Here is a 144,179-nt window from a genome sequence, read left to right as displayed (position 1 = left end):
TGTTAACTTGATTGTCTGAAAAGATCTCATTTCCAAATAAGGCCACATTAAGCAGGACTTCAGCATCTTTTGGGGACACCATTCAGCCCATAAAAGGCCACACCCAGCTGCCCGGCCAGCCGTGCTCTGTGGGCTTCTCGCCTGGATTCTCGGGCATTCTGTGAGGTCTCCAGCCACAGGAACGCAGGGGGTGTAGGGGGTGTAGGGGAGGGTGAGGGAAGGGATCGCCCTTTGGGGGTGGGGGTAAGGAACAAAGAAAAGGGAGGAAAAATAGCAAATCCCTCTGCCCTTTGCTGCCCTTGAGCAGAGTTAGTGCCGTAAGAGGCTTTGGGGCCTCGCTAACTCCTCGGCATCTCCGGTTTATGAAATGAGGGTTTGCAGCAGCAGCAGCTCATCGAAGCACACAGATTGCCATTAGCGATAGCAGGTCACGAGCACTGTACATATTGTGTCCCAGCTCACCGGATGCCAGACGGCCCTCCCGCGGGGGAATCTCACGGCGAGCAGGGCCCGGCTCCGCCAATGCACTCGGTATCTCTCCCTGCCTGAGAGCCTGGGCCCCTCGATATTCCGGAAGATAGAGACCAATCCCCACGCTGCAGAGAGGAACCGATCAGTCGAGGAGGAGAGGGCTCTGCTTAGAGATTAGCAGATCTCGGGAAAAAAAAAAATTAACAGCAGCTAATTCAGTCACACTTAATTTAAAGTCTTCCCAATAAGAGGTTTAATCTAGATTGAATAAAGTAGGATCTGTACATTTGCTGGTAACTGGAAAACTCTCGATGAAATTTTACAGGAGTTGTTGATCATCCAGTTCTTATTTCCTGCCTATCTCTAGGCCTGTTGGTGATGATTGCCGGAGTGCCAGAGTCTGTAAAAGGTTTTGCATTCGATAACAACACGGATAAGACAGGAAGCATCATATTTGAATGCAAATGACAGATTTAGGTATACATACCACTTATTCACTCCGCATTCATTATTCATTCAACAAACATTCAATAAACAACTATTATGTAACAGGCTTTGTGGTGGGCTGGTGTGGGGTCGCAGTTATGAAAACATTATAATTTCTTCCCTTTCAGGGCTCTTGGTCTAGAAAATCCAATTATAAATGATGAAACCACCACTCAGAGTGATGAGTGCTCTAGCACTGTGGTCCCCAAGCCCTGGGCTGTGACCCTGTCCACAGGCTGTTAGGAGCAGGCTGTGCAGCACCGCCTGAGCTCTCTTCCACCCTCCACCCCATCTGTGGAAAAATTGTCTTCCATGAACCCAGTCCCTGTTGCCAAAATGGTTGGGGACGGCTGCTCTAGCAGATATTTGAGTAACATCGTGTTTTGGGAAATGCAGAGGCGGGACAATTAAATTCAGGGATGGGGATGAGGTGTTGGGTGGGAAAGGAGTCACGGAGGAAGTGAAATTTGAGCTACGTTTTGAAGAATGAGTAGAATTTTCCGGAAAGATGTCGTTTGTTTTTATCTCTCTTTTGCAATGGAGGGCCAGCACTTTCCCGAAGATTTGGGTTGCATTAATAAATGGCAGAGCCAGACTCGAACCCTGGGTGCCTGACTTTAGAGGCAACACTCTATGACTCCATTCTTACCGTTTCAGGCCCGTTTGTCCCTGAGATTAAGGACCTTTCATGTGGGGGCCGCAGAAGAAGGCGTGCAGGGAGGGCCTGGTCCCCGAGCAGCTGCGGTGCCCACTGCCCCGGGGAGCCAGCAGAGAGAGGCGCGGATGCCGGGCAGGCCCTGGGCTCAGCCCCCCGCAGCCCTTCCGGCACGCGGCAGCGATGAGCAGCGATCCTGAGCAGGCCCGGCTGCATTGCTTCCTCTAACAACTGCACTGATTAGAAGGAAACTTCGACTTGATTAGTGATTATTGTCTCCTGCAGCCGTGGCGCTCAGCCTGCTCATTCTGGGGAGGGCAGGGGGAATGTTTGGAAAAGACACCAGTGGGTGTCTTGTTGCCTGGGCGCTATGCAGGCTTATCTCAGCCCCTCTCTGCATGTGGTTTTTCTCTGCTTTGATCCGAACTGGCGCTGGCCTTTCCTGGGAGAGGGCTGGGCAGGCAGGGCAGAGCAGGCTCCTTCTGTAAGCCACTCCTCCATGCAGGGACGCTCCGGAAGCACGTGAATCCGGAGTTGTGGCAAACCACTCCCTGTGCCTGTCTACTGAACCCAGGGTCACAGACAGAAGCCAGGCAGGCCTCGCCCACTAAGCCTCCTGGCATGACATGTCTGCAGAGATAGATGGTGGACACAGTGCCCAAGCCCTGAGACACATCTACCAGGGCTCAAGGCCCAACTACTTAACTACCCATGGGACCTGGGGAAAGTGGCTTGAATTCTCTGTGCCTCAGTTCCCTCATTTGTAAAATGAGAATAATAATAGTACCTACCTCACAAGGCTATCGAGAGACCCCAATGAGATAACATAAATACGGTGCTTAGCGCAGTCCTTGGTCTAGGAGCAGTGCTCTATGTTCTTAATTGTTAATTATGGAAATCCTAGCTTAGCTATTTAGGATCTGCATGGCCTTGGGCAAACCCCTCAAATCTCTGGACATCTTAGGTTCCCTCATGGGATTTCTGTGAAGATTAAACAGGTAGATGAGTGGGAAATGTCCTACCCAGGCAGGATGTTCGGCAAAACCTGGGACTCAACATGCATTAGACGGATTTGTCTTTGAGTTCTGTCCTGCACAGTCACCAGCCCAAACTCAGGCAAAGGCTCCCAGAGCCCTGTGGTGGTATTTACCGGGACGTCTTAGGAATGGGAGGTGCAGTCTCCATCCTGGAGAAGTTCAGACCAGAGGGACAGGAATACAGTCCTTAACGACTTGAGGGTCTCTAAACTCTAGTGTAAAGGAGAAGGCCGAGGCTGGCATTTGAGCACTAAAGGACACAGAGTGCAGTGTGGGCAGTGTGGGGACAGGGCCAGAAGGGGACAGCGGGCAGGGAGAAAAGGCACCAGGCAAGGGCAGTCCCCAGGGAGGGATGAACATTTATGGAGTGTCTGCAGGACAGATGAGTGCTAGGGGCTCCTTATGCATCACCTCCTCGTACTCCAACAAGTCCGTGGAGGGACAGTGCTGGCCCTGCATGGCAGTGTAGACCCGGGGCTCAGAGAGGTTCCCGAACATCTCCCGTCCACACTGACCCGAGCACGGAGCCAGGATTCTAGCTGCGTTATTGCCACTCTGCTGGGCTGCTTGTTTCCATTTTGAGCACATTCCTTATTCATCTCTTTCCTTTCGGGCCTTGAGTCTGTGGCTGTGCGCTGATCTGGAATCCAGCTTCGTCCTCCTGTCACAGCATTGTCGTCTGCATCAGCATTCCCTTCGTCCAGCCCTCGGCAGTGCCTGGCTCCGAGTGGGTGCTCACGGAAGACACATTTGCTGCGCAGGACAGTACAATCCAGCAAACATCAGTCGCTCTTGGTCGGCCCCCTCTAAGAAGCGGGTATTTGGGCATTTTTCAGAGACGTGTCCCTGCCCTCTGGCTCTGTTGTACCCATTCCAGGGATGTCACTGGGTCATTCCTTGGGCCGAGGTAGATCCCAGGTTTTCATCTCCTGCCCTCCTGGGCACCTTTCTTCTCTCCTTCTCTTTTCTTTTTCTCTTCTTCTCTTGTCTGTTGTCTCTTGCTCCTAGATGTTTTTCCTTTCTTCCCACTCTTACTGCTTCTCGTCGCCTCTCCCCCGCTGCCTCTCTCTCCAGTAGGTGTGGAAACTGCTCGTGCCTGAGGACACTCTCTACTGCCCCAGGGACAAAAGCAGACACAGGCTGCCCGGTGGCTGCCTGGCCAGCCTGGCCTGCAGCCCGTGGGGGAAAGGCAGCAGACGGGGTGCTCCAGGCCCAGCTGAGCACCAGCCCCACGAGCTCAGGCAAGGCACATCCACGCTGAGTCTCATTTTTTATTTTGGTCCACCTTCCTCTCAGCACCATGCTGAGAGTCAAATAAGGCCAAACTAGACGCTGGGATGTCCTGAGTGCCGGAGCTCTAGAGTCATGATGCTTTGATTCAAGTCAAAAGTCACTGGCTCTGCCGTGTGACTTTAGCCAAGTCACAACCCCTGAGCCTCAGTTTCCCTATCTGCAAAAAATAAATATCACAGGGTTGCTGTGAGGGTTCAGTGTGACGACAATGGGAAAGTGTCTTGTAAATGCTAGAGCTCTGGTCCCAGCTGCAGTTTTGCGGACAGTGCCCCAAGTTATCCTCCACCCCCGGCCTCCCCGCTTGGGAAAGGGCCGGCCTATCAAGGTGCCCTTTCTTCCTCGCCCTCCCCAAGGGACTCTGTTCCGCCCTCTCCCACCAGCCCGGCCACCTCACCCTGGGGCTGGCCCTGCTGAGCAGTAGTCCCTGTGTCTGAGAGTCGAGAGTCTGGCCATGTTGTGTTTGTCCACAAACTCCTGGCAGCCAGGCCGCTGATTTATCTCCCGGTGCACTCTTTGCCATCTGTTTTTATATTGCTTTCAGCACAAGATAAGTGGCTCCCATACAGCGCTGAGCTTCAGAGATTGCAAAGTTCATGAGTTTGCAGAATTTATGATAAGGCAGAGAATTGTCTTAGTGCATCATTCATGTACGCAAGGTCCAGAACGAAATGCCGCTGCTTCCAGATGTTTCCTTCCTCCCTCCCAATCCCTGCCTCGGGGGTGGGGGTGTGGGGGGAGCAGCCGGCCAGTGTCCCTCATCCTCAAGCCTGGACCTTGTGAGGGCTGCAGTTCCATACTAGTCTCCGTGGTGACACACTAGGGAGCATCTCTCTGCGGGAAGAGGGAGGAGGAGGGGACAGAACGGGTTGGCTGACCACAGCACTCCGTCCCTCAAGGGTGGCTGGCTGATGACTGAGGTTGTGGGCAGGTGCTCTATGGGGTACATGATAGTGAAGACCATTGCCCGGTGTTTCACTTCTTAAGCTTTTGTTTTCTAAAATATGTCACCATCTACAGTGATGATATATACCATAAATTGTAAATATGCAACTAAAAGACCAAAGCTGATTGTTTAAAGTGTTTACTTCTCTGTCACACTACCTTTTACATTTGGGGTAAGTCATGTCCATTGATTATGTTATGTCCATTTCTTCATTCTTCGCTCCTTGAATGGAGTGACCAAACGTTCCGGCTTTGGAGTGAGATGACTCTGGGTTGGAATCTCAGCCGCTTCACTTACCTGTTGGTAGTGTGTTGTTAGGTAATTTTATCATTGTGTGAACATCATAGCGTGCACTTACACAAACCTAGATGGTACAGCCTGCTACACACCTAGATTCTGTGGTACAGCCTATTGTTCCTAGGCTATAAACCGGTACAACATGTTACTACACTGAATACTGTAGGCAATTGTAACCCAATGATGAGTATTTGAGTATCTAAACATATGTAAACATAGAAAAGATACAGTAAAAATATGGCATAAAAGATAAAAAATGGTGCATCTGTATATGGCACTTACCATGAATGGAGCTTGCAGGACTGGAATTTGCTCTCGGTGGGTCAGTGAGTGAGTGGTGAGTGAGGGTGAAGGCCAAAGACATTACAGTACATTTCTGTAGACTTTATAAACACTGCACACTTCGGCTACGCTAAATTTATAAAAATATAATTTTGCTTCTTTAATAATAAATTAACCTTCCCTTATTGTAACTTTTTACTTTATAAACTCTTTAGTGTTTTTTAACTTTTTGACTCTCTTGTAATAACATTTAGCTTAAGACACAAACACATTGTACAACTATACAAGAGTGTTTTTTCTTTATATCCCTATTCTATAAACTTTTTTCTATTAAAAAAAATTTTTTTTTTACTTTTTAAACTTTTTTGTTAAAAACTAAGACAGAAACACTCACATTAGCCTAGACCTACACAGGTTTAGGATTATCAATATCACTGTCTGGCACCTCTACATCAATGTCCCACTGGAAGGTCTTCAGGGTCAATAATACTCATGGGGCTGTCATCTCTTATAGTAACAGTACCTTTTTCTAGAATTCCTTCTGATGGACCTGAGTGAGGCTGTTTTACAGTTAACTTTTTAAATGTATATAAATGGAGTACACTCTAAAATAACGATATATAGCATAGTAAATACATAAACCAGTAACATAGCCACTTTTATTATCATTATCAAGTATTGTATACTGCCCGTAATTGTATGTGCTATGTTTTTATACAATTGGCAGTACAGTAGGTTTGTTTACACCAGTGTCACCACAAACATATGAGTAATATGTTGTGCTATTACATTATATGCTACCATGTCATAACAGCTATGACATCACTAGGCAATAGGAATTTTCAGCTCAATTATAATCGTATGGGATCACCATAGTATATGAGGTGCATTGTTGACTGAAACCTTGTTATGTGGTGCATGACTGTAATTGTTATACATACCTAAGTAATATATAAGTATCCTTATCCCTATTTTACACATAAAGAAGATGAGAATCAGGTTGATTAAATCCCAAGTCCGTCAATGCTGGGAAAGCACAGCACATGGCTACAAGTGTGGACTCTGGACCAGTTGGCTTGAGTCCAAATCTTACTTCTGCTACTTATTAGTGACCTTGGGCATGATACTTAACCTCTATGTGTCTAAGTTTCCTGTTCTGCACTTCTAGATAAAGACAGAACTTCCCTAGACTAGTTAGGAGAATTTAGTAAGTTCTTATATGTTAAGTACTTTTAACAATGCCTGACACATATAAAAAATACATGACTATTAGCTATTGTTGTCTTCAAGTGACAAGAGCTGGGATCAACCTGCTTTGCCTAACACCCTTTCCACATGACTGCCTATTGAACACCTTTTGCGCACCAGGAACCAGGCTTTCTTGCTATGGAGTATGTAACATGAATAAGAAACAGGTCTTGCCCTTGGGGGCTTGCAGTCTATAGAGAAAATAAGGAATGTAAAAAGGTAAATCATGACCCAGAAATGATGACATGAGGAATGTAGAGATGAAAGCTGCAAGAGCTCAGACTACGGCAAGATCACGTGGACTTGGAGGCTACCAGAGGAGGATTCTTAGAGGACGCGGTGTTTGGGCAGGACCTTAGAAACGCATGGGTTAAGGCTGGGCAAAGATGCGGGTTAGGGCCTTGTGGCTAAAGGGAACAACAGGAACGTAAGTATAAATGTGGGAAAATGAAGCAAGCTTCGGGGACTGGTTAGGACTTGTCTTCTGTGTATGGGTTTGTGGCCAGCAGTATGAGAGACTAGGTGGACAGTCATGTTAGGGCTGGCTCACGGAGGGCCAGCAATGCCAGACTGAGGAGTCTGTTTGTCCCAGGCTAGTCTTCAGGCTGCTGCATGCAGCTGGGCAGATCGTACCCTGCACAGGCCTGCCCAGGAGGGGAGCAAGTGGAGGCTGAATCTGTCCCACCCTTGTCTCCATCAAGCCACGCATCCTCCACGCATGAGAGTAACACCTTCTTCTAATTTACCCAAGGGCAACCCCGAGCCCTGTCATTCTTGTCAGCAGTTTGTCCTTTTACCAGGCTCACTGACCACTGGCATCTCACAGGGTCACCTTCCCCATTGGGGGGGAGGGGTTTCTTTTTTTAACCCTTGAAGCAGTTAAAGGGTTCTCTCTTTTAAAATATGCCTCATCCATGTAGAGAGACTGCTCCTGAACAGGCGTTCTCCCTCCCCTCCTATAACCACGAATGACAGCTCTGTCCCCAGCCGCTTGGGATCATTCCCATACAGGTTGGCCTGGCTGATGAGCGCCAGGGTGTCTCTGTGTCACGGCAGAAGTAGCTGCAGGGTCGTCACCTCCCAGCGGCCCCGACTTGTGTTTGTTTGTTCCCGGAGCCAGTGTCTGCCGTGACCCGGACACCAGCCCTGCCCCCACAGGGCCAAACAGAAAAATGGTCCCTCTGCTGTCATCTCCCGGGGAGCGAGTGCGGCTCTCTCAAATTGAGTTACTCACTGCTCCTGACTTTGCCGTCATCATTTCCTTCTGCAGCCTATTAAAACTCTATCCCTGACTAATGTAGCTGAACACACTGCTCCCACCCTGTTCTTCTGCCAGCAGCATCTGCACAAAAAAAAAAAAAAATCAGCTTTGTCAGGCAGGCTCCTCTTCCCCTCTCGCTCCCTCTCCTCTCCTGTCCAAGAGTCTACCCAGTGCCCATCCTCCCCAAATATTCCAGAAAGCTCCCTGTGCCCTTGAGCCGTCCTCAGCTTGGATTCCAGGACTCCAGGGCAGGCCGCGTGTCTCTCGGCCTGGCAGGCGGCAGGGTCCTCCCCTCACCCAGCTGCTGTCTCCACCAGCCCATATGGGCAAACAATATGCTTTCTATAGAAGCCCGCGTAGGTTCCATCCAGCTCAGCACAGCCCCTTTGCAGCCCTGCCTGACAGTGTTTACGTGTAAGACAGGAACAAATCAGACAGTTTGTTGACACGTTCAACACATGTGGTTTGGCACGGGTTCAGGCTGAATGTATTTGGGTGTGTGTTAAATATGTTTTCGATTTGCGGCCTTGTCTTCATGCCTCTGCACGTGGAACGCGAACACATGCACACACACACACACACACACACACACACATACACACACTCTGATGTTATGAGGCTACACAGAAACACAGAGCCACAAAATTTCAAAGCAAGCAGGCAGTAGGCTCCCCTGTCTGTGCTGCCTCTTCTATCTGTTGCCTACTTTTCTTTGATTTTCATGGAATTCTGGGCCTACTGAATTCTGGGGGCATTGGCCACAGACCCTGGGAGAACAGAAAAGAGGTCTATCAGGCATGACCCAAGTTGGAGACGTTCTGCAAATTTTCACAGTAGAGAACATGAAAATATTGCTAGCTTCCTTCTGAAGAGTATTTTGTTGCTGTTGCTTTTTTTTTTTTTTTAAATATGTCTCATCTAAAGATAGAGGCTGACTAATGTCCACAGCAGGAAATAAGAACAAGCAAATTTGTCAATTAGAATCCTGTTTGTGCTTCTGTTGCCCAGGTCAATCATTTCACTAATTAGTTAATTCATTCATTCATTGACTTATTCACTTATTCATTCATTCAACATGAAATTATTTTTCAAAAAGAACTTTTTTTTCTGATTATAATAGTAATGCATATTCATTGCAGAAATTTGAAAAAAAATCCATTAAAGCATAAAGAAGGCAATGAGAATCACTCTCTCTTTGCTCTACCCAAAGCTAACGACTTGTCTAATATTTTGGTGCATTTTCTTTCATCATGATATCCCAGAGATGGCTGGGTCCCTCACGCACCCTTGCTTCTTGCTCCTAACTAAGGGTTAGTGCTTGGACATCTCCCCTCAGAGTAAATCTACTTTCACAATGTAGCAGAGAAAAATGAAGATTTTACTGAAATTTTCAGCGGGAGGCAAAGGAGAAGTGCACAAAGCATGCCACACAGCAAAAGTGAATAAAAAAGTCTCCATTACACTTCTGGGCTCTTTGCTCTGCCTCTAATTCCCATCCACTGCAGACTGCCTCAGCTCCTTGCCTAGCATGAGTCCTGCCACACAGAGCTGTCTTGCTCCTGTTCCAGCCTCCCTTCTCTTTGCATCCTCTCCTGTCTCCCTCCACCCAGTAAACCAAAGGACCCACCTTAGCATCACCCATCTTACAAGCTGGCAGGGGATTGCAAAAAATGTGCACATTTTCCTTGCAATAGAAAAATTTTTTGTGTCTCATTCAGATATGCATGTATGTACATGTGTGTGCACACATATTATATATGCATTTTATTAAAATGAAATTTTATTATACTTACTAGTTTTTATGCCTGCTTTTTTCTCCCACATAACATATTTTATTTCCCTTACAATTAAGTATTCTTTGAAAACATAGTTTTTCATAGTTGTATAGTATTTCATTATAGCATATACTTCAACATAGTTGACTAGGACTCTATGGTTGGATATTTTGGTTGTTAACAATTTCTGCTGTTATATTTGGAACTGTGATAAACATCCTATACATCTCCAATTATCTTCCTTGAGAACTTCTCCAATTATTTTCTTAGGGTAAATATTTAAACTTGGAATTCAGGGTCAAATTGAATGAGCCTTTTGAAATTTGATATAAATTGCCCTCAGGAGAAATGTTAGCATGAAACATTTATTGAGCACTCAGTGGGTAGCAGGCACTATATGAGCTACTGGGAATTCAAAAATAAGTTTGACATGTTCTTTGTTATTGAGGAGATTACAGTTGAATGTTTGCTTTAACTAAATGGTAGGCTCCCGCTCCTCCTTCTAAAACATCTATTTGATTTTGCACTTAATGATATGGTTGAGGAACTACTGGCTTTGACCCTAAATTTATTTTTTGACTACACCTATCACAGACAAAGAAAACTTTTGTAATTCTTGAAGTCAACCAAAAACTTCTATATATGTTTGCCAGCTTACAAAGCATATAGACATATAAAATGTTCCTATTTTTTTCTCAAAATTATGTATGTTGAAGGAAAAAATAAATACTTCTTATTTATGGATATTGAAACTTATATTAATTTGGTCTTGGAAGAGGAAACAGCTGTTTTGTTCATATAGATGTTGCATGCTGAACATCTTGTAGGAAATCCTAAATTCTGGCTCTGTAGAACTAGTCTGCCAATAGGACAGAAATTTGTGTCTTTGCTAGAACAGTTTCTACTCTCTCATTCCATCACTAGCATCAGTTATTGTCTTGCATCAGGTACATTTCCTATTTAGATCATATGTAAGTATTTCTTAGCATTCATAAGAATTAAATAATTAAATCATATATGAGTATTTCTTAGCATTCTTGCAGCAATGAAAGAGTGAAAGCAATGAACTTGGATTATATGTGCTATAGTAGATTATATTTTTATCACCAAATATTTGCAGGGATTTTGCACCCCTGACTCAGTGAGGCCAGTCTTGGCCATACGATCAACTTTGGCCAATGAAATATTAATGCCATTAGCTACTTCCAAGCATAAACTTTAAGAGCTATCACTTAGTTCTGTGATTTCTTTCTCTCCTTTTGCCTCCTGACCAACATGTTTCTGATGGAGGCTGTTGCTTCAGCCTGGGTCATGGAATAATCCAATTCATTGATTTACATCTGCAACATGTGGCTTTCTATTTTTAATACTGGCACACTACACTGAGTATAATTTTTGGACGGTCCTTTTTGGAGGTTGAGGTAGGAGACACCCATTTCACATTGCAGCAGGTTAACTAGTTTCTACAAATACTGAGGATCCATTTCGCATTGATACTCCAAATTTCCAGCTCTTATCTCCAGCATCTGGTGATTACTTGAGTTGACTTCAAGGATTATTTATCCTAAAATGAAAGGATAAATTCAATTTCAATTCAATCAGCAAAAAAAAAAAAAAAAAAAAAAAAATTAAAATCTACCAAATCCTGTCTTGTGCTCTGCCCACCCCATCTACTTGTTAGCTCTCTGTGAAGCCTTCCACAATCCCCACCCTCCACCCCAACACACCGGGCTGGTTGGGTTTACCTCTGTATTTCCATAGTATTTTGACCATGCCTCTCACAAATGAAATAAACCTACTGTACTGTAATTAGGAATGTATATTCTACTGGGTGCTTTATCCCTTGAGAGCAAGAACTGTATCTTATCCAACACTTCATGCATATTATAGATGCTTTCATTTTTCCAACCATTCATTCATTCATTCAACAAATATTTATTGAGCAATTACTATATGCCACATAACGTTCTCAGTGCTGAGAATCCAGTGGAGAACAAAGCAGTCATGGCCCTGCCTTCATGGAGGAAACAAGCAATAATCAATCAAGGGGAAAACAGTCCAGCAAGTGGTTGTGTGCTGTGTAGGAAAGGTCCTAGGTAAAGTGCTAAAAGACGATGGTGAGTTAGTAGATACAGACTTGGCTAGAAATGTCAGAGAAGGCTTCTATGATTAGGAACAATTTAAGGTGAGGCCTAAAGTTGAAGAAGGAGGTAAACCTGGAAAAAGTATCACAGCCAGAAGAAATAAGAAGCTTGGAATCTTCAAGGTTAGAAAGAGCTTGGTTTGTCCCTCATTTGAGGAGCTGAAAGAAAGCTAGTTATTACCAAAAGGCATGGAGAGGAGTAGGAAGAATGAAAAGACATTGGCAGGACAGCAAACACTTACAGGACATGGTAAGGAATGCAGAGGCCACCAATGGGGTTTACATAGGGAATAACATGATCTTGTTTACATTTTTAAAAGATTGTTCTTGTGCAGAGCATGGATGAGTTTGGAGGTGAGCAAGCCACTGTAGTCATCCATGGAAAACACAATTATAACCTAGGTCACAGGGTGGCAGTGAAAGTGGGGACAAAAGAATGGATTTTGGACATATTTCAGAAAAATAAATTGTGAGATAAGCTGAACTCTGGGTTGGGGAGAGGGAAGAATGAAGGTGATGTCCACGTTTTTAAGTAAATGGTACTTACTATTCATATTACGAGTTCAATTGGGAAAGAGACAGTCTTATGGTGGGGAAGAGGTAAGAAGCCTAGTTTGGCTATATTAAGAGTGAAGTGCTTAGGAGATATGTAAGAGAAGGCACAGCAGGATATATAAGTCTGTAGCTAAGAGGAGAGCTTTGGGCAGAGATACCAATTTCGGAGTTGTAAAACACAGAGATGTTATGTAATGCGGTGGGAATGGATGAGATTTCCCAGGGAGAAAGGCCCATAAATGTTTACTGAGTGCACCGGTATATTCCAGGAGAGGGCTGGAGGGCTTAGGGACTTCCTGGCAGAACGTGGCAATGCCGAAGGAGTGGCTCAGCCATGGGGGTGGAGGGGAGAATAACATGGTTGGGGTCTGTGCGTTGGAGATGCCTGTTCCTCATGCAGTCAGAGGCTCCCAAGAGGTACCTGAGCTTTGTGGAGAATTCTAGCTAAGGAGCAAGTGTAGGTCTCATCAGCCTCAGGGGTGTGGGGGTGGGGTTTGAACTTCTGGAAGGACATGATGGCTGGGAAGCCCTTGCAGAGTGAGAGGAGATGAGAGTCACGGACAGGAACACAGAGTGGACATAACCAAGGTGGGTGGGGGAGACACATCCCTAGACGGGACTGAGAAAGAGTGGCCAGAGATGGTTGGAGAAGGAGGGATGATAGCACTGGGTAGACCAAGGGAGGAGGGAATTCTGGGAAGGAGTTAATTGTCAGCAGTGTCAATTGTCACAGCAAATGGGGACCTTTTGGGAGAACAGCCTCAGAGCAGTGGTGGGAACCACTTGCCGAAAAGTGAGTACAGGTGAGATGGAGGAGAGGCTGCCTTCTTTCAAGAGGCCCACTAGAGATGGGAAAAGAGTTGGAGGGGAAGGTGGTCTGGGAAAAGGCATTTTTCAGTATGAAGAAGAAAAGAGGCTCCTAACATCTATTGATCGAGGATGTGTGCAGTAGGGAACACGCAATTGTTGCCTTAACAGCTGGCACCAGCCCTCCTCCTAGGGAGAGGACTGACTTTGTTTAGGAAAACACGTTGACAGGGTGTCTTAAATCTGGAAGATGAAGCCCCAAGCCTGGTATGAGAAGACACAGCAAGATAAAGAAATAGCCAAACTGCTCTAAATAAGAAATGAACAGGAATTTGGCCACAGGGTGAGCACAGAGAAGAGGGAGGACGTGCAAGAGGAGAGGGGGGTGGGGTGGGGGGAGGCCAGGTGGTGGAAGGCTGGAATGTGCAGAGAGGCGGCCAGTGAGGAAATGCTATTAGAGGAAGGACATTAAAAGTGGAGAGCGATATAATCAGTTGAGGTTGTTGGCATATCATGATACGAACTTTCTCTGGTCCCCACCTTTTCAGTAAAAGCCTGCTGCACCCACAGTCCCATAGCAAGAACATTTAGGGGGAATGAAGGAATCAAGGTGGTACTCAGTGTTGGTTCATATGGAGTGGAAAGGGGATAATTATCTTTAGATGATAACCTGAGCCCCAAACTGAACTTACTCAGAGGTAACCAGGAGAAGCATAAATCTCCCTTCCAAGAGCCTTTGGAGAGATGGGGTTTTCTTCTCCACGTGGGGTGCGGGCCAATTTCATTTGAATCTCAGAGGGCAGGCTGACTCCGGTTGTCATCAGAGTTTATACATACTCTGGGCAAGATATGGCATGCTTATGTCTTTCATAGTTGTCATTTCTTTCTCAGATTGACACTAAAAGGTAAATATTAGCGTGTTTGCTCTTATTTTCAGATGAGCAAAGTGTGACTCAGAGAGGTTAAGTAACTTGTCCAAGATCACACAGTTTGTACTAGTGGAGGAATAATTCAAACTCAGATCTTCCTGACTCTGATGCTGACCCTACTTGTAGACTGGGCTCAGGGGAGGGAGTCGTGGTGGAAAGACTCGAAACATTAACAGACTGAACAAAAGGAGCCAGGAGAAGAGACAGAGAGAAGATATGAGAGTGGGAGGAGGAATTTGATCAAGTGAAGTTATTTCTCTGTTCCTTCTCTACACCTACCTTCCTTCCATCTGCTTAGGAGATTCTGAGACTGGCACCACGCTGCTGGGCAAAAAAAATGAGAGCAATTAGCGGGCTTTCCCTCCCCTGTTTAATTTTGGATGCTGAGCCCCTTTATGGAGTAGTTGCTTTGTATTTGGCTAAGCAGATATGAGCAATGTTAATTCTATAATTGGGCTACCACCCTGGGTGCTGGATACGCATTAGGTGCCAAAAAAAGTTGTTCCAACTGAAATAGCCTCTCCTTAAAGCTACCAGTGCCCATGTGTAGGCCCTCAGGCTTTGACACGCTTCAAATAGGCTTAAACTGCACACTTAGTATTTCCCAGCAGGAACTCGGCCTCCCTGAGCACTTTGTTGCTGCCCGGGATTACTCTAGGTTATGCCTTGGTTTATTTATGCTAAATGATGATTCCCCCATGCCCAGACGTGAAAACAGAGGCTTGATTCATAAATCTGCTGCTTCTTGGTCTTTGCTACAGATTTTAGGTCATTAGTAGTCATTGATGTGATGTTTGCATTGTTTATAAGTGTTTTGGAGGTGGCAACGTAGTGTGCTGCACAGAACTCGGGCTGTAAGTTGGAAGACCTGGCTTGTCATCCAGGTTTGCCACCGAAGAGCTGGCCAAGGCATTTGCTTTCCCAGACCTCAGTTCCTCACACGCAGGGGAGGGGCTGGGGCCAGACTGGGGAACGTAAATATGCCCCTCCGAGCACAGGGCAGATGTTACTATAATGCTTGATCTTGGCCTTGGGACTATTCCCACCCTAGTACTCTAAGGAGCCATTTCTAGTAGACTGGATTTAACATCATGGTATGTCATCGCTTTTTTCTATTTGGAAAAAATAAATGAATAACTCCCCTGATGATTGGGAGTTATTCCCTGCTTCAATGAAGGGCTACATCAAATCTATTCCAGACACAGGAATCTGTCTGGATCCTAATTTCATCCAGGGTTCTATCATCTTCTTAATCGATGGTATGGGCATTTTACAGCCCTTCCCATTGAAAAATTCTTTATGTTTAAGCTTAAACTCCCTGTTAAGATGCTAACGTGTGCCTTCATTTTCTTTCTTTAGTAGAAGAGAACGGTAGAGTAGAAGAAGGAGAATGTTAGAGTTTATCATTTAATATAAGGAATGACCTTGGAGATGACCAACCGGTTGCTATTAACAATAGCCACTGTGTGTTGAGGGCTGACTGTGCGCCAGTCGCTATGCTGGGTGCCTTACGTGCATCAACTCCTATAATATGCACCATGCCGGGGTCACCGGTGACCTTGGGGTTGGCGTATTCCATTGACTCTATCTTATGCTCTACTTGCTGGGAACCCCCCACAATGGATCTGCTGTCTTCCCCTCTATGCCCACATTGTTGAGGATTCCAAGGGGCAACCCCATAACTAAGGGGCAACCCTCGCTCTGTAGCACAGCTGGCCGATTATGGTGTGATTGGGCAGCTCCCCACGTCCTTCTCCCTCCCACCTTTCCTCCCTTTCTCTCTTCTCAAGCCTCCTTCCCATCTTCTTCCTTCACTATCTGAGCAGCTGTTTTCATCCATCGCTTTATTTAAAAAAAATAGAAAAGTGAAATGAGAGAACTTCATCTCCTGGGTGCCCTCCCCGGGGGGGACTCATGCACTTAATCCCCAGTCCACTCCCACCGACAGAGGGAGGGCCCTTCTTCCTGCTCAAGGCCATCCTACCCTGCTCCTGAGCCCAGCCCCTTCCTCAGCCGGGGGCCTCATTCCCTGATCATCCTCCCTCTCGCCTGCATGCCCAACTTCCTTCCACTCGTCCCTTCTCTCCGTCTTTTAAAGAGGCTCAGGCTCCTCCAGCCCTCACGACTCTCCTTTGATCCCAGGTCCCGTGTATTTTCCTTTTCCTACCTAAACACGTTGCTTGGCGGATTATTCTGCCATGCCCGTGTTCATACTCCTCATTCACTCTGTTCATTGGCTTCTTTCTCCTGCCTTCCCCAACCCCACCCTCCTCACTGAACGGTTCTGGCCACTGAGGGGCTATGTATTAATTAAACCCATTAATTAAACATTTTTCAATCCTTCTTTTTCTGTACTTCTCTGTATCATCATATGTAATCACCATTCTCTCCTTGAAAGTCTCCCTTATGGCTCCATTTGTTTTCTGAATTCTCCTCCTACCTCTTAGACTTTTTTTTTTTTTTTTCTTGGACAACTTTCCAACTCCTCTTTTCTCCCTGCCCTTAAGAACATTGTCACTCAGTAATCAACTGCTCAGTTGATTTATATTACCTGCTGAGCTGTGAGCACCACGACCAGATGTATTCGGTAGTATTCTTGAGGACTCCTACTCTTCCTACACTCCCTGCCCTCCCTGGCAATCTCGCCCCCTCCGTTGGCTCTAGCTACCAACCACACGTGGGTAATATCTCCAGCTCTAATCATTTACTTTCAGCTGTATCCATCCAAATGACTTCTGCTCATCTCCCTGTGGATGTCCCACAGTGCTTCAAAGTCAACAGGCCCAAAGCTTGAAGGGGGCCCCTTCTTCTCCATGTCTCCCTTTACCTTCTGACCCTCAGGCCTACCCCGCCTCCAGTATTTCCTAGATGGTTAATGGCATTCCTGACCACTCAGTCCATAAATCTGGGCATCATCCTAGATACCCTCTGACCCACACCTCACTTCCAGGCAGTCACTGATACTGTTCAAGTTTTTATCTCAAACATTTCTCAGATTTGACCCTTTCTTCTGATCTTCCACACACACACTTAGGCACTCATATTTTCTCACCTGGGACACGCAACCCTTCTAATTAGTCACCTTACCCTTAGTGTTACCACTCTCCAATCCCTTTCCACTCTGCAGCCAGACTGGCCTTTAAAGCACAAATCTGACTATGTCTCTTTGCTGCTTAAAACTCTTCAATGCCTGTAAGTGCTTACAGGATAAAGAACAAAATCTGCCTCAGTGGGCCTGGCAGGAAAGTGCAGAGACTCAGAGTGTGAAGGCTGGAGCCTGACTCTCTTCCTGGATTCCAAGTTCGTCATATTCCAACTTCATCTCCTGTGACTCTGGGAAAATTCTTTAATCTCAGTGTGACTTAGTTCCATTTTGCATATAATGGGGAGAACTTGGATTTGTTGTTAGAATTAAATGCAGTAATCCATGCAAAGCTCTTGATATCATGCAAGATATATTTGGTAGTAGAACCATTACTACTGCTTCTACTACTGCTATGTTAATGCATTTGTTCATACAGTTACTTCTTTAGATAGTATAATGTACCACCACTATCCCCCCACCCATCCTCCATCCCAAGCTGTCTTGTCTCTCCCCACTAAGCCCCCCAACCCACCACAATCAACAAACTCAGAGCTTTATCCTCACCAACCTCCATAAGCCTGCTTCCAACCCTAAAACTGGCTGAAAAGCCCCTGCTAGCTTTCTCATAGTTCCCTGTGCGTAACTCCACTGTAGCATTATCATGCAGTCATCAACTCCTCCGTTTACTTGTGTTACTACTGAACTGTGAGTAACCAGAGGGAAGAGATCAGCGAAGTTCCTGGTTTAAGGATGCGGCCAATAAGTGCTGCTAAATAAGTAAATAAATAAATGCATGTGTTACAGATGTGTCTGTACTTCCTCAGTGTTGAGAAAGCTTGTTCTTCTCCCTGCATTTGCTCTCTCCTGGTGTAGACCTCTGTCTCCAACACCATCCCCCCAGGCCTCAGTTCCAGATAACCAGTTGCCAAAGGCATTTCTTTTGTCGCAGTTGGAGGATGAAGAGTGATGGCCGAAGATACTCTCCTATCTCTGAGACCCTGAGGTCCCCTACAACCCCTAGGACGTGAGCATGAGCAAATGCAGATGTTTCCCCACGAACAAGGGTCCCGTAAACTCTGAGGACACCTTGAATACTGACGGGTCAACGCCTCTTCAAAGAAGAACAGGCTCGGGAGTAGAGGTAAAAAATATAAATGGCCCTTTGTGGGGAAAGGTTTTCTGATTTGCTACCAATTATTCAAAAATACTAACCTATCCTGGCCACTAGAGCCAATTCACTTCTCTCTTCATTGAACGTACAAGGCCAGCATCCAAAAAGAACTGGCCTTTGGTTTTACAAGAAAAAAAAAAAAAGGTGGATTCAGAGGCTGAAAGGAGCTAATCGTTTTCGATTAGTTAGTTTCAGACTTCACTGAGTTTTGTTTGGTCCAGATTATCTGAATCTTTATTAAGCGAACAGGAATTGGCAGCAACAAGCAAGGGAGCAGTACCACTTGTGTGAGAATGCATTTGCCCAGAGGTAGCCGGGCCATGGGCATACTGATGTATTTACAGATGCCCCATGCACATGTGTGGCCCACTGGGCCCTGGGTGGTGGGTACGGCAGGGACATGTGGCGTGTGGGACTGGGGGCGAGGGAGATGAGATTTTCCGCAGTGCAGTCTCTCCCAGAAGACCAGGGGCCCTCTCTCTACTCCTCTCTTCTAGCCGGGCCCCTGCGAGGTTTGCCTGCCTGGAGGTAATTTCACTTAATCTTGGCAATCTTCCGGGATAGACTTAAGTAAACAGGGATCAAGCCACTCACAACCTTAATTAGGCTACACATAAATAATGGATTGCTGGATTAGCTGAGAACATACAGGAGGGATGTGAGAGCAATAACACCAACTTTCCTTAAGTGGTCCCTTCCTTCAGTGAGCTCCGATTTCACCAGGCAGGTGTCTGGGTCAGATACCATGGAGACCTCCCGGCAATCCATTTCTCATTCATTTATTCATTCATTTGTTTATTCATTCATCCCACAAATTCTTACTAAACCCTTCTGAGAACATGATATGATGCTAGATGTTGTGAGAGAAGGCAAAGGTGAAACCAACGAGAACTCTTTCTCAGTAGCTCATACTTGCAAAATAGGATTTTATAAGTGAAAATTGACAAAGGAGTTTCCCGGTAGAGCAGCGGTCCCCAACCTTTTTGGCACCAGGGATGGGTTTCATAGAAGACAATTTTTGCATGGATGTGGGGAGGAAGGGTGGGGTGCAAGGGGAGGGGAGGGGAGGCGGAGCTCAGGCAGTGATGTGAGCTATGGGGAGTGGCTGTAAATACAGATGAAGCTTTGCTTGCTTGCTTGCTGCAGCTCACCGTCTGCTGTGTGCTGGGAGACACCCCCTCTTTCCTAAATTTCATGGAAGACAATTTGTCCACGGGCGTGGGGAGGGGCAGGCGAGGGGAGGGAGGGGCATGCTGGAGCTCTGTGGCCTGGTCCCCAACAAGCTGCAGACTGGTAGCAGTCTGTGGACAGGAGGGGGACTTCGGGACCACAGCAGTAGAGCACTACGGCAGGTGTTTTTTCCCCAGGATGGCCACACAAAATTTCCCATTCCACATATTCTTCTTACGATGTGACCTTGTCACTCCTCCTGTCCAGTGGTGGAGTCTCCTGAACCTGAGCAGACCTTTTGTGCTAGCCTCGATCAACAGGGCACAGCCGAAGTGATGGGATGTCATTTTTGAAGTGAGGTGAAAATGTCACGCACCTTGTTCCCTTGGGTTGCTTACTCTTAGAGCCCAGCCACTGTGCTGTGATGACACCAACCAGTGTCTGCAGTCCACAGCTCAGCTGGGGTCCGGGTTGACAGCCAGCATCAGCCACCAGACACAAGAGTCACTCCAGCCTTCGAGTCTTCCCAGCTGAGGCCCAGACATCATGGAGCTGTGCCCTTCCAGATGCCTAACTCACAGAATCTGTGAGCTTAATACAATGGGTGCTTGGTGTTGCTGAGTCCGGGGATCATTTGTTACATGGCAGCAGGGATTGCAGTAAGCATTGTGGGAAGAAACTTGAAGTTCTCTGGGACTTTGACTTCTCCCACTCAATGGCCAACAGTGAGCAAGTCCAACCATCTTCTCTTGATTTCTACTGCTGTTGTCTCTTCCTTCCCCAATGTCACCTCTTCCTGGTCTTCCTGCCCCCCCACCCCCGCCTCATCCTTGCCAGCCTGTTCTTCCCACTGCCTCCTCCCCAGCGCTCAGACCTGGGCACTACACTCCACGGCCCTCATGTCACACCTCTCGCTCGACATGAAGGAGAAGTGCACCAGGAGGGACTTGGCAAAGTGCTGCGGGTGTGAGAATCCACAGGGTGACCACGGCAAGTCCTCGTGTTGCTTGGTAAGAAGTGATTGCAAATACTATTTTTAGATGGAGAGAAATGGATAAATGACACCATAAAACCCAAATTGGCAAACATTTTAAAAATGAAACTAAGACTTCCAGGACATTCATTCATCCATTGTTTTGCAGCAGGGACTTCTAAGACTGCTAACGGCATGGCTTTACTCATCCCCCTGCTGTCGGCGGTACAGCTATGGGCAAAGTCACAGAGGAGCTGCCTTCGTCTTGGTAATAGCAGTGGCTTGAGATGAAGCTGACGCCTTCAGCATGGTAATCAAAGCCTTCCTCAGTCTAGCCCTGCCCCACGGTTGCAGTCTGGCTTCTTCCTGGTGAGCCTCGCCACAAGGCCAGCTGGGGGCATGTCCATGGCTCCTGCACAGGTATCTGCCTGGAAAAAGGAGAGAAGTGTGGAAGGGGGCCCACTTAAGGAAGCTCGCTCTAGTTTGGCAAATTTCTGTAGTCCTCCAACATGCCATCCTCTCTCCACCTGTATGTGTTTTGTGCTTACTGCCTTCCATCTCTGAACAGCCTTGCTTGTTTCCTTCTTCTCTCCTTCTTTGGCAGTTTGAATGGTTCTTTGAAGCCTCTCCAGACACCCTGTAGATTAATTGCTTCCCTTTCTGCACTCCCATAGCACCTTGTTCATAAGATATTTAACACGTGGTGTTATAGTGTGCTGGGTATGTTGTCGGCTTGGCCACTAGACTGAGCTTCTCAAAGACAATAATAATATATTCTCTGTTTGTCAAAACTATCCTCTCTACTCCTTGCTCCCACCTGACTTTCCATCCAGTGCATCTTAAAGAGTTGGGTCTCAATTATTATTTGTTGAAGCGAATCGCTCTATTGACCTTTATTTGTATCTATGTGAATAAATACCTCTGAAGAGGTGGGCCCTGAAGCCAGGTGTGCTCCCACTTTCCTCCAGATGGGCTTGCAGATTCTCAAGAGAGGAAGCCCCTGGCTGGCTCTAGAACATGCTCTTTTTCCTAGACAGGACATGCTTCAGGTATAACCCAGATCCTTCTCGCAGTCATGTGAGAGGACTATAGAACGGTGCACAGCTAGCCCCTTTCTTTATTGAGTGAGGCTCAAGGCAGACTCTGTTTGTCCCAAGTCCCACAGGTGGGCCTGGTGGGCCAGGCCTGTGTGCAGAGCGCGTTGAGAAGGAACTCTCTGGGCAGGTCCCCCCAGCCAGACTTCTGTCCTAATGTCTGAAATTAATTCCTTGACCTTTGAAGGTTTTCAACCTTTAAGAGTTCCCTGTTAAAATGCAGGTACTCCTGGGAGGGGGGAGAACTTGAGTCTTTTTAAACTAGCACCTCAGTGAAGATTCAGTGATAGCTGAGCTGAGAGCAGTGGCTCTTAAAGATATGGGACAAAAGGTAAGAGCCATTCTATTGAAAAGAAAGAAAAAAAAATATGCAATGTTCACCAAATTGTATCAGTGCATCAAAAAGCCCTCTGCTTGCATTGTGTGCATTCGTGGCTGGCTGCTATGCAACATAATAAGGGTTAATTCCAGGGCTTAGAGCACCGGCCGGGAGCTGGAAGCTTCTAGTAGGAGGAAAGTGGGGTGATGGTGGGTGTGATGGTCTCCTGTGATCTCCTCTTTTTCTTCGAAGATGGAGGCTTCTCTCGGGATTCCAGACCTAAGAAAACATGAAAAGGAGGTTAAAAGATGTCTTTTGTCTTTGAAGAAAATAAGATCTTCTTGCAAGATTTCGAAAGTTGGCAAATGCCATACGATGTCTTAGCTTTTGGGGGGCAGAGAAAAGCAATTGGGGAAGGGAGTAGAGGGCTGCATTACCATGAGGCGATTTTCCACTCCGGCCACTCCCCTTATTAATTTAAAGAATTGCTTTAATATCTATATGTTTAATTAAGAAAACCCCCATGCATAACTGGAACCCTTAGACCTGGACGGTGCCTTGGAGGTCAACCGCTTTGACCCTCACTTAAGAGATCAGAGGCCAGGTGTCCTCACAGGGCTAGTTCGTGGCCCAGACTGGCAGGGGCTTCCACCCTGCCCCATCTCCCAGGTCCCTCTCCTGCCCCCCCCCCCCCAGGAGGAGCCGGACCTGCTCTGGTCTGCCCTCTGTTGGAGCTGGGCTTATGTGGCTTCCCCTTTTCTCAGTGGCTTTAATGCTACAGGAATTTTGTGGCCCCTCAACAAGGAGTACTGATGTGCTGGAGCATGGCAGGGTGAGGTCAAGTTCCCAGGAGAACTTGAGAGGGGCTGGAGCTCAGTGGCCATGAATTGGCTGCTTTGACAATATAGATGCAGGGAATTGGGGGTCCTGCCTAGACCTCTGCTTCTGGAGCACTGGCAAAGAGCCACCTTTAGAGGTGCTTTCTAGGGTGGGCAGGGCATGGCGTGAGGAGGCAGCAAGCCTTGGGGGGCCACTCCCAACTGCAAGGCACTCCTGCCTTGGAGTCAGGGGTCTTGGGGGAGCCCCACCTCTGGCCCACCACTGCCTCGGATCAAGCCCACTGCTCTGTCCACGAAGGAGTCGGCACAAAGTACCTCCCTTCCCGGGCCCCATCTCTCCAGGATCCAGGGGCTGGGCTCAGCCACATATAATTCTTCTGGTGGTGGCAGTTCACCCTGGTTCAGCAGCCCGTGTGGTCACGATCGATGAACGGGTGTCCCTCTCCTAATGACGAGAGAGCTGTGAGAAGTTGAGCTGTTTACACAAGGTCACTTTATTAACAGGGAAATCGCTCTTATGATAAATGAGCGTTCTGATGCTGCTGTCGCTGCTCTTCTCGGTCTCTCTCTCCCCCCTCTTCTCTCTCTCTCTCTCCCTCCCTCTCCTTTGTGCTCCGAGAGCTGTTCAGAGCCACAGCTTCTGTGTCCTCGGCTGCCAGGAGACTGCAGCACCTCAAGCGAGACTGAGCCCTCCTGTTTGAGCCCGGATCAGTTGAGACCAGTGTCCTGGGAAGCGGGGGTCATTGTGACCCTCTGCACACAACTTCCCCTAGGAGAGCTCAACAGGGGCTCCCAGACAACCGTGTCCTTTTTATGGACCAATAGGTAGGATTTCAGATCAATTTTTTGAATTTATGCAGCACTTTACAATTTACGATGATTTTTCCTACTTTTTACAGTAAATCATTTTGTTGGCGCTTTCTGAGCAAGGGGCTCAGGAGAGATATTAGTTGTTTTCATTGCTGTTTTAGGTATGAGAAAACTGGAGCTCAGACAGAGGGCTGAAATTAAAGATTGTTGAATCTCTTGACTTAAAAATCTCAGATCATGGGCTTTGGAGCCAGCGAAGTCTAGCTTTACATTTAGACAGCTCACTTACTGACCCAGTGGGCTTAGAAAGTTATTTTGCTACTGTTTCTTTTCTTTTCTTTTTTAATCATGGACTTTGTTTTTCTAGAGCAGTTTTAAATTTACAGAAAAATTGAGCAGAAAGTACAGAAAGTTGCCATATACACCTCCCCACACAGTTTCCCCCATTTTAGCATTTAGTGTGGTGCACTTGTTACAATTGATGGACCAATATTGATGCACTATTGTTAATTACAGTCCATAGCTTATATTGGGTTTTATTCATTGTGTTGTACATCCTATGGGAGCCGACAAATATATAATGCCATGTATTATATCCACGATCGCAGTATCATACAGAAGAGTTTCTCTGCCTTAGACACCCTCTGTGCCCCATCCACCAATCCCTCCCTCCCCTAGCCCATGGCAACCGCTGATCCTTTTACTGTCTCTGCAGTTTTGTCTTTTTCAGAATGTCACAGAGTTGGAATCATACAGTGTGTGGCCTTTTCAGACTGCCTTCTTTCACTTAGCAATGTGCATTTAAGTTTCCTCCATGTCTTTCGGGGCTTGATAGCTCATTTCTTTCCCTTCCTCTTTCTCCCTTCCTTTCTTCCTTCCTTCTTTCCTCTTTGACATATTACAAGGTTTTTGTTTAACTTTTTTGATCTTGTTTTGCACCTTTTTTTTTTTTTTTTATTTCCAGGGATTTTTAAAATAGTCTTTATTTTTTCAGGCAGTTTTACATCCATAGCAACATTGAGAGGAAAATACAGAGAGTCCCCGTGTAGCCCCCACTCCCTACCCGCACGGCCTTCCCCACTATCAACACTCCACATCAGTCGTACATCTGTCACAATTGGTGAACCTGTGCTGACACATGATCATCAAATCAAAGTCTACAGTTTTCGTCAAAGCTCATTCTTAGAGCTGTAAGTTTTATGGGTTTGGACAAATGTGTAACAACATATGCTCACCACCACACTGCCATACGGAACAGGGTCACTGCCCTAAGAGTCCCTTGTACTCTGCCTGTTCATCTCTCCCGAAATCCCTGACAATCATTGACGTTCTTACTGTTTCCAAAGTTTTGCTTTTTTCAGAATGTCATATATAGTGAGAATCACACAGCATGTCGCCTTTCTGGATTGGCTCTTTTACTTAGCAATATGCATTTATTGTCTTTTCATGGCTTGATAGCTCATTTCTTTTTATTGGCCAAATAATATTCCATTGTATGGATGTACCAAGGGGAAGTTATTTTTTTAAGTCTTCTTTTTTTTTTTTTTTCATCTGTAAAATGGGGATAATAGGGTTGTTACTCCCTCGTAAGGTTATTGCAGGAATTAAATGAATTAGTACATAGAGTATCAAACATAGTGCCCGACACATAGCCAATTCTTAATCCTTGTCCCTTGTTATTATTGTTGTTGTTTTACTGCTTTCATTATTATTGCATGTTGGTTCCTAAGAGTGATGGCGGCTGTTGTGGAGGACACCAGGTGCTGGGGGACTGGGATGGAGAAGGCTCACAGTACAGTGGAGGGAACGTGACACCAGGAGCTCTTGGCTTGTATAAGTCTGCATTGCTTCAACTCTGTGAGTCTCCACCTAACATCCTGGAAAAGGATAATCAATGAGTGCCCCTCAAAAGACCTTTGACAGGGTAGTGAGTTTGCCTGGTGCCTCTGCTGTTGCTGGAGCCCCACAGTCTAGAATGTTCTTGGGACTCCTAAGCATTTTCCTTCAGGCAGAGAAGGGCTAGCTTTGCCTAGGGGGAGATCGTTGGGTGGGACAGAGGCTATGTCTCAGCAAGGCACCTTCCAGGACAAATGGAGTAACCAGGGGTCTGCTGAGCGGAAGGGTGATTGGCAGAGAAAGGGAGATGTTTACATTAGCTGCTTAGCTTGAAAGAGTCCAAAGGCTCCACAGGCTCACCCAATGTCTACACCAAGGGGCTGCTGAAAGGGATGAGAAAAGCTACAAGGCTGAAGAAATGTGGTGATGTGGGCAGGTGAACCTAGTTTCTCATAGTAATTCTCCTGCCTTGCTTTCCTTCTAGCCCTCTCAGAAGGATTGAATGAAATGGTTAGGAAAATGCTTTGTAAACAGAAACTGAGTTAAAGTAGTATTTTCTAAATACCTGATGATCTTAAACAAATTGCTTCTACTTCTCAAGCCTCAGTTTCTTCATCTGTAAAAGGAGGAGCACAACAGTAGCCAGTTCACGGGGGGGTTGCTATGAGAATTAATGAGATAATCCACCTGAAGTGCTTGTGTGGGTGTGCCTGCATGCATACAGTAAGTGCATAATGAGTGCTCGCCATGCTTTGATTATTACTTCCACCTAGATTAAAACTCTCTAAAATCTATGTAGCTAGCCATTATTATTACTATTCCCATTTTATGGATGAGAAGACAGAAGATTGGGGAGATTAAATAACTTGTTCAAGAGTACCCAGCTAATAAAAGGATGAGTTGGGATTTCAACACATGTTTTTCTTCCCATCCCAAAGTTTATGCTTCTCACCAAACCCCTAGTTATAAAGTGCTACACACATGTAAGTTTGTGTTTCTATTGGGGAAAAAATGCCATACAGCATGTTTTCCACTGAGGTTAATTTAGCTCTCTCATCCTTGGGGTGAAGAACAATGAAGTTGTGCTCATAATGGCAAGAGAAATGGCTCCAGTCGAGCTGATTCCAGTTGGAGTTCTGCATTTGTGCCTGGGAGAATGTGTATGTGTGTACAGCCAAGAGGTTCCATCTGTATTAAGGAGGGAAAGTCACATTGATTAGGAGAGAGAATGACTTAGGAGGAGCTGCCGGGACACTGGAACTCAACCTAGTGTTGATGTATGATAACCAGGGCACGTTACTGAAAGGCATAAAATAATACAAAAAGTTATTTTTCAGCCAAAATGCTGACATAGCACCATTTTGGGTCCCTAACTGAAAATGATATATGAATTATCTCAACCTAAAGTCGGAAGTATAAATTATAGAATATATCTTTCACTGTTTTATTTGGGCTGTAAAGTGATACCTTATTATTTCTCCCTCCTGGGCTTCCTTTAATGAATCGAGATTTGAAAGTGAAATATTTATTATATTGCAGGGGGGAGACTACGTAGCGTTTCAGAAAGCAGGGAGAAAGGGGTATGGAAATCAGGCGGCATCTTGGAAATTAGTCCCTCTCTCTTGTTTATGAGAAATGGCTGATGCAGGTATATTTCCTGAGTTGTGAGAGGCCTACTGAAGAGAAACCCCTACAGCATGGTGGACACAGGGTTACGGGTTGCTGAGTCAAGGGTCCAGGCTCCCAGCCTGCTCTTACCCATGGACTTTCCTTATATGATTGGGAATGTCCAGTGGATGAGAGATGCCTGATTTTGATGTTTCCATAGGTCGTATGGGGAGATGGAGTATCATGAGACATTTTATTACATCTGGCTGGGGGTGGAGGAATGGAGGGAGGAATGGAGGGAGGAAGGGAGGGAGGAAATGCTTCATCTCCATGGGTTGTTGGGTAATGGCAATTGGTTATTCAAACCACAGGGCAGTTACTGAGACTCGGCGCTGATGTAATGGATCTATTTCTTCTTCTAGCTCCCATAATCAGTCTTGATGGATGACTATGGGAGTTGAGCATGTCATATAACTGCTCAGGGCCAGGCAACCAGATTGTCCTACTGTTGAGAATGAGAGCAGTTGTTCCTAGGGATGCCAGAGGCTCCCCATAGTACATGATGGGAGAAGAAATGGGGTAAAAGGTTGGACGCTCAGACAGTGTTAGCAAGCAGCTATGCTACAGACACACAACTGTGACCACAGCTAAGGGGAGAGGATCTGTGTAAAAGTTCAGAGTCTTTACTCTTCGTTCATTCATTCACTTACTCATTCATGTATTCATGTGTTCCATAAATAGCTATGAGTGCTTCTGTGTGCACTATGGAAGAGAGAGAAATAATATGCAGCCCCTGTGCTCAATGAACTATGGACTAGTAAGGAAGACAAACCATAAGCAGAAATCAAAAGGGTGTATGTATCAAGTTACAGCATAAGGGTATGTAAGGATACAGTGATGGCACAAAAAGAGGATGATTGGCTTCGCTTGAGGGGAGAGGGTACATGGAAGGCTTCAAGCCCTCCAAAATTTGCTTTATAGGCAAATATATATTGAATGGATTCCTCCATCCATAATGAGGATACAATACTTAAATAAGAAGGGAAGGGCATTCAAGGTCATGTGCAAAGGCAAAGAGCTGTGAAACAGGACGGCTGGAACAGAGTGTTGGAGTTTGTCAGTTTGTCATGGACCTCCATTTTATGGATACACACCCTCTACTTCTATGATGAATTATTTTTTTCCTACCACATTGATCTCCTTATCATGATTATTCTGATCTTTATATTGTCTCCCATGACTCCAAAATAGAAACTTGTTCTTTGGTCCCTGCTATGGTCTGAATGTGTCCCTCAAAATTCATATGTTGAAACTTACTCACCAATGAGATAGCATTAGGAGGTGGAGTCTTTAGAAGGGGATTAAATTGTAAGGGTGGAGCCCTCATGGATAAGATTAGGATCCTTATTAAGGAGTTTAAGGGAGTAGATTTATTCCTTTCCATCTCTTCCATCATGTGAGAACACAGCATTTGTCTTCTTTGAAGGATGCAGCAATAAGGTCTCATCCTGGAAGCAGAAAGCAGAGCTCTCGCCAGACTGCTGGTGCCTTGATCTTGGACTTCCCAGCCTTCAGAACTGTCAGAAATAAATTACCAAGACTCAGGTATTTGTATAGCAGCACAAATGGACTAAGACAGTCTCCCAGCTTATACAAGCCATACCCATTCAAGGGGCTGGCAAATATGGAAGTGGACACTTTCTCTCCAGCCCAAGAAATATGGCGAAGAGAACAGTGAACACTGTCCCCACTCTCATAACTTTCTTGCCTCCAACACTCTGTCCCAGACCATTTACCTCTTGCTCTCTGATGTGGTGGCATCCATTGATGGATGGGTCAATGTATAAGCTTCTCAGGGGGCCAGAGGCTGGGCACCTCTCTCCAGAAGCCAACAGCACTAAGTCTTTTAGTGCAAGTGGCCAGAGGCTGCTTTGCAAGCAGGAGGTTTTTGAAATGGATTTGACTAGTGCTCCGAGCCTGGGAGGCTGGAGGGGCTGAACTCCATTTGTCAGGGCAGTGTTTTTGTCTTGAATGCCATTAGCGCCCAGGAAAGACCACGTGGTTTGGGAGGCTGGTGGACCAATGAAGTGGCAGCAACCCCTGTCCATGGCTGATGGGGTCAGTAGTATGGGGACCTCCAGTATAGACTCTGCAGCTATCCTATATTAGTAATTCAGAAGGGACTGGCAGTAACTTTGAGCTCTCCCTTGACAGCCAGCTCCTGGGAGCTATGAGTTAAGCAGTGGCACCTGCCAACTGTAAAATTCCCTGTGTTCTCTGAACAACCATGGTGGCAGTGGCAGCCCAGATGAGGAGGCCAAGGCATTTCTTCCTGACAGGGATGGCATAACACAATGATTGCAGTGCATCTCAGCTCCTTGTCACAGCAGTGCATACATCTCACTCACAGAAACGTGGAGCTGGGTGAGGACTTAGACACCGACCCATCTAGCCTCTTCATTCTGTGCACAAATATACTGTTGAGTTGATGAAAGTTACAGAATGGCCAAGTTAGGCATGGAACCCAGGTTTCCTGACCTCTACTCTGTCCTTTCCTAACATCTTCCCATGTTGATGGGGGAGGGAAGGGTGGATAACAAAAGAAATTAATTGGAGGAAACGAAAAAGTAACAGATTCATAGTGCATGGAATATCTAGCTGCCAATCTATAAATTGTTTCCAAACTAGTACGCCCTCTGATCTCACTCCATTTTAAAAAGAGGGTTTGTCATCGTTAATTGTATTTATCCCTATAGTTTACTTGTAGTGAAATGTATTTTCCTTCCTTGCCTCAGCATATGTGAATTTATATTGCAGCTGATGAGATTCAGGAAAATAAACTCTGGGTGCTGGAACTGGCTGCCAGGAGTAGCAGAGGCTGGGTGGACCTTGGCTAGCGCTGAGTTTGGTGGAACCTGTCTGCAAGCAAGGAGAGGAGTGAGGTGATGGCCACTAGAGGTCTCTTTCAGTCCTAGGAAGAGGACATTTCAAACATCTGCAGACACCCACCCAGAGTTTGTTTAGGTAGGGGTGTTCAGAAACAGTGGGCTACCAGAATTGATGGGTCTTGGGGAAAAGCAGAAGTATAAAGAATATTTACACAGAAAAACTATGAATGGAAGAAAGAGCGAATGCTGTCAGATCTGGGTAGGGCTGTGTGTGAGCGCACACGCATGCGCTTGCTAGCTCCAGTGCACCCAAGGGGCTGCAAAGCAGTGTCAGGGTGGTAAAGGAAGGGGGCCTTCCCTTCACACTGTCTCCTCCCCATCCCCACCAACCTCCCTCCAATTTCAATCCATTCTAGGAAGAATTCAGATACTATCTCTCAGCTGGCTCCTGCCTCCTGGGCTTAGAAGTAGGCTCTGTGGTAATAAAATTTAGTTGTTGTGTTTTTTTTTTTAAATGAAAACTACAAAACTTTTACATGCAAAAGATTGTGCCCCTGCTTCCCTTAATTATCTTGAGAGACTCTGTCCATCCTCTGTCCAATGGAGAGGGCTGTCATTGCTCATGCCATCCTCAGAACTCTTCATTATGTGTATATCTTCATTTGTGACTTTGGGATTAAGTCGAGATCATGCAGAGCCAAGCCTGAGTTCTGGAAGGGAGATGGGCCAGGCATAGTGCTGATTTTGATCACAAGCCAAGAGTGGCTCCATGGTAAAGAGACTGGAACTCTTCTAGGCTTTGTCAGCTTGCCTTTGTCATTGGTAATGGGAATGTGATTACACTCTACACTCTTACCCCAGTTGTGTAATTTACAGTCACTGTTTAACTTTGAACAACATAACACAAAAATTGTGATATTAACTCTTGGCAGAGTAGAATGACCACCCTCTCTCCTGCTCTCCGTTGTCTTCAGCCTTTTAACCTGGTAGGAGCATTAAGGGGTGTTAAAAGGCCTGGGCTTAAATTCCAGCCTGTCATTCACCAGCCCTGCAACCGTGAGGGTGTCACTTGACCTTTGTGAATTTCAGTTTTCTAAACTGCAGAAAGTAGATAAAAATGTTTACCTTGAAAACTTGTTGTGAGGATTAAATGAGCTAATGTGAGAAATTTGTCCAATGCAGAGTAGATATTTAATAAATGTTAATTTAATATTTAATATTAAATGTTAATTTAATAATTGTTTTAATATTTAATAAATGTTTGTATTTTATTTTAAATAAAGTGCCAGCTGGGTGTGGGAGAGGCTGGTCTTTTCCTACTCCTCCCCTCGGACTTTCCCTGATATTCATTGCCACTCCTTGTGATAATCTCTCGGCATATCACATTTTTCCGAGGGGTGGGGGAGGAGTGCAGGGTGATGGCAGGGAATGAATAAACAGAGACTAAGGCATGGCTCCACACGCAACTTAGGGTTGACTCCGGACCTCAGACCCCGGATCCCACTGAGCTCAGCATGCCCTCACCGCCGTTAGGCTGTATGAGGCTGGGTCTTATCCAGAATATGGTTTCCCGTCAGGAAAGAAGGGCGTCTCTGGGAGAAGGCATGCTGGACAAGGGCTGAGACCCTCCCTCGGTGCTCCAGGCTAAGTGCCGGGGTGCAGTGGTGAAGAAGACCCAGTAATATATTTATTGCGTCCTAGTCTCTGAAAATTATAGTTGAAGGAAAAATAGGTCCGGTAGGAGCCTCTAAGGTGGTCTCCAATGATACTTGCCTCCAGTATCCATACGCTTGTGAAGGCTCCTCTCCTTGACTGTAGGCTGAGCCTAGTGACTTCTTTCTAAGAACAATATGGCAAAAAATGTGATGGGATATTGCTTCTGAAATTAGGTTACCCTAGATTCTGACTCTGGGAAGCTGGCTGGCAGGTTTTGAACTGCTCTATGAAAAAGCCCATGTATTAAGGAAGCTAGGGAGGCCCCAACCAGCGTCCAGGGAAGCACTGAGGTCCACCGTTCAACGGCCCTCAATGAACTGACTCTTGCCAGTAACTGTACGAGTGAACTTGGAAGCAGATCCCTCCCCAGTTGAGCCTTGGGATGAGACAGCAGCCCCAGGACACCGTAACTGCAGCCTTTCAGAGACCTTGAAGGGAGGTACCCAGCTAAGCTGTGTTTGCATTCCTGACCCATAGAAATTGTGCAATAATAAATGTTTGTTCTTTTAAGCCACTAAGTTTTTGGATGATTTATTACACAGCAATAGATAACTAATACAGAGAGGATAGGGAAACAGTGACTCTTCTGACTTTCACGTGTTTTTAAAAAGCAGAATGTTCATCCCCCTAAAAGGGGAGAGGAAGGGAAATCTCTTTCAAGCTATTGAAACTGTTGTTTTTAACTTGAAGTTCCAGGCACTCAGGTGGTGGAGTAGCTGACATGCTAGGTCTTGTAAATCCTCCTAGCTGGATTCTTCACGAGAGGCACCGTCCTCTTCTCTCATCAGCCTTTTTCTCAGGTCCTCTTCTGTGTATTTCACTTCCTACTTCGGAGGTACTTTTGCCCCATCTGGTAGCTGCTGTAGCTCCAGCTTGCAACTGAGGAAGAGGCGATTTGATCAGGGTCCCTCAGGGGCCCAGGGGGAGCCTCAGCTAGCATGGACTCTGAGGTCAGGGTGCCCTGGCCCTGGTTACAGCCTCAACATCCCCAAATACAACATGCGTCTCAAGAGACAGAGGGGCTCCACCGAGTGACATTCTCTCCATCTGATTTATTACTTTGTACCTGTTGCCTGGCAATAAGGTGCGAGCCTGCCAGGTCACAGGGTGGGAGCCTGGAAGAGCTCTCTCATTGTCCCTGCCATTCTTCACCTGGGGACAGGAATCCAGAGTTACAGAGTCTGCCACTCATGGCCCCAGAGCTGGGTGTGTCCCTACTGAAGGGAATCTTTCTTGGGCCACTGCTTTCCCCAGGGGCGGTCAAATGTCCCCTGCAAATCTCCCAAAGCACAAGGATTTGTATCATCTCAGGCCACTCCCTCACTGCAGCCCTGCCGCCTGCTGGCCTGACCCTCTCCCTGCACACACGCACGTGCACACGCTCGCACACGCTCGCACACGCTCACACTCACATTCCCTCTTCCCCCGTACCTGCATCTCCATATCAAGATTCTGTCATCTTTGAAAATAAAATCTATTATCCTCTCAAATCATCCTCCCACCACCGCCCCTCCCCCAAGATGATCAGCGTCTGTGAGCATTGTTTAAAGTGCTGCATGCCTCCTATTTTGAAAAGCTGTTTTCCCCCTCCCTGTCACGCCAAGCCCCCAATGTAGGCTCGACGCAGGGAGCAGCTCGGCATGGCTGAGAGAGGTCGGCTCTCATTAATACAGATCCCATTTATTTAAAAATAGCAATATTATGCCACTTTCAAATAGCCCGAGCGAGCTAAACCATTAAAGGATTGTGCGTCCCTGACTTCGGACCTATTGTGAGGGCTTAATATTTCACAGCACAGTGACATCTGGTACATAACCCACGGTGCAGCACTATTGGTTTGGCTGTTCTGAAGCGAATAGTAGGGAAATAATTGAAGAGAACGTTTCATAGCTCAACACAGAGGAAGGAAGAGAGCTGGAGCTTGGAAAATACTGTGTGGACCTCCTGGAGCTAAGGGTGGGGACAGAGACAGAGACGGGGTGGCCACGTCAGTGATACATAGGTAGACATACATGGGCTAGATGGGTGGTTGGATGGATAACTCATCTCCTGGGCCCCATTCATAATGCTGTCATTTTCCAAAATGAATGTTTCCAGTGTGGCTAGTACTGGTCTCTCTACCCCAAATCCAGAAAATGGCTGAATTATGTGATGCTTGGAATTAAATCATATTTGGGGGATTTGGGAATGAATTTGGAGGTGGTGGGGTAATTGCTAGGAGAACACTAACACTAGCTTTGGAATTAAGAGAAACTTCAGTTTTGACCTTAATTCCACCTCTTACTATGCGACCTAGATTAGTAAATTCTTAGCTTTCTAGAAACTCAGTTCCCAAATCTCTAAAATGGGAATAATAAAAGCTGCGTCCTCAGGCTGTGATGAGGGTTGAACATATGATGCTATTCGGGAAGTGCTGGCTTCTTCTTGCATTTCTGTTTGCATTCATTACCTCTCTCCATCTTCCCTTTCCAAGACTCCTCCTAATACACGGCATTCTCTTCTGCACCGCTGGGCTCTCTGCTAAGCCTCAGGCCACACAGGTGGGCTCAGCTCTGGGGAAGTGACTGGTGTTCTCACATTCCCGCTTGCTCTCACCAGCATCCTCAGCTCCATTCTCGATCCCCAGTCTCGATCGTCCCGAGATTGCCCTATAGCATCTTGTCCCAAAGAGACCAGGCAGGGAACCGTCAGGAAAGGTTCATGTTTCCAAGACTCAGTGGTTGGAGGCACGCATCTTGTGGGCTCTGGAGTAGCCTGGCTAGATGCTCCCTCTAATACCCCCAAATTTGCCTTTCCTAAGCCTCCGGGTCCTACCGAGTGGGGCTTATCCCTGGGCACTTTCCTCCAAGCAAGCGGGTTGGATTCTCTGCCAGTGAGGGAGTGACGCGTGCGCGCATGGACTTTTGCGACCCCTTGATGAAGCGTGGTCCTCCTCCCTGGGTCTTGCACAGTTCGGAATGGAAAGAGGGCAAGATTTCCAGGCCCAATGCCCATGGAATCGGCCCCCTCCAGCCTCGGGAGTGGGGCATTTGAACAAGCGTTAGAGACAGAATGGGAGCCACGTCCCCCACGCACCAGTCTCTCTCCTCCCCCACATCCTGTGCCGTGCCTGCCTTTTTATTTTCACGTTGTCCTTCCTCCACTGACCCGGTGGTCCTCCACCTGTGGGTGAACGCCATCTGCTTCTATCGTTCTGTAGTTATTCCTTAAAACAAAACTAAAAAAAAAAAAAAAGAAAGAAAGAAAAATGTTTTCCCAAATCAAAGATAGCACAAGCAGTATCTTCTGTTTTTGTTTTGTCTCTTGGAAAAAAATACCCTTTGATTTTCCCTTCCTTTAACCAAGGGGGGCCTCTTGCCCTTTGCCAGAAGCTCTGAGCAGGAGGAGTCCAATGGTAGCTCCATAGACATTTAATGAGACTGTGTGTGTGTGTTGGCGGTGGTTGGGGTGAGGGGGTGGGAGAGTTAGTTCGTCATGCCCAGCTCTGCTCCTGTGGCTAGAGCAAACGCTGTCTGTTGAGCTGAGGATGCAGAGTGCAGAGATCCTTGAGGTTGGCTCAGAGATGCCAGGCTTTCTGCCTATGAGGACAGGGCATCAGGGCACAGAGAGTGAAGGTGGGAAGGGGGCTACCATATGCTACTCCCTCTTCCCCAAATTCTGCTGAATGGAGTATTACCTCCTTCAAGAAGATCTTTTCAGATCTTGAGGGTCTTCTAGAAATGAAATCATACTTTATGGAATTGTGGTGACCTTGGGAGTTCATCCCAAAATCATCCAACACAAACTCCCTCCCACCCCCTTGAGGGCATGGGCAAGGGCCAGTCCTGACATCAGTGCCTGAGCTTGTAAGGCAGCAAGACTCTAGCTTTTCTAGTGGTAGATTTAATTTAGTTGCCTTCTTTTTTAGGGATTATACATGACTCAATAGATCCCCTTAACCTCTTCTTTCTTTTCCTTCGTGTTTCTTTCTTTCTTCTTTTCCTTGAAGTCCCTTTCAAAAATCTAATATGGCAGCCCTAAGATGGAGGATGCAAAGCAGGGGAGCATATTCAAAGGTATTGCACGAAAATCATTCCTATTCTTTTTCTCCTGCCTTAAGCCCTGCTTCAGAGAATAAGCAGACCTACAAATGAGACGTAGCACATTCATGAATTGGTTGTGTGTTACTTGGAAACACATTTCCCATCAAAAAATGATTGATGAGTAGGTTCCTGTGCTTGCCCACAGATGCCCATTTAACCTAAAAGTGGCCTTGAAACATGAGTCCTCAAATTTCCCAAGCACTCCGTGAACAGAGTTCCTACAGCCTAAACCTACACCCCCAAGCTGAATTTTTGAGGCTCTATAACCCTTGAGTGCCTGAGCGCCTAGAGCCCTCTGAAGTGGTGTTAGGGATGGCGGGGGACAACTGCCAACAAATATTATCATTAGCTTTGGAATTCAGACAGACTTCAATTCTGACCGTGATTCCGGAAACTCCAGGGAAGTAGCTGGCGAGGAGGAGGGTGGCATCAGCATGACCACACATTCTTGGAAGCCAAAGTGGTCCAGTGGGAAGTGCACTAGGCTGGTGTTGGAAAACATGGTTCTAAGCCTTGGCTTAACCATTTTTCACTTTTGCAATATTGAGTGAGTCATTTAGCTTCTCTGGGCCTCATTTTTCTTAAAGAGAATATAGACAAACACACATAAAGAAACATGCAAGCCTATCCAGAAATAAACATGAATCTAAAAATACACTCAGATGAGAGTACAAGTGTTAGCAGAATGATCAATGTGGTTGGAACTGGGTGGTGGTAGCCTGGAAAGACTGTGAAGACAGGAAGGGGGCATAGTATTTATTAAACAATTACTGTGAATCACGTACCGCCTTAAATGGTTTGCATAGATGGAGCAAGTTGGAAAAATAGTATTTAAATATATCATACCAGCATTCCTCTGAGGGAGGACATTGTCTTTCTTTAGAAAAATACCTTTGATAAGCCACTGTGTATTGAGGGTGAGGTGCTGAGGGCATCTTTTGGGAAGAGGCGCAGAGAGAAAGAGAATGCCAAACTGTTCTGCATGAGCATCACACAGAGTCTCTGGTTCACAATGGCAGACTGAGGCCGTGAATTAACCTCCCCCTTCTCTGGAAACCACACTACCATGATGGTAAAGGAATATAAAGTGAATAAACCTGTAATAACAAAGAGAATAAGGAGTGAGGTCGAAATCACCAGCAGATGAGAGATTTCAGTAAAGACTTGCAATAGGAAAACTAGAGGAAAGTGGGTTGATTAAGGAAATGGAGTGAGGAAGCCCAACCCAGGGTAGATTTAGGTGGCCTCTGCAGAGAATATGATCTTCCTGCCATAACTCAAAGAGGCTCAGGGTTCAGAGCCAACAGATGTGGAAAGGGAGGAGGAGTAGGATGCGCACATAAGACCCCTTCTCACCCCTCTGCCCAGAGCTCCTACCTTACAACAGGTAGACAACCTAAGGCTTCTAGTGTGGGCAATGGAGCCTCCTCATTCTGTCTCCAACCTTGCAGATGACTTTGCAACCTGCATCGTAGAGCAAAGCCTGGCATTGAAAAGCTCTGTCCTATGGCATCCTTCTCACTCAAAGAAGCCCATTACAAAGAGACTCACATATAAAATAACTTCTTTGGGTAGTCAACTGGGTCCTTATTATTTTCAAATCCCTATGTACAACCACAGATTGCCAAATATACCAGGAAAATCATCAGAGTGAAGTACAAAGACCAAGGTAAATAAACTGAACAACTGACTGGGAGGAAACAAAGTTAGTTCACAAAGCAGGGGAAAACTTTCCCCTAACTGTAATAGCTAACTCTAATAAACTAAACTCTAATAATCCCAGGGAACTTTGAGATAATATTGTATCCACCATCATCATCACTGATGCACTTTTCTGCAACAGGTACTATTTTAAGCACTTTACAAATATCAACTCATTTAATCCTCATAATACAGTAGGAGGTACCTATTACAATTATCCCCATGTCATAGGTAAGAAAACTGGCATAAAGATGTTAAATAACTCACCCAAGTTTGCACAACCAGTAAGTGGCAGAATTGAGATTTGAACTTGGCCAGTTAGATTTTTAAGTTTGCGCATTTAAACACTAGATTCAACTTTTTCCCATTAAGAATAAAATAAAATAATAAAAATTTTAAAATTAAAAAGATTTTAAAAAATCTATAAAAATAGAAATAACCAGAGAACAAGAAAGTTTTTTGTGAAAATCAAAAATATATGATTGCCAAAATACAAAATGTAGTAGACTAGCTGGAAGATATGGTCAAATATACCTCTCAGAGTGTAGAGAGACAGAGAGAAAGGAAATTAGCAAAGCAATTATCCAAGAATGTTTCCCAAAGCCAAAGAAAATCATGGTTTCTTAGGCTGAAAGGGCTTTCTAAGTGTCTGACACAAAAAGTGGCAATAATCCACACTGAGAAGCAAACTGATGACATTTGAGAATGAGGATAAAAAGAGATAAAGCATGTGACCATGCTGACTAGGCTCACTTTAAAATGACTACCACTGGTCTCAAGTGGACCCCTGCAACTCCACTACATTTTCCTAGTCCATTCTCTCTCCTAAGCACTCTCCTCTCTTCTCAATCCTTTGCAAACTCCTCCAATACTCTCTCTTAGCCAAGAGAAGCAACAAAGGAGAACTTCCTTGGGTACTTGCCATGTCTACCCACCTACCCGACTCTGTGCCCAAATGCTCCGCTTTGTGTCACATCACCACACTGAACTGTCTCCGCTTACACCTGGCGCCAGTGCATCAGTTATGGTCCAGGTTGCATGGTCTCTCCTGCAACAATTCTCCCTGCTCCCTCCATCATCATTACTTCTTCCCTCTCCTGATGGTCTTTTCCATCTGCATAGAAGCATCTCACCCCCACTGCCCTTCAGCCATTGCCTCTGTTTTCTTCTTCCCCTTGTAGGAAAAAAAAAAAAAAAATCTCCCTGAAAGAGTTGCTCTACTCTCTCTCTCTCTACAATTTATCTCCTTTTTTTCATTGAACCTCTTCAATCAAAACCCCATACCTCAAAACTGAAGTTGACAAAGTCACTATTCATTTATAAATATTTAAAAAATATACAATGGCCAATTCTTAGTCCTCAATTCGTTTGCCACATTAGCAGCATTTTGATGCGGTTGATCACTTCCCCTTCCTTTAAACACTTCATTCATTTGGTTTCTAGACTTCACGGTTTTCTGATTGTCTCCTCCCTGGCCAGCCATGTCCTTCCAGTCTTCTTTTCTGGCTACTTTTGTCTCTCTGATCTCTGAGTTCTGGCCCTTTTAGAATGTTCCAGGGCTGAGTCTTGGATGTCTTCTATTCTCCATCTACACTGACTCCCCTGATGATTCTAGCTTATCAGTCTCATGGCCTTAAATGCCATTTATTCATGAATATTTTCAAATTTATTTTTCCAGTCCACACCACTTGCCTGAGTTCTGGACTTATATATCCAGCTTCTTACTCAGTAACACAATTCTTTGTCTAGTTGGCATTTTGAATTTAATAATACACAAAGCCAAAGTCCTGATCGTTTCTCCACCACCCCAAATCTGCTTTTCCCACATCAGCAAATGTCAATTCCATGCTTTCAATTGCTCATGCAAAAATACAAAAATAAAAACAAAACAGAACAAAAAAAAATTTTGGTGTCATCTTGAGAGTTTTCTTTTTCTTTCATACCTATGAGCATCAGCAAATTCTGATGTGTATATTCAAAAAATATCTAGGATCCTACTTTTTCTCTCCAATTCCACTACTACTATTCTGGTCCAAGCTACCATCATCTCTCTCACCTGGATTATTGTAATAATCTCCTTTGGTATTTCCTTGCATCTGCCCTCATTCTACTGCTATCTAATCTTTACAGAGCAGCCAGAGTGGTCCTTTCAAAACATAATTTATGCAACTCAGATACTCCTCTCTTCCAAGAGATGGGATAAGTCTTCCCATCTCACTTAGGGTGAGACCTAAAATCGTTATATTGGTTCAGAAGGCCCTTTGCAATCACATTCTCCAGTCTGCTTTTCTGACTTGATCTCCTGCTGCTCTCCCACTTGCTCACTCTGTTTCCACCCCACCATCTGCATTTCTGTGTGTCAAACATCCCGGGCACTCTTCCCCACTCAGGGCCTTTCCACATGCCCTACCTCCTCTCCAGAATCATCTAGCCCCAGATAATCCAGTGGCTCACTCCTATAACTCCTTTAGGGCTTCGTTCAATGTAACCTTGTCGGTGACAATGTTATAACTTTTGCTTTCAACTGTCAAAACATATTTTAAAGAACTCAAGAGGAAAAAATAATTTGATTATATTTACCCAGACATTTACCACTTCTGTTGTTTTCTTTATTCCTGATGCTCCAGGCTGTGGAATTCTGAATTGACAGTTTTGTTTTGTTTTTTTTTTCAGTACTCTAAAAATATTATTCCACTTCCATCAGACCTTCAAGGTTTCAGATAAAAAATCTGCAGTCATTTGAATCATTATTCTTCTGTAAGTAGTAGTGCATCTTTTTTTTTTTTTTTCCTGGCTGGTTTTAAGTTTTTGTTTGATTAATTGTCTTTGTCTTTAGTTTTCAGCAGTTTGATTTTGATGTCTACAGAAGTGGATTTTCTAGGGCCTATTCTGTTTGGGTTTTGCTGGCCTTCTTGATTCTATAGATTTATGTCTTTCACCCATTTAGGGAAGTTGTCAGCAATTATTTCTTTGAATAATTTATCAGGATGGCAAACTTTTTCTCTTTTTCTTCTTGGACTTTCATGACATGAATTCTAGAATTATTATTATTGTCCCACAGGTAATTTAGACTCTGTTAAGTTTTCAATCTTTTCTCTTTCTGTTGTTTAATTTGGATAATTTCTAATGATTTATTATAAAGCTCACAGACTCTTCCCTTTTTCTTCTCCATTCCACTATTAATTCCACCCAATGATTATAAAGTTTCTTTATTGTGTTTTTCAGTTCAAAAATTTCCACTTGATTTTTTGTATCATATTTCTTTGCTGATATCTTTGATCTTTCAGGATTGTTTTTCTTTCTTTCTTGAAGTATTTTTGTAATAGCTGCTTTCAAGTCTTTGCCAGGTAATTTCAACATCTGTGTTCTCTTGGCATTGGTGCCTGGCAATCATCTTTTCCCAGGTGAGTTGAGATTGTCTTCATCCTACATATGCTGAGTAATTTGGATTGTATCCTGAACATTTTGAATATTATGTTTTGAGCTTCTGGGTCTTGTTGCAATTCTATGGAAAATGCTGCTATTTTTGTCCTTTCAGGTAGTTAACCTGGTTGAGTTTGGGCTACAACTTCCAACTGACCTTCAGTGGGTTGTGGTTTTAATGCCAATTCAATTTTCAAAGCCTTTTTAGTGGCATTCGATCTATTTCTGTGTGTACCACCCAGTGGCCAGAGTGGGGACGTGGGTGGTGGTGAACTATTCCTATAGTTGAGTTCTCAAAGTTATTGGTATGCTGTTTAAGATTAGATCCATGCATGCACAGCTCAAGGTGATGCCAGGAGTTGACATATAACTTTATGGCATCACTTTCTTGAGCTTCTTCTTTTTATAATCTTCCTTATACTTTTATCAGTTCCCTGGGCCTTCCTTTTTTTTTTTTTAGTAATTCCACTCTGCCTTGCACTATTTGCAACTGTACTCACTTCTGGGGTCAAGGTGAGGGAGGACATAGAGAGAAAAACATCAATGGGGGGTGGACCCACCCCTTTGGTACCACAACTTCTCTAACTGGAGAGGAAGGTCCTGGTCCCTCACAGAACTTTTAATCACCTTGGACCCCTGCTGCCACTATTGTCTGTGCTGCCATCGCTGACACCACAGGATTGCTGAGAATCTGAGACACCCAGAACAGAGAGAAGAAAAAAGAGAAATTCCTCCACTCTCTCTGAATGTTAGGATTCCCCTTTCCATTCTCGGTCCACAACTAGACAGCTTCTCTTGAAGCTTCCACTGCCCAAACCTGGGGATAATGAAGGAAAAGTGGGAAACTCACTGCTGATTTGGTGGCACTTCTAATTCTGCTCTTCTTCCCCAATCTGCTGCTACTATTTACTTTTCAGAGTCCTAAAAGAGCCTCTCCACTCATTCTCTATGGATTTCATAGCCACATTTGATGTGAGAGAGAGAGAAAGAGCAGTGTATACTGACTTCCCCAACCCAGATGCAAAACCTGCGTTCAAATTTTTAAAGGCAAAATAAATTTTGAACCTAGAGCCATTATTAAGTTTTAGTGATAACTATTGCCATTTTGAGAAATCCAAAGACTTAGAATGTTTTCCTCCTAAGCATTCTTTCTAAGTAATTTACTTGAGGATGTATTCCTGCAAAACAAAGATGATAAAATAAGAAAGAGAAGTATATGGGATCCTGGAAATTATGGAACTAATTTAGGAGACAAGTGAATATCCAAGATAAAAGCTGTGTGGTAGGCCTTTAGGGTATCTGGCCTGGGTTTGAGTAGAGGGTTCAATACTTCTGGAATTATATTTCTGTGAAGAAAATGAATTCCATGTAATATATAATTGTAGGTCCAATGATTTAAGAGTATACTAAAGGCATATTTAGTATATGCCTCTTTCCTCAAAAAGGAAAGGAGGAACATTTCAGAAAATGCAAATATTCACGCAAGAAATAAATGGTTCACATTTGAAGCCAAATAAAGTTCGTCATGTTTTAAGTATAGCTCTCAAGTGTGGAAAATAGAATACCTAGATCATAAAAACATTGTCTTTCAAGTGGTAGAAGAATCATGGTGTTGGCTCCACAGAAAAAGAAACATAATTCTAACTTATTTCTTGGCTATGCAGTGAATAATATTTCTACAGAAATATTAATTTAAGTACTATATGAGTAAAAATGGACTAGGTTATGCTGAGGTGACAGCCCCAACTCTCTTAACTGGCTTAACACATGAAAGCTTATTTCTCAGTCACTCCGCATAGCCTAGGGAAGTCAGTGCTCAACTCTGCTCCCTCTTGTCACTCAGGAATCCAAGCAATGAGGCTCTATCACCTTGGAGCTGCACCATCTGGAATATTTGGCTTCCTCGGCTACAGCAGGGGGGAAAAGAGACACCAGTAAATATCATTGGGTTCTCCCTATCTTAACCCGAGAATGACTCACAAGATTTCTCTTATTTCACTGGTTAGAGAGCTGGTCACAGTTCCCTCCCCACTTAACAATAAGGGAGATGGAACATGTAGGAGAGCAAATGGAGTATTTGGTGAGTATTATCACCCACGCTTTTTGTTCATTGGCATTCAACTTTGAGAAGAACTTATAAGAAAGGTTGCAAACTGGTCACGAAGCAAACACAAACTGCAGATGAGCCTGTCTTGAGTATGTAGATTTTTAAAAACTTGAATGTCTTTAAGTTGGACACCTTGTTTCTAGCTCGCTACAAACCTCAATACTCCCCCCTGCTATGACTCATATACGCATGCACACTGACTCACATACACTGCCAGTCTGGTCCCCGAAGGCACTTGCCACCCCTGCACTATAATGCAGGGAAGACAGGGATTCGTAAACAATGTGATATTGTCCATCTGGATAATGAAAAAGCAGAGGCACAGCTAACTGACAGAGCGGGGTGTGGAGAAGTAGATAGAAGAGGAGAAGGAAACATAGGAGTCCTCATATATTCATTTTGTAGAATAGGAAAGCAAGACATGCTACCCGATACTAATGGAACAAAAGACATCTGTATTTCTGGGTATCACTTAAAACGAGGAATATAATTAATAGAACTAAACAGTAATGTGTAAAAGTTGAGAGGAAAAAAGGAAGTGACATTAAGTTTGGTATGAATATAAATCTTTATATTTTATAGTGGGCAATCAATAGATAATATCTGTGGTCAATAAATCAAGAAGCAGGGCTATAAATATTCCATTTAGGGTAGGGAGGAAACCACGAGAAGCCCTCAAAACAGAGATGGTTTAAAGTGGTTTCCTCTGGGGAGTGGGATTAGAGGAGAAGGGCAGGCAGAGGAGACATTGATTTAATGATAAAAATGTCTGTACTATTTGATTTAAACAAAATAATGTTCGTGTGTTGCTCTGAGGAAAATATTTTAAAATTCTCTTAACAGAGAAATAAACAAGAATTTGGGTGTAGGGGAGAGCAGAAATGATTTGAAAGGGGAGGAGGATGAGAGAGAAGTAGAGTGGGAAGCTGGAGTCTATGGAGAAAAAAAAAGGTGAGATGTTCTCCACTGAGATAAGACCTTTTAAGGATATATCAATAAATCCTAGTGTTCAATTTTCAGTTGTATTGTTGGATTATGAGCCCTTGTCATTATCTCAAACCTTGTTAACCACCTGCTACACACGCAGCTGGCTTCCATGTTTCAGTAAGAGGAACACTAGAGGAAGGGACTGAGTCCCAAGTACAGGGCACTGACGAATAGAAGGAACAGCAGTGAGATGAGGATAACATAAGTAGTAGCAAGAATTCAGAAACTGAAGGGGTCATGGAGATGGGAGCTCTCTGACATTCCCAGGAATCTTGGAAAGACCTTAGGTATCCCATGGAATGCAAGATAGAGAGCTTTAGTTAATTTTTTTTTTTAAATCAGAGGATAGAGAGCACTTCGCTGACATTTGGAATACTTAAGTTATCTTACTTAGTCCTCCAAGCAACCCTATGAGGTATTTCTTCATTAATTGAACAAACTTTTGTTAAATATTTGCCTATAGTACTGTACTCAAAATATATAGTAGACTGTTCAGTAAGTCTTTCTCACTATCCTCAAGGTGTGTATAGTCTAATGAGGAGACACTATGGTATAAGGTGATGAATGTATGTCCTAGGTCTATGAAAACATGGAGAAACATCTAAACCAGCCTGGGGATAGGAGAGGGTAGAAAGCTTCAGGAAAAGGTGACTAAGCAAATGGACACAACAAACACACAGCACATCAAAAAAAAATAATCCATCATGACCAAGTGGGCTTCATCCCAGTGATGCAAGGATGGTTTAACATAAGTAAATCAATAAATGTAATTCAACACATAAACAGAAGCAAAAACAAAGACTATATGATCATCTCAATAAATGCAGAAAAAGCATTTGACAAAATTCCATGCCCTTTCATGATAAAAACCCTCAACAAACGAGACATAGAAGGAACGTATCTCAAGTTTATAAAAGCTATGTATGACAAACATACAGCCAACATCATACCGAATGGGGAAAAGTTGAAAGCATTCTCCCTAAGAACTGGAAAAGACAAGGGTGCCCACCGTCACCACTTCTATTCAACATAGTGTTGGAAGTCTCAGCCAGAGCAATCAGGCAAGAGAAAGAAATAAAGGGTATCCAAATTGAGAAAGAGGAGATCAAACTTGCTTTTTGCAGACAATAGGATCTTATAGCCAGAAAACCCCCCCAAAACTCCACCAAGAGACTCCTGGAATTGATAAATAAATTCAGCAAAGTCTCAGGTTACAAAATCAATGTATACAAATCAGTAGCATTCTTATGCACCAATGACAGTCAAATCAAAGACTCAATACCATTCACAATAGCTACAAAGAAAATAAAATACCTAGGAATATACTTAACCAAGGAGGTGAAAGATCTCTACAAAGAGAACTGTGAAAAGAAATTTCAGAGGACACAAACAAATGGAAAAATATATCATGCCCATGGTTCAGTAGAATCAACATTGTTGAAATGTCCATACTGCACAAAGTGATTTACAGATTCAATGCAATCCCCATCAAAATACCAACATCATATTTCACAGATCTAGAAAAAAGAATCACATGCTTTGTTTGAAACCAGAAAAGAGCCCAAATAGCCAAAGCAATCTTAATCCAAAAGAATAACTCTGGGAGGCATCTCATTACCAGACTTATACTACAAGTCTATTTATAGTAACCAAAACAACATGGCATTGGCACAAAAATAGAGACATAGACCAATGGAACAGAACAGAGAACCCACATATAAAACCATCCACATATAGCCAACTGATCTTTGACAAAGCACACATCAATATACGCTGGGGTAAAGGATTGGATAAACGAACACACCGTTCACCCAAATCTGATCAAAGCAGCAGGTTTTGGAGCAGGGTGGGAAGGAGACTGGGGAGCTGTGCTGGGCACAGGTTGAGTTGGAGGAGCCAGTGCATCCTAGGTTGGACAGGCACAGCAGGTTGTTCGATACATGTAGGGTCAGGAGCAAGGGGTACTTGACTGAAATACCACTTTTTACCACTACCTGTGTCCCGAGCCAAGTTACCTGCCCTCTCCAGTTCTTTTTTTTTTTTTTTTTTTGAGAGAGAGTCTCGCTTTCTTGCCTAGGCTAGAGTGAGTGCCATGGCGTCAGCCTAGCTCATAGCAACCTCAAACTCCTGGGCTCAAGGGATCCTCCTGCTTCAGCCTCCCGAGTAGCTGGGACTATAGGCACGAGCCACCATGCCCAGCTGATTTTTATATTATATGTATTAATTGGCCAATTAATTTCTTTCTATTTTTATGGTAGAGACGGGGTCTCGCTCAGGCTGGTTTTGAACTCCTGACCTTGAGCAATCCGCCCGCCTCGGCCTCCCAGAGTGCTAGGATTACAGGCGTGAGCCACCGCGCCCGGCCCCTCTCCAGTTCTTTACAAAGAAGAGAATAAGAACGGATTTGATGGCTTATAGCACAGTGCCTGGTACCTCTCAGGTGTTTCTTACATGGTGGTGAACATGAAGAAGAAACAGGAGGAGGAGATGCCTACAGGTCATCAGAGAAGTTGGGGTTAGGAATGTGGATTTGGAAATTTAGAAGAGGCATCTGAGACAGAAGGTGTGAATGATATTGCTGAGGGAAAATGTATGGAATGAGAAAATCAGAGGTTGGAAATGTTCTTTGGCTTAGAGGATTAGCTGCCTGCAGTTGTTCTGCTGGGGAGAGACTGAAGTAGAATATGGGCCCATGCATGTGTGACCACAGAGCCCATATTGTTTCTCTAGGGCATGTTGGCTTGTGACACACTTTTGAAGAAAGAATGAGGAAAGGATGTAGGGTTTCCGATCACCATTGTCGTTGGGACACAGGTACACCAGCAGAGAAAGCCCACGTTCCAGGGCCCAGCAAGCAGATTTAGAGCACGGGGGGGGGGGGGGGGGGGGGGGGGGGGGGCCAAGCAAGGCTATTGCTGATGAGTGGGGAGGGGCCTGCAGCGTATACAGTTTGAAGCGACATTTTCAGTTGGGTTTTCTCTGAAAGCAGAACCCCAGGCAAATACCTGCATACAGGTAGTTCCTTTGGGAAGTAATTCCAGGAAGCAGGAATGAGGAACTGATAGGAGCAAGAGAAGGAGGAGAAGCCAAAATAAGGAAGTGCCATGCAGGTTACAACTGAGAATCACTGGGCTATATTCCTCCTGGAACATCCAGCAGAGCCTCTCAGAATTGCCCACCAGAGAACTGGCTGAGAAAAGCGTTTGCCCATCCCTTCCATGCCCCAGTTAATGTGCTTGAGAAGTGGGACCCTTTTCCATCTTCAGCGATGAAGCCCAGGCAGAGAAAGGAAGAAAGCCACGGTGTGCGTCTGGGGCCCTGCTGTTCTAGGTGGGGAGGAAGTCAAAGTCTACATGGAACTCACCGTCCTTTGCAGCTGCAGTTGAAACCGGAGTGTGTGAGTTGGGGCGCCAGAGATCTGGGATACAGTCCACTCCTCGCATGCGCAGATCCCCTTGTGTCCTACATTAAGTCCATTCCGTCACCACATTTCCAAGGTGGTGGCCAGCCAGTCTCTAGAGAAGACAATGCATAAGTTACCGGAACCGGCCCTAGAGCCCGCTGTTGTCACTGGCCCTGAAACTGTTATTGATAGTCACCATCCCCCTCCATCACCACTTGTGACAGTGTCACTCGCTCTCTCGGTCACAGCAAAGGGATAGGTTGTTTGGGTGCTTCCCAGTGAGACCCAGGTCTGCATTCCCAAGAGGTGTAAACCCCTTCCCCTTTCACACTGTGGCTGCTGTCCATTCATGCTTGTCACGATCCACGGAAGCACCGAGAAATGTCCCAGTGAACCCCCCGAATCCCAGATGTGCTCCTCCCATTTCTACTCTGCAGCAGCAGCCCTGGCTGCACATGATAACCACTGTCGGTTTTTTGCCCTGTGGCCTGTGAGCATGGGCAGTCTAAAGTGACCAGGCGGTGCCCGGGGCTTCAGGGGCGGTGGAGCCCTTGCAGCCCTCTGGTGTAAGCCTGTCCTCCTCCTCCTCCTACTGGCTGGGCACCAGGAAATGCCGATACTGCACAACCTGGATTCGCAGGGACTGGAAGCACGAATTCTGCAAGAGGCTCACTGGGAGTGATAGCAAGAGGGACCATTGTGACTTTTACTCCTCAGTCCCCGAGCCTGTGTAGTCTCTCTCCCTGCTGAGGACACATACCACAGGTCAGTGCACACAGCACAGCCTGCAGAACAGCACCCAACCCCACGGGGCGCTGGCCCTAAGCTGGCACTTCAAAGGGGCCTTTAATGGCCACTCCATTGTTCAGTCGGGCCAGCTGCTTCAAGGTGATGGGATATATGGTGGCTGCGAACCCCTGGTCACACCTTCTTTGCCATAAAACGGGTCCCTGGGTCTGAGAGTACGTTACACGGATCCTGGAAATCTGCATTTCCCCCCTGCCTTCAGACAGAGGCGCCGACACAGGCACTTCAGGCAGTAAAGACAAACCCACGTGCAGAGCAGGTGTCAGTTCCAGAGGGGAGGGGTCACTGCCCTCTCCAGGTTGGGAGGGGCACAATGTAATCCACTCGCCACAAGTGGCTCATTTGCCTCCTCAGTATATGGCACCACGTTGAGATCTTGGCATGAGATTCTGCTCCCGACATTCACCCCTGGTAGCAGCTAGGTCAGCCTTGGAGAGAGGGAGCCGCCGTCCCTGCCGTACCGGGGAAGCCCCAGGACAGAAAGCAAAGGGCGTGCAGAGAGCGATGTGGGCAGGAGGGGAGCCCAAGCTGCACAGAACCGTGCACTGCAGCCCGGGCTGAAATCAGACACGAGGGGAGGGATGTGGGTCAGGGCGCAGACACTCCTGATCCAGTGGCCTTCTTTAGGATAAAGAAAGGAAAGAGTCTTAATTTTGAAAATTGAAAAAAAATACGAAACCATGGTATGTGAGCACTGGAAAGGCCTCCGTGAGTGAGGGGTGCTGATGAGGGTGCAGGGGTGGGCCAGCGGGCGGCGGGTGGAGGGCTCGTGAAGGTCTGGCTTCCGATTCTGGTGTGGGGGCTTACTGAGCATGGAGGATCCCAGCTGGAAGAGCCTTGGGGAGCAGCTGTGGGAACCCGGCAAGATGCCAGTCTTTCTGGTTGCTCTGGGCCTCGCTAGGGCTTTCCTGGTTTGGCATCAAAGAGTTTCCAAGGCAGGTGGGATCATAGCGACATCCTGATCTAATCTCCATTTCACAGATGAGAAGATTGAGGCCTGTAATTTGAAAGGGCAGCCCAAGTTCACTCGGGCAGCTATTGGCAGAGATGGGCTAGAATACCACGGCTTAAGGTTAAAGGTGGACACCCTGTGCCAAAGTGTCTCGGTAGATCGCCTTATGTTGTATACATTATCAGAACATTAGTAGTCGCTCAGGCAAAGCCTAGCCTGCGTTCTTGCCCCTGCACACAGGAGGAGTTAAGGGAAAGCTTAGCAGACTTCACGCTAACAGTCGCCAGCCCTCTTTTCTCATTTCTGTGTGGCAGCGCCCTCGGGGGACCTCCTAAATAAATTGTGCATTTGCTATGCATCTGTTGCTTGCACTCCTATTATAAAAATTGCTGAAGATGATTCTTGGCTTTGCTGTTTTCGTTTTTTGCATGCTATGAGGTTATAAAATCTTTTCTCCTACTTTCTGCCTTCTTTTCTAAAATCCTAGGAGAAATGAAGCTACCATTCATCTATCTAAAATAGATCTACCTGTCTGTCCATCTGTCTGTCTGTCCATCTGTCTGCCTGTCCACCATCCAACCCATCCATCCATCCGTCTAGCATCTCAGTTAAGTATTTGTAAAGGAAGGGGTGTGGCTTAAGGGGAGGGACCCCTCAATGAGCTGGGGTGGGTGGATGTTCTCTAATGAGGAAGCCCCGCTCAGAGGCATGTCCTGTTCCCCGTCTGTCAAAACAAGGCAAAGCGTAAGGAAGGAGACAGTTCCTCAACTGCCACTTATCTCTCTAGACAGAGCCACTCCCTTGGTCTCTCAGAGAGACTCCTTTCTCCCAGGGTCCTTATCATGAGCTGACTATAACCTGGCAGAGTCTAACACAGTGTTTTCTAATTTTGGCCAGTCCAGACTGATGGAGCAGGAGCCCAGGGGCTCTGGAACTAAAGGGACGCCAGGATAGAAGAAGCAGGACTCATTTTTTCAGCAAGGAACAGAAGGTATGGGTGATGTAGTTATAAAACAGCCTCCAAATGAATGGTCAAGTCTCGGCTTCTACAGACAGGTCTGACCCTATCTCAAGTTTGAGTGACCTGTGTAGGGTCCCACCGCAGTCTGTACTTCTCTCCTGTGATTATTATGATTCTGGTGGTTACCTGTTCAAGGTCAGTGGAGTTTCAGCCTCACAGCAGGCGCTCAATACGTATTATGATTGACTGAATGAGGGAATGAATGAACTCAGTCTAAGGCCCCCTTCTCTTCTGCCCTCCCCAGCCTCACTCTCTCAGAAATCATGAAGAAGCCATCTCTGAGAGGGAAGATACAATTCGGCCAGCACCTGCGCCTGTCCTTGTCCCAGTCCCAGTCCCGCCCTCCTCTCCAGGACTTCCTCTTGCTCTCACTCCTCCCCACCATTCCATTCCCTCTCCTCCCTCCCTCCCTTCCTCCCTCCCTCTCTTCCTCCCTCCCTCTAGAGGCCCCAGACTCAAACTGCTGGGAAGTCTCTTCAAACAGGATTGAAATTGCTTTAAATATTGGAGGATTAGGGGAAGACAAACAGACCTGGGGAAGGTCTGTGTTTGGGGGATTAGGATTAGATCTCCTCTACTGTCCAAGCATTAGCAGAGGTCCCGCTGCTGCCTCTGTGCTCTGTCCTCGGAAGCTTGGGCAGCTCAGGGCTGGGCCTCCAGGGCAACCCACATCCTTGGGCCAATCTCTCCGCAGTGCTCCCTATCGGGAGTTTTCAGATGAAGCCCCAGCCAGGCAGCCTCTGCGATTTCTCAGTCCTAGACGGGCTCTCCAGGAAACCACCACCTATTGAGATAGCTTGAAATAAACCCTATTTTCTACCACTGCCTATAACCTCAGCCAGTGGCACCAACAGACCATGCACGGGCTTAGTGCCCTTCTGTGAATGAGGCGTGGGTCACAGAGGCAAGTGAAGCTCCCTGGCTGGGCAACAGGAGCGAAGATACACTATGAGACCCAAGGAGTGTGGGGTACATGCATTTATGTCTGTTTGCATTAATAAGCATTCAAAGGTGTCATGACTTGTGTCTTGGCTAAAGATCCCTACTGGTTTAATATTCATCAAAGCACATTTTATCACTGATTAGAGACTTACAATCGTGGTGTTTGAATGGACCACAGAGATCTCACTTAAGGCAGACTTCCCCTACGGCATCCTTGGGGTCTTACCCACTCTGCTGGAGCCTCTGGGTGACAGGGAGCAAGATGGTCCATTCCAAGGCTGTCCACTCTGAAATGTGAGAAAATCTTCTCTGTTTTAAAAATGTGCCTCCTTGTAGTAGCAGAAGCACAGGTCTCAATTTTACTCCTAGAACTAAATATATATTATACATATATAAATCTTAACTTGGAATTTAAAGTGCATAGGGGAGAATTTCTTAAACAAGACACAAAAAGAATTAATTATAAATTAAAAGATTGGTGCATGTGACAACATTAAAATTGTGAATCTGACTATCCAATGACCCCAATAAAATGTAGAAAGGAAGCCAGTTACTAGAATAAGGTATTTGATTCATGCTCATCTGACAAAGGGCTTTAATTCATAACATATCAATAATTCCTCCAAAGGATGAGAAGAAAGACAACCAGATGAAAAAATGGGCAAAAGACTGGCTGACATTTGTAAATGGCCAGCAAACACGTGACAAGATGCTCAACCCCATTAATAACGAGGTAAGTGCAAGTTAAAACCACATTGGAATATTGCTACATACTCATCAAACTGGCAGAACATATAAAAATCTGACAATAGCAAGTGTGGGCAAAGATGAAGTGCAAAGTTAAGTTTCGTCACTGCTAGAGAGATAGTCAATTGGAACAACCAGTATGAAAAACAATGTTTGGTGTCATCCGTTAAGTCAAAGACATGCAAACTCTAGGACCTTCCTGGACATTTACCCTATGGGAGCATGTGCCAGGACACACAAGGGAGGCTGTCCACAGCAGCACTGTCAGGTTATTGGCCCCATATTGGACGCAGCCCAAATATTTACGAACCTTAGGTTGGATTAATATATTATGGCATATTCATACAAGGAAAATACCATACACTAACAAAAATGAACAAACGATAATTATTAGCAACAACATGGGTGAATCTCAAAAAAACCCCACAATGTTGAGCAAAGGAGATGGCATACCATATACCTCCATAGATATATATAAAGTTCAAAAACAGGCGAAACCAAACTGTATTGTTTGGGTTGCATATTTAGATGATAAACTACAAACAACGTTTTAAAAAGCTGATTGCTATAGAAGGCAGAGCTGTGAGGATGGAGGCCACCACTGAGGGGCAGAAGTAGGGTGCCGTGGGGAAGGGCAGGGAGTGGGCAGGGATGGCAATGATGTCTATCTTGCTCTGGGGGGAGGGGTTACATGAATTTCTTTTTTAATAATTGGTTAAGCCATGTTTTTATTTTTCATACTTTTCTATATATGTATTATGCTTCGCAATGTAAAAAACACTTTAAAAATATAATTTTAGTCTTGAAAGCTATCATGTTCCCCTTACACTTTTTCTTTTCTAGGCTATACATCATTGGTTCCTTCAACAGACATGATTTCCAAAGCCTTTGCTACCCTGGTGACCCTATTATTTCTCTCTCTCTCTCTCTCTCTCTCCATCTCTCTACCTCTCATCTATCAATTTAAACAATAACTGCTGCCCTCATTAGAGGCAGTTAAAAAAGCAAAGGTAGCAAAGATTGGGAAACTTCAAATAACAGTAAGTACGAAGTCCAATTTGTACTTTGTAAGGTTCAAATGAGGACAGATGCCATCAATAAAATAAACAAAGCATTAAATAATAAACAAACCATTAAATACACAAACCATTAGGATGAGAACAGAAGTGTCTACACATTCATAATTTCTTAATTTCTTATCCTTGATGATAATTAGGCCATTGGCAGACATTAGCTGGTGTAAGCTACGAACAGATGCCAACATAGGCAAAACCAACTGCAGAGATTCAAGCTGCAGAAATAGCCCGCCCAGGATGGGAAGAAGGGGGCCGCCTCATCATCTCACCAGGTGTGGTCACTGTCTTCCTTGGAGGCTTCTTTCTCGCAGCCTGGGGTAATGAGATCTAGTTCCCTACTTCTCTTCGCTCAGGGGTCTGGCTGGGCCGAGGGGCAGATCTCTTGTCTCAACACAAATTTTCAGGTTTTCTTCCCATGGAATGGTCCCAAGAGACTTCCCAGTCAGGCATTATTTAGAGGCGGCCAATCATATCACCTCCTCCCTTCCAGCTGTGTACCCCAGGGAAGGAATAAAGTTCAGGGAAAAGTGAGGTCTTGCTTGGTCACTGGCAAATGCTAATTAGTGAGGACTGCTGGCAGCCTGAAGTCCTTTCTGATTGCCTGGGTAGTGAGAGGAATGCAAAACACACATGTGAGGTGCAGCAGCTGACGGCCCCTGGGGATGGGAGCGGAAATGTGATTCTCCCATCACCCACCCTCTCTCAGGCACTGGCGACAGAGACACCTGTGTCTAGTCAATCAAAACATCTGTCTACCTGAAGCTTCGCTCCAGGTCTTTATTTATCATTATCACTATATCAGACTACCTAGTTTCCAAGATCTACGTAGCCCTCCTGGGGCCAGAGCCTCCCAGCAAGTGAGCCTACAGTCAGTCAGGTCCAGACGTCTGTTTGTCCTGCTCTCTGCGGGAGGCCAGGTCCCCTGACCTTGGCTGCTATGGGTCCCACCAAGGGGCACTGCCTTCTGCATCACACTGACCAAAGTGTAAATGGATCTAGGCAGGTCGGGAAATTTAATTCTGTTTTTTAACGAAACATCTAGAGCTTGTTGATGCATATTTTCAGTTGAGAAGGTGCATCTCAAATGGGAAAAATAAGGTGTCTCCTGGGATTACAGAAACTTCTTAAAAAGTCTTGCAAGGCAGCTCAATCGGCACAGGCAAGGAGAGCCCAGTGAAGGCCCACCAAGCCTTGTCTAAGCAGCCTCCTTCCTCTAGACAGCTCCAGCCCACTCTCCCTCCTCTTCCTTCTAGCCTCTTCCAGAAGACTGCTCCTGGAGACAGGCCTGTGCTAATGTGGGGGGTCTTGTGAGATAGATGGGTTGTCCCCAGAGTGAAGTGGGGTGTGGGTGGGTCTACTTGTCCCACGGGGGGGCTGTGGGTCTGCATGGCAGGGAACCCAGGAATCACCATGAGAGACTGACTCTGCTCATCCCACCAAGGTAGGTCAAGTACCTACCATGGGCTGGGAGCCCCATTTGAATTCCTCAGACTTTATTCATTTTGCCTCTTCTGATAATTTTCACATTTTTCATCTCATGGAATGGTGGAAATTTTACAGTGGGAAAGGGACTGAAACTCACCCATGCCTTTTGTGACTACTGAGAGCCAGCAGGGAAAGGTGTTTTGCCTTAGATTTCTAGACGAGTGCTTAGCAAATTAGGACTGAAACCCAGATCTCTTGACTGCAGATTTTGTGTTCTTTCCCTCATGTTTGGTTTGAGCAGGCATCTTTGTATAATCTCGGGAATGCGCAGTCACAAAATCCCAAGCATTTGGCAGAAGGGCACACCCGGATAGGTGAAATCACTTGCCCAAGGTCACTCAGTGGGTAGGACAAGAGAAGATTGGAGCCTTTGTCTCTGGACTTCAGGCCAACCCCATTTCCATTTAGCCTGTGGTTTTCTTGGGCTGGAATTTTCCTTTGCTCCCTATTTCCTTGTCTCCTTTTTGGATTTTGCCATAACCTTCTCTTCTCACATGGAAGCCTCCAAGGCACACAATGGAAATAACTACCCACTCAGTGGAAGAATACACTCCTCTCCCTGTCCACCCACCAGGGCTCCTGGCATGGTAGCCGGGACAAATGTCTCCTTTGGAGATGGGATCTGGGAATGAGGAATAATAATAAATTGAGAGCTGAACAGGATTGAGCATTGCACACACCTCCCCATCTGCTCTGGTACAGGCTGCTGGATTTGCCTTAGATTAGGTCTCTGTTTCTGATCTGACAACAGATGCCCGAGCCATAAATAACTGTGTGTTTTTCCCTTGAACTTTCGCTGCCATCTCCCGATGTCTTGTGTCACATTGCATTCTGGGGAGCGGTGCAGTGGAGCATGCTGCCATCTCCTTGTCCTCCCTCTGTCCCTCTTCTCTGGGCACCACCACCCCAGTGAGTCCTACAGCGAGTGCTGCAAATCGAAGGGTAGGGGTGGGGGTTTTTGTGGAAGCCAGTGAATTTCAGAAACCCAGGAGACCCAGTCCTTCTTTCCACTCACCCAGCTCAACCCTGGCTTCTCTCAGGGAGAGTGAAATTGCTGTCCACATGGGCAAGGATCACCTGGTTGAGGTCGTGGTAAAGCCAGATCTTTGACCCAGTGTTTGGCAGAAACGAGGGAGGTAAAAGGGAGAGTCTGTGGGCAGCTAGGCCAGCCCTGGAGCTACTAAGGTGACTGATGCCCTCATGTGGCCCTGAGCACCCTACTCCCAGGGAGTGACACTAATAGGTAAGGAAAGTTCCTCTCCAGCCCTGCAGGGAATGGGCTCATTGACTGTAGTTTTCATCCTTCTTGGTATCGTGTACATCAGGTGTCCTCAAACTATGCCCCATGGGCCACATGCAGGTGTTTTTGCCTATTTGTGTTTTTACTTCAAAATAAGACATGAACAGTGTGCACAGGAATTTATTCATAGTTTTTTTTAAACTATAGTCTGTCCCTCCAACGGTCTGAGGGACAGTGAACTGGCCCCCTGTTTAAAAAGTTTGAGGACCCCTGGTGTACATCTCCCTGCCCCACCTGTCTTTCCTTACTCTCTTTTCCTAACTGCATTTGGCTCATTTAGAAATCCAGAGAAGTTACCCTTGGTCCACATCAGAATGGAACATTCCATAATCAACAAAACCTAAGGCTTAGCTCGTTCAGCCTGTCTTAGTGGCAGATGAAAAATTGATAGCAGAATAGCAAGTTCAGATGTTGGCAAAGGTTCAAAATTAGGACCTATTCCATTTTCTGCTGCTCTGTCTCCACGCTGTATATGTTCTCTCTCTCTCCCTTCCTCCTTCCTCTCTCTCCGCCTTCCTTTCTCTCACCGTCCTCTCAATCTCACAACCTCGCTCTCAGTTTTTCTCCCAATCTCCCAATCATCTTTGTCTCATTTCACTTCCTTATCAGACTCTCTGCCACCTCTCTACATTCTCTCTTTTCTGTCTTGGCTTGTCTCTCTCTCTGTCTCTCCCCCTCCCCCTGCCCCCTTTCTCTCCATGCCTCTGTGGCCACTTGCCTTTGTTTCCTTCTCTCTCATTTCCCTTTCACTGTGCCCTCGTGTTCTCCCTCTCCCAAGGCTTCTGAAAAGAGACGCTTGTGACATAGCCATGCTTTGTCATAGCCATGCATTTGCCCTTGCTATGCCAGTGCTGACCCCAGCCCCACTCCAGTTGACAAGGAAGTTTAGGGTAAAGGAAACTGGTGCACTGCTCTTCCAGCTGCTTGGCTTTGGGCAGCTCCCCTGATAGTGTTGTCAACAGCGGATCAGCGGTTCTGGGCAGACAAGGCTGAGCCCCTTCCTCTGCCCTCACTTTTCCTCGCCGTGGACTTCGTGCACCTGTTCCAGGGCTCACACACCTCATCCTTCTCCTTCTGTTTTCTCCCTGGCCTCTGGTCTGCATCTTCCTCTCTGGCTTTGACCTTATTCTGACTCCTTCGCCCATCTCCTTCTCCCAACACTCTTTCTCTTTTTCCTTGTCTTGTCTCATGACCTAACTCCCTCCCTCTGTCTCCTTCCTTTCATTTTTCTCTCTCGCTATTTTCTCTCCTTCTGTCCATATCTTCCCATCATATACTCCTGTAGCCAAACTTTTCCTTTGTCCTGGGGATAACTCCAGACACCCTTCCTGTGGAGTTAGCAATACCTTCCTGCCATCAGCACCTTCAGCCCTTCCCCTTTGAGTCTTCCCACCGCCCCGAGTCTCTGCTCCAGATGTGGCGTCTACATTCCCTTTTGCAGAAAAGCTGCAACCACCCACCTGTCCCTGCAGACCTCGGTGTTCCTGAGCAGATTGAGCCCTACGTGGCAGACCACTCAATAAGCAAGTGAAAAACCAGAAACCTCAATCTAGGGGAGAGCAATGAAAAAACACGCTTGTAGAAGATTTTAGGATTAATTGGCATCATAGAGAGATGGCAGAGCGTTTGACAAGGAAGGGAAATGAGACAAAGATGATCAGAAGATTGGGAGAAAAACTGAGAGCGAGGTTGTGAGATTGAGAGGACAGTGAGAGAAAGGAAGGTGGAGAGAGAGGAAGGGGGAAGGGAGAGAGGGAGAGGAGATACATGGCATGGAGACTGAGCAGCAGAAAATGGAATAGGTCCTAACTCTGAACCTTGGCCAAGGCATGAAGGACAGGAGCCTAAGGCGGGACTGAGTGAAATCTGAAGATAGACGAAGGGATGTTATGCAGGGCAAGGCATATGCAGCTGCTTTCAACTTCATTGCATAGTGAAAAATAAAGAATGAAGCCACAGGGGATCTGGCTAGGACACCCATGAGCAGTAGGGAACATGACCCAGAGAGCTTGCGGGGCTGCACTAAGACAGTTTTGGAAGAGGGTCAACTCATCCCAGCGGAGTGGTTTGGGGGCTGTCTTTCCCTGTGGCAGATGATGGAAAAGGCCACTTCCACTTCTCTTTGTGTTTTCAGCGCAGGCTCCTTGCTTCCTCCTCAGCCACAAGAACATTCAGACTCTGTGAATTTGTGACTGCAGATGCCTCATTAGCCCCTGTAAATAGCGCTGTAGCCTTGCTACGCGAGCCATCACAGGCGTGATTCATCATGGCAGCGTGCGGACTTCACACAGCCCACTCCTGCTTTGGTGCCATTTCCTCCTCCTCCCCCCGGGTACCGGGCCCGTCCTTATTACCACGCTCTTTCCCTGAGACCGGGCCAGGTGGCTTGGAATTCCTCAGGAACGTGGGGTTCCCAGGCCGAGGTCCCATTTTTCTGAAGTCAGACTGGTGGCCCATTTCCACCTCCACCTTGGACAGCTCCCACCTCCCTTCTCCCTCCGGCTCAGCACACTCTGGGCAGCGAGCACCACACAAAGCAGGGCGGCACAGCTGGCCAGCCAAGACCAGTCTGTGCTCCTAAGCTTTGAGACAGTGTCGTCAAGGTCTAAAGACCGCCAAAGGGCATCTTATTGAGTGAGACATGCATTTTTAATAAACTATATTTGACTTCCATGATGGGCAAGTTATTAAGTCGTTTGACAGCCAATGGCATGAGGAAATGAAAGAATACCTTAAAAGTAGACATTTCTTGGCAGATAAGGGAGAAATTCAGTGAGCTGGAGGCAATAGAAAAAGAAATGCAAATACAGATATGATGCTTTTACCTATCTGCATATAGTGGAGAAGCCATTAATATAACAGTGAATAGTGGGATTTTTATCACTACTTGACTTGAATGTCTTGAAAAACTAGCTCAGCCTTGAAAGGATCAGTCTTTGTAGCTCTGGACCAAGCCCCATTCCTTTGTCTTTCTGTGGAGAAGATGAATTTGTTTTCTGATGTGTTATTTGCCCCCTTTCTACATCCTTCTGAAATGAGCTTGGGGTTGGTTTTCCATCATCACCTGATTTAGAATTATTAAGGATGACGATAAGGAGGAAATGGTTCTTTCTCACCCAGAGGCACGCTACTGAATTGATGGATGCAGATGCAGGCAGGCGGCCTCCTTTTCACGGCTCCCGGTGATTGAGTGAGTGCTTCTCATTCTTGGGGACCCTCTTTAGATCCACCTTCTCCAAAGGCTCTCCTGGCCACCTCAGGACTCTTGTGAGCTCTGCATTTCTCCAGCCCCCACAGACTGACTGGCCATGTGGCCCACGTGTTGGGCCCTGTCTTTCACTGCCTTGAAAGGGTCGTTTTCTTTGCAACTTCTATGGCTTCCAATCCTTTTGTTAGCTCTTCCAGGTTTGTGGTTTTGTGTCTTTGACCTCCATCCATAAGACTTGGGATAGAACTTAGGATGGTCACACTCCCTTCCCTAACCTGGGAAGGGGAGATCACCTGCCTTGGGGCATTTAGGAGAACAGACTAGTGAGAACAGGGTGCAGCCATTAGTAACAGGGCTTTTATTATCAAGTCGGGGCTGGCATGACCATGACCTTGATGAGCTCCGGACTTGTGTCCTGGAAGAAATAGATATTTGGAATTGTTCAGAGGCCTCATCCAGGGGCCCCTCCCTTGTATTGTTCTATCATCGCTCACCCAGGAACTGTAGGCATTGTGGAGAAACCAGTGTTTGTAGATGTTGGACGTGTGCTGTGGAGAGATTGGCTGGAGGTGAGAGGATGGTGGACAGACAACTCACCTTATTGCCTTAAGACTCCTTCCTTATCCATGATCCTTGATGCTCACCATTTCCTCTTGCCTCATTGCTTGCACTGCAAGGTCTTCCCGAGCCCTGTGGCACTGTGGTCTGTCTGTGACAAGGCCTCCTGAATCCTCAATCTAATTTCTGAACAGATCTTTTACCTTTTTGCTCTAACTGAACCCAGCTCTTCCCTGAAGACTTTGTTTCCCATTGAAACCCATTCAAATGTTGGCTCTTTCTACTGTTACTCTCCCACACCACTAGGCTTGAGGCTAGAGCATGTGCTTCCTTTGGTCCTCAGAGCTGTATCTAGAGTTATTCCTCCTCTTCCCTAAAAGTCCACAACTCTGTGAAGCCATCAGACCATATTTCACTGACCTGCTCAACAGCACCAATGGGATGTCTGGTAGGAATCTCCCAAATCAAACTTTGCTTTCATCAACTCCCACCCCCCCCCCAAACCTGCTTTTCTACTGAGTTGAATCTCAGTAAATACTACCATTCACTCAATTATTCTGACTGAAAACCATGTAGATATCTTTGACTTTCATCCTCCTCTTTGCTGTGGTTTGCATGTATTGGGTCATGTATTGGAAACTTAATCTCCAGTGCAACAGTACTGACAGGTGGGGTCTTTCTGAGGTGGTTAGGCATGAGGGCTCTGCCCTCTTTGAATGGATGAATGCCATCATCGTAGAGGGGGGTTCCTGATGAAAGGATGAGTTCAGCCCCTTTCCTCTTGCCCTCTCTCCCCCTCTTGCCCTCTGCCATGGCATGATGCAACAGGAAGGGCCTTGCCAGATGCTGCCACCTTGATCTCGGACTTCTCAGCCTCCATAACTGTGAGAAATAAATTTCCTTTTTGTATAACTCAGTCTGTGGTATTCTGCTATAGCAGCACAGAAGAGACTACAGCACTCATGTCCTACAACCAATCTTTGAAATAAGTCTTCTTGGCTCTGCCATCAAAATAGCATCGGTGACCTCCTGTCACCACCTTGCTTACCCCCCTCAAGTTCAAGCCACCACCACCTCTTGCTCAATCTACTACACTAGCCCTAACCAGCCACCTCTTATGTCTCCCTTCCATCTATTCTGAAAAGAGCGGCCAGCATGATGCTGCAGAGATATACACTGCAGCATGTCCCTCCTCTGCTCAGGACTCTCCAAAGTCATATTCCCTCAATCAGAACAAAACTCCAATTCCTTATGCAGTTTAAAAGATCTTAAATTACCTTGTCCTGGTAACCTTATTAATGGCCACTGTTTCTTTTACCCACAGTACTCTAGCACATTCTCTTACACACTCAAGAATGTTCCCATTGTCCATCTTTGTTGGCTGGAACACCTTTTCACCAGCCATTAACTTTACTCTCTCCTCTTACTTAATTGTCTTCTGTGCTCTAATATCACCTCCTCAGAGAGGTATTCCTCACTCATAAGCCCCTGCCCGACATTCTGAATGTCTTCTTACGATACTCTGTTTTTCTTCATGAGAACTTATGACTACCTGACAATATATTGATAGGTTTATTTGTTTAATTATTTGTGGTCTATTTCTCCCACTGGACTGTAAAGTTTGCAAGGGCAAGAATTTACTTTGTTTGTTTGTTTTTCCACTGTTGTATTCCTAGCTCCCAGGCCAGGCATATGGTTAGTGTTCAATAAATACACGTTGAATGAACCAAAGAATCATGGGAAGACATAGTCGTGGGCAACAAGGGAGGATGGAGAAATTATGCACAGTTCCTGATACTAACAGCAGAGACAGAAGCAGTGAGAAAACCATCATTTGGAGAATCCCAGAGAGGGATCGATTCAAACAGCAACTTTTTTCCAAGCATAGAAAAGAGATATAATAATGTAGGACTCAGAGAAAAATAGAAGAGTGAGAATTTACATGGCAAAAGGAGGGAGACTCTTCCTGCCACATGAGGTTGAGGAGGGGAAGACTTCTGACTCACTTCTCCCATACTACTTGGGAGAAGTGAGTCAGAAGTTGCTCTTGTCCCTCCAGAAATTTCAGTCACTGTCCCAGTCTTTTTTTTACCTTACAGATCCACAGCAGGAGGAGCCTAAAGTCTCAAGAGAAAGGAAAGCACTGCATTCTTATCCCAAATATAACTTCCCAACAGAAGAACAGGGAACACATGCACATGGTGAGGGGAAGGGACCCACAGTGGGCACAGAGACACTTATCCATGTTACAAAGTCCTATTAGTGACTAATTATTTCAAAAAAACCTCCTTAACTACCATTTCCTTTTCCCAACTGCTCCAAGCAAACTCACTTATCCTTGGTATTAATGTATACCTTTGAAATTGTACTTGCCCCATTGTGTGACCATGTGCTGTTTACACATCCACTTCCTCCATTTGATTGTGAAGGCAATGGTCATGCCTTAACCATCTTTGCATACTGCACGTGGAGGTAGCAGTAAGCACTGGCTGAATCAGGAGCCAGCTCTGGCTAAATCAGGGAAGGGTTTAAAGAAAGAGGCTCTTGTTGCACTTTTTCACTTTCTATCTCTCTCTCCAAACTGAGTTATAATGCAGAATTGCTTCTTTACTACTCACCTAACGCCTGCATTTGTTGCTGCCCGTCTATGCCCACTGACACCTGTGCCCTTTAGTTCTGGCACAACAAAGCTTTTGCAGCGAAAGAGCAGCCCCTGTCCTCTTGGCATCCACCTCCACCACCCCCACCTTCTGAATACCATTCTGTAACCCTCACCACTGTTCTTTGAAGTCCTCGGACAGCATCAGTGCTCTCTGTGATCTCTCCCAGACTACCCCAGCTAAGGAACTAGTGGGGAAAAAAGGAGACTGAGGCAATAATTTATCTTGCTCCTCCTTTACCCACAGAAATAGGTGCTCAAAACTATGCTCTCCAAATAGATTTATTTAACAGGGTGCTTTGATCAAAGAACAGTGGGGCAGAGCTGCCCATTCCCTCCAATTTTCCACTGTTGGTCTCAAGGCAGGATACTCTGTCTGGGTGTCCTTTCTTGGCACAGATGTGGCTGCAACAGATGTTGCTGTTAAGGGAGGGGTAGAGAATGGCCTGGGCCCTTAGGCATCGGTGGACCAGACAGGATGTGTGTTGGAACTAGTCCCATTCTGTGACCAGTGTGGGCATCTAATGCTTTCCATTTTCTCCTCTGTCAACCTGAAACTCGTTTCTCAGAGTTCATCTCCTGTATGATCGTTAGCTCATAATTGGAGTTTACTTCTCATTGTATGTTCATCACGTAACACATTAGAGACAGGGCCAACTTAGTGTTTAATGAAACTTATTTTAATAACACCAGAAGTTAAAATAATTTCTGGCTTGAAAATTGTAGTTAGCAAAGTCTGAACTCTGATTAAAATTTAACCATTGTTTTCCTTTCCTCATTAACAGAACTTTGAAAAATCCCCAAGTCTACTTTTCTGGCCCCATATCCTGCTTCTCCTACCACAAATTCAACTCTCCAGTTTGGTAAATCTCTGCAAAATGACCATGATCCTTCTTAGAGGCAGTTAACTGTGCCCAGAGGAACTTCCTTCTCCCGCTGCATTTGTATAGTCTTCCCAGCTAGACTGTTCTGTGAAGGAAGAGACCATGTGACCCTTCTCTGCACTTATGGTAACTGCAGTTGTGCATTTGTAGGGCTGATGATGGTCAAAGAGGATTCTTTCCCACCTTCCAGGTGCATGCAGGACGAATAAAAAGAGCATCTTCTCCATGATGTAAAGTCCTGGGTATTGCTTTTTTCTTTCCCCAATTTTGTCTAGTTAAAGACCACTGAGTACCGGGATACCTAATAGCTCCTCCATTCTCTTTGGATCTTCCATAGCACATCTTATCCATAGCTCTAGTATAATACCTCCCCCGTAATATTTGCTGCAATTAGTAATAAGAACAATGAGACATTCCTGTGTGTAGGCATTGCACCAAAGGCTTTGCACAGCTAATTTCATTCAATCCTCACAACAACCCTAAAAGGAAGGCATTACCACTACCCCCACTTTGTATCAGGGAAGGCTAATGCTTAGTGGATTTAGGTGACTTGGCTGTCTCATGAGACCATAAGACCTCTGGGACAGAAAATAGAACACAACTTTGCATCCTCTGTGGTGCATAGAAACATTCAATCAGTTATGACAAGGAGTTATGCAAACCAACCAGTGCTTGGTTGTAGTTGGAAGTCAGCAGAGTCTAAAGATCATTAAACTTTAGGCCCAGCCTTCTGAGTCCCAGGGAAAGAGGAGGAATGGGGCTGATGGGCAGTGTGTATGTGTGTGTGTGTGTGTGTCTGCACACACACGCATACGTGTGTGCATGGCCATATATACTTGGGTCTATATGTGGGGAGCTGGAGAAAGAACTGCAGGAAATCAGTTCAGGCTCAGGATCATCATCCACAAAGCAATGGTAAGCATTTTGGTGAGCTCTGTGAGGCTGTGTGTGCTAAATCCAGGTCTGAATGGCAACCACAGCTGGGGAGTGGTGGACCAGGGTCAGCACACCTGTTTTCTGAAACAACGGTTCCTGCATACTTACTTCCTCTTACTGCGATCCCTTCCTTGGCTGATAAATTAGGAGACTTGTAACTTCACTCAGGGATGGCAGGCTCCCAAAGTGGCTGAGCTCACTTCATTCTTTCTCCCATGGGGCTGCTGTGCCCCAATCAGGCAAGCAGAGCAGTTATAGATCTCTGGCTTGGTTACTTATAGCAGGTTGAGTTAACTGGAGGTTACTGAGTCTGCAGTTTACTGAGCCTTGCATCTCGTGCCTTCCATCTCGTGCCTTCCGTGTGAGTATTGGCATCTATGTGTGTGGGTCCCTGCTGTGAAGGCATTCTGACCAAGGTGCAAGGCTTATCAATATCCTAGGTATGTGTTTGTGTATGTATATAATTGAAAAGTCTATTCCTTGGTTTACTCATCTGTAAGATGGAGATAATACCTACCCTGATGCAGTGATGAGAATCCAATACATGGGAAAGAGCTCTGTGTGTACTCCAAGTGCCATAACAAACCATACTTGTTAGCACTGAGGATATGAACTCATTGGACTTAGAGTAGTGATTTTATAGCTTGGGCTCAAAATTGTATTTATTTCTTTTCTTTTTCTTTTTTTTTTTTTTGAGACAGAGTCTCACTCTGTTGCCTGGGCTAGAATGCTGTGGCATCAGTCTAGCTCACAGCAACCTCAAATCCCAGGCTCAAGCAATCCTGGTGCCTCAACCTCCTGAATAGCTGGGACTACAGGCATTTGCCACCATGCCTGGCTAAGTTTTTCTATATATATTTGTAGTTGTCCAGCTAATTTCTTTCTATTTTTAGTAGAGACGGGGTCTCATTCTTGCTCAGGCTGGTCTCGAACTCCTGAGCTCAAACGATCCCCCACCTCAGCCTCCCAGAGTGCTTGGATTATAGGCATGAGCCACTGCTCCTGGCCAAAATTATATTTCTTCATGACAAAAATAAAAATTAAATTAAAATATGATCTCTGGAGGAATCTCACAAACCTTGTCACTTGCTTTTTCAGGGTGCTGAGATAAAGGTAAGTGTGGTGCTTGGGCAGGGCCTGGAGTGTTGGATTAGCTACTTGCTACTTATTAGTGTTGACAAGAGTGTGTGCAGGGGGTGTGGCTGTGTGTATATTTTCATCTCAGTGTGTCCTGAGCGTGTGAGCAGAATAGAGAGCTACTAGTTGGTATCAATTGTCCATAGCCTTATAGATAGATCAAAACTTTGGTATCACATGGCCTCCCCTTCCTTCAACAACCTTTCTCCAGTTACTACTGGTACTAAAGTAAGTAGAAAAATGCTATCCTCATTCCATCTCCTCATTCTATCGCATAGTCTGTTTCTCACTTTTGATGAAGAGGCAGGTGATGCCTTCAGAGGCTGGTCATGCCGAGATTGAGGTGTGGACGCCCGAGCCAGCCCTCTCCCAGAGCAGACGGGAGTCTCTGGGTCCCAGCAAGCCAGCCTGGGTGTGGAGCCTGCTCCTGCTCCTGCACGTGCTCCTGCTCTGTCCGTCCCTTGCACGTGCTGTTCTGAGCGCTCTGAGAAACGTGCGAGTTCCCTTCACCCTCTCCTCCTTCCCCAAAGCAGCCCTGCGCTCTCCCCTCCCACCCTCCAGCCTGAAATACTGCATTTATCTCAATGTCATTTCTTCAAGATGTGAGCTGGAACAAATCTGGAGCAGCTGCTTCATTTCTAAGTGTCCTTTAGGGACCCCCTCGGCAGACACTTTGCGGAGTATAATGATGACATTCTAACGAGCATTAATGTACATGTTGTCATTTTTCTATATTTACTCTTCCCGCAGGAGGCATAGCTCTGAGAAGGGAACACAAAAAGCAGGGAGAAAGTTTTGTGGGCAAACCTCACCGCCAGTCCCCTGGCTGAGAACGCCCGCTGCTGAGGAGAGAAAAGCTGGGGGAGATGGAATTTTCTAGAAGTCGAGAGGATGGGAAAGGGGAGCAAGGGTGGGGAGAAGCCTGGGAGAGAAGTAGGAGGCAAGGACTTGGAAGGAGATAAAGATTTCAAAATAAATTTAGGACTTGGGGCTCTATCTTTCTTCAGTTCACAACCCTGACCACTGTGTGTGGCACTAATTCATTCATTCGTTCATCCATTTAACAGGTGATGGGCGAATCCTTCCTACATGGCAGACCTTTGCTAGGCTCCAAGGGTGCAGGGCAAATAAGAAGGACAAGGACCTCTCTTAGCACTTAATAGATGACGATGCATAGGGAGGTCTACAAAGGGTTAGATCGTTATGTCATTGGCTCATCACAGCAACCCCACGAGGTATGTGCTATTTTCCTCAGGAAAATTAAATGAATTCTCATAGATTCCAACATGTGCACAGCCAAGCCAAGACTTCAACCCCGTTCTGTCCAGTGCTCAAAACTCTTTCACCTTCATTATTTTGCAGGAAACATGAGAAGAAGTGGGTGGAGACTAAATCCCAGTTCTGTAGACCCTGGGATGTCGGTAAGTGGCTGTCAGCCCAAATACACTGAGCAGCGCAGCACAGGGGACTCCTTTTGCTTGGGGCTGGCCTCGAAATCTGCCAGCCGAGGCTGCAGACAGGTAGGTAGAAAGCCCCATTGGCTGCTCCCAGCCCGACTCCTGTTTTCCCTCTGAGTGGGTTCTGTAAATATCTCATAATGTGTTTTCTCTAATTAATGAATTGATTCACACTTAATTATACATTTATATATTTCTTCACTGTTTGCAAAGCTTCCATATTCATTATCACTGTAATAACTCCACGGGGTCAGCAGGGGAAGAGTTATTACCCCCGGTGGACAGCTCAGGAAGTAGGGGCTCGGGATACCAGCCTGCTGCAAATCATCCTGCAGGTGGCTGCAGAGCCAGAATCCAGCACCAGATCTTCTGTGCCAAGCCTTCTGTTCTGAAAGCCTTGCGGTCTCCATCATCCGTGAAAGCTGGACAGGGTTACAGAGATGCTCCTCCTCCTTTTCCAGGTGAAGACCCCGGGGACGTTAAATAACTGGCCCAAGGTCACCAGCTGGCCCCTAGCAATATTCTTTCCCCAACATGGGACCACCCCACGCTAAGCTTGGGTAGGCCAGTGCTAGCTGCCACTCTGGTGTCTGCCCCTAAGAAACAGATTGGAATATGCACAAAACCCTTGAAAATCCTTTCAAGGTCAAACACAAGCATGCATGCAAGTGGGTGGTGTAGAATCCAGGGGGAAAAAGCAAAGTCAAAGCAGGATCTCTGTGGAGCGAGAGTTGCTGGGCTCTAAGGGAAGCTGAGACTTTTACAAGGGCACGGAGAGAGAAGGGTTCCTGGAACAAGCAAAAGGGAAGATCCCTCACTTTCCCTTAGACGAAGGATAAGGTCAAACTTTGTCCTCTCCTGCCCATAGATCTTATCTGGGTGGGATTGTATCAAATAAATAATGTATCAGAAGATTCCTCCCCTGTTACATTAGCCCCATCAGGAGCGAGAGCACAGCCCGGGCGTGTGATAAGTGGTAATAAATGGCAGTGCTTGTCGGTGGAAATTTTTCTGGCAAATTTCCGAGCCAGATTAAAAAGTAAATTAGATTTCTTCTGAAGAGTTATTTTCAAGGGTTTTTATCCACTGACGTGTGTATGCAAGATTGCAGCTTTGCCAAGGGGGAGAGAACAAAGCTAAAAGAAAAAAATAATAATAAAATGAAATAAAATAAAAATCAGCACGCAATTATCTGTCTGAACAAGGCTATCGTTGGAAAGGCACCTAATCAGAGATGTCTCAAATTTGCTTAAAATACAATGTGCAGTATAAAATGTATTTATAATGTGCCTCTTATGCTCCAATAAAATTGTTACCAGGACCAGACAATTGCAGGAGACAGGGGTTGTAAAATGGAATAGATCGAATCAAATCAGTTATTAATAATGGCTGAAAAAAACACAGCTTTGGGGGCAGGCAGTCGTGTGTTGTTCTGTTGGTTTCTAGTTTGCTTGACCGAGTCTCGTAAGTCATGTGTGTGTCAAATGCCAATGCCTCTTGCTCCCTCCTCTGCCTCTGCTCGAGGCAGGCCATCATCCTCTCTCTCCTTTCACCAACCCTCAGCCTCCGTTCTGACCAACCCCTTCCAGTCCACCTTCCACACTGAGCTCACAGCACCCTCCTATTTAGCAAGTCTGACCGTGCCCTCTCCCTGTCCCCAAATCCTCCAGGGCTCCTTGCTATCTACATCCCCCCAGTCGGGACTCCTTAGCCAGACATATTAATTAAGTATCTTTGTCATCTTCACCCAACTGGCTTTCTGGTCTCACTTCGTGCCCCGCATCTCCCTGTGCTCTGTGCTTCCAGAAAGTCAGGGAAAACTACGAATCTTTTCCAGGTCTCCACTGCCCTCCTGGCTCCCAGCTACTCCGTAAATAATCAGTAAGTGAATAAATGAGCAGAGGGGTGAAATCTCTGGATGGTGCCTCCAAGAAAGAGGTAGGAGTGAGAGCAGGTTTAAGGAGGACTTTGGTATTTCAATACTAAGGAATCACTATGGCCATTCTCCATCACGGGTCACGCCAACATTGTCATTGAGAAGGGTATTCTCTTTCTTAAAAGCTATTTGTAAAGGGCTAACCAGCTAGGTTCACTCCACATACCTACTGAAATAAGTAACGTGTCGGTTAACTTTCAATCTTCATCAGGGGTCATGGTTCTCTCTGGATTAGGGATTATTCAAGACTTGTTTTTTCCTCTTCTTGCACACACTCAGCTATTGGCCATTTCTACTCTCAGAAGCAGAAGCCAGAGAGTTGAATGAAACTCAGACCAGCTCGTTACACTTCCGATGAAGGAAAGGTTGGGGTGGGTGGTGAGCGTTCTGCCTCTGGACTAAAATGAGCCTGTGGATTTATATTTTCCATTCCTCTTCCCTATAGGTCTTGTTACGCCCCTGCTAGGAAAATAAAAATTGCCTCTCTTTTTCTTCCAGAAAGACTGAGAACTCTGTAGGACTTTCCTAAGTTCCCTGTGCCTGCTCTGCATACACTTTATTCACCTCTTCCTCTCCCTAGAACATTTCCAGCCTGGGTGGTGATTTCTGGGAAGTCCTTAAGGACAGCCCCCTAAGAGTCCTATCCCCCCTTTCCAGCCCCCCATGGTGGCATATTTTTTCTGCATCTTAAAATAATATTAATAGAAAAGAAAGAGGAACGTTGGAGTCTGGTGATGCTTTGCGTGAAGAGGAGGCTGGCAGGAGAGAGGGCATCAGGGAAAAGATGCCAGGGACTAGGTCTGAATCATGCAAATTAAGTGGGCCTTGGAATTAACTTAAGAGCCACTTACTTTAGTCCAACTCCCCACAGCCTCCCTTGGGAAGCTGAGGTGAAGGTGCAGAGAGGCTTTGCTTTTCCTTTCCTAATGATATTTACTTTCACCTCAAGTGGTGCAGATCCATATAATACCTGCACTCAGAGAAGACAGTCTTTGATTGCTCAGCATGGAGGGAGTACGGCATAGGGAAGACGCCCCAGTCCTCTACAGAGAGCAGAGAGTTCCTATCCCTGGAGCACTTGCAGGACAACACCCGCTGCAACGTGCCCAGGACCCTACCTGAGGGCAGGTGTGCCCGCACTGCCAGGTCCGTACGGCTGCACAATTTCCGATTGAAATTGGGTGAGAAGCAGATGCTTTGGGAGCACTGGTGGGGTTAGAGCCAGGGAAGAGACAAACACCTGTTGTGTCCAGTTAAATCCAGCAGGGGCTTGAGACTGCCCCACTAAGACTCCAGCTGGGAGTTTTCCAGTGGGTCTACCCAAGCAGATCCAGGTGGAGGAGATGACAGGGGAGACAGAACAGGGCCTTCCTTGATGTTCTAAGTGACACCTCTCTATACAAACCAGCTGTTAAGGGGGCCTGCAGTGTTTGAGCTGTAAAGAAGCCACATTTCCTCTGCACCACGGCCATGCAGTCACACGAGCCCATGTGGGTCAGCCCAGTGTGGACTCAACCCAGTGCGTTGTGAGGTGCAGGGTGGGAAGAAGTTGGCCCCAGCAGCAAGGTGTGGGTGCAGGGAGAATTCCCAGAGGCTCTCTGGAGCCCATTTCCTGTGTCCCCTGTCAGTCATCCACCCGGCTTTCTTTAGCTGCTATCTCTTCCCCTTTATTCTCTTGATCTTACACTCTGCCGCTGCCTGTCTCTTTTCTCCCTTCCTCTTCCTTCCTCCTCTCTTCCCCGATGGCTTCCTATTCTTCTTCTCTCATGCCTTCTCCTCCCTCTTCCCTTCTTTCCTTCCTCCTTTTCTCCTTGGTCTCTGTTTCCTTCTCGTCTTCACCCTTTCTCCACACTCCTTGTCATTCTATAAACAATGCAACGCATCCCAGGCCTGCAGCTCAAGTGCCAGGGCACAGAGATGAACAAGACCAGGCCCTGCCTCGGGGGAGCCCGTCTCGTGTGGGAGACGGAAGGCAGCAAATAGTGGTAGACACTGTGACCTGCCACTAAGGCGTGTGCTGGGGTCTGCTGGAATCCGGAGGAGGGAAATACTAATTCTGCCTTGAGGACTCAGGGAAGGTTCCCCGAGGAGGTGATGTTTGAAGGAGACATGGTAGTTCTCTGAGACAAGGAGGGGCTGAAAAGCTTCCCGTCAGAGGGAACCTCAAGGGCAAAGACAGGACGGTGCAATCCCCGGGGTCTTGTCGGAGACCTGGCCAGAGTGGCTGGAGCTCAGACGTGCGAGAGCTGATGCCACCCGATTCTGCAGGGCTTGTGCCTGGGTGGGGGAGCTTGGCTTTTCTCTGGCAGGCCATGGGGATTCTTGGAAGGTTTTCAAAAAGGGGAAGGATAAGACAGGCTTCCTCCTTCTCCTCTTTCCTTCTCTTCTTTCCTCCACCTCTTCTCCTCTGAGCCTCCCCTCACCTCCACCACTGCTCACTCCCAGCTGTGCTCTGCCCCAGCCAACGTCACCCCCAGACTTGGGTCACCTATGTGCACAGATCCGGTTTGAGAGGCAGCAACATGCGTGGCCCAGGCAGCAGACACTTGCCCCTCTCTGCCCCCAACTGTCTTCTCCTGTCTTTCTTGATGTCTTCGTCTTGTCCTCCTTTCCTTGCCCTCCCCAGTTCCTGTCAGTCACTTTCTGCTCTGGGCTGAACAGAGGCTCACTGTCCCCTGAAAAGCCTTGGATACACAGAAGCAGAGCTGGGGTGGCCGCCTTGTACCTTTCAGACTTTTAGACCTGATGCTTATAAGAACCAACCTCTCACCAAGCCACCAATCAACAGATCTTATTCTTTAAAGGTTGAAAGACACCTTAGAGGTAGCACTAATGCTCATACCCATGCTCTTACCAACACCAACACCAAAACCTATACTAACACCAACACTGAGTGTCAGCTTCATATAGCATCTTTCAGGGTTAACATATGCCATTCAATGGCAATGCTCATTAAAAACTCACCAACCAAGTCAATAAATGTTTGCAGAACACCTACTCTGTACCAGATATTGTGTGAGGTGCTTCCTATCCATGCTGGCTCCTTTAATGCTCACAAAAACCTCATGAGAAATGCATATTTATTATTTTCTTTTCATACTTGGGAAAACTGAGGCTCAGAGAAGTCAAGTAACTTAACCAAAGTTACAAAACAAGTAGAAGAAGCCCTGGGTTTTAATCTAAGTCTTCTGACTATGACTTCAGGGCTGTCTTCACCACACCTACAATAATGGGTATTTTCACTATCCACATTTTACAGATGGCAGACACTACATTCCTATAAATGAAAGAACTCTAACTCTTTCATGATACAGGTAAATAAAATGGGTCCGAGGGGCTTTTCAATATGAGCCATAAAGCTAACACCCAAATAATGCCCCACAATAACAGCATGACTCTTTCCTTCTCTCAACAGTTGCATGGTCTTCCACTCCCCCTCTGATCATCCTGCCATCCGGAATCAGTGTCAAGGGACAGGCAGACCCCAGGGGAGAGAGTCAGGGTCACTGGGGCAATGCAACGGGGAAGGGGCCTTTGGGTCCATCTGTCACTGTGACAGCCCCATATGTCTATTAATCAGCAAGCTCTTGCCTCCCCCAGAGCAGCTCATTATTCCTCCGATATGGTTGCCTGCAGAGCTGGAGCCCAGCCTCTCTCATGCTGGTGACTGACGACCTGGTGGGGCCAAGGCGTACAAGTGCAGCCCCCGGCTCCCTGTGACACCTCGGAGCTGGGGGAGGCAGAGGGTGTGCACCAGCTGGTCATTGTTCTGAGACGGGGACTGAGCCATCCCTACCTCGGTGTAGCTGGGAGGGAGGGGGCGGGGAGGTGGGCTGCCTGCCTGGCCGACTTGTTCGTAGGACTTGCTCAGGACACTCGGTTTGTTTGCGTTTCCACATGTGTGAGGCTGAAGACGACCCTGCCACTGGGAAGAACAGGCACAGACGGAGTAAAATTCTGGGCGTGGATCAACGCTGCTGGGCGCTGGGGAGGACAGAGTGGTTAAGGCACAGACCTGCCCTCCGGGAGCTTACAGTTGACACAGGCGAGAAGAGAGACGAGAGAAGACTGACCATGCTCATTATTCAGAGCTTTGCTTACACAGTGATTAGGAACGATAAGGGGACATTTGTTTAAGAGAAACCTAATGTTTTCAGGTCAGTATGGTGGAGTTGGAAGAACCTAGGAGGTTTCGTGTTATGGTTACAAACACAGCCCCTGATGTTAGACCTGGAAGCATGGCATTGGGCAAATCCTGTGACCTTTCTGACCTTCGTTTTCCTTATCTGTACAGTGGAGATGATAATATCACCTCTCTCAAAGGGCTATTGGGAGGGTGAAACAAGATCAAACAAACCAAGGGCTTAACCCCATGCCAGGCATGTTGTGAGGCTCAGCGAGTGACCGATAGCTACTATGGTGTTGGAATTAGAACAGACTGATGCACATCCCAGCTCTGTCCTGACTCCAGGCGTCGCCGGAGTACAAGTGATGTACTTGTCCCCTCTGTAAGATGGGATAATCGCACCTACCTAACCAGATCATCTGTGTAAATTACCTGGCACATAGTAGGAGCTCAACAATGATGGCCATTATTAGATGTCAGCAGAGGTAAGAGTTAGATTAACCTCAGTCCTGGCAGGAAATGAAATACTGTTAGGTTTGAATGTCCTTCTGGAAATTAATTTCTTTTTACTTATCATGGCTATTACTTTAATGAAAATGAAATGTCTTACTTAAAGGCAAATGATTAGTTCTGCTAATAGAAAGGTAAAAAGAATCTTAATCTATGAACTTTCTATTGTCCTTTCTGGCTACGATATTGGTGGGGGTTACACATTGCCAGAGATCTGAGTGTGTTCCCCAGTGGATTCTCCCTTCATCTCCTCCTAAATGGGTCTTCCACTCACATAGCTCCGAGTTAGGAGGGGAATAGAAGGTCTGTCCTGCATCACTCCCTTAAAGTGTGAGGAGTGGGCAACCTTGCCAAAGGTATTTGCAAATTTAAAATAGGACTTTATTATGCCCACTTTCACTCTCATCTCCTTTAATCCATTCTCCATACTGCAGTCAATGTGATCCTTTAGAAACACAAGACTCATCATTTCTCTCCCCTGATTGAAACTCCTTAATGACTTTCCACCGCTCTTAGGATTATGTCCGAATTTCTTATGACAGTTTATAAGGTCCTCAGTTATGATGCCTGCCTAGGTCTGCAGCATCAGCCCCTCCCCTCCACTCCCAGCCCAACCCTGTCCCACCTTACTCACTATGTCTCTTTCTGGAATATCCCAGGATCCCTCCAGTTTCCAGCATTTCCACATGTAGTTCTCTTTGACTAGAATGCTCTCCATTTCGATAACTCCTGTTTATCCTTTGACTCTCATCTTTAAATGTCCTTCCCTTGGGAGATCTTCCCTACTTCCCTACACTGGATTTTTGCTTTTATAACATCAGGATGGGCCAACTATTCCCCCAGCTCTAAGAATATAAAAAAATGTGTAAATAGCATATCTCTCTCTCTTGAGAAGCGTCACAGGCCGTGTGGGAAATTGAAAATGTGATGGTTTTAGTGCACCTCTTTCTGTATCCACGCCCTTGGCAATGTGTCTCCGAAGCTACTCCCATCAAGAAATGGAGTCTATTTTTTTCTCCTCCTTGATTTTGGGCTGGCCTTGTGCTTGCTTTGGCTAATAGAATGCAGTAGAAGTACTGAGCAAGTTCTGACCCAGACTTTAGGAGACTTCCGCTCATTTCCGTTAGTTCTCTAGCAACTCTGCCAATTTGCCAACTGAGCAAGCCCAGACCAACCTACCAGGTGAGAAACCAGTCACCCCTGATGTCCTAGTCAATATTCATCTAACCCCCAGAAGCAGAGCTGCCCAGCAGATCAGCATCCGACTGCAGATACCACGAATGAAGACCAAAAGACCAGCCAAGACCTGAAGAATCGCTCAGCTGAGCCCAGCCCAAATTTCTAATCCACAGAATCACGAACTAAATCAATGGTTACTATTTTAAGACAAAGAGTTTTGTAGTAGTTTGTTAAACAGCCTAAACTAAGTAGTGCACACCTCATGTAGGATAGAATTTTTAAAATATAAGCAAGCAAGGCCGGGCGCGGTGTCTCACGCCTGTAATCCTAGCACTCTGGGAGGCCGAGGCGGGCGGATTGCTCGAGGTCGGGAGTTCGAAACCAGCCTGAGCGAGACCCTGTCTCTACTAAAAATAGAAAGAAATTAATTGACCAACTAATAACATATATACAAAAAATTAGCCGGGCATGGTGGTGCATGCCTGTAGTCCCTGCTACTTGGGAGGCTGAGGCAGGAGGATCGCTTGAGCCCAGGAGTTTGAGGTTGCTGTGAGCTAGGCTGATGCCATGGCACTCACTCTAGCCCGGGCAACAAAGTGAGACTCTGTCTCAAAAAAAAAATAAATAAAATAAGCAAGCAGATAAGTAAAAATATAAGGTAGTATGTGCTGGGTCTGCCAAGACTGGACAGACAGACATGAAAGAACAAAGCAATGAAAGATCACTGAGGACTGAAGTCATTCACAGAAGAGGTGATTAATGAATGTATGCTGTTATTATCATAAGTTTCCTAAAGACATGGAATGTGTCTCATAATTATTTTGTATTTTCTGCAATACCTAGCATAGTATAAGCTTCAGCATTCAATTCAAAAAGTACCTGTTGAGTGATTTTTTTTTTTAAAAAAAGGTAGAAACTGTATTTATCTTGTTCACTTTTGTGTCCCCTGCACATGAACATTGCCTGTAACATAGGAGACACTGAGTGAATGAATTAATCAGTGAGTGACTTCATGAATATGTATATGTTTGTGTCTTTCCAGGTGACCCCAGGCAACATTTACAGTTATGACAGGTGAGGATAAAAAGAACAGAAACCTGGATGGTGGTAGGGCTGACCACCTCACCTAAATCCATTCTGTCATTTTAACTGCCCCAAAGCACCCTAGATGGAACATTTGTCATTGCTCTCTTCCTGCTTCTCTTTCAGTTTCTTACTACTCCCTCTTTTTCCTTACCTCTCTTCTTCTGTTTCTTTGTCCTCTGTTTCTCCTGTTCTCCTGATCCTTTCTAAGTTAGCAGGTTTAATGTATAGTAGTGACCAAGTTCAAGGTCAGGGCTTTGGGTTGGAAGGGTCTGGGGAGATGGGCAGTGGCAGATGCAGGGCCTCTGTGGTAGGTGCAGTATGATGATAGGTTCTTCATCCTCAATTTCCTTTCTTCTCCCCCTCCCTAAAAAGCCAAATAATGAGAAAGCATAGGGACAAAATAAAAAGGAAAGGATGTATATGTGTTGGCCATGATTGACATTGTCTGGGCTGTTCTTCCAGAGCTGAAATTGCCACCTTAGAGCAGTCTTCTTGAGGTCAGTGCTCTGTGTGCATCTGCACCCTTCTCAAAACCTGATAACTGCATTGCTTCTCTGGTGGCATAGAGCCAGCCCTTAGGTCAGAATGTGGTGACTTTTGAAGGTAATGTGTCCTACTTACAGGCCATTCACACATTTGCATAATTTGCATTTGTCCTCTCCACTTTGGCTCTGTTTCAGCTGTCCCCTCTCTCTCTCTTGAAACCTCCTTTGCTTTGCCTCCCCTCTGAGTTCTAGTGCTTGCTCTGTGTTACTCATTGGATATTTGCCATACAATAAATAATCTCGTGACATTTCTTATTTCAGACATTACCATAAGCTCCTAGAAGGAAAGGAATAGTCTTTCTTTTCCTGACTCACAGCACCAAGGACAGCCCTAGACACATAACAGGGGTTCAGCATTCATTTGCTGAGCAAGTATTTGAGTGCATGACCCACTGGAATAACTGGTTTGCGGTGCAAGCCCTATACCATTAAAAACAGTTACTTTTAATATCTACATAGCAGATCCTGAACTGGCCCTTTGCACGGGCTATGCAACTTAGTCCTCGTGAAGGCACTGTCAGGTGAGCACTATCGTGACCGTCACGGCCAGGACGTGAGGGGACAGACATTCAATTCCAGCTAGTCAGCCTCTGAAGCAGGCATTCTCAGTCTCCCAGAAACATGAAAGTTGTAGCAACAACTGGGGCACCCCAACTGGGGACACAGCAAAAGATGTAGTGTGCCTCCTTCGTGAAAATAAATGGGGCATATTTCAAGTGACAAATATGATGGCTCTGGGCATATCAGATCACCTGGTTGCTGGCTGTCTCTAATTATTTCATGTGCATTCATTTCGTTTACCCAAAAAGATCATAATAATTAATGTATAATAGATACCACTTGGTACCATGTATCAGGCAGTACCCTGAGCACATTCGATATTTCCTCTAATCTACCCAACAGCCTTGAATGTTGGTGTTGTTATTATTATTTCTAGTATGTGGATGGGAAACTAAGATCACAGAGGTTAAGCAACTTCCCACAGTCATGTAGCCAGTGAGTTTAAAGCTTCCATCAGAATCCAAGTCTCTCCTATTTGTCCTAGACTGTACTCTACTGTACCAACTTTCCTCCCTTCTGTAAGTAGCTTGAAGCAACGTCTTCCGTAGGCTGTCCCCAGACGTTAGGTGCCAGCATGCTGGCAGTGCCCCTGGTAGCGTCCAGGGCTTGCCCATAGCCTGCCATCACGACCAGGGTTTCAGGGGCCCATGCCTTTTTCTTAGGGATTGTGTCATTAATGGTCCTTTGTTCTCTTGTTGTGGGTGGCCTGACTGGAAACCTTGGAAATCCTTTTATCCTTACCCCATAAGGTGTAGCCTGATCTAAACAACCTGTTTCATACAGTTCCCCAGCCCCTCTCTGAAGCGGCCACACAGGCAAAAACCATTTCCAATGCTCAGAGCCATCAAGGAAGCTTGTGGATCTTCACAATATCTTAACTTCTTCCCTGAAAGAATTACCCCCTTGGTTCTAAGAAGAGCGTTAGTGGGGAATTTACACAGTGGCCCTCTAATTTCCTTTTGTTCTTCAGCAGAAAGCAGAAAGGTTATTTGCAAGATTTCTACAGAAAAGTCTATCCTGTTGTTAATTCAATGAATTCAAGCAAGAATGTTGCTGCCTTTCTTGCCCCAAGGGACAACATCACTGAATTCAGGAAAAGTTCTGCCTGCTCCATTACAAGGCTCCTTTTCCCACCCTTGCCTGTGTATCCTCCAGGGACCACGGCAATGGGTGGTTCATTCCCTAAGGGGGATTTATGAATGTCTCTTTCAATATTAATGCGATGCCTGGCAGACGCAGTGTGGAGCAGCACAGGTTTGTTACTCGTCGCAGAGTGGGCCACGACTTCCCGTGAATAACAGGGACGAGGTGCAGTGTGAAGTCAAGCTGGCACCAAGGAAGGTGCACGTGTTTACGAGCATGTGTGAGACCCCTGCCCCTCTGAAGAGAGCAGTCTTAATAGCAAATAATTCTACGCGAGCAGCGAGCAGTGCAATGGCTTCGGACACTTTTATAGAGACGATGAGACATGTTTGTACTACGGTGGTGACTGCAAAATAGTTTTTTGGTGACTGGTTTAGTGTTATCTCAAGTAATTCCATTTCTTTAAATACGCCTATGCCACTGCAAACTCCCATATTAGAATGCCAAGGGTGGAGAACGACTGGGCCAGATTCATTGTTCTGTGACCATTTATTTATCCATTCATCGAGAAATATTTATTTCACCTCTACCTTGTAACAGTCACTGCTAAAAACTAAGGCAAGGCCGGGCGCTGTGGCTCACGCCTGTAATCCTAGCTCTTGGGAGGCCGAGGCGGGCGGATTGCTCAAGGTCAGGAGTTCAAAACCAGCCTGAGCAAGAGCGAGACCCCGTCTCTACTATAAATAGAAATAAATTAATTGGCCAACTGATATATATATAAAAAATTAGCCGGGCATGGTGGCGCATGCCTGTAGTCCCAGCTGCCCGGGAGGCTGAGGCAGAAGGATCACTCGAGCCCAGGAGTTTGAGGTTGCTGTGAGCTAGGCTGATGCCACGGCACTCACTCTAGCCTGGGCAACAAAGCGAGACTCTGTCTCAAAAAAAAAATAAAAATAAAAAAAAATAAAAACTAAGGCAAAGCACATGAGTCAATCAGAGCTCCTACCCTTAAGGAGCTTGCATTCTGGCGAAGGGAACGGGGAAGTCATAATGCAATGTGCTAAATGCTGATTTTAAAACACGCAAGTGAATGAAATGCATGAATGCAATTCATAATATGCTGATGTGTGTGTGTGTGTGTGTGTGTGTGTGTGTGTGCGTGCGTATGCACACCAAACCCTGTAAACAATGTACTAAGATTATTAACAATGATTAAGTATCATTATGGAGTAGTATATTTTGAATTCTTTTATGTGCTTTGTATATTTTTATAATATTTTCTAAATTTTCTACATCGAATGCTAATTACTACGTAAATTCTTTTGTTACATAGTTAAATAAATAAATAAAATGTGCAGACTGTGCTCTGGTAGCCTGCAGGACAGAAGAGGTCTCGACACAAATGGACAAGGTTTCTAAAGGGGCCACTGGAAATGAGTATTCAGAGGCTAAGGGTATCTGGAGAGACAGAGGTGGGATGATAAACCGGGAGGCAGAGGAAGGATTAATAGCTTCGTCTTCTCCAGTTGTCAGTCAATCCTTGCCAGTTGTCCAGGTTTTACCACCTGTCAACTAAACTTAATTGAGAGGAATCTCTCATCAAGAGGTTAATTGTGACACAGATTCCCATATCCGGGGGAAAAATCCATCACCTGTGCAGACTGCTTCTTTTCTGGCATCTGGAACAGTCCTGTCTGTTAGCAAAATGTAGACATTTGCAACTGAGTTATTTCCAGTCACCAGGTTCTTCCTCAGTTCTTATCTTTCCTTGAATGTCCTCATTCTATATTTAAAACCTCTTGGCATGCCTTTCCAAATGGTCGGAGCCTGTCTCCATCTTGCTCGAACCCCTATTTCCCCGGCACCTCAAACCTGAATTGAAGGTGTTCTCAAGGTCAAGAGCAGAATTCTCGACTCTGAAAATAAGAAATTCACCAGGCAGAATTTTGTGACCACCTGCCACCCCTTGCAGTTGCAGCCTCCTATGATTTCTGTATTTCTCCATTTCATCAGAAGGACAGAGCCTCCTTTCCCTCACTTGCACCACTTTGACCACTGTCCTAGCCTCTCCTCTGGGATACTCCTACTTATAGCTCCTTCCTGTATGTTCTTCTCTCCCCAGCTTCTCCCTCCCTCCATAACCTGATCCTTTTTGCTCTCCCCCTGCCCTTAGATGATGTGTTACATGAGTGCCTCGACTTTTGAGGGTCCATAGGGATGGGTCCAGGCTGCCTGGTGCCTGAAGAAAGTCTGAGCAGAGTCAGTTTCTAGATGACTCCAAACTTAACATGGGTCTTAATTCCATTTTGGGGGAAAGAGTTTGAGTTCTGTCTGTAGGAGCAGGGGCTACAGAGTAAAAGTGTAAATGAATTCCTGAAGTGGTCAATGAACAGTAAGTAAATCAAGGCACCAGCAGATTTTATGGGAATATATGAAAAACAGGCCCAAGTCTGGGATATTTTGGAGCCACACAAGTAAGGCCTTCTATTTGATCTCTGGGGATAAAGGCACAGGATTTTTGCCCCAGGCGTTTATTGCAGCCGTTATCTTTGTCATTACCCTGTAGAACCTACTAGAATTCTGGAGAAGTAAGGCCCAGAACCCAAGAGAAGGCGTTTGCACGGTCCTGCAGAGCGGCCGGGGGCAGCCTGGGCAGCGACACTGTGGCTCACCAGAGAGAAAGTGGGGCTTTTAAGACGGAGCAGGGACCACATGCAGAGGCAGATGTCACTGGGAAATGACATTGTTAAGTTCAACGATGTTAGGGCATCCCAGAAAATTAGAGAGTGCTTTCGCTGAGGCCACAAATAGTGTTGACATCTTATCTGTGGGTGCTTGTACATAGAACACACAAGAGTAGCAGCATTTGAGTTCTGTCCGTAGGAGCAGGGGCTACAGAGTCACACAGACCCCTGCTCCAATCCAGTCCTGCACATACTAGCTGTGAAACCTCAGACTGGTTACTTAACTCCTCTGAACACTCAGTTTCTTCAAATGCAGATCATACAGCCCACCCCACGGAGCAGTGGGTGGCACGTGAAGCCCCAGGCACAATGCCTGGGCATAGCTGGCTGTCCAGTAGCACTTAGTCTAGCCGTACAGGTGAGAGCCAGGTGAGACATCAGAACCAATCAGGGCCAAGACTCTAGAAACTGGAAATTGATTTGAATTTTGCTTTGATTTCAATTCACTGACTAAGTAACTGCTGTGCATTGGCCTGAGCTAGCACTGAGGGACACCAAGACCAGCAGGGCATAGGCTCTTTCTCAGGAAGCTCTCAGAGATGGTGGGAGGAAAAGACACAGGCTATACCGCAAGGTGAGCACAGTAAGACAGGTGTACAAACACGTTTGGGAGCGCGGGCCCTGGGGAGGGGGTCAGGGAAGGCTTCGTGGAGAAAGAAACAAGTGAGCTGGGCTGAAGTCCCAGCAGTGTGCTACACACGTGAATATGGATCGGCAAGGGGACCTGGCCAACAGTGTCAGGTGGGGACTGCCCAGTGCCACTGATCCAGGAAAGAATATCATCTCTCTTCAGGCAAGCTCACACAATTAAGACCCTGACTTGCAACTATTTCGCACTTACCTAGTCTGTCATTGACAGCCCATTGGCAGCCCCTTCCATTGAGATAAATATAGCAGGAGAGCGTAATTCAATCGACTGATTTCTCAGCCAAGGGAGCTCTCCTGGGCTTCAATTTCTCTACAGTTTTTGCATCCAAGTTGCTTTAGAAATGAAGGTTAGAGGGCTGCTTGGAATCAAGAGAAGGAAATGGAACAGAAGATGGACTCAGATCTGGGAGGGGATGGGAGTGGCGGATACTGAACTCAGCCCAGTCTGAGCCGATGGTCACATTGTCCCCCCCACCCTCACCTCTACCAATCCATCTGTTGCCCAGTTTATGCCACAGCTTTAGTACCTTTCCTGGCTTAAACGATTATGGGCACACATGAGTCATCACTTGGTTCTTCCAGGAAAGCCCAAAGTGTGGCTCTGATTAGGTCATTTCTCCATTTTTAAGACTGGGACTTTGGGTGATGACAAGAGTCCCTCTGGATTTGCCCAGGTCTCATGTCTAGAGGGACTGGAACGCAGGGACTGGAGTTTCAGAGAACTGCAGGTCCCACAAAGGAAGGATGGAGAGTAGAGGGAGAAAAGATGAACAGTTGAGGGGGAATTTGGCCACCAGGGGCGCCACTGAGCAACATCACATCACTGGCAGACTGAGCCGGATCCTCTTGTATTAACAAGAGTCCTGTTTGCTATTTTGCACCAAGACACCCTGTGTTTTGGCAGCAACCCTGGGCAGTGGTAGCATTTTCTCGGGTTTACAGGGTGCTTCATCCGACAGTCTGGGCCTGACCCTTGTTGCTCATATCTGTGTCTCCAGCACCTGGCACCATGCTTGACAAATAGTCTTACCTCCACAAATGTCTGTTCTGTGAGCTGAGCTGAGCACCCAGACCCCCCAGGGAGCCAGGGAGAGAGACACTGAATGGGGACAGGGGACCATCCAGTCTTGCCTCCCCGATTGCTCTGTAATAACTAGTCTCATCCATCACAGCTGATTCTTATTAGTTTTTATCTCAGAGGTTAAACTTATGTCTAACCCTGTGGTTACCTCCCTTTCCCCCTGCATACCGACCACGCTTCCCCCTGCCATGGAGTGGAGATCACTCTCCCTCCTCCCACCGCCTTCTCTGCAGCAGTGGCAGGGCGGAGGAGAGGGTTCGCAGTGTGAGTTAACGTGTTAGAATTTACCTTCAGCTATTTTCACGTTTCCTAAGTTCAGGCAGGCCAGCCTCCAGAGCTGCGGAAGCTGTTGGGTGGTTGACAAATCTATTCAGTAGGTGAGATGCAAAAGTCAGCACAGGTCAGTCTCTTTGAGCAGCCCGATCTCGACCATTTGCTTACAGGAAGGAGGGTCCTCTTTCCCGAGCTGGGAACTGGAGAGGTAAAAATTCTCCCCACCCCATGCCCCATCCCCCCCCCAAGGAGAGAAAACAATTGGCCAAAGCTCTTCACTGGGGTACTTTAATTCAGAAAGCCTTAACTGCATCCAAGATGACAACCCTGTCCCCACAGCGATGATGCCCAGGGGATCCTCTCATTTGGAAAGTCCCTAACCTCTATTACACTGAAGTGCTTTTTGGTAAAATTTCATATAAAATATACATCAGACTATATTCCTGAAAGGCAGCCAGGTACAGTAAAAGGAGCATAGAATTCAAAGACATAAATTTAACTGCCAGCTCTGTCACTTTTTTTTTTTTCCTTGGGACAGGATCTCACTCTGCTACTCTGGCTAGAGTGCTGTGGCGTCAGCCTAGCTCACAGCAACCTCAAACTCCTGGGCTCAAGCAATCCTCCTGCCTCAGCCTCCTGAGTAGCTGGGACCACAGGCACATGCCACCAGGCCTGGCTAATTTTTCTACTTTTAGTAGTGCCGGAGTCTCATTTTTGCTCAGGCTGGTCTCGAACTCCTCACCTCAAGCAATCCTCCTGCCTCAGCCTCCCAGAGTGCTAGGATTACAGACACGAGCCACCACGCCTGGTCACATCACTTCTTAACTCTGACTCTCTTTCCTTATCTGTCAAATCGAAATATCTATCTTAAAGTTATTGTGAGGATTAAAGGAGAGTATTCATTTATTATGTCAACAAACATTTTTTAAGCACTGCTTTTATTAACCAGGATAAAGAACTCTTCCTGCCTCAACAGGCAAACCTCTAAATCTCTGTGGTACAATATAACAAAAGTCTGAAAATTTTGATGATGTCTGACTGGAGTCCTTCTCCTTTCAGTGACTTAGGGACCCAGGTGCCCCCCATTTTCTGGTGGTCCCCTCTCATCACATCCTTGCCATAACAAGGGTGGCCCTAACAAGGGAAGAGAGAGAAGGGAGAGGGACACACCGTCTCTTCCATCCCTCAGACCGGAAGTGACACATCACTTCTATTCCTGTTGCTGTTTGCCAAAAGCTAGTCAATCCTTCCAATTTAGCTCCAACAGGGGCTGGGAAATGTTTCCACGTTTTAGCCCTGGAAGAGGGAGCCGTGTGGAGAACAACAGCGTTGTCCCTGTCACAGGCATCTCGTGAGAGTGAGGAACTGTTCTGCATGATGGGACACAGAAATGAACAAGACAAAGTCACCATCCTCCAAACACACAGCCCAGAGACGAATGTGTAAACATGGTTAGCTCTTAGGAGAATCCAACTCGCCTTTGAATTCTCTAATTTTGCTGCCGTTTCTCTTATCAATAATTATTACATTCTAAATATTCTGTGTTCCTAAAACTTTATTTCATGCCTTTGGTTTCATGTGAGTCACCCCTGACTCCCTGAATAAACAGCAAGTCCCTGGGGCAGGGTCTTCCTCTTGGTCACCTGTCTGTCCCCCATGTAATCCCATGTGGTACCAGACACATGGCGGAGCTCCTTTCCCCCAGATATTTGCTGAATTTGAGATTTATGTTTGTATCTCTTTGTTTCCTTCCTTCCATTATATTTCTTTTCTCCCTTTGCTCAGGGCTTTCCCAGAGTCTCCACCTTCCGGGGACAGACTGCCACAGGCTAAAAAGGGAGACACCTAGTTAGTTTCTCATCCTGGCCCCTGCTCTGACAGCTCGGGCCTTGGTATTATCCCCCGAAGAGCAGAGATGAATCACGTCCATCCTTTCTCTCCCCTTCTCCTCCCGCCGGACTCCCTCTCCCGGGAGGAAGCAGGAGCTGGCCTCTGGGAGCACAGCCTGGGCTCTTGGGAAAAGACAGCTGTCTGCAGAGTTGACCAGCAGGGACTTGAGAAGCTGAAAGTAAACAAGTCAAAGGGTGCCGGTGACAGGCACGCATGGAGTCTGTGGTCACCCCAGGGAATGGCTTGAGGCCACCTCTCTGGGGTCCCTTCCTCTGAGGCCGCCTGGGACACCCCTCCTCCAGCCTTCACGTCCCAGGTGGAGGTGGCAGCGCCCCCACGGCTGGTCGTGCTCTGTGCCTCTCTGACGACGGAGCCTGGTCCCAGCCAGGGCTCAATGCTCTTATCGGCCCAGCAGCCGGGTCCTGCCATGTTGGTGAACAATAACGGATTCAGCCTCCCGTGTTCATCATTACCCCGCACCTTTAATCAGGAGTGTTATCCGCAGCTCCTGCCCAGGCCTCATTTAGATTTCTTGTTTGTAGCAATAATACCCTTTTAATATGCTAAATGAGCAAGCAAATGAGCCTTCCTCCACTTGCTAGGTTTTTAAAAACATCCCTTCTTTAGTGGATGAAGGTCATTCTTTTGGCAGATTAATACTTAACTAGGAGGCCCTGTTTATTGTCTGGGGTCACTTCAGCGGCTGTCACAGCATATTAAAGAGCACAGGATTGCCGGTGCCAGAACAATGCAGCTAGGTGGGAGACGCGGGAGGGGCGGCCCCTTGCCCGATTCCCTTCCCTGGCTCTCATTTAAACTCCGCAGCCGTTATTAATACTTTAATTTGTAGTGCATTAATGAATTCTAATCCCCATTATGTGTTGAGCAAATGGGCCTTCAACAGGCTCTGTGCAACCCGGGTGAGTCCTGGCTGCGGGTTAGGCAGACGCACTCGCGGCATTAGCAGGGCAGGGGGCTGCCGAGGCGGCCGAGGGGACGCTGGCCTGTGTGCTGGGCTCCGCAGCAGAGAGGAAAAGCAGACGGACAAGGGGAAGAGAGGAGGATCCGGTGGCAAAGGCGTTGTTTGAAACCGGGGCCCCACTGTGCGGGCTCCACCCTTGGACTTTCCAGATACGGGAACCAATTTTCCCCATCCCTGCTTGAAATGTTCTTCATCTGCGAAATGGAGATAATGATAGCACCTACCCGGGCATGCATATTAAAGGAGGTAATGCATGTAGATGGCTTCGGGCACAGAGAACACTTAATGAGTGTTAGTTATCATCTCCGTTCCCTGACCAGACCTCCCCCTGGCCAGCTGGGACAAGCTGCAGGGAGCGGCTCACTCCTGTTCCCTCCATCGCGCTTTGCACTCGCCCTACAGGTGCTTCCTGTGGATCTGGCTTCTCCTTTTGAGCAGATCCCCCTGAGGACAGGGAATATGTGGTTCTTATTTTTACCCTCCTCCCCACCCCCAGTGTTTAACGGTAGCGCTTGTCAAAAAGCACTCACCTTCATTGAGGCATGTTGTACAAGCAATTGAATAAATGAAGAAGCTTGCCGGACTGGGCTTTCCTCCCTGTTTCAGGACCTCAGTCGTTCCACTTGTCCCCAGAAGTTAGTTTGCTGAGGCTACAAAGCCCTCTCCTTGGTGCGTCTAGTTCTTACCCATCCTGAGCGCTTGGCTCAAGTCCTCCTGCTCCAGGGAGACTTCCTGGGTTACTCCAGCCCTCCCCTTCCTCCTCTGAACTCGATTCTTTGTTTCCAGTCGTATCAATTTGGTCCTGTTCTTCTCTCAGGTGACACTGTAGGCCCAAAGGCAGGGGTTGGGTCTCATATTTCTCACATTGCTCAAAAGCCAACTGATTTCAGCACAGCATGGAAAGAGGAGACCACACCCAGGGACCTGTGCTCGTTGCAGATTATACGCAACACGAGGACAACATGAGGACAGGACTTCTTCTATATGCCTCCCGTCCTAACTCTCTACCAGTGCCTCCTTCAATCCTGAAGGCATAATGATAACAGCTACTATTTGTAAGGCTTACACTGGATCAGGGACTGTGTCGGTCATTTCATTCATCTCATCTTCACAATGAGGCTGAGATACAGTAGGTACCATTATTCCCGCTTTACAGGTGAGGAAATACAGCTTTTAACTGCTGTAACTTTACTTCCTCACTTGGTAATAAGTATCCCAGAATCTCAGAAGAGGTCTTGCTCTAAACTGAATATTTGTTATCCTCCAATATTTCTATGTTGAAATCCTAACCCTCAACACGATGGCCTTAGGAAGTGGGGACTTGGGAAAGTGATTAGGTCATATGCACAGAGTCCTCATGGGTGGGATTAGAAGAGACAAAGGAGAGTGTCCCCTCTCTCTGCTCTGTGGCAGGTTAAAGGCACAGCAGAAGGCAGCCTTCTGCAAACTAGGGAGGTTCTCCCAGACAGACTCTGCCCGTGCAATTGACCTTAGGCTGCCCAGCCTTCAGCACTATGAGAAAAAAAAATAAATGTCTATTGTTTAAGCCACCTAGTCAATGGTGTCTTCGTTATAGCGGCAGCCCAAACTGACTAAGACAAAACTTAAAGGTCCATTAGAACAAACACTCGGGTTTTCAGTCGAGGTCCCTCTGACTCAAGAGAGGTTCAGGATTGTCCAAGATCACCCTGTAACACAGCCGGTGCTCAAAGCCAAGCTCTTTCCTCCTCACGCCGCACCCTGAAGGGGCATGTCCTTTGACAGGGCAGGTCACCCTACTAAAGGAATGAACGGACCCCGCTGGAGTGGAGGCTGATGCCGGGCCCCAGATGGGTGGATGGGCCAGGGCTGCGAGGCCAAGCCCTCCTGCCTCAGGACCACCTGCAGTGGAGTCAGGCCCTGGTCAGCACTGGTCTGCCTTCTGGCCTCCCGGGGAGATGACTTCCTTTACAAAACCTTTCTATGGCCTCAGCTCCATTCAGCAATACCTACTGAGTCCCTGCTCTAAAGGGGAAAAACTCCAAGCTGAAAAACAGAGACTCCAGCCTCATTTCAGTGACCAGCCATTCATTTATGAGTTGTCATTTATGAGTTCCTGATCGGTACCATGAGGGTGTTGGCCCGCTGGGGGCTGTTATGCTAAGCGGAGGCCCGTGTGCTTTCCTGACCTTATTGTCCCCAGCTTATCTGTGACTGCAGGCCACCCCCGCTGCCAAGGCCACACAGAGAGCCCCCCCCAACTCCAGCACACACCCCTTCCCTCCTCCTCTTTGTGCCTTCTCAGGATCCAGGGTCCAGCTGTTCGGAAAAGCACCAAACCCTTCTGAAGTTCTGTACTCCTGATGCATCATCCACCCACCTGTGGGAAACAATGAGCCTGTTCTTCCACCGATGTGGGGGCATTTTGTCAAACTCAGTGGCACCTGACAAACAACTTCCTTGGTCCTCTCTGCCACCCAGCCCACACAGCCCAGAGTGTCTCATCATTTTTACTGGCAGAGATGCAATGGATCTGAAGTTCCATGCATCAAAAATCAAAAGACAAAGGAGGAGACAATGACAGATTAGGGCTCGGCCAAGGACATGAACACACCCTTCTTTTTTTGAGACAGGGTCTTGCTTTGTCATCTGGGCTGGAGTGCAGTGGTACAATCATAGCTTCCTGCAACCTCCAACTCCCAGCTCAAGAGATTCTCCTGGGTCAGCCTCCCAGGTAGCAGGGACTACAGGTGTGCACCACAACACTTAGCAATTTTTTTTGTAGCTATGGCATCTTGCTATGTTGCCCAGGCTGGTCTCAACCTCCTGGCCTCAAGTGATCCTGTTGCCTTGGCGACCCCAAAGCACCGGGATTGCAGGCATGAGCCATCATTCCGCATGATCAAGGTGCTTCCCTCTGAAAGAGGTGCCAGTTCTGTCTCATATGTTCATGTGAGCATGGGGAGGGGTGAGCAGATGGGTGTAATAATGTGTGAGTCATATGTGTAGAAGGACATGAGCAGAATCTGTATGAATAAATCCATATGAATAATATACGTGTAGGTGAGTAAATGTGTACACATATGAATGGAGTTTAGTTGTGTGTGCTTATTATTGAGGGGTGTTGGGAAATTGTAGGCATTTGAATATGTGTATAAGGGATGCATCTTGAGTGTGAGCTCTTGAGTGTATTCGAATGACGTGATGTGTGTATTGACATGTTTGGGAATCTTTGGTAGTGTATAAATGGGGTGTTGGTGTATATGTTTTAATGAGTAAGGATTATATGGCAATGGTATGTATATGAGCAAGACAATTATAACTCAGCCATTATTGAAAATTAAGTTGTATATATTTACAATTAAGTAAATTATATAAAAATAAAGATATTATAACAAATAATACAAACTTCTTAATGACGTTACATTTTCCTTCTATGTATGTCTGGAGGTTTTTTACGTCTACTGTATCTGCCTGGTGGAAATACTATGCAGTGCTGTGTTACCGCCCATCTCTTCACAACTTTCTGTTCAGTGCCACTTATGAGTAATTTGAAATTGGTCATGGCAGGAGTATTTACATTATGGAAATTAGCAAACACTGCAAATCAGGGTCTGTTTTTCCTGGAGAGCTTATTGCTTCTTCACAAGAAATACTGAGTGGGGTTTCATCCTGGCATTTATTTGCCGCTGGCCTCTGTGGCTAAAGGGAGGTCCAGAATTTTCTCTAGACTTCCAATACACCCCCTTCCTCCAGGTAAGAGGCTTCTCAAATTCTTCCAAAGGACAGCCACTGTTCCTGCCTATAAGCCTCTGGATGAGATGAAGCTCTTCACTCTTTTCAAAACAGGTCTCACAAGGCTTCCTCAAAAGCTGTTCTAACCTAACATCTTGCGGCACACAAGTGTATATGAGAGCTTTCTGTGTGTACATGAGTGAGGGTATTGGTTGGATATTTTTGAGGTGGGACTTAAAATGTGAGTGGGACTTAGAAATGTGTGTGCTAGATAAGTGTTTATAAGTATAATATAATGAATGAATGTGTATATGCTATATATATAGATATATATTGATATATTTATATATATATATAGATATAGATATATATATCAATATATATAGAGTCAGGATAATTGTTAACCCAGGATCCATGGATCTTTAAGGGGTCCGGGTAGAAAATTCAGAGGATCCATGAACTTGAATGGAGAAAAAAAAGTTGCATCATTATTGTCACTAACTTCTAACTGAAATGTGGCGTTTCCTCCAGTATGATTATAGGCAACAATACACAGTAGTATTAATGGTGTCTATGCTTTTACTACCAATAGAAATCACCGATATTTCCATGTTATCTTACAGTTCTTGCAGATATATCAAAATATCACTTATAGTCACTACAATGTTAACAAGATCCATCATTAGGTATTATTTAAAGCTTTAATAAGAAAGCACATATATTACCAAACCTCAAACCGACTTTAAAAATTTTTCAAAAACTAATTTTAACACAATTATTTTCCTTTTCAATTCTATATATTTATTTTATGCATTTAAAAGCTGTTTTCTGAGGCGGCTTATGGATTTCATCAGACTGCCAAAGGGGTCCACGACACGAAAAAATTAGATGAGATACTATGTGTAAATGTGGTTGACAGATCAGTGAGTAGGATGCTTGTGTGTGTGTGTGTGTGTGTGTGTGTGTGTGTGTGTGTGTGTGTGTGTGTATGTGGTTGTGAGTTGGGATGAGAGAGCATAAGTGACCGGTAGGCTATCAGGCTAGCGCAGGTGGTGGGTGAATGAAAATGGAGATATGTTGATGACCCAATCCCTAAAAGCATCCTGCTCCTTTTTCCCTCAAGGGGTGGGGAGCGTCCCATCAAGAGTAGGCTGTGTGCTGAATTCTAAACCTTTTCCTTCTAAGACAGACTTATTCCAAGGTCCTTTTTATGCAATTCTTGTTAGCTGAAAATAAATTCACTTTCTGAATCCTGGCTGCCTTGCTGAGCACAGATGCAGTGACATTTTTCACCCGATTCACACAAACTCTTGGCCTTGTCCCTGTAGACAGTTTCAGATCTCTGTGGACACAGGCACCTTGACCTCACCATTGACTTGTTATTTTACTTGTCTTTCTCAGACATGTAAAAACCCACTCTGACATACTGCAACTTACCACTTTTGGGCTTAGCTAGATACACTCCACTTTCCACCCCCCGGCCTTGCACTTGCCCCCAGACATTCCTCCAAATGATATGACCTCCAACCATCTCCACAGATCTGCTATCTGGCTAGGCTGTTTGCTGGCTAGGCTGTTTGCTGGCATGGCTCAGCCAGGAAAGCTTTAAGGTTCTCCCAGGATAAAGCTTTACCAGCGAAAGTTAGGAGGAGAATGTGACAAAGGAAGAGGGGAGTCTGGGATTGCATTCTGGGACTTCCTGCTCAAAGGGTCCCAGCCCAGAATGAGGTCTCTCAGAGTCAGAGAGACCCCTGGCTGGCTGCCCCTTCCCTGACATTAAAGACATTTCATTTATTTCTTTTTATTTCAGAATATTATGGGGTTACAAACACTTTGGTTACATAAATTGCCTTTTGCACTGCCTGAGTCAGAGCTACAAGCATCCCCATCACCCAGAAAGTGTGCATCATGCCCATTAGGTGTGAGTTTACTCATCCCCTCCTCCCCCACCACCTGCCTGACACCCGATGAATGCTACTTCCATATGTGCACATAAGCATTGATCAATTAGTACTAATTTAATGGTGAGTGCATGTGGTGGTTGTTTTTCCATTCTTGTGATACTTCACTTAGAAGAATGGGCTCTAGCTCCATCCAGGATAATACAATAGGTAGTTTGCCACTATTTTTAAATGTCTGAGTAGTAATATATGGTATACATATACCACATTTTATTAATCCACTTATGTATTGATGGCCACTTGGATTGTTTCTGCATCTTTGCAATTGTGAGTTGTGCTGCTATAAAAATTCGAGTGCAGATGTCTTTTTTATAGAATGTCTTTTGTTCCTCTGGGTAAATACCCAGTAGTGAGATTGCTGGATCATATGGTATTTCTACTTTTAGTTCTTTGAAGTATCTCCATACAACTTTCCATAGGGGATGTACTAGCTAGCACCAGCAGTGTATGTGTGTTTCTTTCTCTCCACATCCACCCCAAAATGTGTTGTTTTGGGACTTTTTGATAAAAGCCATTCTGACTGGATTTAAGTGATATCTCATTGTGGTTTTGATTTGCATTTTCCTGATGATTAGAGATGTGGAGCATTTTTCATGTTTCTTGACCATTAGTCTGTCTTCTTTTGAAAAGTTTCTGTTCATGTCCTTTGCCAACTATTTAATGGGTTTGTTTGATTTTTTCTTGCTGATTTTCCTGAGTTCTATATAGATTCTAGTTATCAGCCCTTTATCAGATGTATAACATGCAAACATTTGCTCCCGTTCTATAGGTTGTCTATTCACTCTAATGATAATTCCCTTGACTGTACAGGAACTTTTAAACTTAATCAGGTCCCATTTATTTATTTTTGTTGTTGCTGTGATTGCTTTTTGTGTCTCTTCATAAATTCTTTGCCTAGGCCAATGTCTATGAGAGCTTTTTCAACATTTTCTTCTAGAATTCTTATGGTTTCATGTCTTAGATTTAAGTCTGTTATCGATCATGAGTTGATTTTTGTGAAGGGTGAGAGGTATAGATCCTGTTTCATTCTTCTACATGTGGCTATCCAATTTACCCAGCACCATTACTGAATAGGGAGAGTCTGACATTCAGTGGAACAGGAGATAAGGCTCCTTAATTCCTGGTAGTTCTATGGGAATGCGGAAAGGCTGTCAGAGAGGTGAGAATGCTCAGGGATGGGAGCTCAAGTACCTGGGGCTGCATGGAGGCATCTGCTGTTTGTGCTCTCCCACCAGAGCTGTGTTTGTATTTGCCTTCTCCTTACTTACTAAGAAAAAATACAACTGTGCATTTTGACTATGAGATTCCCCAAGGATTCACAGGCTTCCATCCTTTCAGAACTAGGTAGCCTCCCAAACCTCTCTAAAATGTGCTCCAGCTGCAGACAGCTAGATGCATTCCTCATTTCAGAGGAGACAAAACCTAGGCATAGGTTATGGGTGGAGGGTGAAACTCTTCCCATCATGGATTTCTCCAGGTCTGGAATCAAGTCAGCTCCTAGACCAAGGCATGAAGAGTTCATCTACCCCCTACCTCCTTGCTGTCCCTGTCTTGCTTACAAGGTAGACAGGTCACTTAGTTAAGAACATAGGCTTATGGGCTCCTAATACCAAGATCATGTATTATTTGTGTCACTTTGACAAATTACCTAAGCTTTTCTCTCTTCTATGATGAGGATGATAACAGAATCTTTGTCACATGGTTGTTACAAAAATTGTAATAGGCCAAGTACAATCCACCCAGACCCTGTACATAATAGTACCCTATAAACATTGTTAATAGTGTCATTATTGTTGTCCCCCTTTCCCTGGGACCCAGTAACTTTGTCCCACTGACTCTATGGGTTTTTTCTAGGATTTCACTCCATTCTCCAAACCCATGTTCTTTGGGGAAATTTTGTAGAGATAAAAGTAGCCAAGGATAGCTTCCTAATTGGTATTCTGTTAAAATGAGTTATGGTGTGCTTTGAGATATTTATCCTGTGAGCACTTGGGGTGATCAGGAAGCTGAGCAGTTGCCCCCAGCTTTGAGCAGCTTCTTTGGGACTCCTTGGAATGCCACCAGAGGAATGACAACTAGCATGGAAGAGGCTGGGCAGCACATAGGTTAGAGAACGATGACTATAAGACCACAAAGATGTTCATACTGGGTAAAAAATTATGGTCCATGCAGACGAAGCAGCCCTAAATATCTCAGGAGAGGGCTGTTTGTAGTTCCCTGGAGTGGGAGACTCATGGGTATGTTTGTAATACTGGGAGAGGAAGGGGTAGGCAGGGCAGAGCTCCTTGGAGAGAAAGCTTCCCATTAGAACTTAGAAATCACTGTTTTTGTTGGTCAGAGTGCCTTGATACCAGTATTTCTTGCCCAGATTTTTACACGATCTCCCCTTAAGTTTTTTTTTTTTTAACATTCATTTTCCATCATAGCTTCCTTGTAGACAGACCATCCTTTCTAGGTTGTTAAAAACATGGAGAATCCCGATTCTAAGAAGCTTACTTCCTGTTGGATTATTTACCAGTCCTTGTGGGTGGCCTCAGGTTATTGACAAACATCTCTCACTGCAAGCCTCTTCAGGATCCTCTGAGGACATGCTTAAAGCCCACAACAACCCCTGCTGAGTGTTTTTGACCTCGTCTGAAAAGAAATGTCAAACAAATCTCCTTCTACTCACACACATAATTTGAAGGGAGTGAAGAAGCCCTACAAGATAATCCCTCTCACTGACCTGGTGGGCACCTCTCTCTTGGTGCAGCAAGGCTGGCCATGGCTGGGTGTGGCCAGAGGCCTTCCTCTTCCATGGAGTGTCTCCAAGAAATGTGTTCGGGCTGGGGGTGGGAGGAAGCTTGACTCAAACAAAAACAAGGTCCCCAAGTCTCCATCTCATAGCCACTGGGAAAACAGGACCTTATTGGCCTTAAAAAAACAAACAACAACAAAAAAAGTCCAAACCCAAAAACCAAGAGAAGCCACTCAAAATGTAAGAACTTCTCACCAAACTGGCGTGAGCCAGCAAAGAAGTAATTTTTGTTCAAAGAAAGAAGCAGTACTTTATTTGACACATCGAGGGAGAACCTTCTGGAACTCCTTATCTTGTGGGTTGGCTCCAACTGAAAATTTAAAGATGTCGCAGAAGTCAGTGAATTTTACAAGGTCATTAAGCAGAATTGTTTTTAAACCAGCATTTACTTAACATCTAACATGTGCCAGGCATCTTACAAGAATGTTATTTAATATTCTTTGTTTGATTTTATTTTCACAACAATTCTCTACGTTTGGAGCTATTGCTATTCCCCTTTCATAGATGAGGCTCATATACATTAAGGAACGCATCCAATTGCATGCAAACCTGGGAGTCACACTGATATCCATCCAACTCCAAAATCTGTGATCCTTTAACTATTCTACGTTATTTTGCTAAGGCAGATGAGAACATATGGTGCAATTGCTTACCTGTGTAAATCGGTACCAGCCAAAAGGGCAAGACTGTCATTCATTAATTCCCTTGCATTCCTGTGTCCATTCCTTTATAAGTATTTAGGGAATGACTTCTCTGTTAGGCACTGTGTCCTTCGTCACGACACATCTGTCTGGTCTCTGGTTTAAAATAGGGCACTAGGTTAATACCTAATATAAAGGAAATGCTTTAGTTCCATGACTCACATCAAAGCAGTATAAAGAGATGGATATGAAGAGCCAGAAGGCCTTGTATTCTAGACTTATTTCTGCACACTGAATTATTTCAAATTGTATCATCAGTGTATTTTCTAATCAGTGGTGCAGGGCATACTGGTGTGGTTGGCGTGGCTTTTCAGTGGCTAAGGGTTGCCTACAGTTACCTGCCCCTAAGCCCTCTTGTAGGTAAAAACATCGTCCGCACGTACATGCATACACTCTGCCCTCTGTATAGTAAGAAGCGTGAACTATCATGACCACAGCAAGGCTGATCAGTAGCTCTGTTCATGCACTGGAACGTAGCTTCTGGCTGAACATTTCCCCAGCAACCCCCCTATCTTTCTCTTGAAGCAGCATCTTTCTTTCTCCTTTCTTCTGGATCATTCTCATCAGCATTCATACATGCCATGATTTCTCCCATATAAAAGAAAATAACTTCTTTTTGATCCCACTGTTCTTACAGTCACCTCCATTTCTCTCTTTCCTTTTGGAGCAAAACTCCAAAAAGTTATCTACCCTCACTTTCTCCCATTCTCACCACCCATCCTCTGTTTAACCCACTCCACCCAGGAGATTTTCCTCCTGCCACTCCAGCAACCTCTTACCACAATCGCCCTAAACACGGTGTTTGTTTCTTACCTTGCTATACTACTGGATTGTCAACAGCAACATCCGACCCATTAGATCGCTCCTCCTTGAAACACTTTCTTCTCTTGGCTTCCAGGACACCATATTCCCTAGTTTTCCTTGCAAGTTTTCAGCTGCTTTGTCTGAAGTCACTTTGGTTGATTCCTCTCCCTCTAGCCCACCTCCAAATGCTGGAGTGCAGCAGAGCTCAGTCCCTGGGGCTCTTCTCTTCTCTACCTGCACACACATTGCCTTGGTGAGCCCATCCAGTGGTGGTTTTCCACGCATCACCAAAATGCATTCTTCCCCCTCCGTGCCAGGTCTACATACTCACCTGTGCCTGCGTGAGCTACTGGATCTACGATAGACATCACAAAGCCAACATGTCGAAACACAATCGCCTGATCTTCCCTCCCAAACTCTCCTCTTTGACACCCCCTGCATCTCAGTTTATGGCAACTCCATTCTTCCAGTTGTCCTGGATTCAAAGTGTTGGTGCTGACTTTGCCTCTCCCCTTTCTCTCACTCACCCTATCTGAGCTGCCCAAACATTCTCTCAGTCCTACTTTTAACATATATCCAGAGTTCAACCACTTCTCACCACCCCCACTGTCACTTCCCGGGTCCCTGCCTCATCATCTCTTGCCTGAATTATTGCAATAACCTCCTCATTCTTTCCCTGACTCTGTGCTTGGTCCCCGATCCTCTGTTTTCAACACAGCAGTCAAGGTAATCCTGTTCAGAGCCCCCTGGTGCTTCCCAGGTCCCTTGGAGTGAAAGCCCAAGTCCTCACGTTGGCCCACTGAGCTCAACCTCATCTGGCTTCCCTGGTCCTCTGTGACTCAGTCTCCTCCTACTGTCTGCTTGACAATTTTGCTGCAGCCACACTGATGTCCTTGTTGTTTCTTAAATACTCCAAGCACATTCCTGCCTCAGGGCCTTTGCACTTGCTCTTCTCTCTGTGTAGAATGTTCATGTGGCCAGCTCCCTCACTTCCTTTTAGGTTTTTACTCAAATGTCACTGTTTTTAGTAAGGTTTTTTTCTTTTAGACGAACATCTCAATTTTATAGTCCAGCTTCAAATTTTTATAACCCCATTCATTCCTTCCTTTATTTTTTTCTCCAAATAACTTATTACCACCTAATACCATATATTTTACTTATTGACCCTTTACTGTATATTTACTTGTTTATCTCATTTGTTGTCAATCTCCCAAATAGACTGTACACCAAATGAGGGTAGGGATTTCAGATGGTTCTGTTTATGACTGTAATTTCAGCACTTAGAGGAGTACTCGATATACTGTATATACTCAAAAAGTATTGGATGAACAAACTGGATATTTGGAAAAGGAAGAAGAGCTTAAACCAGGAAAACTGCCTGTTTCACAAAAGTAACCTGGAAAACACCAAAATAGATAGATAGCCGCTTCTAAAATTCTAACTCTGGAAATTTACTAAATGCTATGTTCTATACCTCTGAATCTTGTCCATAAAGTGCTTAATAAAGTAAAACACTTGCTATTCTCTTCTGGGGACTGGGAGGGGAAAATTGCAAATGTTGCAAAAGTATAAGGTAAAGGCAAATGATAAATTAACTAGGCTATTGCTTATTGTGCTTTAATATCAGCAATAATAAAACACAATACAAGCCTTGAATCAAGTGTCATTATGGGTTTTCATCAACCCAAGCTATTTTCTGGAGACGGTTTAGTTCTGCTTCCTCTTCCATGAAAACACAAATGTTCAGGTGCTAACACTTCCTAGCAACTCACATGGGAAGCCGGAAAGAAGGTGACAGAGCATGAGGTTGCACCCAGGGTGGAAAATGATCTCTCTTCTTGAGGGTGAGCTTCACACAAAACAACAGGCCCATTTGACCCAGGCCCATGGGTCAACAGGCCCATTAGCATCTGAGAAGTGGGTGCTAATTGTGAGGACTCACTGGATCAGCCACAAGGGAAATCTTCTGTGAGGAGATAGGAGTATGGGTAGTGAGAAAGAGAAAACTGAAACTGCATGTGAGTGGTTTTAAGGCTGCAGAAGGGGCCTAATTCCCCGGACTTTGGGCTTCAAGCCACCCCTACCCAACTCCACACTTTGTAGCCGACAGTCAGCAAAGGCACGACTTGGACTACACCCCTTACCAGTTGTTGTCACCTCTGCACCCCAGAAGTCTTGCTTCTGTTCACACAGGCTCTGGCCAGATCCTGATTGTCAGCCCCGACCCCCAATGTGGCCCTGTCCTTCCTGCGATTTCCCCATTTGCACCCAGGTGCTGTAGGAGGACTCTGGGCCAGGCTTGCTGTCTGGGTCTCCCCCCCTCCCGTCCTGCCTCCTGAACATAGGACATCACCTCTCTCCACCTGCAGAATGCAAACCCGCACAAGTGAAAGGAGAAGGAAGCCCGGACAAGATGACTTTCTAGCAGGGCTCTGCGTGTGTACCTTTGGCAGGGAGAGTATGTAACTCGGGCAGCCAGGGTCACCTTATCTTACCAGCATCTCCTTGTTCTGTGTCTAATTCAACAAACTCCATGGCAACGTGGGGCCTGCTCAGCTTACCTGACCTTCCTGACCTCCCTGTTAACAGCTCTCTCACTTAGCAGAGTGTGGTGGAGTCTCCTTCCCTCCCTTAGCCCGACCTCCGCCCTACATGGCAGCCAGCGAGGGTGGCCTCTCTGGGACAAGACAGCAAGGAGGGAACCACAGAGGAGAAAGTCGAGCCTGTGGGGTGGGGGGGGAAGGGTGGGGCACAAGTCTCTGCTCCTACAGCAGCCCTGGTCTAGAAGGCTGTGGCTCGAGTGAAAACAGTGACTGGTGTTGACGGCTTGCATTCAGTAAGAATGTGATATTATGCATGTTCTAAGATCATTTTTAAGTTTGGGGGCAACAAGCACGGTGGGTCAACGTGCATGTCACTCAGGACACCTGACAGCTACGTGTGAAAACACAGCCTTCGTCCTTCCTGACCCACAACCCAGCTGGACACCTAATAGATGGAATTTAGGGACTTATTCTCCCAACCTCAGGCTCCCCAGAGCATGGCAAATACCTGTGATGTGCTGATGGGAAGACAGTAACCGGCCACTTCATAGGCCCACTGATGCATGCTCAGCTTTTCATCATTATTCTTTGTTTATAAGCAAGAGTCTTTTCATTGTGTTATGTTTCCTGTTATTTTTATGTCGTCTTTGTAAGAGCATTAGACAATTCTGGAAGCACACGGCGTCCCTAAGCCAGGCAGTGAACATGTTAGTGACGGTGTGTCCTCCTGAAGACAGTCACACCTGAGTGCCGAGAGGATGAAGGACCTGGGTGGTATGTCCAGATGTGATGCCAGGTCCTCTGGCTCCAAGTTCAAGGCTTTCCCAATCAGCCTGTATGCTCCACGAAGGGTTCGACCTGCAGAATGTGGGCGTGTGTGCAACAATGAGACGAATGACGGCAGGACTCTGTGGGGCTGTGCGTGTCGTTCATGAATGTCAAGGACTGTGGGTGTCACCGCGTCCCTGCTCCTTTCCCTCGAACAGCCTCCCCTGGACAGAATCAATCTCCCCTGCCTCTGTCCTCCTGTACCATGTAATTCAAAAGTGCTGGGGAAACACTTATAAGATTGTAGTACACATGGGTGTAAAAGGATGGCTTGCCTGAGACCAGAATATGACAACTTTGAGGTTAAGCAGCACTCCCCCCGGAGGCCTTCTCCGTGCTCTGGGCTGAGGAAATCACTCCGACTGTCACAGGAGGTTCAGGGACTCTGCTACAGGTGTCAGGAAACATCCTATGATTTCCCTGGGGCCGAGGAGCTCCGTGGGAAATAATCTGAGCCTTCACTTTATTTGGAATTCAGAGCTTCATAGACATATCTGATGGACTGAACAGGGAGGGGTGCCCACAGAAATAAAAGAGAATGGCAGGCTGGAGAAAGACATCTCCATATGTGAATAATGAGTCTGACTGGATGGGCAAGGCTCACCCTGGAAGGAGCAGGGGACCCCAGTGTCACTTGAGGCTGCTCTGGAAGCCGGCTGTGCCTTCTGCCCCTCCCCCTCCTCCAGCGCAGCCTGCCCCTGCGGGAGAAGGGCGGAGACAGGAGCCCGGTGCGGTTGTGTGCCCCGGCCCCTCTGCTGTGGCCCACCCTCACACAGTGTCCATCTGCCCACCAGCCGCAGAGAGAGTGGTCACTGGAGTTCAGCGGGCAGAGGCATCGGGAGGCTCCTGTCCACACCACTGAAGAGAATGCAAGTTGCCTCCCAAAGCCGGCTTGAGCGCAAGCGGCGACCGGCTTCACAGACTTGCCTGTTAAACGCTGTTAGAGGCATCCAAGTTCCAGAGACCTACAGGAAAGTAACGGCGAGACCACGTGGACCAACAGAGTCGCCGGCATGGCTTCTGGGTGACATGGCCCAGCTCTCTGGGGGCACTCCTATAGGGACACCGGGAGTAGGAAGGCTGAGGCCTTGCTGGGCACAAGTAAAACTCTTAGAATGGTTCAACTGAGGACTTCCAAGCTGAGGTTGCATGTTTTATGTGACTTCTCCCTCTAGGCTGCCAGGCTCCCAAGACAGGAAGCAGGCCTCACTTGTCTTTATAGGGGGAAGGTGCTTCATGAGGATGACGGATGTTCGTGTCCACAGGTGAGATGTTCGTGTCTTTCTTGCCTCGGTGCTGTTTTAAAAATTAATCTATTTTTTTAAAATTGTGGTGATATGCATATAACATACAAGTTACCTTTCTAACCATTTTTAAGGGTGCATTTCAGTGGCAGTACGTGCCTTCACATTGTTGTGAAACCATCACCACCATCCACCTCCAGAACTTCATCGGCCCAAACTGAAACTCTATACCCATTAAACGCTAACTAACTCCCCCGTCTCTGCAGCTCCTGACGACCACCATTCTCCTTTCTGTCTCCATAAATGTGACCACTCTGGGTACCTGCTCTACATGAAATCGTGCAGTATTTGTCCTTTTATATCTGACTTATTTCACTTAGCACAATGTCCTCAAGGCTGTTCCCTGTGGGAGCATGCATCAGAATGTTCTTCCTTTGTAAGGCTGAATAATATTCCTTCATGCATACACACCACATTTTGCTTATCCGTTTGTCTGTGGATGGAGACTTGGGTCACTTCCATTTTTTTGGCTATTGCGAATAATGCTGCTGTGAATATGGGTGTAGAAAAATTCTCCTCTGTGTTGTTTTACACATTGTTTCTTTATGCCCCATCCCATCACCCTCTCAGCTCTTTTAACCTGACTAACTCTTGTCGGCTCTTCTGATCTCTCCTTAAAAGTCACTTCCTCCAGGGAGTCTTCCATGATGCTATAGACCAATAAAGTTTCCTCCACCAGGTCCTCCACAGCTTATCACAACACAGTCCACTGGAATTGCCTGTTCGTCTTCCCCACTAGCCTGTTATCTTCCTATATGAGGGGCCCTGCCCGTCCAGCCACCACTGTATTCCTTTTCTTCATTTTTACTTTTTGCACAGGCAGAGTCTCACTATGTTGTCCAGGCTGGTCTCGAACTCCTGGCCACAGAGTTCTTCCCGTCGCAACCCCCTAAAGTGCTGGGATTACAGCTGTGAGCCACCACGTCCAGCCACCATCATAATTTCAAAGACCTAGCACTGTGCCTGAACCATAGAAGCCGTAAGAAAACGCTTGAATGTAAGAACATATTCAGCAAGCCAGGCAGGGAGGAAGCGTGCAATGCATACATCTGCACTCAGGCTTGAGGGCTCCCGTTCTTTCAGGGCACTTCTTCCCATTTAACTGTGGTCCCTCCTCTAAGTATTTACAGAGTGCTTGTTATGTGCCCCGAGGAGGTACAGATGCTTTACAAGTTGTGCCCTCCGAGTCCCTCGTTCATCCAGGCCAGTTGAGGAGACAATGACCCGGGGAACACCGTGAGGCAGAACGTGACGGAGTAGCAAAATGAGTGGCAGAGGCACATTCAGAAAAGAGAGATTGCGCCAGTTCCCCATGGCTGCTATGACCAGTCACCACAGACTTAGTGGCTTAAAACAATTCAAATGTCTTTTTTTATATTGCTACAAGTCTGAAAGTCAACGTATTGGTGCAGCTGCATTTCTTCCAGAAGCTTCAGGGGAGAATTCATTTCCTTGCCTCACGCAGAATCTAGAGGCTGCCTGCACCCCTTAGCTCGTGGCCCCTTCCCCGTCTTCAAAGCACGCCATCCCATCCTCTGCTTCTCTTGTCACGTCTCCCTTTCCTGACACTGACTCTCCTGCCATCGTATCAGGATGATAAGCTCATGATTACATTGGGCCCATGCATACAATCCGGGATGACCTCTCCTTCTCGTGGTCCTTAGCCAGTCCTGCCTACCAAGTCCCATTTGCCAAGAAAGGTATCACTAACATTCCCGGGTTACAAGGTGTGGGGTGTGGACACCGCTGGGGGGCTGAGATCCACGAGCCACACAGCTGAGGGCAGACGTCATGAGGGCAGACCATGAGTGCATAGCTCTAGCAGATTTCAAAATGCTGAGAAGGGTGCAGGAAGTAAGTATAGCTTGGGGGGTAGAACTTTAAGGCCGTGGCTGGGTGGGAGAAAAAGGTTTTGGAGAAGGAGATGTTTGAGGTCGCGTGGGAGCCGGGGACATTTGTTCAGATTTCCGAGGGCCCTGACTGCTGGGCAGAGCCATCTGGCCCTGGCCTGCCGGTCATAAATACCCCTGGCAGTTTCTGTGTAGGTGTCCTGCACCCTCTCAGCTGGCTCCACTCTGCGCCACCTCCCAGCATCCTCTTTTACATGCTTTTTAACGAGCACTAAGATGGGAGTGGAATAAATCTCCTCAGATCCTTACGCGAGCATTTTAGTGGCCGTTGCCCAGAAGCTATAGGTAACAGCGGGTAAATAAAAGTGACACCCATGAGCTGGAGGGCCTTGGTTCAGAGAGAAGTGCTCAGTCCTGAAGTTTGCTGGCCAGCACGGGGCCTGCGTCCACAAGAAAACTGTGCAGCCAGCTGTTTCTAGAGAGCCCAGGAGACGACAGAAGGTGTCCTGTGTCCCCAAGGATGTACCTCTGCGTTCCTGCCCTCATCAGCACGCTGGAGAATCAGACCTGGCTGCGGGGTGAGGGGTGGGCTCTTACTCTTGCTACGATTTCCTTTTCCCTTGTCCTCGGCCTACGGTGGGGCCGGGAGGATACAGCAGCTGCTTGTGCTGCCGCGAAGGTCTCAGCGCTTTTTGTTGCCAGAATGCGCCCCGTGAACCACCTGGCTAGGGGCTTTGGGGAGGATGCAAGGCGGGGGCAGTGTGGCCCTGGGCTGAGAGCTCATGCTGCTTCCAGCCCGCTCCTCCTCTCCCCACCCTCCTTCCAGCAGCAGCCAGACACCCAGGGCCACCTCCTGGTCCGTCTGCTCGGACCCTTGAGCCTGTTTACGTCTCGCCTGGCCCAGGTTTCCAGAGTGACGCTGGGATCTGAAAACTGTTGGTTCTAGCCCTAAACCCCTTTCTAGCTAAGAGCCTGCCTCCCTCTGGCAGCCTAAAAGCAGGCAGTCCACTGTACCCTGGCCCTGACCACGTTCCCTTCCTCCAGCCAAGGCGTGGCCACTCACGTCAAAGCCATCCACATCTTTTTGATGCAGGCATCACCTCCTAACTGCCCTCCCTGTGTCTACCCTCCATCCTCTCCAATTAATTCTCTCGTGGCAGAATTAAAACATAAATCAGATCACACCATCTGCCGTTCAAACACTCCCGTGGCTCGTCCTGGTCCTCGGAGTGGAATCCAGCTTCCTCCGTAGCCTGCTGGGCCCGGCACCATCCGTCTCTGCGACCTCCCCTCCCCCCACCCTCCCAGGTCCCTTCCAGCCGCCCTTCTTCTGGTCCTGAGATACATTAGGGTTACTCCCTCCGCAGGGCAGGGCCTTCATTCTCTCTACCATCTCTGCCTGCAGCACCCTTCCTCCAAATCTCAGATTTCCTCACTTCACTCAGGCCTCTCCTCGCATGTGACCATCTCACAGGGGCTTCCCCGGCCACCCACATTGGACACAGAGCTCCCTTCTTTCTACCCTGCATGATTTACCTTCAGGGCATTCGCTCACATTTGACATTCATTGTCTGACAGCGCATCTGTGTTGCTCGGTCCTCTCCCCAGAAGGTAAGCTCCATGGTGCCCGGTTTCTATCTCCTTCAAGCATTGTGTCCCCAGGGACTGGTACGGTGCCTGGGCCAGAGTAGACAGGTGATAAACATTTGTTGAATGAATAGGTGGAAGGATATTTCACTTCTGAGACAGTGTTTGGTGGACAATGTTTATGCCTTGCCCCTGGGAGCTCACAGCTTTCTGAGCAAAGTACATATAATATTTACAGAGTGCAAAAAATTGCTGTAAATAAGTTATGCACAAAGTAGCATGGAAATGTCAGTGAGGTGACAGTTTAGGTCTAAGGAACCATTAGAGAAAGGAGGTGAATTTGAACTTGGGTTGAGCTACCTTCTCACCCGTTGATGGTCTCTGAATCTTCTTAGGACTGATTGGTTGCAGGTAAGTCCTTGACATCAGCTGTGGCCATGATGGATAAATTTGCACAGAGATCTCAAAGATGCCCATGATCCAGAAGGTTGGTGGAAAGATGTTGGGGGTCTGATACTGGCCCCCAGAGACTTCCTCTGGTGAAGCTAGTGGGCTCCTCAGGCCCTGATGAGGGTCCAGGGTAGGTGCCCACTGTTCCTAGGACTTCTCCAGAGCAGAGCTCCAGAAGGACCACCTTGCATTTGTTGCCCAACCCTGAAGATGAACTGTTAGGGCTCCAGGTGCTCACCTTTTGGTGGCTGCTGTGATCCAAAGAATTGTCCCAGCTGTGCCATCCTGGGTGCTGGAGGCTGCATGCAGGATATCAGAGAAACCTCTCCCAGCTGGAGAGAGGAGGTTTCTCTAGGCTACCATGTGTCTCTTTCAAGAGTGGGTAGAAGCACTCTGGTGCAGCCCTCGCAGGTGGTGTCCGTTCTCCAGCGTCAGAGAAGCCCCTAACGTGCTAGCACTGTGACAGCTCCCTGGAAGCAACAGTGCTGCTGAGGACACCCCAGTGCTGAGGCTCACTCACGGTGCCTGTAAAGCACTGCAGCTGCCTCCCCCCCCCCACCCCCGGTCAGCAAGGCTGTCCCCGTGGAGTCTTGCCCATCCAGGTTGGGCTCTGGAAACAGCACCAGCTCTGAGCATAGAAGGATGTATTGAAAACCACCCTTTACTTTTCCCAGAGGTTTTCACAGATGCTATGTAATTTGGTTCTCACAGCCACGTGGGCACGTGGAAGAGTCATGAATTTTTACCATGTTTTAATTGGTGTTTTTCCCATTACAGTTTATTATAGAAATTCTGAAATACATCAAAAGGCATAATGAATAAGATAAAAATCACACGTAATCTCACCATGCAAAATATCTGTGTTGGTGTGTCTTCCACACCAATGTTTTTTCTAAGACATAAACATGTTAACAGATGTCAATTTATGGATCGTTCTGTCCCCCCCTCAAAAAAATCCAGCTAAGATTGGCTCTAATTCCCATATCATGGTCCATGGAAGTGTCTAAAAATTCCTAGAGAGGCTCATAGTCTCCCTCCTCTATCCCATAATGTTTCTGAGTTGCAAGCCACAGAGCAAACTCAGGCAAAAATGAAAGTTATCAGACAACATGGGATATCTCACTGAATTGAGAGGGAAAAAAAAACCCCTAAAGATACAACCTCAGAAAGGACAGAAACCAAAGTGTCAAAAAATAATGAGTGATTGAGAGCCTACTACCATTATGATAAATGAACTTGGGCTTCTTTTGGTCTTTCTTTCAATCCAAACATTCAACTCAAGATTCAAATTCCAGGAACAGTATCTGATTGGACTAGATTGTTTAATCTGCTCACAACTTGGCCATGACAAGGCCAAGGACTGACAATCCCACCAAAACTTTATTCCACAGCAAACATTGGTCAAATGGGGTTGCTATTATTACCAAGTGGGACAATAGAAACTTGACTTCAGGTTTCCTTATCTCAAAATTTTTTTAACCACTAACCTATGGGTGGTGGATCTTTTTGTGTATGTCTTTCTTTCCATGGAATACTCTTTCATTCCCTAAGCTCACTTGACTTGGCCAACTCCCATGCATCCTTTTTTGTTTAGGTCTCAGTTTATACTTTTATACTCTGAGACATCTTCCATGACCTCCAATCAGAATATGGGTTAGGTTCCTCTATTTTGTGTTCTCAGAGCACCACGCTGGTCTTCCTATATAAACTGTGTAAGTTCCTGGAGAGCTTGAATACTGTTGATCTACAGGACCCAACGTCGGAACTGGTATGTAGGAGGTGCACCCAATAAACGATGGATTGGCTTGTCTGACACGGAAGAAATGTCCTCAGATCTTACCATAGAGGAAGAAAAAGAAGATAAAGGGAGCTGAAATTGATCTCAGAGGGGAAAAGACACACAGATGAGGAGAAGGGAGAACGTGGTCACTGGAATGAGTATCATGACACACAAGAAACCCACACACCTACACACCCTACCCCAAAGACACAAAAGACAAAGCAATGGGTAGGAATTTTATAGATATAATTGTAGCTTGAAGCAATTGGCCAAACCGTGGATTCCAGGAGGGTGGGCCTGGAGGTAGCACTTAGTAGGAGTTTTGCAACATTCAGCCAGAAGACTCAAGGGGGTTTCACCTTCATTTTCAGTCATCTGAAGAAAGCCAGGAACGTGGGGCATGGAAAGAGGCGCATGGGCTCTGCCAAGGTCTAGACTAAAAATAACAAAGTTAAATTTTGTGAGACTGCTTGGTTAATGCGTTACTCTATGCCTATAGTGCTCACAAAATATGTGTGAAAGGTTACCACCCAAGCTAATGTGCTAGATCTTCTCAGGCAAGATGAGAGCAGCTAACATTGACAGAGTGCTCATCATGTGCCAGGTACTGTGTGCCAAGACACTTTTCATAAACAATCTCACTTGAATCCTGAAAGGCATATTATAGCCTGGCTTGGTCAATGGCCCTTGTACCCTTTCTGCTTCTGATACTGCAGCAGCTGGCGAAAACTACATGTCCCAGAATGCTTTGCAGCATAATCGGGATGTGATTTTGGTTCATTCAAGCAGGAGTTGAAACTTGAACTCCTTACTGAGCTAAGTAGGGAGCTAAGGAGTGGTAAGTGAGTCCATTCATTTTCCTAACTCAGATCCAGTTGGTCTAACAGTTGTACCTTGGAGTTAGCAGTTGCGACAATAGCTTCCAGATTGCTGCATTTCAGGTGTTCTCTGTGACAACAATTCTGGTGGTTTCCTGATCCATGGATTACATCTAAGGTGATGTGATTCTGAATTCAGAAATTTGCACAGTGACCTTCTGTTTCCCCAGCTTTCTGACTGATATCTGTAGGTGTTTTCTTAGTGGGTCAATGCAGTGGTGGTATTTTAAAACTTGTTTGTAAAGGCTGAGCCTACAGCCTGCTCCTCCTTCCATTCAACAATTTTGGGCCGGGTGTGGTGGCTCACGCCTGTAATCCTAGCACTCTGGGAGGCCGAGGCAGGAGGATCGCTCAAGCTCAGGAGTTTGAAACCAGCCTGAGCAAGAGCGAGACCCGGTCTCTACTACTAAAAAGATAGAAACAAATTAATTGGCCAACTAAAAATATATAGAAAAAATTAGCTGGGCATGGTGATGCATGCCTGTAGCCCCAGCTACTTGGGAGGCTGAGGCAGGAGGATCCCTTGAGCCCAGGAGTTTGAGGTTGCTGTGAGCTAGGCTGACACCACAGCCACTCTAGCCTGGGCAACAGAGTGAGACTCTGTCTCAAAAAAACAAAACAAAAAAACCCCACAATTTTTTAAGCATCTGATTCCCTGTATTCAATCCTTTTCTGCTTAAAGTACCTGGAGTGTTTCATGTTTTCTGCGGCTGAACTTTGATTGAGCTACATAGTATTTTTCCCAATGTCACAGGTGAGCAAACTGAGGCAAAGAAAAATTACACATCATCTAAGATCATAGAACTAGTAGGTATATAACTGAGTTTTGAACTTAGGAAGTAAGTTTGCATGGGTTCAATGCATATTCATGACCATACAATTAATTTATGCTTTCATCCCAAATTAGTAAGTGGACACCTACTATGTACCATGCAATATGTTAATCTCTGGGGATATTCTAGTACAAAACAAAGTGGAAAATTCTTCATTCCAGTTCTCCTGACTTATAAAGTAAGATGGTTATAAGTACATTTAAATAGTGAGATATTTTGCTACAGGCTTGCATTGGAAAGAGGCATGTAGCTTTCAAAACCAGCCAGTCTGTATCAAAAGCAGCTTGTAAAAGAGCTGGTTGCTAAAGGGATTCAATTCAAATTTTGGTTTACACATAATTCAGTGAAAATATTGATAAGAATGGAAGAAGGATGCTAGGAAGAAAGGAAGGAAAGAGTGAGTGAGTAAATAGGTTGGCATCCTTTTATTTCAGGAGGCTCTTTGATCCGTCGCCTGCCCACCCTGTATCCCCAGACCAGCTGCGTTAAGTGACTCTAGCACTTTCATTCCTATTTGGGATTCTGCCCTATGGATAAAGAAGAAGGTAAATTATGAGTAGGGGACTTGAAAGGAGATAGCTTTTCCCCCCTGGAAATCTCTTTCTAGTGCTGAGACGGGAAGAACTTGGTAGTTGGGTCATGTGAGATGTCTGAGCATTGCTGACTGAGAAAGAAAACTCTTGAGAAGCAAAAGACTCTCCCAACAGGGGCTTAATCTGCTGTTGGCAGAAGAAAGACTCCAGGGACATTAATATCTGGTGCGGTCACAGGAGCACTGGAGCCACAAATATGCCCCGGGAAGGAATTTTGACTCCAAGTTTCAAGATTAAGAGTGATTTGAAAGAAATGTACTCAAGGTTAGGGAGAAAAACCAGGGCGCGATAATCGATAATGATGAATAATTAGTTAGAAGGAGACTCAAAATTTCCTGGGGGATTAGGTTTTATTTTCCTTAAAGACTTGTGCTTTTGGACTATCAACATCTCTCTTTGATATACATTTATTTAAAGAATCATCTTTTACAAGAGCAAGAAGCTATATCTACTAGGTGACTCCCAGTCCATATGTTTATCCCCGAAATCACCAGGAGGCATCGTGCCCTAGTGCTGGCCAGGACCAGGGAGGAAATAAAGAATTTTGTGTGTGCTGGATTTGTGGGTCTAAATGTAAAAATGGCAGCAACATCATAGATTTTGCTAGAAAACTAGATAAAAAATTACTCTAAAAGGAAATTTTGAGGCAAATGTGGACTTGGAAGGTGCTCAAGTGAAGCATATGTGTCAAGTAGATGGTTTCATTTGTTTTAAGGAAACGGGGATCTATGATCCTTTGCTGTCAATTCATCAGTTGACATTTTCAGACACTTGCTATATATCACCGAGGAATTTCTCCTTCAATCACTCAACTCAATTCAAAATGTAGAGACATGATGAACACCTACTATCCATCAATAAAATATGTACTCACTTCCTACTATGTGCTGGGCTCTGAGAGACACAAAAGATATGTCATACAACTGACGTCGGAAAATGAACATAAATGAAAGACGTAAAAAGATAACTGTTTCTTCTCCTCCCCTTCCTGAGGGAGAATTACTCTTTTTTGCCCCATTGAAGTCAGACTCTGCCTTGTGACTCTGGCCAATGAAGTGTAAGGAAAAATGATGCGTGTCACTCCCAGGCAGAAGTTGCAAGAGCCTGCTCTTTGCTGTGATGACTGGCAATGTTACAGTAACAGCTCTTTTGTCAGCCTAGTTCCTGGAGTAGAGCAACATGAAGTTGATTCCTAGCTGTGCTCTGAGAGGCATGTAACAAAGGTGAGAAACAACCCTGTGCTTTTTGTAAGAAGCCACGTTTGAGGTCACTTGTTACCATAGCATAATTTAGCCTAATTTGATTTACACAAGACACCTCTATAAACCTAACATTTATTGAGTGCTTACTATATCCTGGGTGCTGTGCTGAGGGCTTTATATGCATTATCTCATTGAAGTCCCATAAAAACACCATGCAGTATATATTCCTTCTATTTTATAGATGTTGAACTGAGTCCCAGAGCCAAGTTCAGACCATGCTGTTATTTAGTGCTGGAGCTGAATTGCAGAATCCGGTTTGCTTGGATCCAGAGCCCATGAGCTTAACTATTATGCCACACTGCCACATATAGTAGACTGAATAGAACTGCAGATAAAAAAAAAAATAAAGGAGTTTTTGGCAAAGACTGTAAGCTCTCTGGGCAGTTGAGAGGGGGAGCGATCCATGAACATTAGGACTTCTTAGGAAGAGCTTTATGGAGGAGGTGAGATTTGAAAGATGCTTAGGTTGTAGATAGGAGAAAAGGAAGCTGAAATGTTCTCTGACCTTTTTGGAATGGAGAGGGAGAGAGAGGAGACCTCATCTGTCTGGGTGAAATAAGGCAATACAATGGATATGCCAAACCCCCGGAAATTAGTTTAGTCTACTCTTAAGAACTTCACAGTCAGAGAGGGACGATAAGGCATTTACCCAAATTACTATCATAATTCAGGCAAGCTCCATTAGGAGGCATGCTGGAGTTCTCTATAAAATGTGTTAAGATGTATCAAACCAAGACTAAGCAGAAATCTCTTCACTAGTGCAAGATCCGGGTTTGGAAAAAAGGAGCCTGCTGCAGAGAAGGCAGCCCAGTGACCAAATGCAATAACCCCCAGCACATATCAGTCTCTATCCTAAATCTGTAAGGTGCTGGTATAGAAATAACACAACTAGACTGGCGGCAGATGGCAGGAGAAATAATTCTCTTATTGCCCATGACAATTCCCAGTCACACTTGACCTGAAGGGCTAGGGAGGCACCAGGGCTATTTCTGTACATCCTGCCTCTATGGTACTGGCTCAGGTATGGGTTGAGACTAAGCCTTCATGACAGCTTCAGTGGGTGACACATATAGAGAAGTTTTTCTGGGTCCTTCATCCGTCACCTCCGGAGATTCTTATTTAGGAGGTCGGGAGTGGCACCCAGGAATCTTTCTTTCTTTACCAAGTACTCATGTGACCCCAATATTGATGGTCTTAGAACTTCATTTTTTAAAAAAAATTTTGCAATAACATAAAAATAAATGCAAAGAAACATTTTTCTGGAACTTAAGGAAGGCCTGCATTAAAACTAACTAAAATACAAGGAATAATGTGTTGTGTTCCTCGAAAGAGATACACAATGTTTTAAAAATTCAGTGATGAAAAGCAAAGAGAATTCAATGGTGGGCAAAAGGGAATTGGAAAGGGGGTGGTCCATGAACCTCTGAAGTTGTATGCAAATGTTGTGTTTGCTCATTTGCCTCTTTTCTGAATAAAATCTGTATTTCATCAGATTTTCAAAGAGGCCATAACTCAAAATGTTTCTGAATCACCAAGTCAGAAAAAGTGCTATTTCCTTTGAATTGTGAAGGGAGGCTGGAATTTGAGCAAGCAGAAATGGCAGTCTCCGCGACAGAAATGGCATGAACAAAGGTGCAGAATCAGAAAAGCAAAACACCTGTTTGTGGTGCAGTCAGTTTGAGTAAAGTGTGGGATGCTTACAAGACAATTGTGGGAAACAGTGTTGGGGAATCAGGCAAGGGAAAGAGTACAGAGATCCTCGAAGGTTGGTTATTTGTAATGTAGTAAGAAGCCATTGAAGGTTTAGGGGCAGAAAAATGATGTGTTGAATCTGTACTTTAGAAAGATAAAACCGTCATATATGCAGGCTGGATTGTAGAGTAGAGAGAATGGTGGAGATTCTGGACAACAAGCTATAACTGGTCTTAGCAAGAAGACTAAGTGAAAAGCAGGAAATAGAAATAAAACATATTATTAAAGAAGAATTAATAACACTTGACAATTAGTTGGATGTAGGGTAGAGTCAAGGATGACCAATGAAGGTTGACTGGCAAAGAGAAAGCTTATATCATTTACAGGAAAAGGTAAATCAAGTGTAATAACTACAACTAACACTTTTTTGAACCAAAACTATGTTCCAGGTACTAAGCGTGCTATTTGGGTGCATTATCCTTTTTAGTCTTCTCAAGAACTCTGTGAAGTGGGGACTTTTATTTTCCCATTTCACAGATGAGGAAATAGAGGCACAAAAAATGGATTTCTTAGGGTCACACAGCTAAGGCAGAGAGGGGCTGAGCCTGGCTCTCAGACCTATACAAGTCAAAAAGGCATGTTCTTGACCACTAGTCTATACTATTTTGATAGATGTGAGTAATGGTTCCAGTTTAGACCCTGTATTTCAGTACATCATTTGAACACCCATGGAGAGATGTCTGCAATACATTTGGAAATGGAATTTGGGACAGTGGTCAGGAATGGAGTCAGTGGGATATGGATGACGGTGAGGCCAGGGGGACAAGATAGCACAGTTGGTAGTCCAGGGAGGTAGCAGGGTTCAAGGAAAAAGCTTTTGTCTTCATTGATTAGTGCATGGGGGACTTGACCATCTTAATAGTCTACAGGAAAAGATGCAGAGGTGAGGAGAGTCTGACTGTGCAAGGGAAAGTGGGGAGAAATGTTGGAGTAAACTAGGACCACAGGAGAAGAGCTGGCCTTGGACAAGCGGCAGAAGGTTCTGTCCTCCTGGAGAGAAGAGAACCATAAAGATGCATGCAGATAAAGAGCTTGAGACAGAGAGAAAGGAGGATAAGGCAATCGTTGCTGATAACTTCTGTTTAGAGGCAAAGAGAGTGAGAGGGGCAGAAGAAAGTGGCAATGGCTCATTACTGCTATGGGGAGCCCAGAAAGGTGTGAGCAAAGTCAGAGTGATGCACTTGGCCATTGGAGCTGATTCCACTCTAAAGAGTTAATACTAGATTTCCCTAAGATTAAAAAAAAATTATGATATTATTCCTGTAAAACTGCCATCATTATTACTGCTGCTGTTAATATAACAATAATGGTAACAACAGAAGCCTGGAGTGTGCCTATGAAACCTCTATGATTAATCTAGTGGTTTAGCTCAAACAAACAAAAAGTACTCTAACCCATCCTTCTGGAAATAATCACCTTGCTGTTGGACCCTCTATTTGGTAGCATTTTTTTATTTGAGGGGCCACTGAGGAGTAATTGCAACTTTTCCTTTGCAGAAAGAGGTCTTGCAGCTGCTCAGCAGCTCGGCAGCCCCTGAATACGTCAGCAATCTGTATGACAGAGCTGCCCCTTGGGTTTCTTATTGGGTAGCTTTATTGCAAGCTTATAGTAAATGTCTTATTAAGTCCAGATGAACAGAGAGGCTAGATTCGCCTCACTGGGACCAATTAAGTGGGGCTCACAGACGTCTTACAACCCTCCCAGCTGTCGGGCTGTACTACCAGAGAGGTTAAGTGACTTGTCCAAGGTCACAGAGTAAGTAGCCAGGCTGGATCTTAAACCACATTCCCGGGATCTTCTACACCTTGAAGAAGAGCTTATATACAAAATGCCAGCAGGAAATGTCTTCCTATAAACAAACCAACCCTTTTTACAGTCTTTTAAAACCGCTTACTTCAGCTCTGTCTCCTCAGTGGAGGATAAACGCTCAGAGACATACGGCATCCAGACACGGACACAAACATGTCTCTTGGTGTTTTTAATCATTTAATGTTTGCCTATCACAGAGGGTATTCATTACCGCAAACTTAATGGCTTAAAACAACACAAATTGATTCTCATAGAATTCTGGAAGCCAGAACTCTGAAATGAGCTTCACTGGGCTAAAGTCACGGTGTCAGCAAGGCTGGCTTTGACAGAGGATCCCGGAGAAAGTTTGTTTCCTTGCCCTTTCCAGCCTCCCCCGGCAGCCTGCCGCCCTTGGCTGGCGGCCTCTTCCTCCATTTCCAAAGCCAGTAGCGGAGCGTTGGCAAATCTCTTTCTCTTAGTCTCTCTGTCTCTGTCTGTCTCTGTCATCTACCAGACTCTGACTCCACCTAATTCGCTCACGTAAGGTGAAGACCCCTGTGATTACATGAGGCCCCTCCAGGCAGTCCCGGGCCATCTCCCCTTCGCAAGTTCCTTAACTTAATCACATTGGCAAAGCTCCCATCACCATATAAGGAAGGCCACATTCGCAGGTTCCAGGGATTAGGGGCTGGACATCTTGGGGGGCCACTTTTAAGCCTATCATGCAGAGTGAGGAACAAATACACACTGTTGTAGACATGTGTCAATAAATTAATTAGCAAGCATTTATTAATATTAAATACTTCCTAAATGCCAAGCGGTAATAGAAATGGTGTAGGAAACATATATCCTTATGAGACATGTTTTCTTCACCAAAGGGCTTCACAGTATTGTAGGGAAGAGGAAACTAATAATCATGAAACAGCTATATTCCAAACTCTGGGAGACCAACTGTAAATGCCACAGGGCTAAATTGCCTTCATGTGAGTGGGCACAATCTAATCACCTAGGAGCCTGACTGGGACAAACAGGTGGAAAAGGAACTATTTCTCTCTCCCTCTTTCTCTTTCTCTCTCTCTTTTCCCCAACCCCCCTTCCCAAGTGACATGCTCCTTTCCTCTTGCCACTGGACCTCAGACTCCAGATTCTTCAGCCTTTGGACTCAGGGACTCACCCCTGTGGCCTTCAGACTAGGGACTGCACTGTCTGCTTCCCTAGTTCTGAGGCTTCCAGACATGTACTGAGCTGCACTGCCAGCCTTATGGATTCTCCAGTTTGCAGAAGGCCAGTCACCTATCATGGCACTTCTCTGCCTCCCTGCACATGTGCGCTCATTCCCCTAATAAATCCCCTCTCGTATAACCTGCTAGTTCTGTCTGTCTGCAGAACCCTGGCTAATACACTCACAAAGCCTAAATATTTACTGTCTGCCCCTTTATGGGAAAAACTTGCCAACACTTTCCCTAGCTGAAGAACACTCGCTAAGGCACTTGAGCAGGAAAGACTCTAGAATGGACTCCAAGAAGAAACATACCATTGAGGGGCCTCCTTCAGCTAAGGCCCCTGTTTAGTTCAGCCTAACACAATGTTTTCTGATCTCAGAACTTCCACTTGGCACTGGAGTTTCCAGGCCCTCCCCTGAAGTTTGCACTGGGTCCCCTGACATTAGAGTCATTAGCTAGCAGAGGCATGCTCGGGAGAGAGGCAGGTAGGTGCAGGGAAACACAAGGCAGCACCTTAGGAAGTTAGTTCCTTGGGCTTCTGGGCAAAATATTCTGTATTTCTGTATCTCTGCTTCTCCTTATGCAATATACAATGGATCATCCCAGCCGTTATCTGCTAGCCTGGGCTCTTGAGAAGATCTCATGGATGACAGCTACCTCTGACACAATCCTTAGAGGAAGTGAACTGTCACAGCCCAGGATATATTTTTGTAATTGTTTCAAGGGGATGGATGTGTTGGTGCTTATCTGGAGTGTAAAACTATGCTTCTGGTAAGGCTCAGGTCAAGCACCGACTCTCCCAGTTGGTTCGCTTCTTTCCATTCCTCTGAATGCAGCTCCCGTACCAGCCACACTTTTCATAAAGGCTTCTTGTGCGTCATGAGAGGAACTGGACAAGAGAAAGGGCATGGGCCGATCAGCAGAAGCCTCCCCACTCCTAACAGCCGAGTTTATTTGTATTTTTCACAAATGTTTATTTTGTGCGTAGACTATGGAGGAAACAACAACAAAAAGGGTCTCTGCCACTCTTGGAGCCCTGAGCCTGGTAGAAAGGTCAACACAAACACACAAGGAACAGAAGAGAAGGCAGAATGTGATTTAAAAGTGTCCAAGTGAGGGAGACAGGTAGTTAGTGTGATAGGAGGAGTTTGAAGAAGAAGGAGATGGAGGTGAGGTAGATGTGAACAGAGCAGTTTGGGAAAGGCATTCAGGAAAATGGGATTGGATCTGGTCTTGAGGAATTGGGTCACCTTCGGACTGGAAGATTGGAAATGGAATGCATTCATGATGAAAAGGAAATAATGATCGAAGCTTGGAATTGTAATTATGAATAATGGTCTAGAAAATGAACAACTAGTACTATTGGGAAGTTGGGATACTGAATTGTACATCTAAAGTATATAAAACTGAAGTAAGACCAGCATACCTACAATAGAGTCTTCCTATGGGTATAAGACTCATGGATCATTAGACCAATACACATGAGATGAAAACCAGTGATCAATGGCAATGTATGGCAATTGTCAAATGGGTGGCATGGACAGTAACTACCATGGCCAGGTTATTCCTGATTGGCTGTCTGATGAAGTATTGTTAAAGTCAGGTGTACTTTGACAGGGCATTACATGATTTTTGCTGATTATTACCTTGCTTGCTACCAGCCAAGGGTGAAAGGGAGATGAGTGTTCCCCACCGTTACTGTTTGCTGCCTTGGAATCATACACCTTGTTTCCCAATTCTTCCTAGAGTTCTTCCTGAGTAGAGCTGTGTTGTCTAGACCACAGAGTCTGGTCTAAGTTCAAGAATAGGCTAGAATAATGCCTTGGACTCAGTTTAAGGTTTTTTTACTTGGATTAGCAGCAAAGTAGTGCAGAGGATAGAAACAAGGTAAACACAAAGGTGAGTGAATGTGGCTCTCCATTCTTACCCCTGATTGTGAATAATATGTATGCACAGTACAGTTGACTTGGCAGTGCACTGGAGTCAAATGTGCTCCAAGTGGGAGGAAAATGGGGCTGTGGACTCATTGCCTTCTCTATCCACAGCCATAGCAGCACCCCAAAACAATGAATACTAATTAACTTGCTGAGAAAGCCATGTCTCCTAGACCGAATGGCCAGAATCTAGAACTTGATGCTCTTCATTAATCAATGGAAGAACCATCTTTCTTTGTGTGTACCTGCACTACAGAGCTTAAGAACTTTTCGTTTAAGTCTACTTTGGGCTTTCTGTGGAGGTGCCTGGACTTGGCCTATCATATAAGATACCAGCAATATCACACTCGCCCTAAGCTTTAGAGTGTAGATGGCCATGCCAGTGTGAAAGTTCTCTATGTATAAGCCACATATAGAGGACAGGATCAGAGTCCTAAGGGACATAGAGATACAGTTTTGCCCTATTTGTAAGGTGTCCTCCATAGGGATTCCTTCAGTTCTGGGTTATTTCTGTTCAACAATCTCATTGGACACTGTTGACTTTTACTTTTCCAGACAATGCCAGATGACATTTTCCGAAGATGGTTGCAACAATAATTTCCCATCTCACATGCTCTTCTTCAAGGTGACCTTGCACTTCCCCATCAAGAGGTAACCAAGAGAATGCAGTGGAAGTGATGCTTTGAGGGGAGATCAGAAAAGGCCAAGCAGGATCTACCAGATTCTCTTAGAAAGCTCATTTTGGAGACACGCCCTCTTGAAACCCAGCTGCCGTGAGGGAGAAGTCCAACCACGGGGAAAAGCCACGTGCAGATGTTTCAATGGACAGTGCCATCTGAGCCTTGCCTTCAAGCTGCCACTGGACATGTGGGTGATGAGGCCTCCAGCTTCCTGCTCCCGGATGCTCAGTCCCCCCAGCAGAGTTTTCCCAGCCGAAGACCCAGGCGTGATGGAGCAGAGACAGCTGCATCAGCCCTGCCCAAATTCTTGACTCACAGAACTTGTTATAATAAAACGTTACTGTTCACACCACTAAGTTTGGGGTGATTTTTTGCACAGCAAGAATAACAGGAACAAGGACCCAACCACAGGTTTGAGCTAAAAACCCAATCTCTAGGCTGCTTCCTTTTCCACATTTGTCCAGAGCCCAATTTACTCTCAGTTAATCTTTTCCAACCCTTTCCTTGAATATCTTAGTGAATTATTTCACTCTTTGCTGGCTCTTTCACTTCTTCTCCCCCATTAGGGTTTCACATGTCTCTACCTATGGTTAAGTTTCTTGTTCGTTGACGAAGACACTAGTAGAAAACTAGGTCTTTTAAAAATGGCTCTGTATGATCCCATCTACTCTGTTCCTACTAGAATTACTAGGGGTGCTGAGTATGCTTTTAGTAACGTGCTATTAAAAATATATGTAACTTGGAATGTGTTCAACAGAGAGTGGGTTTAAATGTTTAAGGACTTTACGTTTTGTTGTGAATGACTGAAGGAGTAAAGGTAGTGCAGGATGGAGAAAAAAAATAATAAACTATTCAGGAGGTGGGGGTGGGGTGGTGAATTTTAAATCGCTATTGTGAGATGGGAGAGCCTAAGAAGAGAGATGAGTAATATTTTGTTTGGGCTCTGAGGACCAAGCCAGGATCAGCGGATAGAATGATAGACAGATTTTATATCAGTGTAAAGACCTTCCTAATACTAGAAATGTCTAAAGATAAAATGGACAGCTGTAAGAAGCAATGAGTTTCCCATCACTGGAGGTTTTAAAGCAATGACTGGATGTCTACTTGATAAGAATGTTGTAGAGAAAAATCATGCATCGAACAGGGGGAAGCAGAGGGTGGGGAATGCTGGAAGAGATGGATCTTTGCAGTTCCTCCCAGACCTGGGATGGGATTCTATGAATGCTTTATTTTACTTGAGGGTCAGTGGGAAAATGGCAACATCTATTTATAGAGCTATTGATGTCAACAGTGATTTCTGCCAGAGGTGTGAGTCTTTGTAAACTGGTCAAGCTTTGGGGTGAATAAACGGTCAATTCAGTGCAGAGGACCCATTGATCAGAATGGAGACAATCAGAAGGTAATTACAGGAGACATGTATCTGTAGGAGGGTTGCCAAGTGTAACTAAGTTAAACTTTGATTGTGATTGGAAGGTGAGAAAAACGTGACCCCGTGCTTCCTTCTGGGGCAGTTTGAAATAAGGAAATACAGTGGAACCAGGAGGGATGGGACAAGGTTGATCAACAAAGCTCTTCTGCCCAGAAAGGAATACCAGGGCTTGCTTGGAATGACTGTGTCCTTACGCTCATTAACAGAACAAAAAAACTCAAAGCTATGCTGGCAGATGGTTAAAAACAGCTATAGGGGAACCTATTTTTACGTAAGTCAGGAGGAAACAGCAGCACCCACCCAAGCAGACCTAAGAGACAGAATAAGTTGCTGTATTAGTTTCTTAGGGCTGTCGTAACAAAGTACCACACACTGCATGGCTTAAAATAGCAGAAATTCATTATCTCACAGTTCTGGAGGCCAGATGTCTGAAAGAAAGGTTTTGGCAGGGCCGTCCTCTCTTTGAGGCTCCAGGGAAGAATCCTTGCTTCACTCTCCTAGCTCTTGTGGTTGTCAGAAAGCCTTTGTGTCCCTTGACTTGTAGCTGCAACACTCCAGTTTCCATTTCCATATGGCCTTCTCCCCTGTGCGTCTGTCTGTCTCTTCACACGGCTCCGTGTAAGGAACCAGTCATTGGATGTAGGGCCCATCTTAACCCAGTACGACCTCACCTTAACCAATCGCATCTGCAAAACTCCTATTTCTGAATACGGTCATATTCCGAGGTTCTGGGGAGATGCTACTCAACCCGGTACAGTTGGGAGTCCAGAATTTTGTTGAAAAGCATCTGAAACCAGTTGAACATAGAAACAAGAGGGCACCAATCTGTGCCTATGTGTTATTCTTATTTTAAAATGTTTTAGTTACCCTTTTTCTCTTTTTAGCAAGCATGGTAGCTCATACTAGATAGTTACTTTGTGTCTCATCCTATACTAAGTTTTTCACATGAATTCTCTTACTTAATCTTTACAGGGTGGGTGCAATTATCAACCCAATTTTACAGAGGAGGTAATGGAGGCTTAGAGAGGATAAGTAACCTGCTTAAATTCACTTCAGCAGTAACTGCCACGTGGCCTCGAGCCAAGATGTGTGTGACCGAAAGTCTGATAGAGACATACATGTAAGTGATTACTGATTAATGCATATTTATGTTGTTATTTTTCTGAAGTCATGTTTACATTATCATCATAATTATGCAGAATATATGAATTAATCTCAAGATTCTCAGGTATCTCTGCTTGGGAAGGAACTTCCTCTTCTGAATGTTAGGCATCCATCCCTCGGTGACTATGTTGAACCAAGGCATGGTGCTTCAGAAGGACCAAGCAGACCGACATGGGAAGGGGTCTTAAATTCTGCAGAATGAAAGTATTTTCAATGCATCTACTTTCATGTGCAGTATAGGTAAGATACCATCACACCCAGTCAAAAGGGAAAATTGCAATTGATGAGAGGGCAATTCCTCACACATGATTATTATTACTATTATTAATTTTTATCATTATTATTTAAGATGTTAATTCTCAGCCAGAGGGATTTTGCCCTCCAGGGGATACTTAGCAATGTCTGGAGATGTTGCTTGTCACAATTGGGGGTTGGGTGCTATTGCATTTAGTGAGTAAAGGCCAGGGATGCTACTAGACATCCTACAATGCACAGGCCAGTCCGCTGACAGCAAAGAATGATCTGGACCTACATGTCAATAGTGCCGGGGTTGAGAAATGCTATTTTAACAGTTGGTGGTGAGAAAAGGTGCTCCCTAGGGGTCTCCCTGCTAAATATAGGGCTTCACTGCTTCTCTCCAAGCCTCTGGCACTTAAAAGAATTTTTCATGATCTCCAAACTAGTGTCTACTCTCTCAGTAGTGATAATAATTGATAATGATGGTTTATATTTTTTGAGCTCTTACTATGTGCCAGGCACAGTTCTAAGTGCTTTTCGTGTATAGGCTCAATCAATCCTCACTGTGACTATTTTAGTAAAGTGGCTTTATTATTGTCATTGTACAAATGAGGCAACTCATGCACAGAAAGTTTAAGAGACTTGCCCAAAGCTACAAAGCCAGTGTGGGGCACAGGCAGGACACAACCATGCTAACCTTCCTTCCTCTCCCTTTATTCCAGTGGACCAGGGCGATTGCCGGGGTGTGTATCCTGAGAAATAACACGATAGGTGGGAGGAGGACTCCCACTGAGCAGATGGGCAAGTAGAGGCATTAATGAGAGAAGGAAACTGGCACGCTGCCCATGGGAATCAGGCAAAACCACTCTCACGGAATGCTCAACCCATGGCCTTTTCTGATTCACATATTGCACATAGATTTCTCCCCTCTCAAGAAGTCTTGTCTGAGAGTGAGATGTCTCTAGTAGAGTTTGTATAATTCTAGCGCTGCCAAATGAGTACTGTTGGCTGGATAAATGGATAGTTGGATGGATGGATGGATAGATAGATGGATGGATGGCCAAATACTAAGCCACTAGAAGGGCTCAATGAATGGTACATTAGGGGATAGGAGCCTCATTCCTAAGACTACCACTAGGATCAAAAATCCCACATTCTCAATGGTGGCAGCAAGCTGGGGGGCTGCAGAACTGGAGAGAGCCAGAGACTAGAGAGAGAAACAATACCCACAGTAAGCGTGAGCCCAAGTACCATAGTACATTTGGACCCTTATTCTACACAGCCTGGAAGTGAATCACCTTTCAATGTGTCTGTATTTTGGTTCTCCTTCTAACCCAGGGTTTATCAACCTTAGCATTATTGACATTTATAGTCTGATAATTCTGTGTTTGGGGAGCTTTCCTGTGTATTGTAGGATGTTTAGGAGTCTAAATGCCCACCCCAACCTGCTGACAATCAAAATGTCTCCAGACATTGTCAAATGTCTCCTGGAGGGGCAAAAGGACACCCAGCTGAGAAAAACCACTGTATACTGTGACTTCCTACAGGACAGGGTTTAAGTTTCCTCACTTCATTGTCTATTGCAGAGCTTGGCACAGTGATGAGAACTTCATAAATATCTATGGGTTGATGGATTGTTTATCGCCTTTGGAAGGAAAAAAGTAAAAATTTCAGAGGAAAGCACAGAAAAATAAAGGAGAGAAAGACGAAGGGAGTGAGGGAAGGAAAGGATGGAGAAGGAAGGAAGGAAGAGAGGAAGGAAGGGAGGAAGAAAGGGAGGAAGGAAGGGTAGGAGGCTGCTTGTAGACACCATCGACACTCCACCCATGCCAGTTCCTGTGCTGGTAGCTCAGAGGCAGACGTGAAATGAACTCTCAAACTCAGTAAGGAGCTTCAGGTGACTTCACCTCTCTTTGAACCAGAAAATTCACACTGTTTTTGCATTCATGTTGTTTAGACGGGACCAGGGTTATCTTTTTGTGTGTATGGATATGTGTGTGTGAAAGTATAATTACCCATCACTGATTAATCTTCAGACTGAGCCAAGCATTCATTGCAAATCCTTGAAACAAACAAGTCTATTTATATTTTAATTATTATTTTTTTTTTTGGATTTCAGGTTGATTTGTCTTTCTTCTGCATATTTATGAAGCTGTGGATCCTATGGTAACCTTACCCTTACCTCTTGTGGAGCATAAGGAAGTGAGAGAGAGAGACACACAGGGAAACACAGAGAACTGGCTTTACCCCACCCCTTCCCCAGATGCCACAGCATTCCCCATAGCTCTAGAGGACAGTGAGGACAATACAAGAGCGGAGACAGCTTTTCAATTAAGGTGTAATTAATTAATTGGGACCCCCTGCCCATGGCTGTCATTCTTATTTAAGGTGACCTCAGCTCTTGCTGAAATCTGATTCGGGTTCTGGGCTCCTTTTTGCCTCCTGTTACCATCATCCTTAACCCTCCTGCCTCTTTATTACACCTATGTGTTCCCCCCGAATATCCAAATTTCCTCTTAAGTCATGCAGATTTTTAGATGAAACTTGATCGATGCATGTGAGCTATTAGAGAAATGGTGCAGTTTTCTTTGCTTGACAGGCTGTAGTTCCCAGATGTGAAAAAATGCAAATGCGAGGTCGAAGGTGAACTGTTCAGCAGATTGGCAAGAGGAGGCACAGCCCTGGCTCCAGTGGCGACCCACTAATATATGTCAAAATGGCAGCATATTTAAACAACTGGATCCCGTAGCTTGGGACTATCCTAGGCACTGCTCAGCTAATGCTTTGGCTTCTACAGCAGATTATTTTTCAGCAAAAGTTCACTCCCATCTACTGACCTCCAGGGAGGAGAATGCTTCCGCTCCCCCATGGATGTTGGGCTGGGCCATTTCACTTGCCTTGGCCTCAGGGTGAGAGCAGTGTGTGCTTTCCTGTTTGCCTGTGTGTGTGCTTTCCTGTTTGCTTGTTGTGTGGGAGAGCAGTGTGTGTTCCCTTGCCATGGCCAAAAGGTATGAACAGATGTGATGCAGGCCCAGTGAGCCTGAATGTCACTGTGAAAAGAGCATGCTTGGGAATCTGCTGGTCCAAAGAGGTTGAGAGACACCTCCCCTCCCTGGACCACACCTGCAACTCCCAGCCAAGCCCAACTGAGCTGATTCTAGACCAGCTGAACTCCAGCCGGCCAGGAGATGTATAAGCAATACACTAATGTTTATAGTTCTATGCCACTGTGTTTGAGGATGATTGTTACAAAGCTTGATGGCCTGGACACATTCAGCTTTGCCAAAAATGCCTCTAAGACATGTGACCTTCTGTTAGAGCCAGATCTCAAGAGACCAACCCCTGTACCTTCACATAAACAGTGGCTTATCAAGGGGCACCATATTATTACATAAAAACTATTGCAGCTATTATGTAATAACTCTTGTCATAAAACTATGGTTCTCAAAGCACTTTGACCCACTTTTCTTATCCAGCACATGAAACTACAAAGTTATATTATTTTCCTTCCCATTTTACAGGTGAGAAGCTGAGCTCAGATGGCTGGATCTAAGTGAAATGATTTGACACAGTCAGTGTGAGAAAGATCTTGGACTCAAGTCTTCTTCTAAATCCCACTCTTTTATCACACCGCATTGTTGTTTGCACATACAAATTAAATTGGGTGGTGACACCTGGTTAGGAGACAAATTGGGTCTTCTGTTTTCAACCTCACCCCACCCCAGCCCCCTTGAGCCCTGTGGACGAGGGGCAAACACGTCGAATCTCATGTTTTCAGGATCTGTTTGCAAATTGAGAAGACAGAAGTTTAACTCCTCACCTCCTTCATCCCTCCCTCCTTTCCCTGCCCCACCACCTGCACCCCTAAGAAATACTTGTCTCTGAACAGGGTCTCAGAACAGCATGCAAACGGGGCGTTCTATTCCAGGAATTCAGCCCGCACAGGGCGTCCTAACATCAAATCATCTCAAGAGATGATAGCAGAGGCTGACAAACTTTTCCTGTGAAAGGCCACACAGTATAATGAATCTTCAGGGTTGGAGGGCCACACACTGTCTGTCACAGCTACTGGAATCTGCATGGCTGGTGTGAAAGCTGCTATAGACAAGACATAAATGCATGGGCCAACAAAACTCTACTCACCCAAAAAAGGTGGTGGGAAAAGTTTAGGCCACCGGCTTTTAGTTTGCCCACCCTGGTTTATAGACCGATAGAGAAGAGACCTGAACACAAATTATACATCAACCCTCACCCAGCTTTGAAGTTACATTTTACAGTAAGACAGTGAGAATGCTTTGCCTCTCTTCCTCTCCCTTTCCTTCCTTCTTTCCCTTCTCTCTGTCTCTCTCTTTTTTTTTTTTTTTTTTTTGAGACAGAGTCTCACTTTGTTGCCCAGGCTAGAGTGAGTGCCATGGCGTCAGCCTAGCTCACATCAACCTCAAATTCCTGGGCTCAAGCAATCCTCCTGCCTCAGCCTCCCGAGCAGCTGGGACAACAGACATGCACCACCATGCCTGGCTCACTTTTATATATATATATATATATATATATATATATATATATATATATTAGTTGGCCAATTAATTTCTTTCTATTTATAGTAGAGCCAGGGTCTCGCTCTTGCTCAGGCTGGTTTCGAACTCCTGACCTCAAGCAATCTGCCTGCCTTGGCCTCCCAGAGTGCTAGGATTACAGGCGTGAGCCACCGCGCCCAGCCTCTCTCTCTTTTTTTACTTCTAGTCTCCCTTCCTTCCTCCTTTTGTTCTTTTCTTCCTTTTTATGTATGTCTCTTTTTCTTCTTCTTCTTCTTCTTTTTAACTTCTAGTCTTTCTTCCTTTCTTCCTTCCTACCAGCAGGTATTTACTGAGCGCCTACTTTGTGCCGGGTGCTGGGTTTACAGAGGTCAGGAATCCCAGACTCTTGCCCCGAGCTCTGGTGGGTTCCTCCCCCCTCCCCCTCCCCCGCCCCCAAGCTCTAGGCACTTTGTTCCTAGCAGTGCCCTGGGGAGCTAGGAGGGAAGGGGCTTGTTGGGAGTGAAGGAGGGAGGACAATCGGGAAAAGGGGGGCTTGCTGTAGTGTCGTTGCCCTCAGCAGGAGGTGCAGAGGTACCCGGGCATCTACTCCTGAGTCTCCTTTCAGCACTTCTTTCATCTAGAGTAAGACTCTTTAATTTGTAAACATTAATAACCATTATTATTATTAAAAAGGAAAGAAAGTGAGTAGCCCTGTAACTAATTACTTTAAGTGTTCTCAACAAGGCACAGTTCAACTCCTTTATAAAACCTCCTGCTGTGAAGACCAGATTGTCATTATGATCAGATCCTTCCTTAGACCTATTAATTTTACCCAGAATAACAGCAGAACAGATGCAAGAAGAAGGCTAGTCTGATTAACATAATTCTTTTCAAAGACCATTTCCTCCCTAAGGGCCACCGTACTGAGTCTTCTATCTTGTCTCAGATCTAATTACATTCAGGAGAATTCAGACACTGATGGGAGATCTCAGCAGATGTCACTTCTCAGATTTGAAGCACACTTCAGGATATGAAACCTTATCAGAAAATCAATTGAAATTAACAATTCCCTCTCTCTTCCTCTCCATCTCTTCCCTTGGCCAATATTCCCTCTCCCTGTGTCTTTTTCTACCTCTTCCTCTTTTCTTTGGCCAGATTAAAGTTGTTTCCAAACACTAACCTTTCTCAGGAGGAGAGACAGCATTTCCAGGAATTCAATAAACCTGAAACTCAAGCCTATGCTTACCTTTTGAAGTATTGCTCAGCTTCTCCCTGCCTCAGCATAATGAGGGTGCGTGTGTGTATTATGAGCTGCAGTTATTGAGGGGCTCTATAGGGTATAAAAATAAAGTAAAAATAGGAGAAATAGAGGGGCTTTCTGCAGCACATTGAAAAGATACACACCACAAGCTACCTCTTAAGTATCTGATCCCTGATTGAAACCAGAACCGATTTGGATCCCAGTGTCTGATCTTTGATGGCCAAGAGCTGCAGGTTTACAATGGAGTCTCTTGCTGCTTTTAATGAAGTATTTGACTTTTCACCTGCTGCTTTCAATTGAGCTCTGGGAGCTTTGGATAGAAGTCTTGGGGGAGCAGCAAAGGAGTGGGGGCTGGGGTTTTGTGCCAGGTGCCCAGGTCAAGGTATGGCAGACCTAGAGTTCTAGCCGCACCAAAGTTTCCTCTTTTAGGCTTACCATCAGCTCCAGTGCCTTTTGTTTTGGGATCTCCGAATGTAGAAAATGAGGCCCGAAGAACCAATTACCTAAAAACCAGCAACACTTTTTCTTGCTGCCATGCTTAAACTCCACTGTGGTGTGCCTCACTTTGACTCTCCAAAGTTGCCGGGGTATGGGAAAATAATGCCACAGACAGGAGTATTTGAGGACGTGGCTGTAGGCAGAAACCATGGACAAGCTATCTATTTTGCATATCCTGGGAGAACAATGAAGAAGGAGGCAGAAAGTGGAGCATGCAGTTCTGCATTATGCATTGGCTTTTTGTGGTTTGCAGATGCTGTTCAGTGCCTTGCTAACACAGAGCACAAGGCGGCCTCCACTCCCCAAAGTCCCATTGCAACAGCTGCTGCTGCTTGGCTGGGCCTGGCTCTGCGTCTCTGCGGTGGTGGTCCTCGGGGTGGCCAGCTGGGTGTTCTCCCCAGATAGCCTGCGGCCTTGGCACAGGCCCTGTGGGAAGCTGCCAAGGCAAGAGCATTGGAGTTGCGTGGGCACTAGGCATCTTTTTGCAGAAACGCTGAAAAAATCTCCCACTCTGGTGGGGTTACAGCTTGAGAGAGAAGCTCTAGGAAAGGGAGAAAAGGTTGAGAATAATGGAAACCAGGGCATCGTTGTAAGTTTCTGATTTGCGCTTATACATCTTGCTTACTACCCCATCAAGAGTCTACCAGAATTTGACTTTTAAATACCTGTCCATGCTATATGGCCTTTCCACAGTCCAACCCTGAGAATGACACCAGCATGTACATAATTGATAAGTGAGGAGCCTCTTGGCTCCAGAGGGATTGCTCTGTCTCAGGCTCGACACTCTGAAGATGTCTAAGAGGGTTTAGACTTATGCAGTAGTTAAGATAATAAAGCAAGAGGAAACCAACCACTGTTCTCTTGCAGGGTTTGCTGAGTGAAATGTCATCGCTATACAGTCTGCTCTTGTGGGACTGGGAGGGAGCTCATTACGGTGGAAGGCAAGCCCATGGTATGTCTGGGGGTCCTTAGCAGTGAGTGGCTTCTCATGCCATCTGTGCTGTCACAAAGCCTGTAGGCAAACAAATGCATTAACATTGGTGGCACTTGAGCCTGCCTGGGCCCGTTAGGTGTCCCCGCAGTGCTCAGCCTGCTGCTGCCTTTGGGGAAGGAGAACCCATGTAGGGCTCAAGTGGAAGAGATACCAGAGAATCTCAGAAGGTCAGCCTCCACCCTGACTTCTCTGAGTTTAACACAAAAGAGTAAGCTCTGCCTGGCATAGCTCTTGGTAGTGTGAATGGAAGAATGTGTTGGTTTGTGACTACAACATTCTTATGGGCAGTCTAATCCACAATTCAATGAAAAAATAGTTGCAGAGTGTCTTCAATGTATAATAGCTTTCATTTACTCAGCATCTACCCTGTGCACAGCAATGTGGGAGATACTAGTGAGAAGTAATTAGGCACAGGCTTTACAGTATAGTGGATACACAAACACACAAGCGCACACAAATAACATACAGAAGTGAAAACAGAGGAGGATATTAATATCGAGGTGACCAGCTTCAAGTTTTGAAAAGGCATTGTAATTTTTGTAATCTATGGGGACTGCTTTTTTTATTTTAAAATAGCATTTCATCCTTAAAAACAAATCAAATGCATGCTTGGTTGTGAAAATGTGGGAAAAAAGAAAATCCCTCCTAATCTCACTACCCAGAAATAATCACTGCTAATGGTGATACTTGGATGTCTCATATAAACCTCAAGCATTACAAGCTTGTAATTGACCTTTTATTCTACACACACACACACACACACACACACACTCACATGACCCTGCACCAAACCTGCATGCAGCATCTTCTCTGTCCTCATACCACGCCCCCTCTCAAAGCACCACCATCCACTAGTCGTTTAAGGCAGAAGCTAGGAGTCCTTCTGAGTGACTGCATCTTCTCCAATATCCAGTTATCCCCAAGTCCTCTCTGTTCTAACTCACAAAACATATCTCAGCTTAACTATTTCGATCCCTCTTCACTGCCACATTATAGCTCAAGCCACCTTCTCACCTAGATTACTCAATAGTCTTTCATAAAGCCTACTGATTTCACTCTTGCCTCCTCCATTCCATCCTCCATATAGTAGAGTGATTTTTTGAAGAGTAAATTGGATCAGGTCATTCTTCTGTATAATGCCTTCAGGGGTTCTCATCTGCAGTTTAGAATAGACTTCTCTTTCTGAGGAGAAGACAGGCTAGGCGGTTTGGACAACTTTCATGTTGAAAATAACCAAACATAATAAATAGATTTTAAAAAGGTTCTTAAAAGCATCAAAGGGCTAATCCTATAGGAAGGAATTACGATGTCAAAATTTATGGGAAATTAAGAACCCAGAGTCAAATAGTGTATTTTGCCCCAGTGATATTTGCTGAACTGAGTAGACTGATTATAGCCTCACAGAACGATGAAGGCAAGAAGCAAAGCGCCAAGCCTTCCTGAAGTGGGATATGAAATAAGATACCTGCCCCCATAAAGCTAAAACACAAAAAGGCACGTATAGCCACCCCAGCCCAGGGATTTAAAGAAAGATTTTCTTAGCCATGAGCTTATCAGGGGGAGGGAAAAAAATAATCTCTCCTGTAGAAGTTGTAAGTACAAAATGGTACTTTAGAAACTTGTGGGCTAAATTCTCATGAACTAAAAGGCACGTACATAAAAAGCTGGGAATTTGGCTTGCTGTGGCCAAACTCTAGGAGTACATATAGACATAAACAAAACAAAACAAACATGAATTCTATTGTAGGAAGTTATCCTAAGCTTCATAAGTCTCAGAAATAATTTTCCTAGGGCAATGAATGGAACACAGGAGAAAATACCAAGATACAAAGCAAATTACATCATGAGAGGAATCAGCATAAACAACAGACAGTAAAAACAGACCCACAAAAGCTTTACATTAAATTAACAGAAGCATTTTATAATATATAATATTTATTTATTTAGAGGAAAAAAAGATAAGCTTAAAAATATCTCCATGGAGCAGAAAACTATGAAAACCAACCTAAAATATTTGAAATAGAAACAAATAGAACTTTTAGATATAAAAATATAGTAATAGAAACCCAATGAATGGGTTTAACAGCAGATACACTAATAAAAAAGAATTAGTGAACTAGAAGGTAACTGAGACACATATTACCCAGAAAGTAACACAGAGAGAACAAATGTGAAAGCATGAAAGAGATGGAATAGAATGAGATCTGATATTTGTTTAATTAAAGTTCTAGGTGGAGAGGAGAGATTAAATGAGTCAGAGATAATATTTGAACAGATGATGGCTGAGAATTTTTCAGAATGGTTTAAGGACAGATTTAAGAGGCCTTACAAATCCAAACAACAACAAAAAATTCAGTCTTAGATACATCATAGTGAATTTTAGGACACCACAGTTGGTACAGTGATCTTAAAAGCAGCCAGAGGGAAAAAGTTTTGTTACCTTCAAAGAAGAGGCAGTTATAATAACAGCTGAACTCTCAGAAACACTGCATTTATAATAAAATCTTAATTCCTTAGCTCTAAGACCCTGTGTGATCTGTGTCTGACCTCCCTTTCTTGTCTTCTCTCACACTTTTCTCTCCCTCACTCCCTTGCTCTGCATTCACTGGACTTCTCTCGTTTCCATGAACACATCACACTTTCCCCAACTTACCTATTTTGAGCCCTCTTCACTGCCACATTCTAGCTCAAGCAACTTTCTCACTTAGTCTTTCATAAAGCCTACTGATTGCACTCTTGCCTCCTCCATTGCATCCTCCATATAATAGAGTGATTTTTTAAAAAGTAAATTGGATCAGTAAATCCCCACCACTGCAGACACTGCTACACCTGGCTGGAATGTTCTAGAATAACTCTTGTTATTCCTTCTCACATAATTTTATTTTTTCTTCCATCATTTTGCATGCCTCTCACTAAACTATGCTCCATGAATACCATAACCACAACTATTATTAATATTTTAATATTAATTATTAGATTAATTTCCCTATGCCTAGCATCCTGAAGAATTTCTCACATATAATAAAAACTCAGTAAATAATTGTGAAAAGAATATTTTTTGCATAGATACTTCTTATCCTTTCCTAGGCACATTTACTCATACAGTTATACATCATCTTTACTTTTTTATTTTTGCAAATATGACAATATTTTCTAGTCTATGTTTTAAATGCATTGGCCAGTCCTGGTGGCTCAGGCCTGTAATCCCAGCACTTCAGGAGGCTGAGGCAGGAGAATCGCTTGAGGCCAATTCAAGACCAGCCTGAGCGAGAGCAAGACGCTGTTTCTACAAAAAAAAAAAAAAAAATAGGAATATTAGCCAGGCATGCTTGTGCATGCCTCTAGTCCCAGCTACTCAGGAGGCTGAGGCAGGAGGATCACTTGAGCCCAAAAATGTGAGGCTGCAGTGAGCTGTGATGATGCTACCGCACTCCAGCCTGGGCTATAGAGTGAGACTGTCTCAAAAATTAAATAAATAAATAAACAAACTAACTAACTATGATAAACTTATCAGTGTATCATAAATTACTTTCCATGTGCATAACCGTTCTTCTACAACTTGATTTCTGATGCCACATGATAGTCCATTGTAAAGATATCATAATGTATTCAGTCTACTACTATTAAATGTTTAGATTGTCCCTCTAGCTAAATCATGATGTGAATAAATCATCTTTTATTATTTCCTTACCAATAGCACCTCAGTCAAAATACAAAAGGGCCAAAATAAACACGCACACATACACACATGCACACACACATATATGCATGTCCACACCTATACATGCACACACATAAGTATTTATGTGCTGCTGAAGCCCCTCTCATATTCCTGTATCCCAGCCATCCAGTTTCCCTACCCAGGGAAACCACTGTTATCTTGTTTATTATCTTGTTTAACATACATTACCATTTTGACCTATAAAAAAAGGCAATTTCATCAAAATTTCCTTTTTCTCCCCACAAGTTGTAACTTAATAAACCCAATTTACCCACCTTGTTTTATTTGGTGTTTGTCTGTTTTCTTAACAGTATACCTTGGGTGTTGTTTTATATCAGTGCATAAAGATTTGTCACATTCTTTGTAGGTGTTGCATAATATTGTACTGTATGTTATGTGTATATTATGATGTATTTAGTCTATCGTAGGGCACATTTACAGTGAACTCCTAGATGTGGAATCGAATCTTTAATTTAATTTTTATTGATTTTTTAAATAGCTCACTTTAGAAGTTGCACTACAATTAAGTATCTTGCAGCAACATTTAAGAGGATACATTTCCTTACACTCTCAACACCATTATCTTATCCAACTTTCAGGTGTTTATCCATCTGGTATAGAAAAATAGTATATTATAGCTTTATTTTGCATTTCTCTTATTAGGAATGAGATTGATAACCTTTTCATTCATCTAAGAGGCATCTATCTGTATTTCTTTTTCTGTAAAGTGTTCATATCATTACCCATTTCCCAACGGATTATTGTTTCTTCTTTATTGATTTGTAGTTACTCTTTATATATACACCCCCATTCTCTCATTCACAACATTCCAGAAACTAAAGAGTTTTCACAAATTCAATGCTAAAGCTCATTTGGTGTAAAACTTGGCAGGACTAATGTGTGGTTTTATCTACCCCACTTGCTGTGAATATTCATTTGTGTGCTAAAGAAATAGCAATATATTTGATTACAACATGCTTCTCCAGATGCTACTGGAGGTGTTTCATAACATACAATATATTTACAGTATTACTCTTCCAAAAAAAATTTTGAAACCCTGTGGTTTCAAGGGAAGGAATTGAGAAAAAATATTGGTTTTTTTCTCTCTACATTATTGCTTCTCCTCCCTACCCAGTACATATTCAGAAGCAAAAAATCCAGGTAAGGGGCAGAGTAAAAGTCTCTTTGCATCCAGGGTCTAATCTAGATTTTGCACCATTGGATCATAACCTGCCCACGTTTGGCTGCATTTTTCTGTGGAAGGCATTTTAAAACACACCAGGGAATCAAAGTTGCCCATTGAAACATCTTTACTTGCAAACTCAAAGTTGGTAGATGAGTCTGCTTATAGAAATATTAGTCACACTGATCACAAATGTGGGCTGTGTTTCATACAGTATTTTTTTTGTCTTTTATCATCTAATATTATATATATGTTTATGGAAACAAATCTTAAGATAACTTAGTAGAAAGCCCTTACTCACTCTGAGATTATAAGTGATTGTTCCCATGTTTTTCTCATAATACTTTTATGGACTCCTTTTTCACATTTGTATATTTGATCCACCTGAAATTTATTTTGGCATAAGAAATAAGGTAGAAATCCAACTTAATATTTTGTCAGATGGCTACCCAGTTGTCCCAAGAATATTCATTCATAATTCATCTTTACTTCATTAATTTAAAATGTCATCTTCATCATACATTAAATTCTTAAATGTATTTGAATCTACTTCTGGGTTTTTTGTTCCATTAATAGGTCTATTTAGTACAAAAAATGGGTTGTTGCTTCATTTTGTTACATTGCTCTCTAGAAGGTTCTACCAGTTTGTACTCCCTGCAACAGCATGTGAGCATCTTGCCCCTCCACACCCTTGACAGCACTCGCCTCATCACACCTTAACTCTTTTTCATTTTCGAAGATAAAGTGTAATTTAATTGTTTTTATTTGCATTTTTATTGCCATCAAAGCTGATGTTTGTTTTGATGTTTGTGTGTGTTTTCGGTTTATTGAGCACTATGTTTCTTCTTTTGTAAATTAGATATTTGTGTCATTTACCCATATTTCTAAGAGGATGTTTAGCATTTTCTTGACACTAAGGGCATCCTTTAAAAATCTTTCCTGGAGGGGCAGTTGATGTCAAGAACTACATTAGAAGAGCAGGATGGATGGAAGAGACAAGTCAATAGCATTTCTAAAGGCAAAGAGTCTTTTAGACAAGGAGAAGGGAGAGAGATAATAACAATCTCTACTATGGATTGAAGGTGTGTATCCTCCCAAAATTCATATGTTGAAGTCTAATCCCTAATGTATTTGGGGCATTTTTGAAGTAATTATTATGCGGGATTAGTGCCCTTATGAGAAGGGACACTAGAGAGCTGGCTTCCTCTCTCTCTGATCTCCCCCATGTAAAGACATGGCAAGAGGAAGGTCACCTGCAAGCCAGGAAGAGTGCCTTCACCGTAACTGAGCATGCTGCACCCTGATCTTGGACTTCCCAGCCTCTGGAGCCATGAGAAATTAACGTCTGTTGTTTAAGCCTCCCAGTCTATGATATTCTGTTATAGCAGCCCCAACTAAGACAATACCTAACATTTGCTAACTGTTCACGTGCCAGGACTTTTCAAGTTTCTGTTCATTGTATTATCAGGATACCCTTACGACGTAGGTACTGTATTATCACATTTCTCAGATAAAGGGTTGGTGATTATATAACAAACTCAGCCACATAAGTAAGACATTACAAAACGCATCTTTCTGACACAAAGTGGGTGCTCTTAATGTCCATATATACTGAAATTCTGTCTATAGTAGTAGCCCCAGGCTAGTGGAAAAGTCGGATCTATCCAAACACAAAACAGTGAGGCAGACAAAGTTCATCTGCAGGGGACTGGTCCTGTGTCTATCACGCAGATGGACGGGTGTCTTACACACGCACAGCCCCGTCCCCACCAGCACCCACAGTCCTGTTGCTGCCCCAGGTGACCAGAGCCCTTGACCACGGTGCCCATCAGGCCTGACCCCCACTGGTAGCGCCCTCAGCTGTGCACATGTATCTGAACCCTTCCCTTATTTTCCCTCAAAACATCCCTGGCCTTCGAACTGAAAGCCATAGTTTTTGCTAATTTGCTCCACCAAATTGGACAGAGTTTTTAATGAATGCTAATGAATTAATATATTATTCACATAGAAGCCAGGAAGGACAGAGGTGAAGGAAAAATTAAGCAAAGTTTACCAAGTGACAAATATGAATGTGGATCTCTGGGTACTGTAGGATCTCTTTCCCAAGGAACCCCTCTGAGGACAAAAGAAAGCATTGGCCCAAGGCGACCGGGGCGACCAGGTGGGCCCCAGCTGCTGGGTGCTCCGTGTCTCCCCAGCCTGGCTGCTCCACAGCAGATCTTGGTCTCCAAGCCTCAGGGCCCTCGTTGTCCCAGCAGCTCTCCCAGCCCAGAGACCTGCCCAACTAGAAGAATGGCGGCGGTGATGAGGGCGGGGTAGGGGCCGTGTGTGGGAAGCTGTCCCTGCAGAGCTCCCATGGGGACAATGCTCCAAGAAGCAAATCAGGGAGCATTCAAGTCACAGGCAGGGAAAGGCTTCTCTAGCCCCTCAAACTTTCCATGAATTCATCCAGAGCTATGTAAAGAGTGGGGGGGGGGGGGGAGAAAGACCTGAATAGCCCTGCATTCCTACTCAAATCTCAAACCCTTTTAAATGTTCCCCTCCATGGCAGAGCTGCCCTGTTCCCCTCCCTAAGCACAGCTCCTGCAGCTTTGCCATCAAAGACCCAGGGAGCACGCTTGTGTTTCCCCCCTGGAATTGTACAAACAGCTCTTATTTTGTAGGAGGACGGGGGGTGGGCAGATGGGAGGCGATCTATATATTTTATAATTAACACAGGTAATAAAACATTTCCACAATTGTTTGCTTGAGGCTCCAGGTTTTCTCTCTAGACATTTTTCCTCTGATACTGAGAGATACTTGTGAGGCCGTGTGATACAAAGACCCGAATCCCTCCAGTGTTATTCAGTCTGGAAGTGAGGGTCTGCATGAGACGGGCTCTCCCGGCCAGATGCTTCTGCGATTGTGCCTGACTTTATCTGAAGCGATGAAGTGCTTTCAGAATAGAGAATGAGAAAGGATTAATTACATCCAATTGAATAAAAACATTATTAAGAATAAACCCTCATATTTTTCTTATTACTGTGGCTTTTTACTCTCTTGAGGCACTACGATATTTCAAGGCTATCGTGAGGTTAAAATAACCTCACCGTTGGCACTTTGAAATAAATGAGATGTGCATTATCCTCCCGTTCTCATGGAAGAGGAAACTGAGGCCTGGAGAGGTGCCTGGGCTCTCCCAAAATCTGAGTGGGAGCCCAGTTCTCCTCTGCCAGCCAGAGCTGTTGGCACTGATGTGCTGCCTCTTCCTGTAAGATTCACTCTGCTGATCAGGATGTTTTTGTTATTCCCCCCCCCCACAAGTCCCATTGCATTGGACAGATATATTAAAAGCCTCCCCAGGTAGACAAATTTGGGGACCGACAGGCAGCTTTCCATTAATAAAGCAAAAATACAAATTAAGCCGTCCTCTTGGTGATTCTAGAACAGGTCTCAACCCCCTCCTCCCTGGCCCCCCAGGAATCCACAAACACATTTTTAAATAAGAAAAGAAAATTGAGTACCTGATGCAGTTCGCAGTGGCCCCATGGGGGCTGGGGAGACCAGAAAAAGAGTCTATTATTTTGCACCTGTCCTGCCCAATAGCTCATTGTGCAGCAGTATTTACTTAAAAAGCAGAGGAGGAAATCATTATTTGCTCTTAGTCTTGCAATTCCTGTGGCTACGCTCTTTGGAGGAAGTGTTTTATTTTATTTCTTTTTACCTTCTCCTGTGCTTGAGTTGCAAGAGGTAAATGTGGCAGTGCCTGGCACATACGATAGGAAGAATCAGCACAGAGGCCAGGATGGGGGCTTAGCACACACACCCCCTGCTTCCTTTCATGTCTGGACAGCCATGAAGGGCTATGGGCTCAAAGGAAGAGTTCTCGCTCTCTCGCTCTCTCTCTCTCTCTCTCTCCCTCTCTCTTTCTCTCTCTCTCCCTGCCCCACCATGCACAAGCTACATATCCATTATATATGCATACTATATATGTATGCACACATTAAGTACATAAACAAATACACATTGTTGTATATACGCATATATTTGTGTACATTACACATTTAGTACCTAAACATATTTTCACTATACGTGTGTTTTAAACATACGAACACACACACATTCCACTTCCCTCCTCCCAAACAGAAGTGCTCACAAACACTGAAAAAAAAAAAATGTAAAATTACACAACCCGGAGCAAAAAAAAGAAAAAGCAAAGCCCCCGTTTTAAATGTTCTAAGTACGTTCTAGTTACTAATGTCTCCCCCTCTAAATGACTGTGTTTCTCCAGCTGGAAATTGGCAGCAATCAGCTTTACAAGTGTTGGGGAAAGATTTACTTGGACAGATGAAAGAAAATCATTTCCTCCTAAATGCTGGCGCCCACCACAGATAATGTGGCACTCCCCTGCTTGGCGGAGGGCAGTGCATTTTGAAGGAGCTTGTTTTCTTGGAAAATATAGTCATTGGGCAGGGAAGACAAAAATATGACCAGGCTGGTAAAAATGTTATCGTTAGAGGTAATAAGATGTTAAGGGCGATGCTTTAAAAGTGGAGAGCATATTCTAAAGCTTCGAGAGCAGAATGGGCAGAGGGATAAATGGCATTGGGGGAGGGAAAGGACCCCGGGGACTAGCTGACCTATCTTTGGCCGCTTTTATGCCCTTTGCATTCCCGCAGAATGTTAGTGCAGAAAGTGGTCAGCGACATCCATTTGTCCCGCCTCCTCAGCGCCTGTGCCCAGAGAGGAGAGAAAGCAACTTGCCCATGTCACAAAGCAGAGGTGGAACCAGGGCTGGCAACGCCAAGATTGCAGCTGCGTGCAGCTTGAGTTCTGTTAACTGCATGAAGCCCAGCGTTGTTCTCTACACTACTGAGTTTTCAATCGCCCTGGGTTTCGGGAACTTTCAGGGGAGAGGAAAGCTAGGAGCCAGTTGTTAAGGCAGGGCCCACACCAGCTTTCAATCAGAGCAACTTCGCTTGTATTTGTTTTCATGATTGGTCTTCTGTAAGATATTGTACAAAGAGGTTCTATAGCCAAAGAGAGTATGAAAACCAATGTTTTTTGTTTCTTGTAGGCTACCATATCCTCCCTCAGGCTTCACCCTACTTGGTGTTCATGGTCTAAGAATTTAACCGCCCTCCCTGACTTATGTTTTGCACAAGATTGCTGATTGATAGATTTTGAACTTTTGACTAGTTCTTGCTTTCCTGCCCTAACCGTCCAATCTCTCCTTTGCCCTTTGGATGTCCTGTTCAACACTGTGTCCCTGTGTCCCTCATGGTGACATAAATTCCTCTGAAGTATTATTCTACCACTCTTCCCACTCACTACCTAAGCTGTCACAGGCTGCCTTGGGTGACTGTCTCATGCATTTGACTCTCATGGCCTCCTGTACCGATCTGCTGCTGACTCCCAAATCTATTTCTCCAGCCAAGGTCACTGGCCCGGGGTTCAGACTGATATGTTCTAGCACATCCTGAATATCTTTGTGGGAAGGTTCCATGTCATAACGTGTCTTCCCAAACCCATTGCTATGTCTGTGTTTGCAATCTCACTTAGTAGGACCAGACCCTACACCACCATCTAAACAAGACATGCAACCTTCTCCTATACCAGGCAATTGGCAAATCTTGCCCGTTTTAATATTTCTCTCAATTCTCCCATTTCCTCCCCATTTCCATGCCTAGCACCTTGGTACAAGCCCTCATTGCATCCTCCCCTACTGATGTCCTTGGCTCTGCTCTGTCTTTCCAACATGTATTCTCTGTACAAATGCAAGAATGACCTCCTTGAGTCTTGCCTGGGACCATTTCCAGTCGCCCCTTGTGTGGTCTGACCAGCTGAAGCTCCCTGCGGTCCAGCTGCTGACTACCTCTCCAGCCTCATCTCCCACCCCCTCCACCTTGCACTTGTCGTTCCAGCAGACCAAGCTGCAGCCATTTCATGTGTTTCTTCCCTCCTGGTCTTTGATTTTCCTGTATCTTCTGCTTATCACACTCTCCCTACCGCCTCCTCTTTTCCTAGCCAATTTAAACTCCTCTTTTAAGTCTCAGATAAGTGATTCCTTGGCCAGGAAGCCTTCCCTGTGTCCACGCCCCACACACAGTCTGGATTAGATGCCCTTTCCCACGGCTCTCCTGACACCCTGTGCCTGCCTATCCCTATTCATTCACTATTTATTCCTTCCACCAATATGTATCAATCGCCTACTAGGTACCAGACATGGCACTGGGGACATAGCAGTGACTACAACAAAGAAAACTCCTTGCCTCTTGGACATTAAATTCTACTAGATGAGAAAGAAAGAAACAAGATATGCACCATGTTAGTATGTTAGTGATACGCAGTAAGGAGAAAAATAAAGCAGAAGAGAGGAAAAGTCAGTATAGTAAGTTGGGTTGCAATTTGGATAAGGTGAACAAGGAAAGCCTTATGAAGAAGGTGACATTTGAGAAAGATCTGAGGCCTGGGAGGGAGTGAGGCAGGCAGAAATCTGGGTGAAGAGCAGTTCAGGCAGAGGCAACAGCAAGTACAAAGGCCCTGAGGTAGGAAAGCGCATGCCATGTTTGAAAAATTGCAGCATGCCAGTGTGTCTGGGGAAGAATACACAGGAGGTGACGTCACAGAGGTACTGGGGTAGGGAGGGCAGAGCATGTCCAGACCACTATAAAAACCATGGCTTTTACTCTGTGTGAGATGGGAGCTATGAGAGTTTAAGGAGAGGAGTGGCACCTAATTTACATTTTAGCCAGACCGCTCAGGCTGCTGTGCTGAAAACAGACCATGGGGCATGAAGGCCAGAGCAGGGATAAAATTTAGGAGGCTGTAAAGACAAACCAGGCCAGAGGTGACGGTGGCTTGGATCAGGCGTTTGGAAGAGGAAGTGGTGAGAAGCCACCATAGTGTGGGTACATTTTGAGATATACACAAGCTAATAGTCACTAATAAATTAATTGAATGAATTAACGAATCAATCATCTATTTTCTAAAAAGCAAAACATCGTGCTTGGGGGGAGGGGGAGATAGAAAGGTAGGTCAGACACAGTCCAAAGTTCCTTGTCTTCTAAAACCCTAAAAATCTAAGAGAGACAATATGGCAAATACAATTATGTATCCAACAACCATAAACAGTGGGGTGAGATTAGAGGAGCAGCCTCCGTACTGCTAGGTGCAGTAGCAACCAGCCCCTGCCTCTCAGGGATAACTTGCTCCACGGTATTTCTCCCTCGTGGCTCTGTCCACGCGGGTGGGCAGGCGGTGGGGAAGCTGGGGCCCTCTTCCACGTGGTCACCCAGAGTCCCCACCTTCTGCGGCTCTACCATTTTCTAAGACCTCCGAGTCCTTTTCTGCATCCTCTTCTTACTTCACCGTTGATGTTAATAGTTTAAAAATCCTTTATCCTTTTTCTCCAGTTCCTGACTATCGTCAATTCCAATGGAACATGAATGGGCGAGAGTCCATCAGGCCTAGGAGAAACTTGTTAAGAACGCTTAGGACTTCCTCAAACCCTCTCTTCTCAACTCCTGACCTCAAGCGTGGGCCGTGAGGAGGCTGGGAAAGGTAGCTTGGTCAGCGTGCCAAGGCCGGGTCTCCGTGAGCTCCAACGGTTTCTTCACAGCTGCACAACTAGCCCCCCAAGCCCTTCCCACCTCCAGCCCATTCTCCACCCAGTTGCCAAAATCCTCTTCCAGAATCACAGAGCAGACTGCAGGAGTTCTTCACGTTCCACAGGAGGACACACGAGACCTCCTTTCCAAGCTCACCGCCAGCCACTCCGTACCGTGCTTCCCACCTTGTACCCCCTTATGTGCCTACGGGCATGCCCTGCTCTTTCTTCCCCTCTGCCTTTCCAAGGCTCTCCCCTTGAATTGGAAAGCACTCGTTCTTTTCCCCACCACACGAGCCCCACGCATCCATCGAGTCCCTGTGAAGCCTTCCCCACTCCCTAGACTAAATGTGCTACTTCCTTTGCAGCGGGCAATCCGTCCACTGCAGTAGCCACTAGCCCATGTGCCTCTTGTATATTTAAAAATGTGGTCTAGTGCCACATGTTGGAATGATACAATTTTTGATTAATTTATTATTTTATTTTTAAAAAGTGGCTACTAAGAAATTTTGCATTACCTTTGTGGCTCACATCGTATTCTTAGACAGGACTTGCTTTAGTATTTTTTTTATACTTTAAGATATTTGTTTGAATGTATATCTGTCTCCTGCACTAGAGTATGAACTCCTCCACCATAGGGAAAATTCTCACTCCTCTTAGTGTGCCAAGGGCCTTGAACAGGTCTTGTTCGTAATAGAACCTGCGCCCCCAAGAATGTGCTGAATGAATGAATGAGCTCTATAAGAGAAACACAAACAGAGTTGGCTACAGACAGGGAGGATTTTGACTGATGGAAAAAGGGAACAGGAGGAAGTAGGGTCACAGGAAAAGCAAGTGTGAGTAATGCCGGGGATGTCTGAAAGCCTGGGAAGTCAACAGAGCATGTGAAGCGAGTGGTTTGTCTGGAATGCAGGGCTGTGGAAAAGAAAAATGAAAAAGTCCGTGATGGGCAAATTGTGAGGGGCCTTCCAACGCCAGAATGAAGGGTCTAGCTGTCCTTCCGTAAGCAATGGGAGTCACTGAAGATTTGTGAGCAGGAGGAAGTAGCTGCCACCCTCACGTGCAGTACCATGGTCACAGATTTCTATAACCTGTAGTCTCATAGGCTGTCACACAATTTGTCAGTGTGAATTATTTTTATTTATGCACTTGATTTGTTTTATTCATCTGAACGCCTGGGCTTTATAGCCCCAATTTCAGAATCCCCAGGGTAACCACAGTTTGTAGTCCCATTCTCCAACTCAAACCCCCTAGGCCTAAACCTTTTCCAGGGAAGAGAGAAAGCTTAATTTCCCTGAGGATTTTCCCTGCTGGAGTTTACTTTTCGTACCCTGGGAGGTGGCTGGAGGAGTCCTAGGAGGTCAGGTGGGAGGTTTCCCGAGCTTTTCTAGGCTGTGGACGCAGAGCTTTTGTTCCTTTGAACACAACTGCTTTGCAAACAAGCGAGGAGTTGGCCACAGCACCCAGCTCCAAGCTTTGATCTGGGGTTGCTGGGCCCTTTGATGCCTGTGTACCAGAGCCAGCCTTGGGGGATAATTAAGGCATTTTTCATAATGAGGTCCAATTTGCTCCTTAATTACATTTTTTCCCATCTTATATTTTAAAAAAGCGAACCACCTAGGTTGGTGGATCAAAACGTGTGTACTATGTGGTAGGAAGCAGGAAGGAATCAGATTTAAATCTGAGCTCTCGTTCTTTATTAGGCGATGAAAGCAGAAGTGTGGGTAGTGAGGCTAAACCCAGAGACGGGATGAGGGCAGCCGCTCTTGACGGCCGGCTCAGCAGCTAATAAGCAAGTCCCCTTGAGGACACACGGAGACTCGGATCCGAACATAAAATCCCAGGAAGTCAGCACTGGAAGGGATCTGAGCCATTTAGGTCCCACACTGTCATTTCTATGGATAAGAAGCCTCAACTCTAGAAAGGAGAAGTGACTTGCCCAGGACCCTACTTTCCATGGTACCAGGCCACCAGTGGCCTCAGACTCTGATAATAGTTTCCCTTTGCATGTGTTCTGCACTTTAAACAGCTCTCTCCTCGCCTTTCTCTTATTGATCCTCACGACAATCTGCGAGCTAAGTCAAGCAGTATTAAGTGCTGCCTTTTCTTAAGAATCTGGATTTCAAAGCGGCTGGGTGTTTGCCTGCAGTCACACGTAAATGGTAGATCTGGGAAACATTTGCAAGTGCATGATCTTTCCCTTTCCCCCCGTGCAGCTTTTATGCACGCCCATCTCTGGTTCTTTCATGCATCAAACACTACTTGAGAGCCCAGGCCCTGTCTAGGTGGTTTTCTTCTGTGTCTCCCAGCCTCTTTCCTCCATCCCTACCTGCCTTCATGGGGTCATTATGTTTCTAGCCAGAGGAAGAACATGATCCAGCTTGAGTTGTAGGAAAACGTCTTTGGTAGCTTGTGAAAGACGCATGGCGAGGGTAGCGCCCGCAGGCAGGGAGCCTTGGCAGCCTGGGGAAGGAGCAAGGAGGCTCCGGAATGCAGAACCAGCGGCGGGAACCCAGAGACGGAAAGGAAAGGTGGCTCTGAGAGAGAGTTTAGAGTAGAATGCGGTTGCTGGGGGAAAGAGAGCAATTAAAAGAACTCTGAAATTTTATGGTTTAGTTACTGGGCAAATCCTCATCGTGTTAACTATTAGAAGGTAAAAGAAAGAGCCCGAGGTGTCCCTGAATCGTTTAGGTAGAAACGTCTCGCAATTAATTAGGTGCACCTATGAGTCTGGAGTGGAGGAGAGAAGGGAGGCCTGGAGTTGTCAGTGTTGGTGACAGTGGCCCATGGGAGTGTGGGACCACCCCAGGAAAGTGGTAAATGCAAGAAGAAGCCTTGGGGTGGGCTCTCAGGGGATTATCACTCCATGCCTCAGAGGAAATACTAAAATCTGCGAGGAAAAGCCCCGGCCTCGGATTCTGATCTGGGTTGTGTCTAGGCTGTCACGAACCTCAGTGTCTCCATCTGCAAACACTGGAGCCGGAACCCACGTGCTGCCTTCCAGCGCTGACATCCCCGGGTCTGGGATTGGACTCCCATAACCATGCAAGAATATTGCAGGACTTTCAAAGGCCGGCCCCGCCTCCCAGCTGACACGATCTCCCGGCTGGTGTTAAGGAGGCCCCGGTGGCCCCACAAAGCCACGCTGCACCGTGCTCTTCTTTTATTGGCTCATCTCACACCTGCGTGAGGAAAGGCTTTCCCGCCGCTCTGAGACTGGGGACCCGCCGCCTCCCCGGCCTGCGCTTGTCTGCGCCGCTCTGTCCTCTGCCCCGGGTTTTATTACTCAGTGAGTGATGTTTGCCTGGAAACACTTTCTTTATGACTTATTAATAAAAGGCGAGGAGGGAGAAATGGAAGAAACACAAGGTAAGAGAGCAGGATTGTATCTAAGTAAAACACTTTCAAAGTGTCAAAAGGTCTTCGGGGAAATAGGAAAAATAAATGAGTCAAAGCGTGGAAGTGAGTGAGAGGCAGGAAACTTGGGCTTCAGGAAATAAGTTCTCGGCAGCAGCAATTTGGACTAAAACAAAACAAAATCCGACAAAATGAAAACTAATAATAATCATTGTCATATTCCTCATCGCTGCTGCCGCCCTCACCACAGCAGCCCGTGTTGACATGTTATTTTGATGCTAGATTGATCCCCAAATGACCAAGCCATGAGGGTAATGGAGCAAGGTTGATGAAGGTGGCAGGGAGGGGGGTGCAGGCAGGGCAGAGTGATCAGGGCTGGCCCCGCTTCCCTCTGGGCCCCAGCAAGTGTGGGGGGGAGGCTCAGTCCCATGGGGCCGGGGGACACCCACAGGGGTGGGGGCAATACCTGGATCAGACTTTGTTTCAGAATCCAGGGGGCTCCAAACCTCCCCTGGAATTGCCTGCTCACTATGGAGAAGGAGGAGGTAGCCGCTGAGATTGCAAATCCACGCCCTGTGTGCAGAGTGGGGGACAGTTGAGGGAGGGAGACCACAGACTTTGTGAGTCTTTGAGATTCTTTGTGAGAAGTGGGGAGCAGGGGGCAGCCTGCTAGAGGCCTTCCAAAGACCAGTGTGGTTTAATGAGACATCAGAGGTTTTAGTGAGAAGAAAACGATGCTCCTCTCCTATTCTTTATGGGCCACCCTCCGCCCCCATTTCTGAAAGCCCCCAATTTCAGGAGGTTTCTCATTCTGTGTCACTGCCCTACTGCTCTAGCGTCCGGGACATCGGCCAGACTGAGGGTATCTCTTGCAGTTAGTTTGCTTTGTGCACGCCACTCCCATGGTTTTGTCTAAATTCATTCTTCTGCCTTAGAGCCCCTCCCTACGTGTCACCCTAATCCCTCTCTGGAAATCCTCCCCATCTCTAAGAAGGACAACTCGATGCCTCCAAATGGAGGTGATTTCTCTTGCTTTGCTCTATTTTAGTCATGCATAGCACATTCATGCATGTTTTATGAACATTTGTACACATTCAGCACTTATCCTTCCTACCAGACCACAAACTCCCTGAGAAATGGAACCTTGTCTTATTTATCTGAGTAATGTTCGAATCAGGGAGCCTAGGAAATTTTCCAGCTACAGAGGTAGCAGGTGACAACGGAGAAAGCTAGTGGCTTTCCCAGCATGTAGAATCATAGCTCAGCAACTGAACTAGGTGGCCTAAATCCTTCTCATTCTTCAAGCCCCAAATCAAATGTCACCTTGTTCTTAAATCCTTGCCAGATATTTTCTTTTGGCAGTGGAATTTCTCTTCCCAGATATCCCGTGAAGAGCATTAATGCTAATCACCAAATATTTCCAGTGCTGCTTCTGGACCTATGGTGGTCAGATTGTACTTCCTTGGCCCCTTTGAAGTTCAGTGTGGTCATGTGACTTGCTTTGGACAGTAAAATGAGAGCAGAGATCATTTGTGTCACTTCAGAGTTGAAAACTTTAAGAGCCAGTGCAAGATTTATTGTGTCTTCTTTCTCCTGCCTCAGCAATCATGGAAGGCACAGGGCTGGAGCCTCCCTTAGGCTGGAGTTCTTAAATGGGACACCTATCTCAGAATAACTCTGTCCGTGATGGAAGTATAATGGGAGCAAGAAATAAACCTTTGGGTTTTACAAGCCACCGAGATTTGGGAACTCCTTATTACTGCA

This window comes from Microcebus murinus, chromosome 4, assembly GCF_040939455.1.
Source record: "Microcebus murinus isolate Inina chromosome 4, M.murinus_Inina_mat1.0, whole genome shotgun sequence".
Taxonomy (NCBI): Eukaryota; Metazoa; Chordata; class Mammalia; order Primates; family Cheirogaleidae; genus Microcebus; species Microcebus murinus.
The sequence above is the reverse complement of the archived record's forward strand: the minus strand, read 5'-3'. Positions refer to the sequence as shown.